The sequence below is a fragment of the Mus caroli genome, unplaced genomic scaffold (genome assembly GCF_978045245.1).
Source record: "Mus caroli unplaced genomic scaffold, Mus_caroli_1 scaffold_13, whole genome shotgun sequence".
Classification (NCBI taxonomy): domain Eukaryota; kingdom Metazoa; phylum Chordata; class Mammalia; order Rodentia; family Muridae; genus Mus; species Mus caroli.
In genome coordinates this window covers 79525483-79668953 of record NW_028227268.1, presented here as the reverse complement: position 1 = coordinate 79668953, position 143471 = coordinate 79525483, and the positions used below count along the sequence as shown (strand labels likewise).

General features: G+C 44.4%; 2 protein-coding genes, 1 long non-coding RNA gene, 1 other non-coding gene and 1 pseudogene across 6 annotated transcripts; 2 read left to right on the top strand and 3 right to left on the bottom strand.

The window, feature by feature from the left end:
• Positions 1-54371: 54371 nt before the first annotated feature.
• LOC147001559 (uncharacterized) lies at positions 54372-60474 on the bottom strand. Its single transcript, XR_015044790.1, has 3 exons — positions 60345-60474; positions 57559-59747; positions 54372-56093 (listed from the first exon to the last, which is right to left on the bottom strand). It is a non-coding gene; the product is annotated as an uncharacterized LOC147001559 (long non-coding RNA).
• Pwwp2a (PWWP domain containing 2A) lies at positions 59800-99803 on the top strand. 3 transcript variants are annotated; one of them, XM_021176730.3, is made up of 4 exons: positions 59800-60463; positions 82967-83910; positions 95318-95437; positions 98492-99803. In XM_021176730.3, the coding sequence occupies exons 1-4, from the start codon at positions 59940-59942 to the stop codon at positions 98503-98505; spliced, it is 1602 nt and encodes a 533-aa protein (XP_021032389.1). In that variant the 5' UTR covers positions 59800-59939; the 3' UTR covers positions 98506-99803. The 3 variants fall into 3 exon arrangements, with proteins under 3 accessions (XP_021032389.1, XP_021032388.1, XP_029339383.1); XM_029483523.2 differs by lacking the exons at positions 59800-60463; positions 95318-95437; positions 98492-99803 and adding exons at positions 61341-62064; positions 64332-64400 and having other exon boundaries at positions 82967-87527; XM_021176729.2 differs by lacking the exons at positions 95318-95437; positions 98492-99803 and having other exon boundaries at positions 82967-87527.
• LOC110304997 (protein phosphatase 1 regulatory subunit 14A pseudogene) lies at positions 75984-76440 on the bottom strand (annotated as a pseudogene).
• Positions 99804-107977: 8174 nt separating the features above from the next.
• Positions 107978-128409, bottom strand: Ttc1 (tetratricopeptide repeat domain 1). Its single transcript, XM_021176904.3, has 8 exons — positions 128323-128409; positions 126403-126765; positions 122042-122102; positions 120010-120122; positions 117118-117154; positions 116001-116149; positions 114471-114525; positions 107978-108589 (listed from the first exon to the last, which is right to left on the bottom strand). Exons 2-8 carry the CDS (start codon positions 126730-126732, stop codon positions 108456-108458), a joined length of 879 nt encoding a protein of 292 aa, XP_021032563.1. The 5' UTR covers positions 126733-126765; positions 128323-128409; the 3' UTR covers positions 107978-108455.
• A 10569-nt stretch (positions 128410-138978) lies between these two features.
• Positions 138979-139051, top strand: Trnat-ugu (transfer RNA threonine (anticodon UGU)). The gene has a single exon. It is a non-coding gene; the product is annotated as a tRNA-Thr (tRNA).
• The last annotated feature ends 4420 nt before the right edge of the window (positions 139052-143471 follow it).

Below are 143471 nucleotides of genomic sequence, written 5' to 3'. Positions count from 1 at the left end.
CCTCCTCCCGGCTGGGTGGGGAGTTCACTCGGCATCTCTCAGGTTGATGAGAGGAGGAGGAAGGGTCCAAGACTTTGGCAGGAGGGAATGAAGGCCCACAGTCTTCCATGTGTTCAGAAGATGGAGACCCGGGGGCCTTAGGATGCTCTCCCTTTGTCTGCAACCCCTCTCCCCACCTCCACTTTACTTTTTCCTCTTTCTATCCTTACCCCTGCAGCTCCTTTCCCTTCCCTTCTCCCCTCCCCACCCCTACCCCAGAGGCAGGCCTTATCTGGAGGAAGGCAGCTGAAGGAACTGCAGTTTCTGTGAAGCTGTCTGAAGCTCTCTGCCTTCCACATTCCTCATGGCTTACTGCGGAACTCCTCCCCAAATCCACAGTTCACAATGGGAGACCAATTTGTCTCCCTGAGACCTCTGGCAATTTCTAGAAATATCTGTAGTTGTCATATTGAGAAGCAATAGATCTGGCACGGAATGGGGTTATGGGCATCATGCCTGCACTGGGTGGGACCCCGGGACATAAAAACATCAACAATATTGAGGCTGAGAACCAGCCCCGGGCTCTGCTGTCACAGCTGGCAGGGGCTGTGTTTCCTTGAGATTTTTCTGTCAGCATGTGGCCATTTTCTCAATGGGAACTGTGTGGCCGGCCGTGTGTTGTCTTTCCCTGTCCTTCCCATTGTGGAGAAGGCAAAAGTATTCTGCCCAAGGTCCCCATAGGCCGTGACAGGGGTGGGACACGAATTTGTAAAGCCTATGCTTTGGCTGGCCTCTCTCTAGCAAAAGGGCTTTTGCAGCTTATGTCACTGCTCCGAGCAGAGGAACATGATGTTTCAAGCCACGTATGTTTTACTGGTGTGTACAATGTGCTCAGAAGACGAGAAGAGTCTGGATTGAGGCAGTGTGGGAGGTGCTCCGAGGCCATCTGTGCATCTGGCAGGGCCACTCCACTGAGACACCCAGTTACACACTGAACAAGACTTGGGGATGCCACTTCTATAGGCTACCCAACAGAGCTGGAAGGATTAAGCTGGAGGAACCATGAGGTTCTGTGTTGGGTCTGAACACACATTGTTTAACATAGAATCCTAGCTTGCTTTCTGTTGCTGTGATAAAACAAAACAAACAGAAAAAAACCAACACTGGCCAAAGCTGGGGAGGGAATGGGTTAGTTTGGCTTACAGGACATAGTTCACCAGAGAAGCTCAGGCAAGGACTTGGAGGCAGGAAGGGAAACAGAGACCATGGTGGATGGTGCTTACTGGCTTGTTCTTCATGGCTTACTCAGCCTGCTTTTTAATACAAGCAAGGCCCTCCTGCCCAGGGGTTGCACTGTCCACAGTGAACTGAGGTGTAACACATCAGTCATTAATCAAGAAAATCCCCCTCACAGACTTGCCTAGGGGCCGATCTGATGGAGGCACTTGTTTAGTTGGGGGTTCTGTCTTTCAAGATGACTCTAGCTTGTGTCAAGTTGACAAAAGCAAGCAAGCAAACAAACAAACAAGCACAGCAGACAAGGTTCCAGAGTCCATGAGGTCTGGAGGGAGAAGGATTCTAGTGGCTGTGAGTGTGTAGTGTCTTGCTTCACTACCCTAAGACATAATAGGAAATACATTTGACTAGATGCCTGCTCCTCCCCGCACCTTGCAACTCAATGGTAAGTCACCAATGAAACCGTCAATCTCTTGCTGGAGAAACAAAAGAGAACAAAAATGCCAGGTGTGGTGGCTTATATGTCATCTCAGAACATTGAAGGCTTGAGACAGCGGGTTTGCAGTGAGTTAAAGGGCAGTCTGTGACCCCCAAACAACACCAAATTGTGCCTATCTACTTGGGTTGCCCCAGGGAAATGGCTACCCAACCATGGCCCCTTTCCTCAGAGCACTGGTAGATTTCTCTTTGGGCTATGCTGTTATTCCCTGTCCCCTTTCAGGTCACCACCTCCCACAATCCTTCTCCCATCCCCCCTCCACTTCTCCTCTGAGTGGGTGGGTGGGGATCCACCCCCCACACTGGCACATCAAGTTTCTGCAATTTCCTGGATTCTTGTTTGAACAGAGAGGATCTAATATTGGCCTTTTTAGGTTTGTTTGTTTTTTTCTACCTTCTTATTCCTCTGAGGTAAGTTCTGACTAGCTCAGAGTTACCTTCCCTAGCAAGCACATGGTCCTGAATGTGACCTACAGCACTAATGGTAGAATAATAGGATTGATAATAACACAGTGGGGGACATTCTTGTAATCCCAGAATTTAGGAGGTGGAGGCAGGAGAAGGGTCAAGGCTTCCAGGCCATCCTCAGCTATATATTGAGTTTAAGCTCAGCTTGTGCTACTTGAAATTCTATCTATCTTAAAACATCAAAAGTAAGCATTGTATGGGGCTGAGAGATGGCTCAGCAGTTAAGAGCACTGACTGCTCTTCCAGATGTCCCGAGTTCAATACCCAGCAACCACATGGTGACTCACAACCATTTGTAATGGCATATGATGCCCTCTTCTGGTGTACATGAAGACAGCTACAGTGTAATCATATACATAAAAAATTCTTTTTTTAAAAAAGTAAACATAAGCCGGGCGTGGTGGCGCACGCCTTTAATCCTAGCACTCGGGAGGCAGAGGCAGATGGATTTCTGAGTTCGAGGCCAGCCTGGTCTACAAAGTGAGTTCCAGGACAGCCAGGGCTACACAGAGAAACCCTGTCTCGAAAAACAAAAAAACAAAACAAAACAAAAAAAAAGTAAACATAGTAGTGACAATATACACAGTAGTTTAGGGGCTAGAACTGGCAGTGGGAGTCTGCAGGGGAATGGCCTTTCATATTGCACCCCATCTTTCTCTCTATCTAGCCTGATCCTCACCCTTCCTCAAGTCCATTGGCACCAGTTTAACCTACAGAACCAGCAAAGGTCCGGGAAAAGCAGACAGGAGGCACTGTTCTGTGCATAGACTCCCCCAGTTGTCCAAGAGCTTAGGATCTTCCACTACGGAGTGAACTGTGGAAGCGAATTCCTTCCACTTGAACTCAGTCCTGTTCCCCCTTCCTGGGACACGAAGCTGACCCCGTCCACTGGGGGAAGTGGTCTCTGTGGTTTTCCAGAGCCTGGAGACTTAGGCACAGGGTTCCCTTTGATGAACACAGTGCCACAAACAGAAGTCCAGCCCAGGGGACTTCTTAGGCACCTGTTCTGTTCTAAGGAGGAAGAAAAGGAGGAGCAAAAGGAGGGGGCGGGGAGAGACACCCTTTAGAGCCTCTTGAAATGTGCACCATCAGCAGCCTATGAAAGAAAAAAATAAACTGGGCAGTGGTGGCACACAGCTTTAATCCCAGCACTTGGGAGGCAAAGGCAGGCAGATTTCTGAGTTCGAGGCCAGCTTGGTCTACAGAGTGAGTTCCAGGACAGCCAGGGCTACACAGAGAAACCCTGTCTCAGAAAATCAATCAATCAATCAATCAATCAATCAATCAATCAATCAAGAGAAAGGATCACTCTGAGGCTTGGTACCTGAACTGTTAGATGAGGAGGTAGCCAGGCTAGAACCACAATGAGACCGGGCTGTGCTGGGGAGCAGGCACTCTGCTTCTCACATCTTTGTCCTGACCTCAAATGCACGCTTGTTCATTCTGTCCACACAGCACTTATGTGCTTAGTTACACTGGGCCTAGTCAGCATCCTGCTTTTCTAAGGGAGTTTGGGTGCCAAGGAGGATGGTCAATAGAGTCCCGAGTGAGAGAGAGGTCCAACTGGGGCACGGAGAACGCATGGGGATATCAGACGGGACTTCTGTTGGTGCTGCCACAGCCCCTTCTGTACCCAGGCTGTCTTTCAGCAGAACCCGGGCCCATACGCCATATGTAGCCTCATTGTTTGTGATGGCCACCATTGTTTCTCAGCCCAGAACTGATGCTCTAGCTGAGTCTATAAATCCTATAGCTGGTCTGCTGGTTCCATTGGAAGCACGCTATAGGGAGAAACGCCTATTGGATGATTCTGTGCAAAGTATATGATCTGTCCTAGAGAGAACAGAGGCAAGGGACACTAGGTGTATGTTAAGCATGATGACAAGCTGCACAGAAGTGTGCCAGATGTGGGAGGTCCCTGAGGAGTTACTAGGGGGTGGAAGCAAAATGGTGAATGCAGGAGAATTCTAAGGGGAGAGTGGCTGCAGGGACAAGATAAAACCGGATGGGGGATGGGAGGGCAGGGGATAGGAAGGCAGGTAGGAGTGGCCAGGAAACCCTGGTGGGGAGGCCTCTGGGGCTGTGATCCATAAAAAGCCCAGCAGAGAATACCAGGGGTCAGAGTGAAGAGGAGGGGAGTTAGAGGAACAGAAGGGATGTGACTGAGGCTAAGGGGGAAAAATGTGTAGGAAGATAAGGGAAGAGATAAGCCAGGTGCAGGTGACACTACATCCCAAGGTTCATTTGGGGTTTGCTTTCAAATCCGCTAAGAAAAGCTGGATTCAGTGGTATAGGTCCATAACTTCGGTTCATAGGAGGCTGAGGCTATTTTGGGTATCCTAGTGTTTATTCTATTATTGTGACAAAACACTGACCAAAAACAACCTGTGGGGAGGGGCGGTTTGGGGAGAAGGGCTTATATCATACTATGGCTTCCAGTCCACCCTGAAGAGTAGTCAGGGGAGGGACTCAAAAGAACCTGGAGGCAGGACCGGAAGCAGAACTACAGAGGAACATTGCTTCCTGGCTTGCATTTCCATGCAACCTAGGACCACCTGCTCATGGGTAGCACCTTCTACAGTGGGTTGGGCCCTCCCACGTCAATCATTAACCAAGAACCCTCCACCCCCCTCCCCCAGACTTGATTACAGGCTAATCTGATGGAAGGTATTTTCTCAACTGCGGTCTCCTCTTCTCAGATGACACTAGCTTGCATCAAGGGGATGAAACATTAATCAGCAATCTGGGCTACACAGTGAGTTCAAAGTCTAGACTACAAAGACCCCATCGCAAAGCAAAGCCAAACCAGGACTGGGAAAGATGGCTCAGTGGTTAAGAGCACTAGCTGCTCTTCCAGAGGATCTGGGTTCAATTCCCTGCACCCTCATGGCAGCTGTGGCTGCAGTTCCAGGGGATCTGATGCCTTCTTCTGGCCTCCAGAGGCACCAGGTACACATGTGGTTCACAGACATAAATGCAGGCACTTACACACGTAAAATGTAAACATTAAAAAATTAAAATAAAATAAAACTAACACAGCAAAATGAAGCCAAGATACTTGGTTTTGAGCCTAGTCGTCTTGCGTTCCATCCCAGGGACCAAACAGGAAAAGGGAAGGAACTGACTCCCACAGGTTGTCCTCTGATTTCCACATGCATGTTGTGAGACCCACCCAGATGCTCATATACACATACACAAATACAGGAATACATGTGATAAGGTATTTTTCCACCTGTGAAATGAGCTCACTCAAACCAGATTCGATTATATTAAATGCAGGTTCATTGTGAAGCTGCTCTTGGTCAAGTTTACTGGCCCCAAAGACTGATGCCCAGGGAGCTGTCAAGGGAAGGAAGAGAAAGGGGAGAGGGGAAAAAAAGAGAGAAAGAGTGTGCACAGAGAGAAAAGGAAGAGGAGAAGGAGAAGAAGGAGGGGAAGAAGAAGAGAAGGAGGAGGAGGAGGAGGAAGAGAAGGAGGAGAAGGAAAAGGAGGAGAAAAGAGGAGACCAAAATAGAGTCTCTTGGGGAAGGGCAGCCCTACCCCTGGGCTAGAAAGTTCAGGGTTGGGTAACACACAGGGTGTGCCAGGTAGGGACTGAGAGATGCTGGGCAGAGACCACATCCGCTTTGGTATGTAAAATATGCACATCAGTTCCTTGTCCCAGTTCCGTAAGATCTGATGCCCTTTTCTGACCTGCATGGGCACCAGGCACACCAGTGGTGGAATTATATAAATACATGCAGATAAAAACTCATACACATAAAATAAATCTTTTAAAAAACCAATTTTAAGTCACAATTAAGAAGATATTTAGATGTAGCTTCCATAGACGAGTGTTGTGGGGATATAGCCACATTTACGCCTTTATATTTTACCCCGCTGCTTCTGTTATAGCGAACGACAGGGCCAAGTCGTCAGGAAGAGAGCTGCAACAACAAGCAAAGCCCAAAAACATGTTTTCTCCAGGCTCTGAAAGCACAAGGTTGAGAGCCTCTGCCCCAAACTACACCTGCCCACCGTAAGAAGAAGGTTTGAGATAACCCAGGGACCACCGGAGGCTCTGGAAAACGGAAGTTTCTAAGGCAGACCAAGAAGGACCTTGGTGGAACTCAAGGCCAGCTCTGCCCTCTCCCTTTAAGTAAGAGTAGCTAAGGCTCGCTCAGAGAGTAGAGACAGCACGTCGGAGGCCGCCCAGAAGGTGGAGAGCAGCAGGGCCTGATGCTGCTTCCTTCTTAGCTGGGGAGTCACAGACCTAAGCTGGGAGTCCTAATGTGGAGTCGGGCTGTACCTTGGACCCCAGCTGCCTCATTTGTTCAGCTGTGATTTCTCCAAGCGAAAGGGGGCGGTGCCTGCAAAGTCAGCCTCCTCCCTTTCATCCTTTCCGCTCTTGGCACAGCACCCACTTTGACTCTAGAGCTAAGCCCTCCGTTTCCGCAGTCAGCCTGTTACCTAGGCACAGGGATTTTTTTTTTCCTTCAAAGCACAAAAGACACACTCTGAGTCTCGGAATCAACATCTGATCTGCTTTGAGTAGATAAAGAAAAGCGGAGAACCAGCTGGAGGGCAGCTTCAGACCCTCCACACTCTATGGCTGCTTTCCTCGGCTTCATCCTGGCCTCCCACCTGCTGGGATCCAGCAGAGTCCAGACTGTTTCTTTCTTGAGTGCTATCCCGGAGGAATTCTGGACGCTGCTTCTGGGGACCTAGGGGGCGGGGTATGGCGGAAATAGTTGGAGAAGCCCAGCGCTGGTTCTCTGGTTTGTAATCTCAGGACTACATACTGAATTCTGAGGCATTGTCTCAGAATAAACAAAACAACAACTGAGAAGTGTTTTTAAGCGAGAAGATGGGAGCCGGTTCCCCCAAGGCTCCCGCATTACTCAGCACCTCCAGTTAGATCTGAATACTGTCTCTACCCTCACAAACCATCCTTCCAGGGTGTCCTCAGGCGCTCATAGATCCTCAGCAAACGCCTACTGGACCCTCCCTTCTCTCTGGTTGGATCTTCCTTGGCCTGAATCCTCCTCTCCCCTTCCTGTTCTGAACTCGGTGCCAGTCCTCTCGAGCCCAAGGTCTTGTCAAAGAAAACAGGCTTTTTTCCTCCCCTACGGACATTGTACTATTTGTGCCTCTATCTGGAAAGCTCAATGTCACATTCCCTAAGCCCAAGGAAAGCACTTTATTTTCACTGTCATAAAAATAGGAGACAAAGATGGTGCCCTCCAGATCAGCGATTGAAATGTCTCTGATGCCTCTAACGCATGCTCAGAACCAAGTGCCCATAGCCTCTGGGCAGTTCCAGACCTTAACCCCTTCTTTGCCCTTTGAAGTTCAAGCCCCTCCCCAACAGCAGCGCCCCCAATTCCGCCCCCACCCCCGCTCCCTGGTGTTCCTGATGCAGCCTGAAAATGTCTCTTGACTATGTCCTTTCCCTGTGACAGCTAGGGGAGCACAGAATAGATGCTGCTGGAGGTGAGCAGATCTGCGGGATGCTGTTCTGCCCAGGACTCTGGGATATCTATGAAGCACTGTCAAATGCTGTTGAGAAAGTTAGCTTTAAGTCCTAATCCTAAGTACCGTATGATTTTGTTGTTTCATGAGTGAGCCATCCAGAAGCAAGCTGTTCGGGCCTTGGAATGGTAGCTGAGCAGGCCGGTATTTTGTTAACTTGATAGAAGCCAGAGTAATTCAAGAAAAGAAAACCACCGTCAGGGAAATTCCCCTCTACAGATTAGCCGGTAGGCAAGCCAATGGGCCATTTTCATAGATTAGTGATTGATGGGAGAGGGTCGTCCATTGTGGGTGGTGCCACAGCTGGGCAGGTGATTCTGGGTGCATAAGAGAGGAGCTGAGGCAGCCATAGGGAGCATGCTGTGCAGTATCCAGCACTCCTCCATGGCTCGACGTCCCGGCCCTGCTTGACTGAATTCCTGCTTTGACTTCCCTCAATGATGGACTATTAACGGGAAGTGTCAGGTGAACTAAACCTCTTCCTCCTCCCCAAGTTATTTTTGGCCAGGGTTTTAATCACAGAGATAGAAACCCTAACTAAGCCAGAGTGAGCAACAGTTGCCTGAGAAGCCCCTTCCTGGCAGGGGCCAGGGCTAGCAGCTTGGCAGGTCTGGTCACTTTCCACATACTCTGAGACCCCTCTAGCTGCAGGGACCACTGCAATGAAACCTCCCTGCTCCAGAAGGCACTGCTCTGCCACAACCACCCCAGACAACCCTGTAGGCCCTCCAGGAAGACAAGCCTGAAGAACTCTAGGTGACCTTTGACCCTTTGGTTTCAAGCTAGGAGAAGCATCTCCTCGGTACCTCAGCAAGAAGCCCGTGATTGACCAATCAGGATCCAAGCTGGGGATGTACCTCAGTTGGCACAGTTCTTGTCTAGCATTCATGATGCCCTGGGTTGGAGTCCCAGCAACATATGAATCCAGATACAACAGCTCGTGGCGATTCTAGCATTGCAGAAGCAGAGGTGGGAGGATCAAACTTCAGGGTTAGCCTTGGCTACATGTTGAGTTCCAGGACAGCCTGGGCTATATAAGACCCAGCTCTCTCTCGATCTCTCTCTCTCTCTCTCATACACACACACACACACACACACACACACACACACACATATGTGTGAAGATTGTTGCCCCAGTCCCTTAAATTGGGATGGATAGGTTTGGTCATTTGATATATTATGGTTGTTATCATCTAGGGTGAAAGGCTGTTATTGATTATGACCAGGGGTTGATACAAATTTAAAGTAATTTTGTTTGAATTATTGCATATTGATAGAAATTTAAGGTTGTTTTGTTAGACTATTGTCTCTATTGTACATAAGCCATTTATTTAAAATGAGATAGTTCTTATGGTTATTTCTATTGTATGTAGATTGTTAATGTTAGAGAAAACAAAAATTCTTTTCTTTTTTTTTTTTTTTTTGGTTTTTCGAGACAGGGTTTCTCTGTGTAGCCCTGGCTGTCCTGGAACTTACTCTGTAGACCAGGCTGGCCTCGAACTCAGAAATCCACCTGCCTCTGCCTCACAAGTGCTGGGATTAAAGGCATGCAACACCATTGCCCAGCAAAAACAGAAATTCTTACACAGACAGGGGGCTATGAAGTGGAAACTTCTGGTTTCTTTGGAGAGTCAGTTATGTTGAATGATGTTTTGCTGAAGCAGACACGGGTGAAAAGAAGGATGTTTTGCGGTAGCAAACACGTGAAAGGATGCATGATGTTTATAAAGAATATAAGTATGGCCCCACTACAGTGGCAGCTTGAGCACTGGTTCACTTGCTGGGCCTCTACTCTCCGCTGATGACACGCATGTATGTATGGTTTGCCTTACATTGCGTTGCTGAGCTTCACGTGTGGGGACTTCATAGAGAGAAACTCTGCAAAGAACTTCTCGTGAGGTTCCTGCAGCTTCTTGCTGCTTCTTGCCACCCTCCTTTCTCTTTTGAGAGACTGCCATGGAGCCAGGCTAGTCTACTCACTAGGTGGCTGAGAAACTGAATGTCTAATGCTCTTACCTCCACCGGGCATTACAGGCTGAGAACCATGTCAGGGGGTCGTGCATGTCAACTGAGCAACACCCTTAGCTTCTGAGCCCTCCACTTCCAACTTCCTGCACAAAACACAGTCCTGCTTCTCCTTACGAGCTACCTGACCCTGTCAGCACAGTCTGCCCATGTTGGTGAATGGTGCTACCAGCTATGGAGACAGCAGAATCACTCTGGGCATCTTGAATTTGATTTCCTTCCTCCCAGGAACCCAGGAAAACCCTTGCCCTGTCTTGTTCTCGAGCCACTGTGCAATCTGCTGTGGAATCATGGATATCACCTCAACTCAAACACTGAAATCAAAGAATGCCATTTCCAAACCACTTTGTTACATGGAGGCTCTGAATTGAGGACTATAGGGGCATGTTGAAGCTCTCTATGAGCAACCCACACTAGCCTACTTGCCTAAAAATGGTAAGACCCCCCCAACACACACATGTTGATATTAATAGTTCAGTGTTTCTGGGCATGTTGGCACAGCCCTGTAATCTCAGCCCTCAAGGGATGACAGAAGGAGGATCAAAGGTCAAAGTTCAAGGAAATCCCTGGCTACAAATGTAGGTCCAGGCCACTCTGGGCTATATGAGACAGAAAGAGAGGGATGACCACCACCCTCTGCCATGTGAGGTCAGGACCCTGCTGAGGTGGAGAGATGGGAGAAAGAAAAGCAGACCAATGTATGCATAATGAAGAGAGGCTGAACTGGGGACTGAGGAACAGTGTGAAGTGAGCAGCCTGGGCTGCCACCTGAGGCCACCATGAGGTCCTGGCCTGTGCTGCCAATAAGGACCATGGCTGAGTCCATGTCCCTGTAGCAAGAGGTAGTTTGTGCTGATGTCCGATGTCTGTGGCCCAGGTTACCACCAAAGGCCATGCAGCCATTTCTGGTCTGGGCTGTTGTCTGGAACCATGCTGATGGCCTACCCCTGAGGCAGGTGGGAGAGGGGAGCTTGGGTGAGCCGGGTCCAGCCTGGGCAGGGTGGGAGAGCCAGCCTCACTCCTCAAGGGCTGCAACACTCCCATGAACTGGCCCTGCCCCTTCTCAGGGGCATTGCTGGAAAGCTGGCCTTGGAAACCTGAGCATGAGAGAGCTACAGGGCTGACCAACTCAGCTACCACCCAGGCCCAGAGTCAGGGCTTTGAGCTGACCGACCCCATCTATGAACTGCCGGAGTGTGTGAAGGGGCTGATCCTGCAGAACCAAAGCTGCAGGATCCCCATGACACAGGGCAACAACTGGCTATCAGATTAGTCCCTGTGAGGATCCAGTAGTGATAGTGTAGCAGAAGCCAGAGGCCTCGAACCAGACCAGTGATTCACTGCAATGAACATTTGCAAATGAAATTGTTTGGGCAAAGGGGTATATTGTGTGACACATTGTGACACACAGCAGCTTCCACTCCAAGATTTTATCTTATTTTATTTTATTGGGGGTGGGGGGATTCTCTTGAGGGGGTTGCAAGGGCAGATACTGAGGGATGGAGAGATGAATGGGTTTGGGTGCATGACGTGAAATTCACAAAGAATCGATAAAAAGTTTAAAAAAAAAAGCTGTAGAAACAGCTCAAGTGGTAAAGGTGCTTGTTGTCCAAACTACCAGAGTTTACTCTCCAGGACCCATGTGACAGGAGAGAACTAACTCCTACAAGTTGACCCCCTGACCTTTACAAATTACACTTTACACTTACAAGCGTGCTGAGGCACACACACGAACCCATCTCCACAAATAAATAAGTAAGTAAGTAAATAAATAAATACAACAACAACAACAAAAGTGAATACAGTACAGTAGGCTGTGATGGCAGACATGTAATCCCAGAACCTCAGAGGCAGAGACAGGAGGATTGATGCAAGTGTGAGTCCTGCTTAGTCAATAAAACATTTCAGACCAGCTGGTGCCACGTAGTGAAACCCTATTTCAACAAAAGGGATGTGTGTGTATATTTAATATAAATATTACACATAGTAAGATCCTTCTGACAGAACTTAGTTGTCCTGAATTCCCTTCCTGGAAATCTCTTTTTTCCTGAGTTTGGGATCAACTCCATGTTAGACAAAGACCTTTACCACTGGCCTAAACTCAAGAGCCTCTGCTGCCTAAGTACTAGGGTGATGGTCATACACCATCATGCCTGGCTTCGGGAAATTTATCAGACATGGAAGGAGAAGGAGGTTGATACCGTTCCCAGATAGCCCAGCTCCTGCTCATCTCCGGGCCACTCCAAGACTCGTTCCATGGAAGACTTGGTGTGACGACTCAGCCTTTGTTCCCCACACACCTCCTTGTCTTCTTGCCAGCTCTCCTTCAGAGGCTGAACGCCCCTGCTCCTCTCCGTAGCTCTCCGTGCTGTCAGTTACCTGCGTATGGAATTAAAGGTAGGATTCCCCCTGCTGCTCTGCCTGTGTCTGCTTAATGCTCACCTCAGCTCAGCCAAGGAACCTAGCAGGGAAGGGTTGTCATTTTCCACTTGCCTACCCCACCACAGTAGCTGCTCAGACACTTGCTTCTAACTTCCCCCTTCTCTTCCCCTGCTTAAAATATTGGCAACTCCTTCCTCCTTCTTCTTCTTGCAACTGTGTAGGCTAAAAAGCAAAACAGAAACTAAAGCAGAGTCACTTCCTACTGTGCTTAAAATAACATCTTCATCCTGGCCTTCCAGCCGCCCTGTCTGGCTTATCTGGGTTCCGGTAGGTCTATCTCTCTCCGGAACTCTGTTTTCTTCAGCCCTTGGTCACAGGCTGCTCCTGGCTATTGTTCACTCCCTTCCAGTCTCCAGTCTCCTCCCTTTACCTGAATCTCCCTGGTTCTTCATTCAATTGTCTGTTTATCTCCAGTCTTCCGCCTGGAGGATAAACCACCTAAGACCAGGAAACCCCCCCCACTTGTTCCTGGCTGTGGCCCCCAAACCTCAAACATTGCAGCCCTGCACCCCACCCCACCCCACCCCACCCCCACACAAACACACGTATGGGCTCTTGGGTGAATGAAAGAATCCATCCATCTTTCACAAGTCAGGCTCTGTTCTAAGCAATTTACCTGTGCCACCTGACAGAATCCTGAGGGAATAAGCTGCTATTTATGCAGGGGTAGACCTGGTCAAGGTCACACAGCTAGGAAGGTTGTACTGAAACCAGCCTACTCCTCTAAGACTACGTGGGCATTACTGTGGGCAGCTGAGCTCTATAGAGAACTCCCACATTGTGTGCATGAATGAATGAGTGGGCCGATTATACACACCTGCACAGAGTAGCCCGCTGCAAACCTTACCCGCTCTAAGCATCTCTATGGGATCTTCTGGCAGGGGGTAGGGAGGAGGGTGTGTGTGTCTGCTTTTGACATTTGGAAAGGCACGACACCCACTAAAGGGCATCTGTACACTAAGTACTGGATTCAGAGGGTCCTTGTGGTTTTCTTTTCTGCCTGGTGCTTCCAGCACCTGCCCAGGCCTGGGGACGGGCGATGGGGGGGGGGGGGGCAGCACCCAAGGAACATCGTATCCTGGTAGCTGTAGGCTCTCTTGAGGGTGGTTCTGCTATCTTGTGAGAGTCGTATCTCTCTGGCTAGCTGCCATTCGCCTGGCAGCCCTAATGTCTTATCTCATCCATCATCGGGCTACACTCATCCAAGCTGGATCTCCGAATGAGACATGTGTGCCAAAGATGGAATGGCCTGGAGCCCTGGAGGGAATCGAACCCACTGTAAAGGAGGCCTGGGAGGACCAGAAGAACTGCAGGCCTGATGTCTGAGTGGATCCCTCTCTGCTGAGGAGGGCCCACAGAGAGAGAAGGGGAGGGCAGGGCAAAGGATGGACGGAGGAGAAAAAGGAAAAGCGGCTGGGGCAGAGGAATAGAGGTGCAGGCTGTTGGTTTCCTATTGCAATTGAAATTTAGACTCCTCTGGTGCCCTGCCAGCTTCAGCACACCCCTGCCCCGCCCCCACCCTCACCCTCCACCAAGCTGACAGCCTAGGAAAGCAGGCAGGTTAGGGAGGTGATTTATTGCAGGCTCTGCTCCTTCTAACACCAGGCTCCTTGGCCTGGCTTCCCTCACCCTCACCCCAGCGTAGGAACCGTCTGGGAAAGTCTGAGTTTCTCCCCGCCTAGCTGCCGCGGTGCCTGGTTTTCTTTCCATCCCAGCCTCTAGGGAGAGGAATTTGTGCTGTCGCCCCTCCCCCACAATCGTTCTGCTGAAAGTCAAGATGTAGGATTGTAGGACTCAGGCTCCCCAGGGATTTTCTAGTCCAACCCTCAGATTTTGTTTTGCTTTTTAATCTAAACAATTAAATAATAATAATAATTGCCAACCTTAAACTGAAATAGATTGCCCTTAAAAACTGTTTTTCTGCCGGGCGTGGTGGCACACGCCTTTACTCCCAGCACTTGGGAGGCAGAGGCAGGCAGATTTCTGAGTTCGAGCCTGGCCTAGTCTACAAAGTGAGTTCCAGGACAGCCAGGGCTACACAGAGCAACCCTGTCTCGAAACACCCCCCCCCCAAAAAAAAATTTGTTTTTCTGATGCTGGGTGGTGATGGAGCACACTTTTAACCCCAGCACTGAGGAGGCAGAGGCAGGAGGATCTCTCTGAGTTTGAGGCCAGTCTGGTCTACAGATCGAGTTCCAGGTCAGCCAGGGCTACACAGAGAAACCCTGTCTCCAAACCAAACCAAACCAAACCAAACCAAACCAAACCAACAACAACAATAACAAAAGAAAGAAAGAAAGAAAGAAAGAAAGAAAGAAAGAAAGAAAGAAAGAAAGAAAGAAAGAAAGAAAGAAAGAAAGAAAGGAAGGAAGGAAGAAAGGAAGAAAGAAAGAAAACAAGTACAGAAAAGAATCATAAGTAACTGGATGTCCTGCTATGACCTAGCCTTGAAATCCACATTGTTATTTCCACTTTCGTCGTTGGTCTAAATGACTAACTAGCTGCTCAAATCCAACAGGGACATCAATGCCTACTCCTGAATTTTTTTTTTGTTGTTGTTGTTGTTGTTTTGGGTTTTGGTTTTGTTTTTCGAGACAGGGTTTCTCTGTGTAGTCCTGGCTGACCTGGAACTCACTTTGTAGACCAGGCTGGCCTCAAACTCAGAAATCCGCCTGCCTTGGCCTCCCTAGTGCTGGGATTAAAGGCGTGTGCCACCACGCCCGGCTCTCCTGAATTATTTTTAATTAATTAATTAATTATGCATTGTGTGGCTTGGGCACCATGTTGCCAATGTGGAGGTCAGAGGACTGCTTACAGGAATGTTTTCACCTTCTCCCATGGGTGCCTAGGGATGGAACTGAGGTTTTCAGGCTTGGTGAGTTGGTGAGTAATACTTTTCTTCACTGAGCTGCCTCTCCCTCTTTCTCTCTCTCTCTCTCTCTCTCTCTCTCACACACACACACACACACTTTTGGCACCAGGTTTAAAAACTACTCCAGCATGAATATTAACTGAAAAGTCAGGTTTTCCTTTGACCCGATTCCTCCAGGGCCTGATTCCACTCCCTAGCAGCAAACCCAACCTATGTCTTCTATGGCTTTTTAGACAGAATACATGCCCACCAGTACCACAGAGACACGAGAACTATAGAAGCACAAACTATACTCTGTACTCTGGTTGTTCAACTCCTGTTCCAGCCAGCCAGAACCCAAGTACATTCAAGCAATGGATTCCCTTGGATTTGAGGTCCAGCCCTTGCCACAGCTCTCTGCAATGTAACCCAAGAGTCAAGGGTTCTAGTTCAGTAGCATCCAGGGCCTCCTGGATATCACTCTCTGAATCCAGACACCAAATAAGTCTGAAGAGCAAAAATACCTGTGAAAACACACAGGCAAACCAGGTGTGCTGTGGGATGCCTGTAATCCCCAGGCTGAGGAAAGAACTGGATACAAGCAAGCTCTAGGGAACCCTGGGCTTCATAGAAAGACCCTGTTGACAAGAAGGGAAGGAGGGAGAAAAGAAAGGAAAAAAAAGATTTCAAATAAACAAACAACAGAAACACTCAAACACACACCCCAGTGAATTCATATCAAATACTGCTCTCTGGCCTTGCTGCCAAGTCTGACAGCCTGAGTTTGATTTCTGGAATTCACAAAATAGAAGAAGAGAACGAACTTCCACAAATTGTATTTTTACCTACCTACACACACACACACACACACTCAAAAAAAAAATCTTGTGTGTTTTAACGTTAAAGTTTATCTAGGGCTGGCCAAGTTCTTATCTATCATGTATAAAACCCTGGGTTTTACCTTCAGCACCACAACAAACATCAGACATGCTGGCACCTGCCTGTAATCCCAGCATTCCAAAGATGGAAGTAGTCGGGTCAGAAATTCAGATTCATCCTCAGATACTTAACGGGTTTGAAGTTAGACTATGCTTACAGGTGACCCTGTCCCAAAACAAAAAACCCAACTAGTAGTTCATTTTAAAGGCCAGCCTATTTCCTGGTACACAAGCAGGGCTTCATATAAGAGCACACTACAATCCACTATTCAAAAGCACTGTAAGTTATTGGCCTTAGCCCCGTTTCTGCTCATCATTATGTACACAGGAGCAAATAAAAGGTTCCAGGAGAGAGAGACAAAGACAGAGACACAGACACACAGAGAGAAACACAGAGATGGAGGCACAGAAATCATCTGTGGCCCTGGGATGAATTCCTAGAAGCAGAATGCTGTGTGAAGGGAGGGTTCCTGGAGCCGTCCAGACCTTACTTTGAAAAGCAGTGGTGATCCACATCCCATACCTCCTAGATGGTTTGCCTACTGGCAGTATGACCTGTGAGATCCTGCCTGCTTCTAGGGCAGCAGGTGGCAGCTGCTTCCTAGCTATTTAACAGCATCACATGAAGGCCTGGTTGGGGGGGGGGGCACAGCAATGAGTGGACCCTGCAAAGGAGAGCTCATTGCTTCTGTAGAAGGACATTGGGAGCTAGGCACACCGCCTCCACCTCCTGACGTTTAGCAACGCCTTCAGTTGCTGTCCTTCAGCCAGGTAGTTGCTAGGGTAATTCCATGGTCCCTCTCCCTTTAGAAACAAGCTTGTCTACTTGATTTATTTTATTCTTTTATTTTTTTGGTTGTTCTAAACAGGGTTTCTCTGTGTAGTTTTGGCTGTCCTGGAACTTGCTCTGTAGACCAGGCTGTCCTCAGACTCACAGAGATCCTCCTGCCTCTGCTTCTCAAGTTCTGGGATTAATGGTGTGTGCCACCACGACCTGGCTTATTTTATTCGTTTTAGTATATCTTATGGGGATAGTATTTGCACATGTGTGGGTGCCCTCAGAGGCCAGAAGTAGGTGTCAGATCTCCCGGAGCTGGAGTTACAAGTAGTTATAGGTTGCCTGATGTGGGTTTAGGGAATCGAACTCTGAAAGAGCGAGTATTCTCAACGGCTGAGCTATCTTTCCAGCGCAAGCTTTTTCTTTAATATTTGTTTTTTATGTATATGAGTATGAGTACATTGTAGCTGTTTTCAGACACACCAGAAGAGGGCATCAAATCCCATTACAGATGGTTGTGAGGCACCATGTGGTTGCTGGGAATTGAACTCAGGACCTCTAGAAGAGCAGTCAGTGCTCTTAACCACTGAGCCATCTCTCCAGCCCAAGCCTTTTCTTGTAGTAGTTCCAGCTGTAGAAGCTTCCAGTTGTGCACAAGCTAATGGACGGAAAGGGGCAGCTTACCTTTCTTAGAAATTCCAAGAGAAACAGAACTGCATGGCTGCTGCTGGGCTCCGGATCTCTGTTGAGGCGCCATATGCGGCTCAGGGCGATTTGATCTATCTATCCACATACCCTTCACCCCAAGGCCATCCTTGAAACTGGGAAGTCCACATAGTCAGTGACTGGTTCTGCAGGCCAAAGAAAAAGGGATGGAGCCATTTAGAGAAGGAAAGAGGAGAAGAGGGGTGTGTTAGCCATATTTAGTCATTGCTGTGAAAACAGACCTGAAAAAAGCGGAGTTGTACAGGGACATCAGGAGACCCTGTTTCAAACACAAAACAAAACAAAACAAAACAAAACAAAACCAAAAACAAAAACAAAACACATCATCATAATAACGATATAATAATAATAATAATAATTTAAAAAATTGATGCTGTCAAAATAAGGAAGTGGCTGGGTGGTTGTGAAGCATACCTTTAAGTCCCAACAGAGGCATTGATAGGTAGATCTTTGTGAGTCTGAGGCCAGCCTGGTCTACAGAGTGAGTTCTAGGACAGCCAGGGCTACACAGAGAAACCCTGTTTTAAAAAACTAAACTAAATAAAAAAAGATACTAAGCAAGCTATTGGTACATACCTGAGATCCCAGGCTCCTCCCTGGATATTCCCTACTTCCTCACACATGAGCCCTCGGCAGCCTCTGAGGACAGGAAATGGTGGTGGTGAATGAAGGAAGGGCGCTACGAGGGTCAAGCATTCCTGCCTTCTGCTTCTGGCTGGGCCATTTATTAACCTTCAACTGAGCCTTGTGGTACAGGTTGGGAGTTGCAGATACCCTGGAAGGCTGAGGCAGGAGACTCACAAATTCAATGTCAGCCTGCAGATTTTAGCAAGATCCTGTCTCAACATTAACATTTAAGGAAAAAAGGAGTGCAAAGAAGTCACACCACTCATGTGCTCATGAGGTAGTTTGAGGTAGTCGCTGTTTGTTGTCGTGCACACCAGCCTAGTAGACTTTGAGTTTCCAGGAATTCTCCTGTCTGCCTCCTACACTGTAGGAACACTGTGTGCTATTACTCCTGGCTTTACATGAATTTTGGGGATTTGAACTCAAGTCCTCAAAATTGTGTGACAGGAGATTTACCTGCTGAGTCATCGCTCCCAAAAGGTATAATCTATCTGGACATGGTGGCCTATGGATCATAATCTCAGCACTCAGGAGTCAGCGCTGGGCAGATTTCTCTTGGAGTTAGAGACCTGGTAAGGCCATATCTCTAAAACGGAAAAGGACAAAAAAATTTAATATTTAGCAAATCATAGAGAAAGACACAGTTTGTGTGGAATGTCTCAGTCTGTGAGAAGAAAATTTTTTTTGTTCAGATAGCTAAAAGGAAAAAAAATGTCTTTACTCTCTATTTTTAATTTACTTTTATTTTTGCTTCTGAGCATCTTGTCTGGATGTATGTATGTTTATCACATTCACATCTGTGATTCTCTGGAACTGGAGTTACAGGTGGTTGTGGGCCGTCATGCGAGTACTGAGAACTGAAGCCAGAGTCTCTGAGAGAGCTACAAGAGCTCTTAACTGTAAGGTAGAAAATTTAAGTTTGGCCCCCTAGACCACGTTGGAGCTAAGAAAGAAAAATAGTTGATCCCTGAAGCAGCCTGTTCTGAGAACTGGCTGACCACAGAACAGGTAATTACACAAGCTGGTTCAGTGACCCTATTCCAGGACCTGTCTGACCACAAAAGTTAGATTAAAATCTTGAGAACAATCTTAAGAAGCAGGGAGTCTCCATTTGTGATTTTTAGTATCCCCTTGTGATTTTTCTCTGGTATTCTCGGTATTTTCCAATAATGCCCTCCCTACCCCCTTGGGTTGTGTTTTTTTTCTTTAAATACCCCCTCTCCCAGCTACTCGGGGCGCCATGGTCCTCTACCCCATGCGTACTGTAGGACTGTGGGCCCCAGAGTGTGACTGGAATAAAAGTCCTCTTGCAGTTTGCATCAAGACCGTTTCTTGTGAGTGATTTGGGGTGTTACCTCTCCTGAGTCAGAACATAGGGGAGTCCTCACGTTGTGGATCTTTTATAACCACTGAGCCACCTCTCCAGTCCATGCTCTACTCTCTTAGGATTAGTGTTTGGGAACTGCAAATTAAACTGGTAAGAGACAGACTTATCAGGAGAAACAAAGCAAAATCCCAAACAAAACCCAAGTTTAACCATGTACCCACAGGAGTTCACAGAACCATGTGAGAGGTTATTACGGGGCTGAGGAAACAGGTTAGTTGGTAAGAATGCCTCCTGCTCTTACTGTGGATACACGTTCAGGCCCCAGCATATACACAACTGTCTATAACTCCAGTTCCAGGGCATGCCCTCTCCAGCCTCCAAAGGCATCTGCACACATATAGTATACATATGTACATTTAGGCAAAAACATTCAGACACTTAAGAATAATTTTTTTTTTAAAAGACAGAGTTTCTCTGTGTAGCCCTGGCTGTCCTGGAACTCACTCTGTAGACCAGACTGGCCTCGAACTCTGAAATCTGCCTGCCTCTGCCTCTCAAGTTCTGGAATTAAAGGCGTGCACCACCACTGCCCAGCAAGAATAAATCTTAAAAACAGAGAGGGGGGTAGCTAGCTTGGGATGTAGCTCAGTGCTAGGGTTTGTGTAATATTGGTGAGGTACTGGGTTCTGAAGTGGAAACTTAAGGGTTCTTTTGAAAGTCAATGGTGTTGGATGGTGTTTTGCTGGGTCAAACATGTGAAGGAATATTTGACTGAAGCAGACACAGGTGAAAGGGATGTTCTGCTAAAGCAAGCACGTGAAAGAACATGGAATGAAGTATTCGTCACTAATGACTTGCATGTCTTGGTCTGCCTTACATTGCGTAGTTGAGCTTCATTTGTTGGGACTCCATAAAGAGAAATGCACCAAGAAACTTCTGGTGGTGTGCTGAGGCTTCTTGCCACTTCTGCAGACTCAGGCTGATTGTCAGATGATGTCGGCTGAGGCATGACCCATGGAGGACACATGATGTTTGGAGGGAGTATAAAAAGGACTCAGTGGACATTGAAAGAAGCTGGGCTTGGCTTGCTGGTACAGCTAGCTGTTCAACACTTGTTGGTCTCGTATCTTTGTGCTTTCGCTGATCTTCGCTTTGCTGAAAGAGGCACAGCTAAGAAGTTCTCCTGATGTCCCTCCTGGTCCTTCCTGCTAACTCATGCCAGTTAAGTTGTTCCACCACTGCTGCTATCCCGACACTACCGAACTGGGCTGCTGGTGTACACATGAAGTGTTTGCGAGTGGATCGAGCTGCCGTTCCTACCCTATGAACTGAACTGCTGATTTCCTAACAACACAGATAGGATCTCCTCCAAAGAACCATTTCTAAACAGGTCCCCTTCCCCTGTATCCTCTCTTTTCCACTACCTCTGGTGGGTGATGGGCCTGAAGGAAGGTTAAAGTGTTTAAGAACCATCACTAAAAATAGGATTTGGAAAAACCTAGAGTTGCAGTGTTCAATCCCTACCACACACCAAAAAACCAAAAAACAAACAAACAAACAAACAAAAAACCTGAAGAAAAGAACACTTAATTAGAGCTCAGAGTCTTTCAAAGAACCTTTGCATAGAGGCTTAGAGGTCAAAAGCAAGGGCACTGACAGGGACAGTACCGTCACTGACTAGATGGGAGAGAGATAATTTTGTGACAGTATCTGTTTGAGTGTGGTGACTGCCAGTCTCCAGAGATCAAAACCAGTTTTCTCCGGTTGGACATTTATGATTTGGGTGTGTGTGTGCCTCTGCTTTCAAACAATACATGATTTCAGGAACAGAGGCCAGACTGTAGCTCAGTGATGGAATACTTGTGCTTAGTTTGCACAAAGCTTGTGGATGCACGGTGGCTCGCACCTTTAGTCTCAGCACTGAAGAGGCAGAAGCAGTTGGACCTCTGTGAGTTCCAAGCCAGCCTGGCCTACATAGCAAATCCCAGGGCAGCCAAGGATACATAATGACACCCCAGTTCAAAAACAAACCCATCAACAAACAGGAGAACTTTATGCAAAAGGCCCTTGGTTCAGTCCCCGGGATTTCAAGGCTTTCTGCACCAACTAACTTTTATATCATAGTAATGTACTCTTGACCTGTAAAGTCCCAGAGTGAGAAAGGGACCAGAGTGCCAGTTGTCCCGGAAACTCCAACCAGTTCAAGTCTTGTCAACACCACCCTTTTTGTCTCCTGAGACAAAGTCCCACAGTTCAGGCTGACCTGGAATTTGCTTGTAGCCCAGGCTGGCCTTAAACTCATACTTCTCTTGCCTTAGCCTCCTGATTACATGTGACACCAGACGAGGCTCTCTCTTGTTCTCCATCTTCCCTTTTCTCTCCAGACAGGCTCTCAGGTATCCCAAGTCTGGTCCTCCTGCCTCCACCTGCCACTCTCTGAGCGTACAGGAGTGTGTCACCAGGCCTTGTTTATGTGGTGATAGGCTTCAAACACAGAGTTTCATATAAGCTGGACCAGTACTGGCCACGTGCCCTACATTCTCCAGCCTCGCCTCTTTTTAGTGTTGTTGTTACTGTTGTCTTTTAAGTTTATTTATGGTATTTTTAGGTTTTGAATGTTTTACCCATATGAAAGTATATGTACCATGTTTATGCCTGGTACCCAAGGAGGTCAGAGATCACACTGGCTTCCCCAGAACTGGAGTTACTGGGAACTGAGCAAACACTAAGCTACACAGTGGGAGAGCCCATTTGTGTTTTTGAGACAGGGTCTTGCTATGTAGCCCAGGCTAGCCACTAACTTACAGAAGTTCTCCTGCCTCTTCTCCTGCCCCTGGCCCTGCATCCTGAGATTACAGGCCTGTGCTAATATACCTCCTCTCTCTCTCTCTCTCTCTCTCTCTCTCTCTCTCTCTCTCTCTCTCTCTTTTCTCTCCCTCTCTCCCTCCCTCCCTCACTCCCTCCCTCCCTCCCTGACCCATGTCTCTGTTCTCAGGCATACTCATTCCCTGGCATGGCTACAGGTCTTCCGGTGCCTCTAGATATTCTTTGAGGTAATTACTGGCAATTTTACTATTCCCAAGAGTTCTAGCAAAATTCCTTGAGCTTGGGCCTGTTGGATTTGGGGTTCCAGGGCAGAGGGATGTAATCTGGTGATTGGCTGGGCCTGGCACACATGTTCATCCTGAAGCCCAATATTTGAAAGCCAAGGTCAGCCTCTTGCAGAGCACAAGGACAGAAATGGGGGAGTTGTTTCCTGAGAAACAACTCATCACTTTTTAACAGAAGGACCACAGAGGGTACGGGGTGAGGAAAGCCCTCAGATGCCCAACGTGAAATTCCCGCAGAGAGAAGGGCTGAACCACAGGGTCTCAGATGGTAAGAGCTGAAACGCCTCTCAGAAGCGGGCTCATGGGGACTTTCCTGTGACAGCAGCTTTTCTGGGGGCCCAGAAGCCCATCCTAGCCTGGCCGATACCCAAAGAGACGATGCCCTTGGTTTCTCCTCATTGCTCTTCAGCTGGAAAGACTCTGGATCACAGCTGGCCACCAGGCTCTTGGTTATGCTCCTCCCAGTAAGCTCTGGGCTCTGGCCACCTGCCAGGTTGGCATGGCACCAACCACTAACTGCATACTCTTTCCCTGACACAGTCTGGGTTGGCACAGTTTCCGGGGGTTCCTAGGGAGCTAGAAGAAGGATCAGAGAGTACAGTCTCTGTGTCACTAGGGGCCACTGGGCCAGATGCTGTCTCTGCCCCTCCCCCAACCCAGGCCCCCCTCCCCCCATCCTCCACTTCCAGCTTGAGAGCAAGAGCCACGCCTATTCCAGCCTACACTGCAGCATCCTGTTCAGACCTGCTTGCACAATTATAAAGCCTAGGGCACTGAGCCCTAGGAAAGGAGGAGTTAACTCAAGCAAAGCCTGCTTGAATGGGAAATCATCTTTCTGTGCTCTCCCCACCCCAGTTCAGATGCTCAGTAGGGGCTGAACAGGAATTTGTGGGGCATTCCCAGGGGTTCCTGCCAGCCTCCTTTCTTTTTGTCTTCCTTCCTTAATCTCTTGCCACAGAACATTAAAAACCGAGAGACTGAAAACTGGTGGCTCACAGTCCAGATCATAATGTGCTTGTCTTTCTACTATTTAAGAAAGAGATCGAGGTCTCAGGCTGTGGGTCGGTAGGTAATGTGCTCATCTAGCAGGCACAGAAACCTGGGCTCAGTTTCCAATAAGGCATAAGCCAAGTGTGGCTGTCGGTGAAAACCTATGCTCCTAGGTAGAGGCCCTCTGTCACGGTGAATTCCAGGCCAGCTTGGGATAGATGAGACCTGCCACAACAAAACAAAGCAACAAAAGCCTAGCAAGTTGTTCTGTATGAATTGATGACATGTCCTCTCCCATGGTATGGTTAAGGGGAAGATTTTTATTATAGATGAGAGAGAGAGAGAGAACAGCCAGAGGTATCTGAAAGGGTCCAGAGAGAGGAAGTAATAGACTGGACATGGCATGAGAGGGGCAGGAGCAGGGGCAGGGGCAGGGGCAGGAAGAAAGTGGGAAATAGAGAGTAGTAAGAGAAAGGGAGAAGATAGGAAGGGAAGAAGTGTGGGGGTGGGGTGGGGGTGCAGACAGAGAGGGCATAGCTGCAAAGGGATCGGATGCCCACTTCTCTGTAAGGAGATGGAGTAGCCTCAGGGAGGGAAGGCTAAGGGGTAAGCTGCGGGGGGGGGGGGGGTGTTAGGGTAATAAGGAGGAGAAAAGGCTAGGATGCTAGCAATATTTGGAAATACATGACAGGTATGTGACACCGACCAGCATTCTTTGGTGTGCTAAAACTCACCATAGATAGCCATTTGTCCCTTCTGCCAGTCTTCTTTGGTAGACGGGCTTTTATCTAAACACCAGAATCCCCCTGTAGTCAAGGCTGGGCCTGGTTTGGGATATTTGCATTGCCTTTTGGAGCTTGAGGAACGGGAGTCTCCCTCCTTTGGACCTAATGGGTTCCTTGGGTAAAGTGCTTTGATGAGCCACCAACCCACACAGAAGTGGGCATCACACAGGGTTCTCCTCTGACTTACATGCCCACGTGGCACATGCACTCATACATTATACACACATAGTTACTGCATTTCATCTAGGCTCCGCCCCACAGCTACCTGGCAACAGCCAGGTGTACCTGACTCACTATAAAAGGGCCTGCCTTCTCTCTGTCTTCTCTTGCTTTCTTACCCTCTTCCCCTTCTGTCCCTTTTCTCCTCATTCCCCTACCCCCTCTCTCTCCATGTGCTCATGGCTGGCCTCTCTCTCTCTCTCTCTGTCTCTCTGTCTCTGTCTCTCTCTCTCTCCCCCTTTCTCTGTGTCTACTACCCATTCAACTCCTTTCCCCATACCCTAAATAAACTCTATTCTGTACCATATACCTTTGAGTGGCTGGTACCTCAGGGGGAAGGGATTCCTCAGCATGGGCCCACAGAGGCACCCCTGTCCCCTAAACCCTACCGTGCTGACAACAAACATATTCCTGGTTTCCTTTTCTTTTTCTTTTTCTTTTTCCTTTTCTTTCTTTCTTTCTTTCTTTCTTTCTTTCTTTCTTTCTTTTTCTTTTCTTTTCTTTTCTTTTTTTTTTAATAAAACACAACACAGTGTCTTAAGGAAATAAGCTGGGTGTGGTCATACACACATCTGTTTAAAGCCAACCTCAGCTACCTAATAGGTTTAAGATCAGCAGGGGACCCTGTCTCAGAAAAAAAGCAAAACCAAAGTCTGGAGACATGACTCCACGGTAAAGAGCACTGACTGCTCTTCCAGAGGCTTGGTCTTGATTCCCAGCAACCACATGGCTGCTAACAGCTCAATAATTCTGGCTCCAAAGGGGATCTATCCCCCCTACTGGCCTCCAAAGGCATTGCATGGGCATGTACACAGCATACATGCGGGCAAAAGACTTTTACACATAAAGTATAAAGACAAATAAATAAAATCTAACAAACAATACAAAACCAAACAACAACAACAAAACAAACAAGACTGGGCACAATGGTGCACACCTAAAATCCCAGCAGCACTCTGGAGGAAGAAGCAAGGAGATCAGGAGTTCAAGCCCAGCCTTGACTACTTACAAAGTACAAAGTCAACCCGAGTTGACTTTGCCTCAAAACCAAAAAATAAATAAGAAAGCATCAGAAAGGTGGAGGGGGGAAGATCAGACGCTAAAATCCTTGCCTGCACGAGACAAAGAAGAACAACAAAAGGAGAACAAAAAAAGAAATAGTGAGTTCCTTGTCACGCTGGGTTATGAGACCTGACTTTAAAAAATTGAAAGGGGAGCCCGGTGATGGCACACGCCTTTAATCCCAGCACTCAGGAAGCAGAGGCAGGTGGATCTCAGATTTCGAGGCCACCCTGGTCTACAGAGGAAGTTCCAGGACAGCCAAGCCAAGACAGAAATCCTGTCTCAAAAAAACTGAAAACCAAACCAAACCAAACCAAAAACAAACATAAAACAAGATAAATGGAGAGAGGAGAGGGAGGAAGGAGAAGGAAGAAGGAAGAGAGGGAAGGAAGAGAGAAAGAGAAAGAGGGAGGAGTAATGTTGAAAAGCAGAGATGTAATCAATAAATCTCCACTGGGAAATACAGATGAAGCGCTTTAGTGACTCCCAAGTCTATCTTAGGGATGTTGATGCGGGCTTTACGCTTATACAGGCAAGGAACATACATTTCCTTTAAAATAAATGTCTTTAGGGGCTACAGAGGGCTCAGCAGTTAAGAGAGTTTGCTGTTCTTCTAGAGGACCAGAGTTCTGTTCCCAGCACCCAAGTCGGATGGCTCATAATTGCCTTGTAATTCCAGCTCCAGGGGATCGGATGCCCACTTCTCTGCAGGTACCGTGCACATTCAGCATGCACGCTTACGTGTGCGCACACACACTCTGAGATAGGCAGGAGGAGGAACACTTCCCGGCTGCCCTGGGGCTGCTTATCCTGGAGCATGTGGCCCTGTCCACCTTCTCTCCCCCTCCAGGAGGTCACATAGCCTGGTATCCAGGTAAAACTTCCTCTCCCCTTGTAAGACCATGTCTGGCTGCACCTGGAAGCCCTCCTTACGCAAATGAGGCATCCCAGTACCCTGGCCCCAGCCAATAACATACACTCACTCAGAAAGCTCCCTAAAGGTTTCAGTACCCTTTGTTCCCCCATTAAATGAGCTGTCTCACTGAAGCTGGCTCCAGAGGCTCTGTTCTCTCAGAGCATGCACTCTTTCTTTTTTCTCACCCCACTCTGTGGTGGCTGATCTGGCCTCTGTCCTTGGGGCCAGTGAACTTGCCTGAGAGCAGCTTTCTAATAAACCTGCGTTTAATATCATCTAATCTGGCTTGAATTGGCTCATTTCACTGATGGAGAAATAACTTATCAATAACCTGCTTCGTTGCACTCAGGCATGATAATTATTGTAGAAGTGTCTGGCTAAAAGACAGGAACACCAAACTATCTCATCCCCTTCAAGGCTGAAGGTGCAAAGATAAGAGTAACCACCAGGCATTTTCCTGCCAGGGTCTACAATGCCTGTTACAGACCCTAAAAGGAGCCTGAAGGTTTCTAGCCATTTCACTAAGCCTATAGTCAGCTTGGACTGTAGCCTTAGCAGAGTTTCCCACAAGTGCTACCTCCCAAACAGAAAAGATCCAGCTGTGGTAATAGGCTGGCCCATTTCAACAAAAAGTACTTGTTCAACCACCTTGCAGAAACACATCAGAAATAATGATCAACCAGTTCTCACATCAAGACCACTTAATTCCCACCATGGCTCATGCAATATCAAGGAAGAATGTCAGAATAGAGTGGTATTAAAAATTGGCAGCCGGGGGGCTGGTGAGATGGCTCAGCAGTTAGGAGCTCTGATTGCTCTTCCAAAGGTCCTGAGTTCAAATCCCAGCAACCACATGGTGACTCACAACCATCCGTAATGAGATCTGACTCCTTCTTCTGGAGTGTCTGAAGATAACTACAGTGTACTTACGTATAATAAATAAATAAATTTAAAAAAAAATTGGCAGCCGGGCGTGGTGGCATACACCTTTAATCCCAGCAGTCGGGAGGCAGAGGCAGGTGGATTTCTGAGTTCGAGGCCAGCCTGGTCTACAAAGTGAGTTCCAAGACAGCCAGGGCTATACAGAGAAAACCTGTCTCGAAAAACCAAAAAAAAAAAAAAAAAAAAAAAGAAGGCATAATTATTTGAAGCCACATTGGTGTCTGTAGGCCATGCTGACTCTGAGAGCCATGTTTGGGCCATGGTCCTACTTCAGATGAGATGTGTTAATGTCCGTGGACTGTCCTGTCAGTGGAGGCCATGCAGAAGCCTGAGGCATGTGCTGCCGCCGGAGACCATGTGGAAGTCTATGATCTGTGCTCCCACTGACTGGAAAGGGCAAGAAAGCTACTTTTGCTGTAGTATCGATGACTAGAGAATCACAATTGAGAAAGAGGGACATAGAAGGCTTCTCCTGTCACCCAAGAAACTAACAACCTAGACGGAAAGCTGTAGGCCTGCATTTCTGCCTCACCACTGGGGTGTCAAACGCTGCGATATGCCACTCAGGAGAGGCGAAACCAGTCAGTGTTCTTCCTGGAGAGAAACAGAGGGGGCTGGGACAGATGTTGTGGTTCTTAAACTCCTGTGTACCCAGACAACACCGGAAATGGAGAGGAGTTGGGAATGGTGTGTGTGTGTGTGTGTGTGTGTGTGTGTGTGTGTGTGTGGTGTCCGTAGGCCTGCACTGAGCCCGGGATGGGGTAGAATACAGAGCCAGGAGTGCCAACAGTACAGAGAAGCTAGAAGAGGGGGGCCCTCTGTGGGAGACTTAGACCTGGCTCTGAGAGGTGAAGGCCTCCCCCAACCCCCATGGCCCACAGCGGTCCTTGATGAAGGAGACAGTTTTTGCTTTGCCCAAACTGTTTTATTCATGGTGGCTGAGGATGCGGGTGTCTTACTCAGGGTGAATCAGGGATTAAATACCTTTTGTAGGAAGGGATGCTCAGGAAGGGAAGCTCATTGGCTAAACATTCAGGGGCTATCTAGATTCATTAGTATGGAGTACTCTAGGTTTTTCTGCTATGTGAGTGGCTGTCATGGTCCTCTTAATGGGGTGTTGTGGTTATGTGTTCCAGGACAGATAGTCTGGCCGGGAGCTGATTCTAACATCTACTGTTCTCAATCCTGAGTATTACTGGGAATTTTTGAATCTGTTTTGACCTTGCCCGTTCTTTTGTCTAGTGGCACAGCTCCACTTGCCCCACAGAAAGTCATTGAAGAGAACTCTTAAAAGTTGTGATAAGGCTGGAGAGATGGCTCAGTGGTTAAGAGCACTGAATGCTCTTCCAAAGGTCGTGAGTTCAAATCCCAGCAACCACATGGTGGCTCACAACCATCTGTAATGAGATCTGGCACTCTCTTCTGGTGTGTCTGAAGACTGCTACAGTGTACTTATATATACTAATAAATAAATCTTTAAAAAAAAAAAGTTGTGATAAGCACTTGGGAGGCAGAAGCAGGCAGATTTCTGAGTAAAGGCCAACCTGGTCTATAGAGTGAGTTCCAGGACAGCCAGGGCTACACAGAGAAACCCTGTCTCAAACAAAACAAAACAAAACAAAAATTTGTCTCAATACACAAAGATCCATACCAATGTAAACTATTGAAGGTTAGTAGTTGCTTCTTAGTTTAAAAGTAGATTCAGTAATCTATACTTTTATTCTATCTTCTTATATTCCCCCTCTTTTCTTTATTCTTTAAAAAAAAAAGATTTATTTGTTTTATGTACTTATACACTGTCACTATTTTGAGACACACCAGAAGAGGCCATTGGATCCTATTACAGATGGTTGTAAGCCACCATGTGGTTGCTGGGGATTGAACTCAGGACCTCTGGAAGAGCATCCAGTGCTCTTAACTGCTGAGCCATCTCTCTGGCTCCTGCCCCCTTTTTCCTTCTTATCCCTTCTCCCCACTTTCCCTTAACATTAGATAGGTGAGAAAGAAGGATAGAGGAAAGAAAGAGAGAAAAATCCCTGAATCTAACCTCCTATACTTTGTTTCCTCCCTGCCCAAGACCATTAACAGATTGTAACCAAGCCCCCTTAAACAATGACAAATATCCATCACCCATCAAATGACCAAAAACTACCCACCCCATTTTGGGGGGAATGGGACATTATTCTCTTAAAATTGCTTTTTTTGTGGGGGCATCACAAGGGTAATAGAGCAAACATGGGAGGACTTGAAAGTAAAGGTGACCAGAGTTCATGATGTGACATTCCCAAATCATCAATAAAACATTATGAAAAGTAAAAAACAAAAACAAAAACAAAACGGTATAGTTTTCAAAAACGTAGCCAGGTATACAAACCTTTTTTTTTTTTCCTTTTTTTCGAGACAGGGTTTCTATGTATAGCCCTGGCTGTCCTGGAACTCACTTTGTAGACCAGGCTGGCCTCGAACTCAGAAATCTGCCTGCCTCGGCCTCCCGAGTGCTGGGATTAAAGGCATGCGCCACTTTGCCCGGCTATGATACAAACCTTTAATCCTAGCACTCAGGAGGTAGAGGCAGATGAATCCCTGAATATTAGAGGCCATCTTTCAAGCCCTGAGATATGGCATTTCGGAATTCAAGCAGCTATGATTACCTAGCTACAGAAGATCTGCACAAGACTGGAACCATCAACGTCCTGCCACGGAAGAGGGAGGGACTTATGAGGACGTAACCCCTGCGTAAAGATCTGTGAGTAGTTAGGGATGGTTGGCAGAGCGAGGGTCATTTAGCTCAATTGTGTAGCCACTGGGTGAGATGTCCATACTCTTGTAAGCAATCCAGTGAAACTCTCTGAATCACATACTCACAGAAACGACATTGTGCTGGCTGGTCTTACGTCAACCTGGCACACAAGCTAGAGTTGTCTGAAAGGATAACTTGAGAAGATGCCTCCATACAATCCAGCTGTTAGGCATTGTTTAAAATTAGTGATTGATGAGGTACCATTGTGGGTGGTACCATCCCTGGGATAGTGGTCCTGGCTCTGGGCGGTGGTGGCGCACACCCTTAATCCCAGCACTTGGGAGGCATAGGCAGGCAGATTTCTGAATTCGAGGCCAGCCTGGTCTACAGAGTGAGTTCTAGGACAGCCAGGGCTATACAGAGAAACCCTGTCTCGAAAACAAACAAACAAACAAACAAACAAACCAAAAACAAACAAAAAACCCAAAAAGAAAGTAGGCTGAGCAAGCCAGGAGAAGCACACCAGTTAAGCAGCACCCTTCCATGGCTTGTGCATCAGCTCCTGCCTCCGGGTTCCTGCCTTGTTTGAGCTCCTGTCCTGACCTCCAGTGATAAACAGCAATATGGAAGAATAAGCCAAATAAACTGTTTCCTCCCCAACTTGCTTTTTGATCATGGTGTTTCATCACAGCAATAGAAATCCTGACTAAGACAGACATGGATTTAGAGAGAGGGATGGTTGTAAAGAAGAAGGGGATTGGCAGTGGGAAGGAACAAGAAAGGTTAACCGGTGAATAAAATCAAATACAATATTGGGTCAGTCAGATATTGGTGGTCCCTTACCCCCAAGCCTGATGACCCGAGTTCCATCATCTTCTACACCCATGTGAACAGTTAAACAGTTCCTGTAAGCTGTCCCCGCCCCTCCATGTGAGGCACACAGATAAGTAAGTACAGTTAAGTCAGATGTGGTGGCACACACCTTTAGTCCCAGCATTCAGGAGGCAGAGACAGTGGATTTCTATGAATTCAAGGCCAGGCTGATCAACTTAGTGAGTTCGAGGCTAGCCAAGGCTACAGAGAAAGACTCTGTCTCAAAATAAAACTAAACAGAAAGAGACCCTGTCTTCTAAAAAAAAGCAATTGAAAATATTTTAAATGCAGATATACATATATTAAAATATCAGATCGAAGCTCTGTATTATGTGTAACTGATAAATTAATAGAAACATGTTTTGAGAGGTCTGAAACTCCCTACATAAACCAGGCTGGCTTTGAACTCATAGAGAGCCATTTACTTGACTGGCTTCCGATCTCTGGGATTAAAGACACGGGCCACTGAAGTGGAAACTCGAGGGTTCTTTGGAAAGTTGGTCAGATGGTGTTTTGTTGGGGCAAACACGTGAAGGAATGGTTCGTTCAAGTGGACACAGGTGTGAAAGGCTATGGCAGACTCACGAAGGCACCTTTCGCTGAAGCAGACACAGAAAAGAAGATGTTCTGCTAAAGCAAGCATGTGAAAGGAAACATGATGAAGGACTCTTTGCTAACAACATGCAAGTATTGGCTCACCTTACATTGCATAGTTGAGCTGCATTTGTTGGGGATGCCATAGAAAGAAATGCACCAAAAAACTTCTGTGGGTGTGCTACAGTTTCTTGATCCTCAGGCTGCTCGGATGCATGCCCTGAGGTAAGACCCGTGCTGAGGCATGGCGTGTGGAGGACACGTGCTGTTTGGAGGGTATAAATAGGATTCTACAGAGTGATGGAGACAGAGCTTGGCTTGCTAGTACAGCTAGCTGTGTGAGGCTTGTGGGTCTTCTCTACTCTGCTTCCCTGACAGACACACAGCTGAGAACTCCTGGTGTTCCTGTTGGTCCTACTGACTTGAGCCCAGGCTGAGGCCTGGCTGTCTCTGCTGTCACCACTGTTGCTAACCCAACTCTACTGAACTGGACTGCTGGTGTATCTGTAAGGTATTTGCAAGTGGATCAAGCTGCTGCCGCCTCTAACCTGTGAACTGAACTGCCGATTTCCAGACAACACAGACAGGAGTTGCTCCAAAGAATTCTAAACATGTGTTTCCCCTGTATCCTTTCTTTTCCACTACTTCTGATGGGTGGTGGGTTACAAAGAAAGTTAAAACGTTTAAGAGCCATCATTAAAAATAGGATTTGAGGCCGGGCGTGGTGGCGCACGCCTTTAATCCCAGCACTCAGGAGGCAGAGGCGGGCAGATTTCTGAGTTTGAGGCCAGCCTGGTCTACATAGTGAGTTCCAAGACAGCCAGGGCTATACATTAAAAAAAAAAAAAAAAAAAAATTGGATTTGAAAAAAATTAAAGTTACAGGCCACCATGCTTGGCTAATGAAAACATTTTTAAAATGATTTATCTTATGTGTGGGAAATAACTTGTCAGTTATCAATCCAAAGCCAGCCTGGTCTCCAACTAAAAGATGTACCTGCCTCTGCTTCCCCAGTGCTGGGGTTAAAGGTGTGTGCCATCATGCTCCATCTCTCCCACCCAGGTGAAAAGTCGGAGTTTTTTAAGCAAACGCAGTTTCTAGGTGCCGGTTATCCAAATACACACATCCCAGCTTCACTGAAGGATCAGTGTTCAGGTAGCTTAGATGTTTTCTCTATGGAACCGCCCGCAAAAGTTCCTCTTGAAACTTCACTAGGGCTGGACTCGTTGTAAAGAGAGGCTGCTATATAACAACGTCCTGTCTCAAAAACAAACAGATCAGCCGGGCAGTGGTGGCGCAGGCCTTTAATACCAGCACTTGGGAGGAAGAGGCAGGCAGATTTCTGAGTTCGAGACCAGCCTGGTCTACAAAGTGAGTTCCAGGACAGCCAGGGCTACACAGAGAAACCCTGTCTCGAAAAAAACAAAAACAAACAAACAAACAAAAACCAAAGAGACCAGAACTTCATGGGCCCTCATTCACCAGAAGGTCTCTAAAAGGAAGGCATTCTTATTTTTGCCGGGGGATGGAGGTTTCCCAGGTTAGACAACCTAACCAATCACAGTACCAGCGCTCGTCCCACTGGGACTATGCCAGTTCCTGTGTCTCAGCGTTTCATGTTGTCTTCCTTGTGAAACGAACAGGTTGGACTAAGGGATTCCTAAAGGTCATTCTTATAAAATCAAACATGTAGAGAGCATGTACATGCGCCCCGGACGCCTCTGAGCTCAGGAGCTGGGCTCTTTTGTCTCTACACAGGAAGAAAACACTAATTAAGGCCTGAGCCCTGGCTCACTGCGTTTTCTGTCTGCCCTGCAGGGTTCAAACAAAGCACAGCTGTGGTTTAGCAGCTGCAGAATAGGTCAATAGCAAGATACCAACTGCAAATCCCTCGGAGTCTTTCCCCTCGGTTAAACAAAGGGCGGGTCCTTGGGCTGCTGATTAGGCTGAGCCAGGTGGGCAGGCGGGGTCAGTCTGGCACTCAGGGTGCACAAGCTGGGCAGATGTTTCAGGCCCATAGGACCGCCCCATACTGCCTCCGTGGTGGGGCAGCCCTTGACCCAGACCACATACAACCCCACTCGCTTCTGCTGCTCCCTTAGCTCTTGGTTTATCAGATTAGACTTTTCTAGAGTGTTCTCCACTGAGCACACCCCGAGAAAAATTGATATTGATGAATATTTGACTCTGTGCTAAGAGGCTTGGTAAACTGATCCCATTTAAACTTATTTTGTACCGTGGCAAAGTGTATGGAATATGAAATTCACCGTTTTCTTTTGCATGGTACTAGGGATTGAACCCAGGACCTTGTGATTGCTAGCTCTGTGCTTTCCCATAAGCCACCTCTCCAGCCCTTTTCACTTTATTTCCGTGTGTGTTTGTGTGTGTGTGTTTTACAAATTGCTTTCTGTGTTCCACCTTGCTGAGGCAGAGTCTCACTTATTTATGATGCTGGGCTGTGTAGCCTGTAGTAGTGGACTCTACACTAGAGCTTCTGTGTTATTCTGTCTCTACTTCCCTTTCCCTCTCAGCCTGGTTTCACATGATCGCTGGGGATTCCAACTCACATTTGAACTCATGCTTGCAGGGCGGCTGCTTACTCGCTGAACCATCTCCCCAGCCCCTCCCTTTCTTTTTATTTTGAGATAGGGTCTCACTAAGTTGCCCAGGCTAGCCTTGAACTCACTCTGTACTCCAGGCAGGCCTTGAACTTTATATCCTCCTGACCCAGTAGCCCTAGTAGTTGGGATCCACTAGGCCTGGCTCGTTTTAACCATTTTAAATTCAGTGGTATTAGGTGTATTCATCACTGTACAGTCAGCTACTGGTGGCTTACCATACCTTCTGCCTTGTGATGTTGCCTCTTGCAGGTATCTGGGTTTTATTACTTGTTTTGAGACAGGGTCTCATGTACCCCAGGCTGCCCTAAAACTTAAGATCCTCCAGTCTCAGCCTTCCAAGTCGATTATAGAAATCTCAAGCATGCAACAGCCTGCTAACCTTGAACTCCTGATCCTCTTTCTTCTACCTCCCAAGTGCTGGAATTACATACAGGCCCTTACCATGGTGCCTGGCTTTCCTCTCTGGTTTGCATATCAGTGCAAAATTGAAGAGTGACATCCTAAAGCCCAGACCATTCAAATACACTTCAGAGTGCCGTGGGCTTAGGGTCTGAATGAAGCAAGAAGCCGGGCGGGGAAGCGAAGCAGCTTATCTGTCCTTTCAGAATTTACAGTCTAGCAGGAGAGAAGAAATACACTGGGCAGTATTATATGCCGCATTCAATTATAACTGTGGCAGGTGCTTCCCTGGTCCACCACAGCTGACCACGGAGCCCTGGAGCTGCCACACAGCTCTCAAATCCCAAGGCTACATCCATCAATTGCTCCTCCAAAGCCTCTCCGGCAGATCTAGTGTCCTTCCAGCCTTTTACACACTTAGCAATCCTGCTGCTGATTTGACCGAGAATTTTCAGTGTCCGCAGAAGGCCTCAAGGAAACATATAAAATGGTTCACCTGTTCCTACTGCCTTTGTCTCTCCATGATGGTCAGACTGAAGCTTGAGACTTACAGATCCCTAGGCTCTGCCCAGGGATTCTCTATCCTGACACTATGGACAACTGAATGTCACACAGGGCTGCTCTGTGCACTGTGGGGTATCTCGCTGGACATGTGGTATCACGCCTGTGACTGTACACTGATTGTGAGTTGGAGGACAGCTTGAACTGTCAAGAGCAAGCAGAACAGTCTCAAGGAAAACCGTGAAGACTACCTGCTGGGAGAGACAATGCTATAGTTGAGCAGTAAGTAAGTAGTGCTCGCCTAAGCAGTAGCTCAGGAGTGCAGCTAGCTCCTAGGCCGAGGCATTACCCCTACAACTGTGGGAAGCTCTGTGGAGGGAAGCTCAACTGAGTCCCTCTCTGTAGGATTTGCTCTTAACTGAACAGAGCTGATGCACTACTGGCCCACGGGAAGCTCTTCAACTGGAGAAAAGTCAGCATAGGTGGTTTGGAAGAAGAAGAAAAAAAGCCTCCCCCTCTCCATGGGCTCATAGGGAGTGGCACTGTTAAGAGGTGTGCCCTTGGGGCTGGAGAAATGGCTCAGTGGTTAAGAGCACCGACTGCTCTTCCGAAGGTCCTGAGTTCAAATCCCAGCAACCACATGGTGGCTCACAACCATCTGTAATGGGATCTGCTGTCCTCTTCTGGTGCATCTGAAAACAGCTACAGTGTACTTAGATATAATAATAATAAATAAATCTTTAAAAAAAAAAGAGGTATGCCCTTGATAGAGTAGGTATGGCCTTGTTAGAGGAAGTGTGTCACTGAGGTCTCAGAAGCTCAAACCATGCCTAATGGCTCACTTGCTCTTCTTGATGCCTGCCTACCCAGATGTAGAACTCTGAATTACCTCTCTAGCACCATGTCTGCCTGCATGCTGCCCTGCTTCTTGCCCTGATGATAATAGACTAAACCTCTGAAACTTTGTTTCAGAGCTCCAGAAATGCTTCCCTTTATAAGAGTTGCCATGGTTATGGTGTCTCTTCACAATAGAAACCCTAGCTAAGACAGTTTCCTATGGGCCTTCTTACAATTACACTAAAGCCAGGTGGTGGTGGCACATGCCTTTAATTCCAGGACTTGGGAGGCAGAGACAGGTGGATTTCTGAGTTTGAGGCCAGTCTGGTCTACAGAGTGAGTTCCAGGACAGCCAGAGCTATACAGAGAAACACTGTCTCAAAAAACCAAACCCAAACCAAACCAAACCAAAAAACAAAACCAATTACACTGAAATTCAACTTTTCCCTCTGCTCAGTATTGTTTCCTTTCCTCCCTAGAGCTGGTTCATTGAGATTGGCTTTGTATTGACATAGGGTCTCCTGTAGCTCAGACTAGCTAAGGATGTCTCCCGAGTCTCCTGCCTCCACCTGCCACAGGCAGGGGTTTCAGACATATGCTACACCAGGCTCATCCCAGAGCTACTGGTCCTGAAAGCATCTCTAGTAAGTAAATATCCTTCATGCAATCCTTGTCTTGAACTCCATATCTGTGCTTGAGCCCTTCATTTGACACTTAGGGCCTAGGGAGATAATAAATAAGAGTTTTCCCAAAATGGTTCTGGCACCTATACTGAGAAACGGGACACAGTCCAGCTACAGCCCTGCTACCAGAAAACAATATGCCTAGTCTAAACAGCTTGCTGTGCCTGTGGGTGTTAAATGGACACCAACTGGGGAAATTAGAGGAGGAAGTCACAGCTGGTTAAGCACAGTGGCCTTCTGGAACGTTTGTCTTGCTGGGAAGACTGTGAGTCTACTCTGGAACCCCTGACACAGGAGCAGCTCCTAGGAAGCTTCAAAAGGGCCAGGGATGAGCAAGCAGTAACTGGCAGAAAGGACAGCCCAGGAAGAGGGGGCTCTAGACAGTGTAAGTCAGGAGGCACTTGGTAGAGCTTCCCTGTTTGTGGATAGGGGAGGGTAGTATGAGCTGGGAGGGGACAGCTTTCTCTTTACCCATGCTGGGTGTGTCTCTGTAGGCTCTATTTGCTCTTGCCACGTGCAAGCTAAAGCTGCATTGCACAGATGATCTACGTCCACCTGTAACTTGCTGAGGTATTCCGATTACATCTTGGCGGGGGTGGGGGGGTGGATGAAGAAAAACTCAAAATGAAACTACTCACCCTGGTTAGATTTGACAACAAATGACACACTACTGGGTTTCAAACCCTCCCTTGTTCCACCCTTCCTTCCTTCCCTCCCTTTATCTCCTCCTCTTCCTCCTCCTCCTCCTCTTCCTCCTCCTCCTCTTTTCCTTCTCCCTCTCCCTCCCCTCCCTCTTCCTCCCCCTCCCTTTTTGTCTCTCTCCCTGTCCATATCACATTTCTCTCTTACTTTCATCATGGAACCTCAGGCTGGCCTCACGCTTTAGAGCCTCTCTCCTCAACCTCTAGAGTGTGTTGGGATTACAGGTACATGCGACTATGCTTAGCCAAGATTTTCTGATTTAAAAAAAATTTTTTTTTCAATTAGGTGTATGCATGTGTGTCTGCGCACAGCTATGTGCCAGTCAGTGCAGTTGCCCAGAGTCTAGAAAAAGGTAAAGGATGCTCTGGAGTCTGGGTTACAGGTACTTGTTCGACACCTATCGTGAGTGCTGGGGACCAAACCCTGGGCTTCTGCACAAGCAGTACGTACTTTATCAGGTTGTCAGATCCAAGGGAAACTCCAAAACTCCAAAACGCAGATGCGGTGAGCTCAGCTCAGACTTTAGGAGGATTTCTTGTAGTTAGACAAAACCAGCATCTCTTAGGAACTTGTGAAAGCAGTTCTCATCCATCAGCAGGAACCATTTCCCTCACCTCTGGCAGAGGGGACAATGGCTATCTATGGCACCTATGAGCATTTCAAAGCTCATGCTGGCCTGCAAGCTCTCCCAGTATCCCAAGTACCTGTTAGACATTTTAAAGTCCACACTAGCATCCTAGCCCTTCTGATCTCACCAGGCTTCCCTCCTTGTTTTCTTCATAAGGACAAGATGCTCTCTGCCCCGCCCCCACCCTGCTCTCTATAGTCTCATTAATGTTTTCTCTGTTCTCTGTCTTTGTCTCTGTCTCTTCTCCCATCTCTCACAGATAGCCCTGGTCATGTCCAGTCTGTTACTCTGTTCTCTCTGCTCTGGATTCCAGGTGCCACGCTCCCAAGTCTGAATAAAACCTCCCCCTTAACCATAGAATGGTCATGCCAGCTCTGAGCCCCCTCTTGGACACTGGTGAACTAACTCTCTAGCCCTTGATTTTATTTTCCCCCTCTTAGTTATTTGGGGGTTGGGGGTGGTTGTTTTGAGACAGAATTTCATGTAACCTAGGCTGGCCTCAAACTTGTTTGTAGACAAAGGCTGACTGTGGACTCCCTGTTCTTCCTATCTGTATTTTGGATTACAAGCGTGTGAGTGCAGCCATGTGTCTTCACACCTTGCTCTTGTGTGTGTGTGTGTGTGTGTGTGTGTGTATGCATGTATGTATGTGTGTGGGGGGTACTGGGGTTATATAACTAGGGATTGAATTTATGGCTTTCACATACTAGGCAAATCTTCTTACCACTGAGCTATATCTCCACGTACCCGCCTTCTGTGTGGGTGTGTGCACGTGACCATGCCATGTGTGGAGGCCAGAGGACAAACTCGGGTATCCTGTCACTCCTCAAGAGAGCTCTACCTGGTTTTTGTTGTTGTTGTTGTTTATTTATTTATCTATTTAAAGACAGAGTCCCTCAGTGGCCTAGAAATCCTTAAATAGTCTAGATTGGATGGCCAGCAAGTTTGCAGGTGTTAGCATTCCTTCTATGCTCCGCCCAGTGGTTACCTAGCAACAATCAGGTAGGCCTGGCTATAAAAGGGACTGTTTGGCCTCTCTGCCCTTCTGCCTCTCTGCCTCTTTTCTCTCCCTAACCCCTTTTCTCTCTTCCCTTCTCCCTCCCCATCTCTCTGCACATGTTCCTGGCCAGCCTCTCTCCCTCTCTCTCTTCCCTTCTCAACTTCCCTTCCCATGCCCTAAATAAACTCTATTCCACACTATGCCTGGTACCTCAGGGGGAAAGGATGCCTCAGCATGGGCCTGCCTAGGCACCCCTCCCACCTCACCATACTGCCCCCTACCAAACATGTCCTGGCTTTTTATAAAACACACTGCCAGGAACCATCTTTCTCTGCCTTCCTGATGCTGGGCTTACAAACCCATTACTACACCTGACTCTCTTTTCTTTTGTAAGTTGGGTTCAGAGAATTGGAATCAGGTACCTGTTCTTATGGGGCAGACTTTACTAACTGAGCCACAGGCTCGTGTAGTCCAGGTTGGTTTTGAAGTTATATAGCCTGTGCACATTTGAACTATGATTTTTCTGACTTAGGCTTCCTAATAGCTGGCATTACAGATTGGTACCACCGGATCTGGCTAATACCCATGTTCTTATAGCTCCCATTCCCACTGTGTTTGCAAACCTAGAGGTTCAGAGTAACCCAGAATAGAGTTGAGTAGGCCTTAGAAACAAACCAATTCAGACACATGGTTTGAACATGTGTCTAAGAGCTACTTTGGATCTGTTGGTGGTAGACTATGAGACCTATGAGTTCAAAGGGACTATGAGGCTTCCTATAGTATCAGTAAGTGACAGCCACTATGGCAGAGATGTGTGTGTGTGTGTGTGTGTGTGTGTGTGTGTGTGTGTGAACACAGGTCTGGCTCCAGGCATCTCAGAACTGGTCCACGTGCCTTACTTCACAAATAGAAAAACCAAAGGCAAAGGATGATGGGTACCAAGTGAGATCTACTTGCACTGGTAGTCCAGCGCTTCAGCAACAGGCAGATCTCCAGTGCAGGGATTCTCCTTCTGTCCACTTCAGACTGCCTCAGATCTTGGTGACAGGGCAGCTAGCAGATTTAAGCTTGGCCATATACTGAGAGACTAGGAGTTAGACCGATTCCCTGATAGGCTGAAGGATATGGAGAGGGCCATGACTAGGTAATAAAGATAGAGAACTTCCAAGATGACTGGCTTCTTTCCCACCTTTCTGACCTGAGGCAAAAGCCTGAAAGTTTAAACCATAGGTCTTGTGGATTTTTCCCTACTAGCGGGGTCCCAGGCAGATGAAATGGATCAAGAAGTTCAAAGCCAGACCAGGACTTGTTTACAAGACAGTTGTGGACCAATCAGCCATCCAGGTTGTCTTCAAACTGACCAACCCTAAATAAGGGGTGGGGGAAAGCCTTTCAAAGGCTTTAAAACAAACAGCTTTTGGAGCCCTGTACCCCACCCCGTACCTCTGCTTCATGGATGGACTTTCTCTTCATGTGTTTTCTATATGTGCATTTTTTTCAACCCTAATAAAAAGCTCTTTCCCCAACTCTGTTGTTTCTATTTTTATTTATTTTTTTATTGGAAATAGATTCTTTTCTCATACAATACATCCTGACCACCGTTTTCCCTTCCTCTACTCCTCCCAGGTTCCCCACCTTTGCCCCACCACCTCCTCTCTGCCCCAGATCCACTTCCCCACCATTTCCCTCCAGAAGAGAGCAGACCTCCAAGAGACAATGACCACGCTGGAGAAAAGAAGATATAATACCAGCTGATTCTATGTGCTTCTGTCTACTGTGTTTGAACTTCCCTATCCCCCACACCTCACTGTTACCTGGGAGTGAGCTCTTTGGAAGATGGGTGTTCCAAGCCAGCTGTGTTGCCTGAATTGCTGGCTCCACGGCTGATGAGTTTCTCACAGGGAAAGCCATGAACTCATGAAGACACTCAAGGGACTGTCTACATGCAGAGTGTGAGTTCCCTACAGCCCCATCAATGAGTGGTTTCATTTCTCATCTGTCAATCAGGTTTACATAGAATGTTATATGGGAAATTCCTAGAGATTTGAACCAAAAGTACATATTTAGTCCATGGCTCTATGGGGACTTGGCTATATGTGTCTTAACTGATGCACTGACTAGCTCATTGCCAGGAAGGGAACTAATACTTACTCTTCATCCCAACAGAAAGATAGAGGGGAGATGGCAGGAAGAAGTTTCACAAACCGCCCATATGGGCAAGGAATAATGTGATGGTACAGGCATTATCTACTTTGAAAGCTGAGGCAGGGGGACCACAAGTTCAAGGCCTGCCTAGATAACTTACTGAGACCCTGTCTCAAAACACAAAGTAAGGAGGCGGCTGGTGATGTAGCTAAGTACCTGTCTCTGTTGTGGATTTGGTTTAATGCTTGTATTATGTTAATTGGGTTCCCAAAAATTGCATGAGAATCTCTCACCTGAGATGCTGAGGGTCCCTACCCCCAGTTGGTTCTGATTGGTAAATAAAGTTGCCGGCCGCTAGTGGTTGGGCAGAGAAACAGAGGCAGAACTTAAGGATTCTTGGGCAAGGGGACCCGAGAAGAAGCAGAACTACCATGCTGGAGAAAGGAATAAGATGCAGGCTTGAGAGCAGCAGACGACAGAGTACCGATCATGTAGGAGCCAGGGAAGAGCAGCTTCCCACCCCATTTGGGTCTAGGGTAGCAAAGAGGGATTTTAGTAAGTAATGACTCTGGAGTATCAGAGAGGAGGCGCTACTGCAGGGAAGATTAGAATGGATTAATCACCTCCAAAGAGGCCTTAGCTTATTCACTATCTCCAAATTTCCCCCAGCCTCAGTCTCAATGGATTTGCATATGCAGACCATTCATTTGAATGGTGCAGTCAACGGGTCCTTTGTCTTTTTGATGTTCTGTAGCTATCCATACAGTCTCCTTGTAATTTGCATTTAGCTGGTGGTTAAGTATCTTTTGCACTAGTCTTGCCTTGAGATGTATCTTTCACCCCCTCACCTTTCACCTGTTTGTTCCTGGTTGTCCTTGGGGTAGGTTTGGTCAGGCAACGGGGTGAGTAGAATGGAGACCTCCCTGTAGTTATAGGGAGAAACCACTTTCAGGTCTTCCAGTGATAGAAACTGCTGTAAGTCCACTTCCCAGTGCTGTTGTCCACAGGCAGCTTTGTGTAATCTTCACAGCCACTGTATGAAGCATGGTCTCCTGGGCTCAGGAAAGTTAAGTAAACATGTGTAAAGTAAGTCAGCAAGGAATTGACCACATAGCTCAGAGACTCCGAAGTCACTGCCTGCCTGGATGAATGAGCTGCATGGCATTCCTCATGGCTGGTGAGGAATGTCCCTGCAGCCCATCGTGACAGTGCATTAGGGAGGCTGAGACAGCAGTACCAGGAGTTCAAGGCTAGCCTGGGTTACAGGAGAGGCTGTTTCAGAAGCCAAATGAATGAATGGACAAATCACAACAAAAAGAATGGGTTAGAGCCAGGGCTATAACACATCCAGGAAGTAGAGGCAAGGGGATGGCAAGTTCAAGGCCAGCCTGGGCTACATAGAAAGACTGTCAGAAAGGAAAAAAATAAAACAAAAACCCTCCAATCCACACGTTGTGGGAAGCTTTACATTGGTTATTTTTCATCCCCAAAAGTGTGTGAGTGTGTGTGTGTGTGTGTGTATGTGATCATGTACTGTTGAAGAGTCAGGACTCCCATTTGATCCTGACTCTAAGTCTCAGGTTTGGTTTTGCTTGTTTGTTGTGGGTGTGCAGTGTGTATGTCTCCGAGTGTTCTCTTAAGTGTGGACACAGATGCAAATATGCATGTGTATGTGCCTGTGCAGGTCCAAGGTTGGTTTCTGGAGTCTTCATTGATTGCTTTCTACCTTATTCATCTCTCAGTTGATCCCAGAGCTCACTGATACGGCTACTCTAGCTAGGCAGCTTGCTTGGGGGACCCTCATCTCTGCCTCCTGAGCCCATTAAGTGGCCATTTAAGTGGGTTCTGGAGATCCAAACTCTCATGGGAAAAAGGTTTTTTTTTTTTTTTTTTTTTTTTTTTTTTGAGATAGGGTTTCTCTGTGTAGCCCTGGCCATTCTGGAACTCACTCTGTAGACCAGGCTGGCCTTGAATGCAGAGATCCACCTGCCTCTGCCTTCCACGTTCTGAGATTCAAGGAGTGTGTCACAACCCCATGGCAGCACTATGCTCTTAGTTTCTCTAGCCCACACCCCCCACCTTCTTTTGAGACAGGCTCTTGTGTATCCGAAGCAGCCTCCAACTAAGTAGCCAAAGGTGACCTTGACTTCCTAGTCCTCCAAGACCTCCCTAATGTTGAGAGTCCAGGCTTGGACTACCATGACCCTGCAGCTTACACTATCGTGACCTACAGCTAGGTCTTTCCTTCTTAAAGAGCATTATAATTTTTAAAATGAGATGAGCTAACTCACTTGCAAATCTGTGTCAGATGTGGGTCTTTGGCTACAAAAGTTCTAGTTTAGGCCATTAATGAAAGGCTTAGGATCTGATTGCCAAACTTGTGATAATCCCATTAAATATGAACCCAGCTTGGCACAAAAGGCCAAGAGCCAGGCAATCTAAAGGTTCCTGTGTGTCCATGGTGACCAAATGCTGTGAGAACGAGGCCAGGGCTCTGGGCTTCTGCTTCCAACCTGGCTGTACCACAGAGCTGAAAGTCTGTGTCGGTCCTGTTCTCCCTCTAAACAGAGGGGCTGGGACCCAGAGGCGTGTGAATTCCCTCCCAGTTCTGACCTTTGCTCCTCTGCCCAGCAGAGGACCGCCCTACCATCCTAGGCCCACACTGCTTAAAGGCCCCATTGCGTTAGCCTCCCGTTTTCCAATGCATCTGGTACTTGCTTCCCCAGTGGGCGGAGAACTCAAGGGTGGTCTTATTATGAATGAATATGAAGAAATAACAGCAGGGTTGCGGCTTCAGAATGAAGTCACTATGGTGACCAAAGCTGAACGAAAGAGTACGGCTCCAACAGGCTTCCAAGGTCTCGCCTCTTTTATTCCAGAACTCTGCTGGGCTCCGCATGATAGCCCTGCTGAGTTAACTGCCTCAAGGTCACGGAAGCATCTAAATCTGCTTGTCTGTTCCTGGCTTCCTCAGCATCCACGGGCTGGGCTGGGCTAGCCCGAGTCTGGAAGGAATATGGATTTTGACACAACAGTACACCAGTTTCTAGAGAAAAGGGGGCTTGCTTCTAAAGATTCCAGGGGCAGCAGCGAGGCCACCTCCAAAGCAGCCCGAAAGAGTCTGCGAAGACTCTGGCCGTGCCTCTGCTGGACGGGAAGTGTGCTTTATGAATCATTTAGAGTCCTTGCGAAGCTATTCTGGGACATGCTTCTCTCTCCACCCAGCAAATTTACCACAGCAGAGAATGTATTGTGAGCCATAGGAGTGCAAGGGCAGGCTGCTGGACCATGCTCACCGTCCACCCCCCCCCTCCCCCCCCCCCCACACACACACAGCGCCTCACTTCTCATCTCTCTTATGTACAAATCAGATCAAGGAGATTCTGGGAACCCAATCATCCTCTGTACTTCTTAACTCAGGCGCCAGGTTTGGGATTCTCCTGCTGTAAGATGACCTTACGGCACTCTCCCACTTTGTTTTTGAGACAGGGTTTTTTGTAGGCAGGGTTAGCCTTGATCCTCCTACTTCTAACTCCCAAGTGCTGGGGTTTAGGGCATGTACCCCAAGCCTAGCCCAGGCTCCATTTTCTCCACTTACGTTTTCCTCCCTTCTCCACTCTTCCTTTTCCCATCTCCCCCTCACCCCCCACTTCCGCCGAAGGCCTTCAGTACACCACTGAGCCACATCCCAAGCATTCTGTGTATTTCCTGCCTAAGAAATCCATGTTGACTGTAGAAGAATTAGACATTAGGATACTGGAACCATGTACTTGGACAGAAAGCAAGCCCACAGTGATCTACCACTTAGAAATCAGTTATTCAGTTTGTTAATGCTGAAGAAGTATAGCAAAGTAAAAACAAAATTTGAGGCTTTTAGGCCCAGGCTTGAGAGTGTGGTCTTTGTGGCTTAGTGCTCCAGGTGCTGGTCATAAAACAGATAGCGACATTCCTTCCTCCACCCACCTGCTTCCTGGGTTCAAAGAGTGTTCATTCAAAGAAAGTCACCCTGACCCACCCTGACCATTGCTGGAACCTGCAATGCAAATGTGCTATCTTTAGGGGCTCTTAGAAACTGTCTTGAGAAATAACCCTCACAATTACCAGGTATTCCTTGTGACATTAGTGACTTTACACTTCCTTGTGACTCTTAACTGGTATTTTTGGTATTTTCCAACAACGCCCTCCCCACCTCCTTGAGTTGTGGTTTCTTCCTTTAAATACCCCCTTACTCAGCTACTCGGGGCGCCATGGTCCTCTACCATGGGCCCGAGAGCGCTCTTGAATAAAAATCCTCTTGCAATTTGCAGCAAGACTGTTTCTTGTGGGTGATTTTGGGGTGTCGCCTCTCCTGAGTCAGAACTTGGGGGAGTCCTCACGTTGTGGGTCTTTCAATGCTACAAATGTTTTCAAAGCGTCCTGTATGTCGGCCAGGCTTGGTCGGTGACCGAGGCGGATTTCACAGAGCTTTCTTCTCTAGATAAAACTTAGTCTACATTTAAAGATCCATGGCACTTTTGTAATTTCACTGTACTTAGTGTTTGCCTGTGTGAGGCAGATATTTGAGAGTTGGCTCTCTCTTTCTGCCGTGGGTTCTAGGGATGGAACTCCAGCCCTCAGGCTTTTATAGGAAATATTATTACCCACTAATCCACCCTACTGACCACACAGGAGGCTTTTCTACGTAGAGCTGTTTGCATATAGCTTGTTGTTGTTGTTGGTTTTCGTGCAGGGTTTCTCTGTGTAGCCTTGGATGTCCTAGAACTCCCTCTCTAACCAGGCTAGCTTTGAACTCAGAGAGAGCTGCCTCTGCCTCCTGAGAGTTGGGCTTAAAGGCCTCTGCCATTTTCTTTTTTTTGAGACAGGATCTCATGTATGGCCCCAAACTCACTAGTAGCTGAGGCTGGCCTTAAACTGCTGTCCCTCCTGTCTCCATCCTCTTCCTGAGCGCTAGGGTCACATGCATGTTCCTCCACACCCACCCTGACAGTTCCACTTGTCTATTTATTTTATATTTGCACCAGAGAATAAACCTAAGGTCTAATAGTTTATTCTGAGTGACTATGCCACAGGAACATGGATTCTGGTTGCTGTAGATTCCATGTTCCAACGTGGTAATAGTTTGATGAAATTTTTATAGTACTAGAAGCGACGGTCACACATTGAGGGACGTGCAAATACATTATTGGTGGCAGTTTCCCTGGTAGTTTAGTGGTTAGGATGTGGTAATCTCACAAATATGTTGGAAAGATCGAGTGGGTGGGACATCTCAGCCATAGGTTTCAGATGCTATCTGATGGCAGGCTTAGCTTTTTGGGTGGTAGAAACTCGGTTTAAGTTAATACATTTTAAATGGTTTTTGTTTTGTTTGTTTGTTTGTTCTTCCCCTGATAGACGTACAAATTTTAGTTCAGATACAGAGGTAAGCAAGTGATCTCTATTCAGGAAGCTAAAGACAGGTCAAGATAAACTGTAATTAGGCTCTGAACTTGCAACACTACAGCCTCTGCAAAATCATTTAAGTTTTTCTTTAAAAATGATTTATTGGGCTGGTGAGATGGCTCAGCAGGTAAGAGCACTGACTGCTCTTCTGAAGGTATTGAGTTCAAATCCCAGCAACCACATGGTGGCTCAAAACCATCCGTAATGAGATCTGACGCCTTCTTCTGGAGTGTCTGAAGACAGCTACAGTGTACTTACATATAATAAATAAATAAATCTTTTATAAAAAGATTTATTTACTTTTTATGTGAATGAGTGTTTGCCTGTATGTGCACCACCTTTGTGCCTGGTTCCCAAAGATGCCAAGATGATGGTGTCAGATCCCGTAGAACTGGAGTTCTAGATGGTTGTGAGCCACCATGTGGGCAATAAGAACTAAACCCAGGTCCTCTCCAAGTGCAGCAAGTGCTCTTAACTGCTGACCCACCTCCCCAGTGCCATCATTGAAGTTTTAATCAGTAAACCAACCTTGCAGAAGGCTCAGTGGAAGGTATGGCATCTTTCTAGACCCTCTGTTCAAAAAGTCAAGTTTAAAACATCTGCAGGCAAAACACTCATATATATATATACAAACTAGGTAAATCTAGAAGTAAGCAAACAAACACCACCCTGAAGGCCTGCAAGAGGGAGTAAAGGTGCCTGTTGCCAAGCCTGGTGGCCTGAGTTGAGTTCCCAAGCAACACATGATGAAAAGCTACTCCTGCAGGTTGTCCTACAATGCACACAGGTAGCATGGAATACATCTGCTCCCCACTCCACATGTGAACAAAAAAAAAAAAAAAGATTTTTTTAAAAAAGGCTATGTTGTCACAGCAGTCACATTGTGCGTGGTGGTGCATGCCTACAGACTTAGTTGGAAGGCTTACTTGAACCCAGGAGTTTGAGATGAGACTGTGCCACACAAGACATTACAGAAGTACTTGTGTGGCTTCTTCTTTGGGAAAACACCCAGCTGATGCCAGTGCAGAGAGAGGGCCTGGTGGACCAGGATGAGGGGCTTGTGGAGGTAAAGCCAAAGATAAGGAGTGGATCCTGGTCAAGGATATGGAGTTCAAGTCCCTGGAGGAACTCATCTTGTTCTTCCTGCCCAATTAGGAATCCAAGATTATTGGCTTTCCTTGGGCACATCCCTAAAGAGTGAGGTTCTATAGACTCCACTTGTGCAGGAGCAGACTCGGGCTGCCAGTGGACCAGGTTTAAGTCCTTTGGTGGCTATTGAGGACTACAACATTTGTTGGTCTTGGTGCCAACTGCTCCAAGGTGGTAGCCACTGCTATCCTGACCCATCCAGCAGGTCCAGTTATTTGAGGGTCTCGAGGGAACCTTCGCCTAAGAACCAAATTGGGGGAGGGAGAGATGGACACCAAGTGGGAGAATGACAGGGAACCAGTCTGATTAGCATCAAGGTGTCACTGTATTAGCAAGGCTCAAGGCTTAAATGCACAAGCAAAAGGGGAAGTACTTCTCAGCAGGAGGAATGGGGCTCGGAAATGCACAAGCAAAGGAGGAAGTACTTCTCAGCAGGAGGGATGGGGCAGCAGAAATGCACAAGCAAAAGAGGAAGTACTTCTCAGCAGGAGGGATGGGGCAGCAGAAATGTACAAGCAAAGGAGGAAGTACTTCTCAGCAGGAGGGATGGGGCAGCGGAAATTTTTCTTTTGGCCACTACACAGGGAAGCAGGAACTTGGTGGTATCAGGGTACATCTTGTGGTCAGGACATCTGGCGCTGACTTAGGGCTGGAACAATCTGTGGTTGTTCTCGGAGCGGTGCATCGGTGGCCCGCTTTTGACCCCCTTTTCTTCTCGGGGGGGGGGGGGAGAGGCCCAATTCAGAGATCAGGACAATAGTGTTGTCTTAATAGCTCCCAACACTATCTAAGGGTGCATATTCTTGGCCAAGCTTTCCTTTTCATTGTCCCTGTGTGGGGAGCCTACAGGGTATGGGGGTGGGGATACAAGACTGGCAAGCCCCACACTGTTCTGTGTAAGGTGGTAAGCTACTTTGACTCTATGCAGGTGGATCTCATCTGTGCCTCAGAGGCACTGGCATCGCCCTGCCTGTGTGCCCAAGAATCTGCTGCTGATGGCTGGTATTGATGATGGCTACACATCAGCCAGGGGCTGCACTGCCACCATGGGTAGCTTTGCCAAGGCCACCTTTGATGCCATCTTCAAAACCTGCAGCTACCTAACCCCTGACCTCTGGCAAAAGACTGTATTCACCAAGTCTCCCTATCAGGGATTCACTGACCTTCTTGTGAAAACCCACACCAGTCTCTGCTCAGAGGACCCGGGCTCCAATTGTAGCTACCACATAAAGGCCTTTATACAAGACAAATGAAGTAACTTTTGTTTATTATTATTATTTTAAGGTATGTGTGTACTCAGGCAAACCACGGGGAGAGGAGGTAACACTCAGGCTATGAAGGAGTCTCAGGATAGTGCCTACAGGTTACAGGGCTTGATTTTCTAAGTTCACCTGGTGGCTGCATCTGCCTGGCACACAGTAGGTGCTAGCCAAAAGGTTGGACTAATTGTGGCTTTTATTATGGAGAGTGTTGTCAGTGTTTATCTGTGCAGTATGCTGGCCCTTTTACTCTGCTGGTGTGAGTGACGCTATGTTACCATAAGCAGACGTACAGAAAGAGAGTACTCCCAGGAACACTGGCAGATCTCAACAGTCTGCAGAGGTGTGTGTGGGAGAGGAATTTGAACTCTCCTTCCTTGTGTTGTTTAAACCTTACGCCATGCAACATTTGCTTCTGAAAGGATCTTGGTGGGCTCTGCCTCTTGTTATGATTCTCTTCTGGGGTACCTTGTGGGATCCTCTCCCCTTTCCTGGGACTCCGGAACTCAAGCGATGGGCTACTGCTTGGGAGATTAGGGCACAGACACGTGGCTCCTCTGCTATTTGCACTTCTTTCTCAGCGTGGTCCTATGGAGCTAAGTGCACATTGCAGTCTGTCCTGTGGAGCAGGCTCCTGTGGCCATTAGCTATGGGCCGCCCCTCGTCAACACCCAGGAACAGAATGCAGTCAGTGTTCACATAAGCTTGCAAGTGCTTACATCAGTCAGGATTCTCAAGGGACATGGAACTGATGATACTGGCTTGGTGGCTCATGCCTATTATCCTAGCACTGGCATTGAAGCAGGAGGACCACCAAGAAGCGGCGGACAGTCTGGGCAATATAATGAGTTCCAGACTGGCCTAGGCTACAGAGTGGGAATCCGCTTCAAAAAAAGATAAAATAGTGGAGCTGGTGAGATAGCTCATCAGGTAAAGCTCTTGCTTAGCAACCTGACGACCTGAGTTCAACTCCAAGAACTCACATAACAGTAGAAGGAAACCCACTCCAGGAAGTTGTCTACATACCTCTAAGTACACAGGAAAGCAAGTGTGCGTGTGCACATACACAACCAGTATTGAGTTGATAATAATGATAATGACAAAGACAGCACATACTGGGCGTGGCGTTGAACACCTGTGATCCCAATTTGGGAGGCAGAGGCAGGAGGACTAAGGGTTCCGAGTCATTCTCTGGAACAACAAGGAGTTTGGGGTCAGTCTGGGCAATGTGAAACCTTTTCTTTAAGAAAAATTATCTTAAGCCGGGCGTGGTGGCGCACACCTTTAATCCCAGCACTCGGGAGGCAGAGGCAGGCGGATTTCTGAGTTCGAGGCCAGCCTGGTCTACAAAGTGAGTTCCAGGACAGCCAGGGCTATACAGAGAAACCCTGTCTCGAAAAACCAAAAAAAAAGAAAAAAAAAAAAAAAGAAAAATTATCTTGTTTAATATAGAGGTGAAAAAGTCACCCTACCCGGCTGGCTGCAAGCTGGAAACTTACACAAGTTAACACTGTCTGTATCCCAAAGGCCTGTAAACCAAGAAGAGAGCCACTGGTGTAAATGCCAGTCCAAGGGCCAAGGAAGACTGGTATCTCAGATCCAGCAGGCAGGCAAGCAGCAGAAATGCGGATTGTTCCTTTCCTTGCCTATGAAGCCTTTGAAGGACTAGGTAAAACCCAGCCACAGGGAAGGCAGTCTTCTAATGCTAACCCCTTTTGAAAACATGCTCATAGACATATTAGAAACGATGTGCAGTCTGGGCTCTCCCCGTGGCTCAGTGACAAGTGGATCAAACAGCACAAGGCCTCTTCCCCAATTGAGCTTTCTCAGAAGGCGCACGATCCCTGCTGATGCCGCAATAGCAGCCCTGTGCAAGAGGACAGGGTTAAGTCAGAGTCCTGACTTCACAGTCATAAAATGCCTGACTATTGTTTCAGAAACGATGCGGCGCTCGCAGTTGTAGTCAATACAATCACCTACAGAAAGGTACACGGGAGAGCAAAGCTGGCGTTATAAAAAGCCAAACACAACCTGTGTGACCAATATCCAGGCCAAGATAGAGACTAGGCGTAGGAATGGTCCCTTCTTGTTAGTTTCTTGGTCTCCCAGGCCCTGGGACCACAGTACGATGTGCCATGTCTGGCTTTGTTGTCTCTACCTTATCCATATGGGTTCTTACCATGTGTGCAGGCAGCTTTAGCAGATTCTCAGATTCCAGAGTGCACTGAGAATCCCTGAGGCACAAAGAGAGCCAGTGCTTGACAAATTTGCCAGGCACTGAGCTTTACTGAGTTCATCTGGGAGCAGGTGAGCTCATTCTAGAACAGGCTTCCAGAGAGAAGTCGTCCCAGAAGCCAAGAAACACCTCACTGCACTCCCGTGTCATATGTCCCCATGAGTCTTTAAAGCCATTCCTTTTATCCTGGTCTCTGCCCCCACATTGTCTGTTCCCTATTCCTCAATGTCCAGAGTAAGCATGCCCAGAGAAAATAAAATAAGCACTAAGCCATATTTAAGCATTTTCCTGCTCTGTGAATGAACATGCTAGGGCTTTTGTTTTTAGAAGTCTTACTGGGGTGGAGGCAGAGTCCAGCAGCAACCATGTATGATTAATCCAAGATACACCAATCAGGTTGAGTTTCTGAGCCTAGTTCTAAATAACTTAGTATTCTTAAAATAAGCCTTAATATGATTGGAGGTCTATGTTATACACCTAGCATTATGCAGCCAGGCACGGTAGGATGGTCCTATGATCCCAGTACGTAGGAGGCAAAGGCAAGAAGATCACCAAAAGTTTCAAGATACACCCTAAAGAAAATATATGTTACATCATTTAAAAACAAAAGACTCCAAATCAAATCCTAGGGTTGGAGAGATGGATTGGTGTTCATGAGCACTTGATGCTTTTGAAGAGTATCTGGGATCAGTTCCTCAGATCCCAGCATCCCTATGGCAGCTCACACTCACAACCAACTGTAAATATCAGTACCAGGGGATCTGATGTCCTCCTCTCATCTCTGAAGGCTCCAGTGCCATCCTCTGGTCTCTGCAGGCTTCAATGTCCTCCTCTGACCTCTGAAGGCTCCAATGCTCTCTCCTGGTCTCTTCAGGCTCAAACACTCTTATTCTCTTCTGATTTCTGCATGCTCATGGCACACACACACACACACACATTTTCTTGATAGGTAGTTATTATATGAAACTAAACAAAATATATAGGGAATGAAGAAATATGACTCAGTAGTTAAGAGTACTTGCTGCTCTTCCATAGGACCTGAATTTGGTTCCTAGCACCCGTGTCAGAACCATTTGTAACTTCAGCTCCACAGGATCTAGTGCCTCTGACCTCTAGTGGCAGTTGCACTCGTGTGTACATACCCACATATAAACACACATGCCTAAACATAATTAAAAATGGATCTTCTAAAAAGTCGGTGCTTTAAAAGTAGCTTGTAGCTGAAGAAACAGGTAAATGATTTATCATGGAGATTTTGTACTGCCAGAGAGGCTGGCTGGAAGCGGACACAGGTTCAGCCTTGAAGTTTAAACATTCTTGAGACTTGGTCATTACTCTAGCACCCCACAGAGCTTGAAACTAAATTCTGTGGCAGTCAGGACCAGCTGGTACCGTACTTTATACTAGAATCCAAACCTGTCAAAACCCTCCTGCAATAGTCTCCTGAGTACTGGAATTATGGGTGGGAACCATGAGGCCTTGCTCCATCCATCTGACATCTTCTTTGAGTCTTTTTTTTTTTTTTTTTTTTTGGTTTTTCGAGACAGGGTTTCTCTGTGTAGCCCTGGCTGTCCTGGCACTCACTTTGTAGACCAGGCTGGCCTCGAACTCAGAAATCCGCCTGCCTCTGCCTCCCGAGTGCTGGGATTAAAGGCGTGCGCCACCACGCCCGGCTCTTCTTTGAGTCTTACTTAGACAAGGCCTTATGCATTAGTCTGGCCTTGAACTCTGAACTTCTTCTTTTTTTTTTTTTTAAGATTTATTTATTTACTATATGTAAGTACAGTGTAGCTGTCTTCAGACACTCCAGAAGAGGGCATCAGATTTCATTATGGATGGTTGTGAGCCACCATGTGGTTGCTGGGATTTGAACACAGGACCTTCGGAAGAGCAGTCGGCGCTCTTAACCACTGAGCCATCTCGCCAGCCCCGAACTCTGAACTTCTGGTGCTCCTGATTCTATCTTCTGAGTGTTGTGTGTGTCTCTAGGCCTGGCTGGTTTCTCTTTCCTTTCCTTTTCCTTCTTTTTTCTTTTTTTGTCTTGTCTTTTGTTCTTTGTGTGTGTGTGTGAAACAGGGTCTCATGCTTGACGTGCTGGCCTTGAACCCATGTGTGAAGTCAAAGAGGACCTTGAGACTTTGAGTTCCTGATCTCATGGCTTCTAGCTCTGGTATGATAGGCATGTGCTACCATGCTCAACCCCAGCTGACCTCTCTCTCTGTCTCTGTCTCTCTGTGTGTTTCTATGTGTGTGTGTGTGTTCCTCCCTCCCATCCCTCCTTCCCTCCGAGGCAGTAGCAAGGATTCTATTGTCAATATAGAAGATAACACAGATAGATTAATTTTTATGACAATTTTAGACTCCAGGGCTGCTTCTTCGTTTTTTTTTTTGGGGGGGGGGGTTTCGAGACAGGTTTCTCTGTATAGCCCTGACTCCGGGGCTTCTTAGTGAGGTTAGCTCATTAACTAAACATATTACTGCCTCAAACAAAATCCAGCAAGCATTTGTGACAGTGTTCAAAACAGCAGGCCTGTTCACAGCAAGGAAAAAGAAAAAAAGGCATTTGCTTATTTTCTGTCCTCAGTAAGATGTGTAACCTAAAGCATGCAGCTCATTTGGTGGAAAATGTTTTTGATATAGAAAAGATCTGAATTTTTTTTCTTCTTCTTCTCACAAACCAAAATCCCAGGCCTTGATCTAAATAAGGAAATCAAAATAAGGTGATTTCAAGTGAACCTCAAGTTTACCTACGTATCTGCCACCTTTACCCTTAAGAATATCTATCTAGTACCTACAGGTGCTTAGTGAGCCCATACCTAGCACAAATGAGCTTCAAGCTCTAGGAATAAAGAACACAAAAGCACAACAAGCCCAGTTAGGATGTATTTATCAATATGGACTTCGTAGACTCGGCTTTTTCCCATAGGAAGTTTCTGACCAAATTGAAGTTAAGCTAACTTCATTTGCAAGAGAGGTCCTGAGAGATTAGTATTTGTTCTGTGACATTTAATAGCAAGGCACCAACTGCAGAGGCCTATCAGGTTAATAAAAAACACACAGACTCTAGCTTCAGTGTGTAGAGCCAGGGTCCTACCGAGTCTGGCTGTTAAGTATACCCGGCTCTCAGATAGGGTCAGTCCTGCTGACAAGGCTAGAAAACATCAGGAGGACACAGCTGTGCAGGTTAATAGGTACATATCTCTGTTGATGCTTATGATGGTCATGGGAAAAGAATCAAGACGTCTAGGTTTGGGAACTGTGTAAGCATTATTTACTCAGGAGGCAAGGCTTAATGTCCCTCTCTAGGACAAAAGATACAAAATAGGTCACAAGGTCCCCCAAACAGCATAGCTAACATTTTTTCATTCAGCACACAGTTTCATTCACAAAGGATAATTGCTTTGCAGGATGTCACTCAAGCCTTTACTTAAAAATACTGTGTCCCTATTTCAGAGCCGAGGTTAATCGGTAGAGTCGCTGGGACTGCTCAATGCCTTCTAGAAAGCAATGAGCATGAACATACTCAAGCCATGGGGGCTGAGCTTATGGGTTCACAGTGTGTGCTTTTTGCCTTCTATCACTGGGACATCCTTCTGGGCAATTTGAGGTTTCTGGATCTTCAGCTACTCAGGTGGCCTGGACATCTCTCAGCCTCTGGGCTCCTTTGTAGGGGTAGCTAGCAAAACCTCCAGTTTAACATAAACTTACAGATCAGTCTTGGTCCAAAGGGGCTCTGTTTACCTGATGAGTTCTTTTTTGTTTGTTTGTTTGGTTTTTAGAGACAGGGTTTCTTTGTGTAGCCCTGGCTGTCCTGGAACTCACTTTGTAGACCAGGCTGTCCTTGAACTCAGAAATCCACCTGCCTCTGCCTCCCGAATGCTGGGATTAAAGGCGTGCGCCACCACTCCTGGCTTACCTAATGAGTTCTTATCACTTAGGATTTGGGCCAGATCAGACTGGGGAGGAAGCAGAGATGAAGCATCCTGTGAACTTCTGTTTATTGGATGAGTGAGGGGTGTTTTGTGTGGTAGAGTGACCACTTTGCAGCTTTAACTCATGGAGTGGTTTTTGCCCTTCACAGCTACTTGGTCTTCTCAGTGGAAAGGCCCTTGTGCTGTGTATAGCCAAGTATCTCTCAGTCCTGTCTGGTTTTCAAAATGCCAAATGCTCTCCTAGGCCAGTTTTGTGTTAAGATAATTCATGATGATGTGGGTAGCTTAATTGTTCCACACTGTCAGTGGCTACTGATGGAGTTGTCTCACAGTAGAAAGGTAGCAATGGCTTCTCCTTCCTCTCCTTGAAGAGGTGCTGCTGGTATGTGTGTTCTGGAATCTCTGGCTTCCAGGGGATGCTGCTCATGTCCAGTGGAGAAGTCATGGGTGCAGGGTCCTTGAGGCCACCATCATTCCTGGATGTCTGGCAGCAACACATCTCCCTGGGCAGCAGCATCCTGCCCAGACACTCACTGGGTCCAAGACACAATGAGATGTTAGACTATAGTGACAGGCAGATGTTACACGAGGAACATTATCCAGGGGCTGCACATCAACAAAGCTTCCATTGAGAGGTTCTCCACAACTGCTACAGCCAGGCTACCACCAGGCTAGAGGAGCTGCATCTTCCCCCGGGGCTGTGCCACAACACAGAGCTAAGCCATTATGCAAGCACAGTCCCCACAGTCCGCACCACCCCTCTGGAGCACTGCCACTCCTGCTGGGTTTCTTTTTCTTCCCACCCATACATCTATCCAGCCCTCCAACTATTTATCCATCTATTCTACCACCTACCTCTCGAGACCCATAGAGCACATGCCTATCAGTAAATCTCTCTCCATGACATTTTCATTCCAGAAGGAACCTGAGGGCAGAAGTACCTAGCTGCAAATGTAAGAGCCAGGTTCTCTGCTAGACCTGGGGTTCCCATGGGAAGAATCTCTTACAGGGCATTATTTCTTTCCCAACCTCATTCTACCTACTCATCCTCTTGGCCATTGTCTTCAACCACCAATGGTCTTCTTTCTCTTTCTGACCAGGGAAGCCCTCTTTGGCCTTGGGGCTTTAAGAGACTGCTATTCTTTTGTGACCTGAATGTTCAGCCAGCAAAGCAAAGAGCTGGCTCTGTGTGTTCCGTAGCATCCTCAAGTGTCCTGATTCAGAAAGGCCCCCTTTTTTTTTTTACCCATCTTCTTTAAAGGGTGCATTCTTCTGCCTTGCCTAACTACTTTATTACCCCAGTCTGTTTATTTCACTCATAGAATTTCTCAGAATCTTTCTTTTTTTTTTTTTTTTTTTTTTTGGTTTTTCGAGACAGGGTTTCTCTGTATAGCCCTGGCTGTCCTGGAGCTCACTTTGTAGACCAGGCTGGCCTCGAACTCAGAAATCCGCCTGCCTCTGCCTCCCGAGTGCTGGGATTAAAGGCGTGCGCCACCACGCCCGGCTCTTTCATTGTCTTAAGTATTATTTTATAACTCACCAACTAGAAAAAATAGGCCCAATGCTCAATTTTTTTAAATATTCTTATGGCATACCTTCTGTTTGTCTTACTGTTTGCAGTTACTGATTCGTTGTAGTCCTTTAATGTTTTTGAATGAATAAGAGAAAGATTTGGACTAGACCTTCCTAGTATTAGAAAGCTTGAAGATTTGTAGAGAGTAGACTAGATAGACTAGGATTAGAGATAGGGTCCTGATGGCAAAGCAGAAGAGCTGACCTAATGAGGTGAGTAGAGTCTTTTGAGCTGCACAATGAAAACAGTGGCCCTGGAGGGTGCCTTGTTATGCATGCCACAATCTGTGATAAATTGGAAGTTTAAACTAGTCACTGCAGAATTTTGTAATTACGTTGAGAAGTAATGAGGTACCAGGACCCAAGTCTTATTTTCCTCCCTGTGGGAGATTATACAGTGTGAGAATTCAGGGTGTCATGGCTCCATAGACTATATGTTATTGTTTAATTAGCTGATTGTGGTGAACTATAGATGTAGAGTCATAATGGAAATTCTGTAAGGCAAGACCTGTGTATGTTTAATGTAAGCATAATGTAATCCCCATAAGAGATGTTTTTGGCTTTCTTACTCTGTCTAGGTATCAAAACCAATGTGTGTGCATGTTAGCAAGCACAGTTTGTTGGTTTGTTTGTTTTTTGAGGAGGGCCCAGTTTTTTCATTTGTAAAGAGAGCTAAAACATATTAGTGTGTTTAAAGCTGACTAGTAAGATACAGTCTCATTATGATAGATGCCCTACCCGGTTGTCCTAGTTAGGGTTTCTATTCCCGCACAAACATCATGACCAAGAAGCACTTCGGGAGGAAAGGGTTTATTCACCTTACTCTTCCACATTGCTGTTCATCACCAAAGGTAGTCAGGACTGGAACTCAAGCAGGTCAGGAAGCAGGAGCTGATGCAGAGGCCATGGAGGGATGTTCCTTACTGGCTTGCTTCCACTGGCTTGCTCAGCCTGCTCTCTTATAGAACCAAGACTACCAGCCCAGAGATGGTCCCACCCACAAGGGGCCTTTCCCCCTTGATCACTAATTGAGAAAATGCCTTACAGTTGTATCTTGTGGAGGCATTTCCACAACTGAAGCTCCTTTCTTTGTGATGACTCCAGCCTGTGTCAAGTTGACACAAAACTAGCCAGTACACTGGTCTAGAACTTGCTATATATATGGCCTTGAACTGAGATCCATTTGTCTCTGTCTTCTTCACTAAAAACATGCACCATCATGCCTGGCTATTTTCACTACTTTTAGCTATTCATCTCTGTATGTCTGGGAGTAGGTTGTGCACAAGGTAGCTAGAGGAGGGCATTGAATCCCCTGGAGTGCTGGAACCAACTATGATTCTCTGCAATAGAAGCACATGGTCCTCACTGCTGAGCCATCGCTCTAGCCCCCCAGAACACAGGGCTTCAAATGAGAGGGTTTGGGAAAGTCAGTGGTACACAGTGGTCTCTAAACAAACTCCATTTTCCCTGTTGCTGTAAAGGGAGATTCTGAATTCTCCTTGACTGGCATCTTCTATTGGACTTTTACTTTCCTGAGAACTGCTAGGCTCGAAATAGACAGAACTTTGGCTAATATTTGCTTATTGTCATTTTGTCTTTTCTATAAAAAATACCTGGACTTATGACCGTGTAATTTATTAGCTAAACAACATTAGAAACCTTTTTGTCTCAGTTTTCAAATAAAATGGGTATAATAGCACTTGTCTAATTGCAAGGACCATGTAAGATTGTACTAGATATTGATATATGTTATTCAATTCGGCATTTCATTCTTCCCTCCACGTTGGTAACTATCTTCTTTCTCTTTTGTAGGTGTTCTCAGTGCCTCTAATTGCTATTAGAAAGGACTGACTGAGGAACAATCTGCAAGAAATGAGTACAGTGGCTCCTTCTAGACTTAACAGATTTGAAATAGAATTGGTCTTTAAACGCAACACTTGGGAGGCAGAGAGAAGCAGGCCGATCTCTGTGAGTTCCAGGCAAGCCAGAAGTACATAGGGAGACGCTGTTTCAAAACAAAAACCCAAACCAGAAAAACAAGGACCTTAGGACACTGGAGGGCCCCCCTAGCCCTCATCTCTTCTTTCTTGAGACGGGATCTCAGTTTGCGGTTGAGTCTATCCTGAAACAGTATTAAGTCTGTGTGGACTAGAATTTTGCCATTTCTGCCTGTGCCTCCCAAGAGCTGCCCCATAGGCAACTATGCCTAGATAGATTTTTCTTTTCTTTTCTTTTCTTTTTTTTTTTTTTTTTTTTTTTCTGCACACAGCAAGGAAGAGGGTAAGGAAAGAAAAGGCTTCAATAGTGAACTCTTTCCGTGGATTTAAGGACTACAGTCAATTTAGCATGCCAGTTGTCTGTCTTCTCGTTAGAATTTTCCTTTTTTGAAATTAGCAGGTTCTTAGAGTTTAGTCCTTTATATTTTAAAGAGTGAAACCAAGGAAAACACCGCTTGAGTGTATGCGGGAGCTCCTGTCATGTGGTCATGGAGAATGTCTTGTACATCGCCCTGTTTCCAGCACCTCGTAATCTGACTAGTGAATAGGCACCCAAAAAGTGTCTCAGGATTATTTTCGGAACTTTAGTTATCTTTCCCACAGAAGCCTGTTGTGCCCACACTTGGCCACAAGCAAATCCAAGCCTAGAAATAACATTTATTCTAAGGATCTCTGCGCAAAGATTCTTGGGAAGTGGTTCCCCTTCTGCATTCTCCCGCTATTCCCCCCTTGGGGAGTCTTTGAAAGAACTGGCACGACTCGCGTTTCCTTCCCTTCTCCCACCTCCGAAGAACCGGCCGAGTAAGGGCAGGAGCATAAACCAATCCTAAAGCGGTATTTCCCCTACCAACCAATAGATACAGGCTGTAAGCACAGGGCGCCGCTTTTTCCATCCTTCAGCCCGCCCCTCAAACTCCTTTTAGATTCTCCACTTGACAACTCACCTGACCAATGGGAAGTTCCTACTCTGAGGGAGGGGGCGGGACTCAGCCCTCGACAGACGGCTCCTTCTGACCAATGGGTTGACAGAAGTGCGGAAGGGGGTGGAAGGCGGAGCCAATGGCGCGGTGCCAATCACGAGCATCAGGGAAAGGGCGGGACGAGAGTGTTAGCGGGAGGGAGGGGAAGGCCTCGGGATCCCAGCCGCGCTGCTGCCGCCGCCGCCGCAGCCCGAGTCGGAGGAGGGAGAAACCAGCGAGAAAATGGCGGCCGTGGCTGCTGAGGCGGCGGCGACCGCGGCGTCCCCCGGGGAAGGGGGCGCCGGCGAGGCCGAGCCGGAGCTAGAGCCCATTCCCGGCAGCGAAGCCGGCACCCCCCTCCCGGTCACGGCCACGGAGGCGGCGGTGCCGGACGGCGAGGCCGACGGGCGCCAGTCCGCCCCTCAGGCCGACGAGCAGCCGCTGCCGCCACCGCCGCCGCCGCCGCCGCCGGGGGAGCTGGCCGATAGCTCCGAGGCTGAGGAGGCGAAGCCGCCCGAGCCCGCGGCTGTCCCGGTCCCGCCGCCCGAGCAGCCCCCGGCCGCCCCCGAGCAGCCCGAGGACGCGCCGCGGCCGCCACCAGCTCCTGCGCTCGTGCCGCCGGCGGGCGGGGACTCGGCGGTGTCGCACCTCATCCCCGGCTCGGAGGTGCGGGTCACGCTGGACCACATCATCGAGGACGCGCTCGTCGTGTCGTTCCGCCTCGGGGAGAAGCTCTTCTCCGGGGTCCTCATGGACCTATCCAAAAGGTACCGCCGGCCCCCCGACTGCAAGCTGTCCGCTCCGCCGCGAGGGAGAGCGCGAACCCCGGCTGCTCCCGCCCCGCCCTCGGGTCCTGCGCGCCGCCCCGCGCCGCTCTCCGCGTGGGGCGCGCTCCGCGTGGGGCCGACGCGCGCGGCCCCGGCCCCAGGTGTGCAGCTGGGGACGCGCGCGGGTGCAGATGGCTGGCACACCCCGCCTCCTCATCCCCAGCCCCCTGCGACCCTCTGGCTTGCGCACTGGGGCAGATGGGTTAATGCAAAATGCAGATGGATCCCCTAGAGAACCGGGTGCTGGGAGGGGGAGAGAGAGAGAGAGAGGTGCTGCGGAGGCATTTCCCTGTCCTCAAATCAACCTTTAACTTTAGCCGGGCTGAAGAAAGGGGTGTGTGCTTTGGGCTTCCCAAAAGGTTACCTGTCAGTTGTTAAAAGAGAAAGAGCCCCGAGTTAATGAGCCCTTTTTTACTGTTATTAAGAACTGCTGGAAATAGTTTCTCGGAGGATCACTCTTTAATAAGGAGGTACCTTCTGCTAATTTTACTTATAGCTTAAAGAAATATTGGAGACGGGATGGGTCCCCTGTCTTTTGAACATTTACTATCCAAGTGGTGGGTTTACAAAGGAATGTTCGCATGACTTTTTCTTTGGCAGTGGTAGAGATTGAGTCTCAAATGATTTCTGAGACGATGTTTACAGTTAAATTTGTTTTGACTAGAAGGTTGAGTTCACCTACAAACCTCTGTCTTATCCAGTATATTTTCACCTTTTGATTTAAAATGTTCTGGGCACTGCTTTAAACAGGTAAAGAAGGTATTCTGCTTTCAGTCTAGAGTTAACCTTTTTATTCTCTTCTTTTGCAGATAGGAAGTGCAGAGACTCCCATTCATGGCTCTCCATTCTGTTTCCTGCAACAGCACACACACTCTGGTGTCTCACCTGTTTGGAAATGGCTCTGTGTGTTTGATGTGTATTTCTCTTCTTTTCTTTTTTCTCTGTACTGGAGATTGAGCCTAGAGCCTCTGCATGCTAGGCAAGCATCCTGCCATCTAGCTACACACCCGCAGCTCTCTGCAGAGTTTCTTTAACTTTTGAGACATGGTGTGGGTTAAGTTGTCCATGCTTGCCTTGAACTTGCAATCATCCTGACTCAGCCTCTGCCAAGTACTGATAGGATAAGCATTTCCCATCATATCCATATCCTGGCTTATGCTTGACTCTCAAATTCCTTGACCTCCTGTAAAGTTCCAGGAATTTGTTTCTACCTGGAAACAGCTATTTAAAATTTGCATTGGACTGTGGCGGGGCGGGGCGGGGAGTGCTATGTGGGACAGCTCTCCAGTTGCTCAGTGTACTGTGGTAGTCTTCAGAGTCCTGGCTTTTAGTTACTCACTTATTTGTTGACTGTCTTTGGGTTAGTGCTTTCATTAGTAGCTTTCATTTTCATAATTAGAAAGCTGAATAGATTGCTTTCTACTCATGTTTTTAATAGCAAGAGAGACACTCTAATGTGTATGCTATTGAATCAAACAGAAGAAGAGGCCAGTGATTGTGAGAATCTGAATTTCAAATCTGCAAAAGAAAGGTGCAAAAAGGTAAGTGTTTGGAAATAGAGTGGATGGTGAGTTTTCATGTCGAGGTGCCTGTTCTGTCAGTTTTAGAGAATTGTCATTTTGAATTTTGCTCTATTTTGCTAACAGCACTTCTTGTATATGATTATTTTTTGTCAGAAGAGCTTTTGAAAGGACATGCAGTCTTGCTTAGTTTTGCTGTTTTGAACTCCTGGGCTCAAACTGATCCTCTTGTCTCAGCCTTTCTCCTGCCTCAGCACCCCCAGTAGCTGGGACTACAGTGTCCTGCCTTGAGCATTTATCCAGACTTTTTATCCATTGTACTCAGGTCATGGATACACTGTATTCAACAGACACTTTAAAATTAACTTGTATCTTATTTGAATTGGCCACTGAATTATTCTTCCCGGTAAAAAGTAACAAGAGCTCGCAATTGTATCATAAGTTAGAGTCTTTGTAATTGTAGTGATGGTGTCTCACTATGGAAGGCAATTAAGGCTTATTTAATTTGACCAGTTAGCTTATGACTGACAGAGATTTAAATGTGAAAAGTTAGGTGGAGTAGCAAGTTTTCTTTTAGGCAGGAAGTAAAGAATTGTGTGGTTTTTTTGTTTTGTTTTGTTTTGTTTTTTTCAGATTCAGTAGCAGGGTGCTGCAAAAGGTCTTAAGCCAAGCTGAGAGTCCCTTAATAGTCAGGCTGCTTTTGGAGAGTCTTTCTTTCTGTGAATATGGGAGGGCATATAACATAATTTCAGAAGTTGGAGTTCTTGCCCTGAGATCATTGGGAGACTGTGTCAGTGTATTTGTGCTATTGTTTAGTCTTCGAGGGTTACTTATTGTATTTATTTAGTTACTTAGGTTTTTTTTTTTGTTTGTTTGTTTGTTTGTTTGTTTTTGGTGAGGATTGAATCAGGGGCCTCAAACATGTTAAGTATGGCTTCTACCCGTATTGTTCTTTTGAGGGTAATTTGTTTGGCCAATTCACATGAGTACAAACAAGCAAAATGCATATAAATTGTTTTTCTCAGTGTATCAGAAAGAACAGACTTTACTGTTAACTGACTGTATTTTTGATGAAAACTATTCCATCCTATTACTTCGTAGCTCTCTAGTTTGTACAAGTGAAACCATTTCGGCAAGGCACTCCCCAGGATACACACTTCCTTTAAGCAGCATAAGCTGCACCATCCCTTACTTCAAGAGGTCTTGGCTCTAAATGACATCATTGGCCTAAAATGAGGGTAGTTTGAGTATCTTGTTAAAAACAAGCTTTTTAAAAACAAGTTTATCATAGCATTAAAAATATACTGAATACGTTTCAGTAAAGCATAAAGTTCACTCACTCCAGCTGTTTATACCCATTCCTCTTAGATACTTTAGATTACTTGCTAAACTATCTGATTATTTTAGACAATATTAAATTACTGATGAACTTTTTGGTAGGCTTTATATCATGAAATATGAGCCTGTATGTGTATACTGCCCTGCTTCAACATTTATTACAGTTTGGTCAAATGTATTCAATCATGTAACTGCCTCCATTGGGTGTTTTTTTGAATGAAATCCCAGGCGTATATACAGACATTTCATATTAGCTCTTTGAACAGATAAGGGCTTTATCAAATAACCATAATTCCCAGAATTAGTTAACATGGTTATGGATAAACCTTATTTTCCCATAGACTTTCTCAATCGATACCTGAAAGGATATTCTTGACATGATTTTGTTTGTTTGCTTGTTTTGAACTAGGGTCTTATGTAGTCCCAGTTGGCCTTGAACTCTGGTTCTTCTTGCTTCTACTTCCCTAATGCTAGAATTACAGACTTGAGCCACTATGTCTGATTTTTCTTTTTCTTTTTTTTAAAGCAGGGTCTTGTGTGTATTCTTGGGTGGCCTTGTACTACCTGTGTAGCCCAGATTGGACTCCTCTTGACTTCTGTTAGAATTATTGGTGTGTGCCTTGTTCAAATGGATTATTTTATTTAGTATTATCTTAAAGGAAGTTAAAAAGCTACTTTGAAACCCAGAAAAATATTTCTGAATCCCTGAATTAAGGAATCTTGGAGTACACATTTGTACGTTAAAAGGGATTGTATATTTTAATTTTTGTGGCACATACATATTGTATTTTCATAAATATAATATTCTGTGTATGGGGGCTGTTTATTAAAAATTGAAATGATTTCTATTAAAAACTTCAGCATTTATTGCCTAGGACCTTAAATTTGTAGAACATTTACTTGTTTTTAAAGGAAATATAAACCAAGACAATGATTTCTTTTCTTTACAGAGACCATGAACGTATGGTGCAATAGCCCTACTTTTGGTGGGAAAAATATACAGCCATTCTGGTGGAGCAGTGAGTAGTGGTGTCAGTAGTTTATGTAAAGCTTTGAGGTTGAGGACATAGGCCCTCAAGTAGTTTTCATGAAGGCTGGGTTGAGTTGTATATTCCTAAAAACGTTTGAATGTATTGATGGTTATATCTTAACTTGAAAGGTGCTAGAGGGCTTTGTATAGTAAGTAAAGTAGCAGAGACAGAGGCAAGTGCCAGTCACTTTCTGCTCTAGACAGCTTCTAGAATGTACTGTACTGTACTGAACTGAACTGAGTGACTTCCTCCATTGCATGTTGCTTTAATCTCACTGTTTTGGTGGGCAGGCATAATTAGTTGTTGGTAAAGAATTGTGGTATATATATATTTTTTTTTGCTTAGAGACAGAGTTTTTCTGTGTGGCCCTATCTGGCCTGTAGTTTGCACTTTCTCTGCCTTAGCTGCCTTGAGTCCTGGGATTATAGGGATGTACTTGCTCAGCTCCCAAATAATCTATCAATTTTATTAGCTATATTTCTATATTATATATAACACTCCCCTGTGGACAGGCTTGCTACATAGCCATGCTGGCCCTGAACTCAGATGGTCTTCTCTCAGCTTTCAGAATAACAAGTTTGGAATAGCAAGCCTGTGTCATCCCATGTACTTAAAATATTACATATCAGTAACTGGATGTATTATACGTTCTCTATGCCAGACATGCTTTATTGGACTTAAAGCTTTTCTTTCTTTGAGATAGGATCTCATTCTGTGATCCAGGCGGACTCAGTCTGTCCCTGATCTTTTCTGTCTTAACCTTTTGAGTGCTAGGATTACAGGCATGGCCATGCTTAGCTGGAGTTTCTAATAATGTCAATTTTCAGATGTTTACATATAAATAAAACCATATTTTACTGTGCATTATTTTAAAGTCATGATGAAACTGTTGGTAAGAACTTTTTCTGGCTGGAACTTGGGGAGGGAGCTGTTAAATAATTTAAGTATCAGTGCTTATCTTCACTGTTATGGCTGATTGCAGATGCTGAAAGGTGAAAGATCTTTTTAGTTATTTGGCCTATCAAGTACATCATTTCCTAGTGGTTTGGTTCTCCCTAAATTCCTAAATTAAGATGCACATTACCAGAAAGACGCTTGCTATAGTGATTGCTAGATATGGAAGTAAGTGAAAGTTTAGTTATATTGTGCCTGGATTTAATATAGAATGACTTTGCTAAACACAGTTTAGTCAGTAGTTCTCAAAAGTGCATAGATTTCTGGGGTTGCAAAGATGGCTGGGCTCTTCCAGAAGATACAGCTTCCGTTCTCAGCTCATACAAGACAGCTCACAGCTGTCTGACTCTTGCTCCAGGGGATCCACCTTTCTGATCTCCATGGGCACTGTATGCAGGCAAAACACCCATATATATAAAGTATCTTTTATTTTTATTTTTTTTTTTTTAAAGATTTATTTATTATATATAAGTACACTGTAGCTGTCTTCAGACACTCCAGAAGAGGGCGCCAGATCTCGTTGTGGATGGTTGTGAGCCACCATGTGGTTGCTGGGATTTGAACTCTGGACCTTCGGAAGAGCAGTCAGGTGCTCTTACCCACTGAGCCATCTCACCAGCCCTAAAGTATCTTTTAAAGTGTACAGACTTCTGACCCCGTCCTTATCAGTTTTACTCTTACTCAGTGTGATTGTTATAGGAGACACCGGTTTTTAAGGATGTTTTAGTTCAAACAAAATTGCATAATCCTGCTACAAGAAGTTATTTTAACTTAGAATGGAATATAATTTGCACACTAGGCAGTGAGTTTGGAGGATGCTCAGATTGGGTGACAGATCCAGAGTCTTGTGGAAAATCTGGCATGTACACTTGGAAATGGTGTTAGCTTTAGCTGCCCACTGCAGGGATAAGTTGTCCATAATTTTTAATCTTTATCTCTTTCAACTTTTTTTTTAGTTGTCTAACTGTAGTTCCTTCTCTTCTCATCTCTCTGTTATCTAACAGCAGCCCAGCTCTACTTTCTCCACTTAATAAGTACACTGCACTTGTCATTTCTTTATTTTTATTTTATTTTTTTAACTTCTTGAGAACAGAGTCTTTAGTTTAAGCAGGCCTCAGTTACTATGTAGTTGAGGATGACCAGGAACTTCCAACCCTCCTGCCAGGTGATTTACTTTTTGCCCAGGGCTGGGGATTGAATCCAGGGCTTCATGCACATTAGAGGTTGTGGTTTTTTTTTTTTAGTTTTTGAGATAGGGTTTCTCTGTGTAGCCCTGGCTGTCTTGGAACTCACTTTGTAGACCAGGCTGGCCTCGAACTCAGAAATTCACCTGCCTCTGCCTCCCGAGTGCTGGGATTAAAGGTGTGCGCCACCACGCCCAGGAGCATTCTGTCACTGACTATTTTGTCATTGTCGAACTTAGGGTTCTCCTGCCCTGTCCTAGCCAGTTACTGGCACTAACCCCAGTAGCCACAGTGCCGGACTGCTAACCCTATGCTGCTTTTATTTATTGTGTTTTGGAGACCAAGTCAAAGGACAACTTAGCAGGATTTGTTTTTTCTACCATGGTGGTTAACTTCAGGTTGTTGGCTTGGTGGCCAGCACCTTTACCCACTGAACTGGGAACCACCTGTGTGGCCCTTTTTTGTGTTTGTGTATGGGTTTTTTGGGGGGTGTGCGGTTGGGAACAAGGTCTTATTATGTTTAGCTTTGGCTAGTTTGGAACTCACTATTTAGACCAGGCTGGCCTGTAGCTCATAAAGATCTGCTTCCCTGTGCCTCTCAAGTGTTGGGGTTAATGGCCTGTGCCATTACAGTGTGCTGTGATCCTTTTTTTTTTTTTTATTTTTAAAGAATAGGATCTGGAGCTGGAAAGATGGCTCAGCAGTTAAGAACACTGACTGGTCTTTCAGAGGTCCTGAGTTCAATTCCCAGCAACCACATGATGGCTCACAGCCATCTATAATGGGATGTGATGCCTTCTGGTGTGTCTGAAGACAGCTATAGTATACTCATATACATAAAATAAATATATGTATATATAATATATTTTTTTAAAAAGAATAGGGTCTCATGTATCCCAGTCTGCCCTAAAGTTCACTAGTAGCTGTGGGAAGAGAATCTTGAACTCTCTGTCATCTGTCTTCTAACTTCCAAGTCTTGGAATTGCAGGAAAGCACCACCATACTCAGATTGTGTTACGGTGCATTTCCAAAGGTGTCTGCATGCTAGGGGGCATTTGGCCAACTGGCCTGCACCTGAGGCCCCCCACCCCCTTTAACTTAACCTTTATTTACTTTAGTATCTGTGGGTGTGCATGCCATGGTTTGTGGAAGTCAAAGAACAACTTCTGAGATTCTGATCTCTCCTACCTGGGGATCAAATTCAGGTGTTCAGGTTTGCCAGATAAACCTCAATTAAAAAAATTTTTCTTTCCTCAAGAGCTTTGGAATAGTCAGATATAGCTAGTTCCTGGCCTGCTGGGGCTGTATAAGGAGAACCTGTCAAAAAGAAAGAAAAAGTGGTTTTGATGAAACTAAGATTATTTCCTTGGCCTGGTGGTGGTGGTGGTGGTGGTGGTAGTGTTAGTGGTAGTGTAGTATACCTTTAGTTCCAGCATTCAGGAGGCAGTGGCAGTCGGATTTCTGTGACTTCAAGGCCAGCCTGGTCTACAGAGAAGCTTCCAAGACAGCCAAGGCCAGACAGAGAAGCACTGTCTTGAGCCACCCACCAGCTCCCCCCACCCCCCAAAAAAGAAGAACAACAAAAACAAAAACAAGTTTGTGTGTGTGTGTGTGTGTGTGTGTGTGTGTATGGCCTTAAGGATTGCATTTAGTGTCTTAGACATATTGAGCACTAGCTCAAGGTAGTATCTTTTTTTTTTTAAAGATTTATTTATTTATTTATTTATTTATTTATTTAATGTAAGTACACTGTAGCTGTCCTCAGACGCACCAGAAGAGGGCATCAGATCTCATTACAGGTGGCTGTGAGCCACCATGTGGTTGCTGGGATTTGAACTTCAGACCTTCGGAAGAGCAGTTGGGTGCTCTTACCCACTGAGCCATCTCACCAGCCCCTCAAGGTAGTATCCTTTAATCTTTAATTTTTTTTTTTTTGTTTTTGTTTTTTGAGACAGAGTTTCTCTGTATAGTCCTGGCTGTCCTGGAACTCACTTTGTAGACCAGGCTGGCCTCGAACTCAGAAATCCACCTGCCTCTGTCTCCCGAGTGCTGGGATTAAAGGCGTGCGCCACCACGCCCAGCTGTTTAATCTTTAATTTTTAATTTATGTGTTTGAATGTTTTGCCTGCATGTATGTCTGTGTGACTGGTTCCCATGAAGGCGAGAAGAGGGTGTTGGAGCACCAGGGATTAGAGTTATAAGTCACCAGGTGAGCGCTGGAAATCAAATGCTGGTCCTCTGGAGGGAGCTTTTAAATCTTGAGCCATTTCTCTAGTCCCAAGATTAGATTTGTTTTAGAAACCTATTTTTAATGTATTTTTGGGAGCGGGGTATCTAAATGGTGTGTTAATTGAAAGTACTGTTTTCCCTTCAACACTGTAGTAAATGATGGAATGTGTTTATACATCCATAGGAGAGCATATGCCTACATACATGCACATGTGTGCTTGCAGGTGCATATGGAGGCCAGGTGACAATTTCAGGTGTTATTCTTCATGAATTGTTTACCTTGTTTTCAAGGTTTAGTTTTGTTTTTAATTATATTCTCATGTGTGTGTCTGCATGTGAGTGCAGGTGACAGTATAGGCCATAGATCCCCTGGAGCTAGAATTATAGATCGTTGTTGAGCCACTTGGGTGCTGAAAACTGAGCTTGGATCTTGTGGAAGAGCAGCAAGTGCCATCTTTCTAGCCTCTTGCCTTGTTTATTTTGAGACAGTCTTTCTCTGTGGGACTGGGTGCTAGCAATTCAGACCAAGGTAGTTAGCTAGTGAGCTCCAGGAATCTGCCTGCCTCCAGTTTGCCAATGCCGGGATCATAAATGGTTCTGGGGATCAAACTATGTTCTCTTACTGGTAAGGCAGCACCTCATCTACTAAGGAATGTCCCTAAACTGTGTTTCTGCAATTAACTTTCTTTTCTTCTTTTTTTTTTTTTTTTGTTTTGTTTTGTTTTTGTTTTTGAGACAGAGTCTTACTATATGATAGCTCTTGGCTGTCTGGAACTCCCTGTTTAGACCAGTCTGGCCTCAAACTAAAAGACATCTGCAATTACTGGGATTAAAGTCTTGTGCCACTGCACCTGGCTTATTTTGAACTTTTCAATCATTGTAGAGAACTCTATTGTAATGTTTTTACCTAGGGTCTTTAATTTGTGTGTGTGTCTTGCCTCAGAATCTAATAGTTCAGGTTGGCTTAGAACATGAATTGTAGCTAAGGATGACTGCACTGAATATCTGACCTCTTTGCTGAAATTATAGGCGTGCATCACTATACCCAGATAGTTGATAATTTTTAAAACTTTGTCCCATTACTTTATCATTAATTTTTTTGTTTTATCAATCTTTGTTTTTAAAATGCTTTTTAAATTTTTATGTGCATGAATGTTTGCCTGCATGTGTATATGTTTACCATATGCATGCTTGGTGCTGAAGAGTCTAGCAGTTAACCATTGGAGCTCCTTAGACATATGTAAGCAACCATGCGGTACCTGAACCTGGATTCTCTGCAAGAGCTACAAGATGCTCTTAACCACTGAACCATTTCTCCATCCTGTTTTACCATTAAAAAAAAAGGATTTATTTTTATTATTAAAAATTATGTGTATAGGCTGGGCAGTTAGGGTGCATACCTTTAGTTTCAGCACTTGGGAGGTAGAGGCAGGTAGATCTCTGATGCCAGTCTGGTCTACAGAGTGAGTTCCAGGACAGCTGAGGCTACACAGAGAAACCCTGTCTTGGGGGGAAAATGATAGGAAAAGAAAGTATATCTAGTGTGGGTATATGCATGTGTGTGCAGCTGCCTAAGGAGGCCAGAAGTGTGAATTCCCCTGGAGCTGGAGTTCGGATAGTCGTGAGCTTCCTGATAAGGGTACTGTGGTATAAACTGGTCCTCTGGAGAGACAGCACACATTCTTAACCTTTGAGCCATCTCTCTAGCCCCTGTTTTTATCATTATTGATATAAACATCTTTCCCTAAAATTTTCAGCATTAGGTTGAAAACATCATTCTCAGATGTGTTTGTATGCATATACATAACAACACCACACACACTTTAGATTTTTAAAAACATTTTCAGTGTTATATATGAGTGTGCACATGTTCCACAGTGCATGTGAGGACGTCAAAGGATAACTCTGTGGAGTTCATTCTTGGCTTTTGGAGATCACATTCACATTGTCAGATTTGGATGGCAAAAGCTTTTACCTGCTGAGCCATTTCACCAGTCTTATTTAAGATGACCTCTTACTCTGTGCCATACAGGCTGGCCTTGAGTTTACTATTCTTTTGCCCCAGCTTCCTCTCAAAAAAAAATGCTAGAATTAGACTTGTGTCTTGATTTTTTTTCCCCACATTCTTTTTCTTTTCTTTTTTAAGTTTTAAATTAGATTTATTTTATGTTATGTATGATTGTTTGCATGTTTTCTGAGCACAGATACCCCTGGAACTGATAAGTTAGGGATGGTTGGGAACCACTATGTAGGTGTTGGGAATCAAACCCAGGGCTTGTGCAAGAACAACCAGTGCTCTCAACCACTGAGCCATCTGTCCAGGCTTGCCTGCCTGCCTTTCTTTTCTTTTTTTTCTTTCTTTTTTCCTTTTTTTTTGTTTCTTTTGTAATTTAAAAAATATATTTTTCTCATGTATTACATCCTGACTGCAGTTTTTCCTCCTTTCTCTCCTCCCAGTCCCCTACCCCCACCTACTTTTCCTTCCCTTTCCTTTCAGAAAAGGGCAGGCCTCCCATGGATATCAACCAAATACAGCATAGAAAGTTGTAGTAAAACTGTGGCTGGATGAGGCAGCCTAATAGGAAAAGTGTCCCAAAAGCAGGCAGAAGATTCAGAGGCAGCCCCTGCTCTCATTGTTATGAGTTCCACAAGAAAACCAAAGTACAAACCATACCATGTGCACAGGGCTTAGGGAAGGCCCTTGAAGGTGCTCTAATTATAAGTTTAGTCTTTGTGAGCCCCTGTGACGCTGACCAGTTGATACTGTGGGCTGTTGTCCTGTGGTGTCCTTGAGTCCTCTGGCTCCTACAGTTCTTCCTTTCCCACTTTGATTCCCCCAACTTCACTTAATGGTTTGCTGTGGTATCGGCTTCTCCTATCAGTTGCTGATGAAGCCACTCCAACCTTTCATTTTTTAAAATTGACTTTACAGCAGGGCATGGTGGTGCTCACTTTTAATCCCAGCACTTGGGTGGCAGAGGCAGGTAGATCTCAAAGTTTGAGGCAATCCTGGTCTACAAAGCAAGTTCCAGGACTTCTGGGGCTGTTAGGTAGAGAAATTTTGTCTTGAAACAAACAAACAAACCAACAATTCCCCCCACCCTGCTGCCCCCCCCCTCCCCAATAGCTTAAGTTTCCTTTATTCCATCCTCCCAATCATCATTGTATATTTAGTTGCAGTCTGATCCATAAATTATAGGGACTGTTTCTCAACTTGTATTTGTCTGATTTACTTCTAGGAGGTACAAAGGAATAATTTTTCAAGAGTTCTACACTTACAGTTATCAGATGCCATCTTGTCTTTTTTCCACTGAGAAATTATTATTTTCTATATACTAATAACTACAAATATGATGGGTAGTGGGGGCACATGCCTTAAATCCCAGCACTTGGGAGACAGAGGTAGGTGGATTTCTAAGTTCCAGGACAGCCAGAGCTACACAGAGAAACCCTGTCTCGTAAAACAAAAACAACAACAAAAATTACAAATATGATAGTTTTCACTGAATTTCCTATATCTGGGTAGATGCTACATGCATCTGTTTCATTTGTTTGTTTGCTTTTTGAGATGGGGGTGTGTCTCATAGGGTCTCTCATAGCCAGGGGCATCTTTGAATTTACTCTCTAGTAGAGATGACCTTGAATTGATCCCTCTGCCTCCATTTCCTAAGTGTTATTACAAGCATATACCAACATACTTGATGTTTGCTGTGCTGAGGACCAAGCTCAGGGCTTTGTGCATGCTAGGTAAGCACTGTGTCAGCTAAGTACATCCTCAGCTCTTGTTCTGTTCTTTGACACCAGGTCTCATACTTACAGGCAAAACTGACCAGAAACTCACTATTTAGATTAGACTGTGGCAGTCCTGCTTCAGATTCCTGAGTACTAATTGAGCTACCAACCTGGCTTCATTTTTTTTTTTTTTTTTTTTTTTTTTTTTTTGGTTTTTTGAGACAGGGTTTCTCTGTATAATAGAAACAGTCCCTGGCTGTCCTGGAACTCCCTCTGTAGGCCAGGCTGGCCTCGAACTCAAAAATCGCCCGCCTCTGTCTCCCAAGTGCTGGGATTAAAGGTGTGCGCCACCACGCCCAGCCAAATTGTTTTTTTATGTAAAAATTGCATACAGAGTTTAGCATCTTGACCCTCGGGTGTGCTTTTGAGTGATGTTAAGTATGTTTACATTGTTGGGGCATCACTACTCCCATCTTACAAATTAACACTTGATTGACAAGAGATACCCTGTTTTCCTTCACCAGGCTCTGCTGGCAACCACCATGTCTACTCTGTCTGCTTTTTTATTTCTAGTTATTTAAGTAGAGTAATCCACTCTGTCTATGGGGGATGTTTTTCCAGTTCTCATAGGTACTACTCAAAGCCATACCTATATAAGCCTATGGAGGCCGTCCTCATTCAAACTACTACATTTCATTCCTTGGCTCTCATAGGCTTTTGTAGCCAGTCATATCATAATTCACAAATGCATTCAGTTCAACTTTGAAAGTTCCCATAGTCTATTGCAATCCCAACACTGTTTAAAAGCCCATGGCAATCTTTTAACTTTAATCCCCTATAAGATCAAAATCAAAAGGTACATCACATACTTCCAACATATGTGGTACAGAATATAAATTACCATTTCAAAAGAGAGGAAAAGGAGCATAGTGGACCAAAGCAAGACCAAAACCCAGCAGGGCAAAATCCACACATTTTACATCTCCATGTCTGATGTCAAAATGCTCTTAAGATAACCAGCTTCTTTCTGCTAATTGGCTGTAACACACTCCTCTCTCTCGGGCTGGTTCCATACTGCAGACTGGTTCTGGCAGCTCCCACATCTTGGGGCCTCCCAATAAAATCCATGCTTCACGTTCACAGTATCATGTAATAGCCTCTGGGCTTTCATGCTGGGACACCCCTAACATTCTGGCCTCAGCAACTTTCGTGAGACAAAAAGGAAATTCTATGAACTCCTTGTATCTTGGTAAAAGCTGTAAAGCGGCCATGTGGTCATGGCCAAAGCTTCCAAGTTGTGCTGCTTGCTGGAGCTAGAACTTGGCTCCACTTTCAATGACATTTGCATTCAGCTTTCTGTTGATGAGTCTCTTCACTGCTTAAGCTTTCCTTTTCATTTTTTCCCCACAATTTGGAAGCTTAGTTTGGGGTGGGGTGATCTTGCCCTGAGGTTACCACCATGCCCTTTATTCCATTTAAACATTAGGCTTGTCTTTAAACTTATTTCCTGGAGCATAAGATTTGACCTGGTGTTCCTTTTGTATTTCTCCTTGCTGCAAGTGTTCCTTGTCATTTTAGGTCTGTGTAAGTGATTACCAATAACCACAGGACCTAGTCAATGCTAGGCTGTCTTCACATCTCCTCTGCCAGTGCTATTAATCCAAAACACTTCAATTTAGTGTCAGGTAGATTTTCAGGACAAGGACAAAAAGCAACCACATTTATTGCCAAAATAGCACAAGAATGATCTACTTACTAGCATTCTTCTCCTCTGGAACTTTTTTAGTGGTTCCCACAGTTCAAGTCGTAAGTACTACCACCTTCCATGCTTCTTCTAGGATGGCCCAATAAGCTCCACTCAGCATTCAACCTAGTGTTCTAGTCTAAAGTCCCAAAGTTTTGCATATTTTTCTAACAAACAGGCCTGTCACAGCAGTACTCCAGTCCCTGGTATCAACTTATATCTTGGTGTTCTGTTATGTAGTGACCAAGGCAACTGTTATGAAAGAGGCTTGCCTACTTTCAGAGGTTTAGTCAGTTGTCAGCATGGGGCATGCAGGGTATGTGCTGGAACAGTAGCTGAAAGCTACATCCAGATCATGAGGTAGAGAGAATCATGGGGGGCCTGATGGGCTCTTGAAACCTCAAAGCCCACCCCTCATCAACGCACTTCCTCCAACAAGGCCATACCTATATGAGCCTGTGGGGCCATTATTATTCAAACTACCACACTGTGGATGCCTGAAACTGAAGCTCATATAAATTGGCTTTTTTCCCTCTGTATACTTAGAAGTTTGATTTGTTGTTTTGGGATAGTGACCCAAAAGTCAGGTTTTTGTGATTTAAAACCCTTTGGTGAATAGCTAATTTGAGGTTGAATAGATTTGTCTTCATAGTTGTCGCTATTAAGTGTAACTTAATCAGCATGATTCTGTGTTGGGCACTGACTAAGCTAGTAATTCTTCCCTACTTCAACAGCACAGAGTTTTAGGTGGCAGATGCCTGTAATTCCAGCATTCCTCAAAGTAAGCTTAGGTTACATAGTGAGATGTTATGTACAAACTAATTTTTATATACTCTCAAATCTTAAAAATCACAAAGTTTGGGGGCTGGTGAGATGGCTCAGTGGGTAAGAGCACCCGACTGTTCTTCTGAAGTTCCGGAGTTCAAATCCCAGCAACCACATGGTGGCTCACAACCATCCGTAATGAGATCTGACTCCCTCTTCTGGAGTGTCTGAAGACAGCTACAGTGTACTTACATATAATAAATAAATAAATAAATCTTTAAAAAAAAATCACAAAGTTTGTAGATACAGCTCTAAATAAAGCACTTATGTGTTTTGGGGGATGTTGACAAACAGGGCCTCATCATTAAGTTACACTTAGTCCCTCTAATTATTATTTCAATCACTCAATGCTAATTATATTTCACAGTGATCCTACAAGTGGTTTTCATAAATCTTAATAACTTACTTAATTTCATACTATATTAGGTTGCAGATATTTATTAAACATACAGATCCACAAATGCAAAAATGCTAAACTGATTATTGAACATCAGTTTAAAGCTTTATGATCCTTGCATTTCATTTTTACAAAAAAATCTAAAGACCTTTGGATCTGTTGATAAACATTTGCTGTACTGTAAAGTTGTTCTGTGAGCAAACTGAGATGATGCACAGAATCCTAAAATGTGCTAGCTTATAATTTTCTATTCCCTAGACTTCTCTGGAAGTTAAAGGTTACTTAGGGTTAATTATTATCATCATCATTATCACTATTATTATTATTAATTATTACTACTACTGCTGAGATGGAGTCTAGTTAGCACAAGTTGGTCCTGAGGTCATGTAGCTAATGTGTGTGTGTGTGTGTTTACGCGCGCTTTTCTTTTTTTTTTCTGATAAAGAACCATTAAATACAAATAACACTGTTACAGAGCCATTAAATAACAATATGGATTGGGGGGGGGTTGGGAGTGGAGAGGTACAGGCAACAGTCAAGGTGGGGCAGTGTGTGTGTCTAGTCCTTGCAGGGACTCAGGCTGTGGTTATTTGAGAGGCTGGGCTATGGCTGCTTATGCAGGCCTTGCAGCTTGGCCAGCAGCTCCTGGATGATGTCCTCTGTGGAATTTGTGTAGTACTCCAAGAGCCCCTGGATTTTGCATCTTTCCTCTTGACTGTCTAATTCCAACAGTTCATCAATATTGACCTCATCTGGCATATCTGATTCTGCCATGGAACAGCAGCTACTCCTGGTGTCTGTTCATCCACTTTTCCACGTCCAGCCTGTAATGCAGCTTCCGTTGGTTGTACTTGATAGTAACTTGTGCACTTGCTGTTGCTGCAGCCTGGTGGTGCCTACTACTGCCTTGCTCCCCCACTCCAGCTTGCTCTGCATTCACTTGCCCAGCTGCTGTGCTGCCATTCCCTTGTGACCCTCGATCCCTCATCTCTATTTTTTAGCCCTGTAGTTGTGTGTTGCTGTGTGAGTAGGTGCCCACTAAGGCCAAATCTGTAGGATCTCCTGGAGCTGTAGTTAACAGGAGGTTGAGTCCTTTAACATGGGAGCTGAGACTGAGATTCAGGTCCTCTTAGAAGAGCAATAATGCTCTTAACCACTGAGTCAGCTCTCTAACCCCAACCTGAGCCTCTTGATTCTACCTCACAAATTTTGGGATTTTATTATAGGCATGTGTACCATGTCTAGCCTAAAACTATAATCAATATATTAACAAAAAGTTTTACATTTGAGAAAGTAAAAATTTGTCATAACTAGGACAATATACTGTAACAAAAATATTATGTGGGCCACTGAAGCTGGAAAGTCAGCTAGGTATGTGAGGCTGCTGTACTTCAGAAATCCTAGAAGTGGATTTGAGTACCTCCTTGAGGCCCACACTGTGTAGCGAAGTGACATGAATTATGATGTTGTGCTTTCGTTTTTCTGAGACAGGCTTCATGTAGCTTCCTAAGTCCTAGGATTCAGGCATGCGCTTCTATATCTAACTGGTAATTCTGTTTTAAAGGGAATGAATATAATTTTGTTGGTAAAATTTTCTATTGCATTTAGGTACTAATGAATTAATTTCACTTGTCCTGATTAAATATTGACCGAACCAAAATCTTACAAAGAATTTTAAAGCAAAACAAGCTTGCTTCACACTTTCCAAGACTGTTTTGTGTGTGTGTGTGTGTGTGTGTGTGTGTGAGAAGGAGCATATTTGTTGGGGCCAGAGGTCACCCTCAGATGTTACTCTCAGGAACTGTTGACCTTGTCTTTATTATTTTTATCTTTTTTCCCTGTCTTGTCTTTTGGGACAGGGTTTCACTGGACCCAAGACCCACTGATTAGGCTAGATTAGCAGGTTGACTAGCTCCAGGGATGTAGCTGTTTCCTCCTGAGTTTGGATTATGCACATACCATCACACCCAGGGTTTGCTGTGGAGCTAGATAGTGACCTCAGGTCTTCATGTTTCTGCAGTTTTAGTTTACTGACTAAGGTATCTTCTCAGTACCTGAAGAGGTAGGATCTGAACACATCTGCTTGAAATAAAATAAATCTGGATATTATTTTCTAAATGGTTAGACTTTTTTCCTGTTGTAGGAGGGACTTCATTTTTGCCTTCCGTTGAGCTCTCTGCTGCAAAGGTAGTTTGCTACATCCAGAGTGCTTGGACTCTTTCAACTTTCTTGATCTTTTCTCTGTGATTAGTTTCTTCCAACTCCTTTGCTTGCCTATAGATTATAATACCTTTGCATTTTTGTATTTTTGTGAATAACTTTTAAAAGAATCCCTACATTTACTTCTTGGCAAAAAATTGGAGGGGAGCAAAGGAGAATTCGTTGTACTCTGCTGAAGTGCTCTAAGCAGAGGGAAAATAATTAATTTGAGGTCAGAAATGAGTTGATTGAGGGTGCTGGTAAATTCATACAGATCAGCACTGCAATCAATTCATACAGATCATTAAAAGGAATAAACTGAACTCTTGGAATCAGAGGTAAGCATTAGAAGTACAAGAGGAACCAGTTGTGACACATGCCTGTAATTCAATCAACACTGAGAAGTCCCATGTGTTAAAAGCCAGCTTGCGCTACATGGTGAGTTCCAGGTAAATCTGGGGCACAATACTCAGCCTTAAAAAACTCAAAATTATAAAAATAAATCCAGATATATACCTGTCTTAAAATAGATAGTTGTTGGTAAACATTTCAGTTAGGTTTCAAGTATTTTCCAGAAAAGTAATTTTGATGTTTCTGAGCTTAATCCAGGAAGGAATAAGATTGTAAGTATAAGATTGATTAGCAGTACTAGAAATTATGAGCAGAATCATGAGTAATCTTAAATGGGATCCAGAACTTAGAATGAAATAAACCATTTCCTGTTTTTGGATTTTGGAGACAGGGTCTTACTATGTAGCCCATTCAGACCCCAGATCTTCCTGCTTCTGCATGACCTAGTCTGGGGTAATTGGTGCGCTGCCATTCACAGCTCATAGAGCTTTGACACACGTCGTTACTCCCAGAAGTGATAGGGATTTGTTTGTTTATTGGTTTGTTTGACAGTCTTTATGAACTTTGGACCCTCCTGCCTTCACTTCCCAAGGATGCTAGGATTACTAATATAAGCCAAGTACATTTCGCCATGCCCAGCATTTGCATTGCTGGGACTTGACCCCAAGGCTTTGATCATGCTACAGAAGCCCTTTAACAACTGAACTACATCCCCAAACTCCTAGACTGTGCTTCTTCACTGATGCCTCTAGTCCTGACCAAAAAAAGTGTTAAACACCAATCTTCATTTCCTCCTTTAACTTTGGTACCTGCTAGTTGTTCAAAAGAGTCAGTTTTGAAAACAATTTGAAAATAATTGTAGCCACAGGAAGTGTAAAGTCAGTACAGAGGTCTCTTGGATCTTTATCTACTTTTCTCTCACAAATTATTTTTATTTTTATTTTTATTAATTATTTTGTGTGGTGCTGGGGATCTATGCCAGGTATGCCAAGGCAAGCAGCGAGCCATAACGTGTGTGCGTGAGTGTGTGGGTGTGGGTGGTGGTGGTGGAGGTGGAGGTGGTGGAGTGGATAGAAACTTGCAATATAGCCTAAGAGGTCTTGGAATTTAGATTCTTCTATCTCAGCCCACCATATACCATCATGTCTGGCAGAAATTTTTGTTTGTTTGAGCAGAAGAGAATACTGAATCCCTTGGGCCTAGCACACACTCTGCCACTCAGCTGTGCTTGTCAGAATCTTTCTGTGGTAATTAGGGACTAAAGATGGGATGGGTTAGAATTGGTCACAAGTGCTGTGCTACACATGGAGAAGAAGCTCATGCAAGAGATTCCATTCCACCTTTCGTTTGCACCCTTGCTCCTTTCCCTCTGCTGAGGTTGCTCCTTGTTGGGCATTGATGTAGGATAAATGTCTGCTTTAGAAAAAACCTAAGCAACCATGCTTATGGAAAGTTCAGATACCCAATTCTTTGCTTATCAACACAGGATCTCACTAGTTTCTAGGGAACTAGGAACTAGGTGTTCCAGGCCGGCTTCAGCCTTGATCCTGCTGGGACTAAAAGTGTATGCCACTGCCTAGCTTAGTGCTGCTTGCTAGCTAACCGTTTGGTATCTTAGGTTAATGGCTTTCAAACTTAGGTTTAGTTAAAAATATGTATATGTCTGTGCGGGGAAGTGGGTCTCAGGTATCTTGAGACTGACCTTGAATTCCTAATCATCCTGCTTCACCTCCCAAGAAGAAATACTCATGTCTGGTAATCTATACGTACAGGAAACAGACTGTAGTTATGAGTGTCACTCTGACTGGTTTTTTTTTTTTTTTTTTTTTAAGATTTATTTATTTATTATATGTAAGTACACTGTAGCTGTCTTCAGACACTCCAGAAGAGGGCGCCAGGTCTCCTTACGGATGGTTGTGAGCCACCATGTGGTTGCTGGGAGTTGAACTCTGGACCTTCGGAAGAGCAGTCGGGTGCTCTTACCCACTGAGCCATCTCACCAGCCCCTGACTGGTTTTTATACATGGATTTTGATTTAATCATAGTATAACCGTTGAAACTAGTTTCATAGCTAGTGTCTCACTGTCCATGTTAGGTGGCAACATGATGATTGAGATGCGTGAGACTGTGTGGTCCTGCTTTTCTTAAAGTGATTTATTTTTCTGGTTCCATGGGGGTGATTTTGTAATTATAAATTTTCGGGGTCAGGGAGATGTTTTAGTGATTTAAGAGTACTTACTGCTAGCCAGGTGAGCAAGCCAGGGGAGGCAAGCCAGTAAAGAACATCCCTCCATGGCCTCTGCATCAGCTCCTGCTCCCTGACCTGCTTGAGTTCCAGTCCTGACTTCCTTTGGTGATGAACAGCAGCATGGAAGTGTAAGCCAAATAAACCCTTTCCTCCCCAACTTGCTTCTTGGTCATGATGTTTGTGCAGGAATAGAAACCCTGACTAAGACACCAGGCGTGGTGGCGCACGCCTTTAATCCCAGCACTCGGAAGGCAGAGGCAGGCTTTCTGATTTCTGAGTTCGAGGACAGCCAGGGCTATACAGAGAAACCCTGTCTCAAAAAAACAAAGAACCCAACCCCCCCCCCCCAAAAAAAAAAAAAAAGTACTTACTGCTGTTCCAGAGGACCTGCATTTGGTTCCGTAAAGCCCACCTTAGGCTGCTTAAAACTTGCACTGCTCCAGCTCCAGGGTATCTGACACCTGTCCTCCTCAGACTCCAACAAGCAACGTGCATTGCCTCCACCCTCCAGTGAAAACAAACATAAACATTTAAAAATTCAATCTAGATGTAAGTAAAGACTAAAACTATTTCAATGAAGGAAAATGTGTGCCTAATATTTGTTGATGATTTTGTTGAGGATTACCTGAATCCATGAGCTGGGAACTAACCTTTTATTTTATACATGCAAAACTAAAATTTACACTTGGTAAGAGCTCTGAGAACTTCACTGTAGATCGACTGGGCGTGGTGGGGCATGCCTGTCATTCCAGGATTTGTGAGGCAGAGGCAGGAGGATTTGAGTTTGAGACCAACTGGTACTATACTACATAGCAGTTTCTAAGCTAGCTTAGAATACGTAGTGAAACATAATTTTAAAAAGTAAACAAAATCATTCAGATTATTATGTCTTAAATTCTCCAGCCTAAAGATTTATTAGTTTTTAGCGAGGATAATGAGAGGATCCTATCGTGTTTGTTTGTTTGTTTGTTTGTTTTGATTTTTTGAGACAGGGTTTCTCTGTATAGCCCTGCTGCCCTGGAACTCACTTTGTAGTCCAGGCTGTCCTCGAACTCAGAAATCCGCCTGCCTCTGCCTCCGGAGTGCTGGGATCCACAGCCCAGCGTTTTTTTTTTTTTTGTTTTTGATATAGAATCTTTCTCAATAGCCTTGGCTGTCCTAGAACTTGATACATAGATCAGGCTAGCCTTGAACTCACAAAAATCCTCCTGTCTCTGCCTCCTGATTTTAAGATTAAAGGCATGAGCCACCACGACTGGCTAAAGATTTATTTTTAAAAAGTTATTCTGAATCTTTTGGAGAACATTTAAGAGGACAAGAACATAAAACACAGAAACAAATGAGCAAAAAACCCAAACACTTGTTCTTTTAAAAAACTGACATATAGAAAACATTTTCTTCTAATTTACAGGGTTCTTCATGACCTGATAGTCTGCTGCTGATCATTGGTTCTCTGTAACTTTGCCTTATAAAACTGGCATTAGCATTGTCTTATGCTAGATGCTGTTGTCTCAGTGTTTTTTAAAATTTGCATGCTGACATACACTGAGATACTTGGAATATGGTTTTGGTTTTATGACAATGCAATAAAAACAGCAAATTTAACTGAAAGTTTCTTTATTTCAACCAAGTTACATTAAGCCAGTTACATTTCCAGGTTTGTCTGAGAAACAGTTCTTATTTTCTGCTCATTCTCCTTCCTACTGAAGCTGGGATCTATTTATACATGCATACTGGCTATACGACTGGTTTGAAATTGGATTACACTTGAAAATACTGCTTTTCTTTTATTCTTTTCTTTGCTTTCTCTCTTTGAGACAAGAGACCTTGGCTGTGTTGTACAAGTTGGTTTGAACTCAATCCTTTGTCACACCCTCCTGGGTAGTGCCACTGCAGATACTCGCCAGTCTGCCCAACTGAAATGATTTCTGAATGTAGTTTGTGGTTTTAAAAAGTGAAACTCAGGGACACTGAAGGGATGAGTCATCAGTTAGGAGCACAAACTGCTCTTCTGGACCTGGGTTCAGTCACCAGCACCAACATAGCAGATCACAATAATCTGTAACTCCAGTCTGGGGGATTCTCTTCTGGCTTCTGAAGATACTGTACTCATGGTATATATAGACGATATTCATAGAGCCAAAACACCAGTATATACAAAGTAATAAAAAACAAACTTTGAAACCACGCAGCTCTGCCTTGTCAGCATTGGAAATACTTTGAACATCTGAATTCTGTGCTGTTTAAACTGACCTGGAACTTTAGGTGTTCCTGCCTTAGCCTCGAGTGCAGAGATTACCAACAGGTACTACCACCCTGGCTTTTATTAAGCTTTTGAGAGGTATTATGACCAGAGGAAAATGATGACATCTAATATATGGGTGCATTTACTGGAAAATGTGCATGGTTCAGTGAGTTTAATACCACATGGCATCTCATATTAATCTGTCTGATAACAGATCCATTTTAAGTAAAGCCACTCTGGTACTGCCTAGCGTAACCATTTATTTGGGTTATTTGTAGTTTCTCTAAATGTAGAATCAAAAGAAGTGGAGAATTTTGTTACTTTGGAGACAGCAGTAGTATATTTTAGATCCTTGTATAGATGCTTATTAAGTTGTTTACATTTAAGAAGTTGAGTTACAGATATCAACTCACTAGCTTCCTTTTGTTCTTCCATTTCCTTCAAAGGTTTGGGCCCCATGGGATCCCTGTGACAGTATTTCCCAAAAGGGAATATAAGGACAAACCGGACGCCATGCAGCTCCAAAGTACCACATTCCAAGAAGGGATAGAAGTCAAGCAGGAAGTGAACGGTGCTGTTCCCGATGACCTCTCTCCAGTCCCTCCTCCTGAGCACCTGTGGACTTCTAAGCCACCTCCTCTCTTCCATGAAGGAGCACCTTATCCTCCCCCCTTGTTTATCAGGGACACATATAACCAATCAATACCTCAGCCGCCGCCTCGGAAAATTAAGCGACCCAAACGAAAAATGTACAGGGAAGAACCCACTTCAATAATGAATGCGATTAAGCTACGGCCCAGGCAAGTCCTGTGTGATAAGTGTAAAAACAGTGTTGTTGCAGAAAAGAAGGAAATTAGGAAAGGTAGCAGTGACTCTTCTAGGTATGAAGATAAAAAACGGAGAAATGACAGTGTAGCTACTGTGAACAAAAAACTGAAAACTGACCATAAAGTGGATGGGAAAAACCAAAACGAAAGCCAGAGAAGGAATGCTGTGGTGAGGGTTTCCAGTATCACTCACAGCAGGGCCAGAGTAGTCAAGGTTTCTGCTCAGGCAAATACGTCAAAAGCTCAGTTAAATACCAAGAAAGTGCTCCAGAGCAAGAACATGGATCACGCGAAAGCTCGGGAAGTATTGAAAATTGCCAAAGAAAAGGCACAGAAGAAGCAAAGTGAAACCTCCACGTCCAAAACCACCCACGCGAAAGTCCACTTCACACGCCGGTATCAGAGTCCCAGCTCAGGTTCTCTCCCACCCCGAGTGCGGTTAAAACCACAAAGGTACAGGAACGAAGAAAATGACTCTTCTCTGAAGACGGGACTGGAGAAAATTCGGAGTGGCAAACTGGCGCCTAAGCCGCAGTCTCGAAGCACCTCCACCCGCTCAGCAGGTGAGGCCCCTTCAGAAAAACAGAGTCCCTCAGAAGGCCCGGAAGAGTCCGCCAGTGAGGTTCAGGACACAAGCAGAGTGCATGTGCCTGGTGAGCAGGAGGAACTGCGGATGTTGGGCACAAAGGGCAGCAAAAGCAGCATATCTGTTTACCTGACCCTAAACCAGGAGAAATCTGACTCTTCCAGTGCTTCAGTGTGTAGCATTGATAGCATGGATGATCTGAAATCCTCCAACTCTGAGTGTAGCTCTTCTGAGAGCTTCGTTTTTCCTCCGGGCTGTATGCACGCACCTTCTGCCTCTTCCACTTCTACTTCCTTCTCTTCAAAGGAAGAGAATAGCCTCCGTAATTCTTTGAAAATGAAAATCTTTTCAAAAAATGTCTCTAAATGTATCACACCAGATGGCAGGACCATATGTGTAGGGGACATTGTTTGGGCCAAGATATATGGTTTCCCATGGTGGCCAGCCCGTATTCTTACCATCACTGTAAGCCGGAAAGATAACGGCCTTTTAGCCCGGCAGGAGGCCCGTATCTCATGGTTTGCATCTCCAACCACATCTTCCCTTGCTCTCTCACAACTCTCCCCCTTTCTAGAAAACTTTCAGTTACGGTTTAATAAGAAGAGAAAGGGTCTGTATCGCAGGGCTATCACAGAGGCTGCTAAGGCTGCTAAGCAGCTGACCCCTGAAGTGCGGGCTTTGTTGACACAATTTGAAACGTGAACATGGACAGTAAGGTAGGCCAGAACCACTAGAGCTGCTGCAGATCCCTGGCTAGTTAGGAATCATTTCCACCAGCTAGCTTGGCCAAACTGGTGAGAAATTGCACTCAGTTGGCTTTTTATACGTTATATATAGCCATTTTTACACTAAGAAGCTGAAAACTGAAAGATGTTTCAAATTTTCTCTTAAGTAGGATTTTAGGAATATTTTCCAGTTTTAAAATCTAAAACTACCCTAAGGCATAGAAGCCATAGCTTCAAATGAAACAATTTTTGCAGGGACTGTTAATTGCCATTTGTAGCTATTGTTTGTGTGTGTATGTATGTCTTGGTATGCACACCTAGACATCCATACACACACATCCACATGTATAAACTATTGTCTGTCACCATGTGACATGGGTTGCATATTTGGGATTTTAGTAAGGGCTGGAGCTTGGGGAACAGTGGATATTCAATGATTACTTGTTTTATCTAGTGAAAACTTAGACTTTCTATGCACATAAGGGTATAAAAGTTTGGTATTGGATGTTTGACACACTGAGATGCTTGCTATGACAAATTGGTATGCTTGCTGTTTAGATATAGACCAGGCTGTACACATTGCCCAGTATTTGGGATTAAAACTATTAAGACTAGACAGGTTTGGGTCAGCACTCTCTTGTCCAGTGAGGTTGTAAAACAAACTGTCAGATATTTGGTGGGAAGTTTAGATAGATTTTATTTGGGGTATATAAATAATTGAGTGAGAAGTTAGTCAGATTTCTCCTGACTGGCTGTTCCTAAAGTCTTAGGACAGACCCTAGCAATTTACACTTTGTGAATGAATGTCATGTGTAATTGTTGCATTTTGGATGTACCTAATTTGATAGTTTTTCAGAAGCATTTTCCATTTAAGGTAATCTGTTTGCAGGTCAGAAAATGAGAAATGTGATTGTATAATGCATTGAAATGTAAAAAAAAAAAGCTGTAAATAAAATCAACTAAATCCAAATTATTTGTGTGTGTTTCTCAAAAAGCTTTGAACAGTTTCGAAATAGTAGAAATTTTTCTTTGCAATAGTGATTAGAAATCATGAGAAGTTAAACATTTTTTTGTTTGCCCTGTCAGGGATGTATTGGAGAATAGATAAAATTCAAATAACAGGAGGTACAGTGAGGCTCTATAGTAATGCCATCTGGTAGAACTCTAGTTCCTATCAACTGCTCATGAATGCTTTTCATTTTTTCCCCTCAGTTTTAGCTTTGATAAATTGTCATGCTTTAAAAAATTAGGTAACTATAGTTGGTTTGCTCTCTGGTCTCCTGCCTCAGATACCACTGCTTTGTGGGCTTAGTAATCTAACTCCATATTCTACACGGTCCACCTGTCCCTAAGATGTGATTTTTTAAGAGTCTCACTATGTCACTTTGGCTGGCCAGGCTGATTTCAAGCTCAGAGCCTTGCCTGCTTCTTGCCTCCTGAGTGCCCGCAGAGGCAAGGTGATCTCGAGAATTAAGTTGCTTCCAAGCCTTCTGTTTTCTTAAATTTGATATAGTTTCAGTTGGTACTTACATGAGATAGAAAAAGGTAAACTTTTATGGATTTCTAAAATAATCCAGTGTGAGATATGTTAGTTACTACATAATAACAAAGAGAATGAAATTTGGAAATGAACTTCCTTAAGCTGGATACCTGATTATTTCTGGGAAAGAAAATAGAATTTCTTCTGGGGAACTTAGTCAATGCTTTTTGATTTTAATAAACACACAAAGAAAAAGATACATATTCTTTCCTGCAAACAGAAACTAATCTGATTATGACAGTCTGAAAGCTCAGTGTGATGAAGGGTTTATGAGGGAAATATCCCTAGGTTTTCTGAGTAACTGTTTTAGATTAGAGTACTTGTTTGTTTACCTTTGAAAAACTGATTTATGCAAGAGTCATCTAAAAAGCAATTTGAAGTGTGTGATCTGGGCTGTTGTAGTTGTGACTTTGAAAGTGGGTGTTGCTAATACAGTCAGACGCTTTGGCAGTGTATCTTTATGGCATAAACCATTTGTCCTGTTTCAGAAGCTACATAGGAAAATAAAATCTGTGATTGTGGAGTATATAAATAACATTCAGCCAGGAGTGATGGCGTGTTCTAGTGATCCTATCATTTGAGAGGTGACTTAGAGATTGACCAGGGCACATAATGAATTCTTGTCCAGAAAATAAACAAAGGTATATTTGGCTCTGTGTGCTGGTACATGCCTTTAGCCTTAGCATGTTCTCTGAGATTGAGGCCGATCTGATCTATGGAATCCTATCTAGACCAGCCAGGGCCACATAGTGAGATACTATTTTTAAAGATATCCCAGTAGAATTTTCCAAGCAAGGTGACCGTTTGATATCTACTGTAACAGAGTTTTCTCTGAGAAGGTAAAAGGTACTCTATGTACGATAATAAACCAAATGGACTTTTTTCTTCTTGTTTGGTTTGGTTTCTCTTTTCAGAGAGAATTTACTTAGACAAATTTCCAATATAAGAAAAGTAGCTAAAAGACAAGGATGAGCAAGGGCAGAAACCAAATAAGAAAGTTGTCAGGATGCCGTCTTTAGAGATTTAAAGCCTCATGTTTCCTTCTTCATTTTGTAGAGCTTAGAAATCAGCTGTTTTCGATTCTAGTTTATTCCCACAGAACAGAAGACCTGTAAAGGATTCGCTATCTAAAGTCAGATTTAATGGTGTGTCCCCAAGTGTTTTGTTTCCAGTATAGCAGTCTGGCCTACCTACAGTCCACCTCAGCTTCTGATCTTTCTGCCTCCACCTCTCATGCAGGGATTCCACCACACCCAGTTTCTATGATGATGAGGACCGAATCAAGGCTTTTTTCATTTTAGCCAGGCATTCTATTAACAGATTTTTATCTATCCCTGTTTCCTCCTAAGTGGTTTTGATATTTTTGTTTTTATTGTTTTGTTTTATTTTCAGTTTTTTTGTTTTGTTTTGTTTTTTGTTGTTTTTGTTTTTCGAGACAGGGTTTCTCTGTGTAACCCTGGCTGTCCTGGAACTCACTTTGTAGACCAGGCTGGCTTTGAACTCAGAAATCCGCCTGCCTCTGCCTCCCGAGTTCTGGGATTAAAGGCGTGTGCCACCACGCCCAGCCTTTTTTCAGTTTTTGGAGCAGGATCTTCCTTTATAGCCCAGGCTGATCTTGAGCTCTTCTGTGCTAGTATTACAGGCATACACCAACACATATGGCTGGAAACAAAATGTTAATGGTTGTTATTATTGTAGCTTAGTACTATGTGGGGCAAGAACTAAGCAGGAATTTTTCTGAAGACATTGTAGGCAGACAACATAGAATTGATACTTAAATCAGCTTAGATCCATCTAGGGTATGGAGTTTATTCAACTAAGAGAGGCTGTTACTATCCAAAGTTGGTTATTGAAGGAAACATGTTCAGACATTTGGGAAGTGGCCAGTTTTCCTTTATACTGAATGACTGAATTGAGAATCAGAAAATCAGAAATTTATAGTATACGTTTAGTTAGGTCTTCCCCCCCCCCCCCCCCATTTAAGTTGTGAATGTTCTGTAGTTTGGACTGACAGTCTAGTGCCATACTGACATATCTAGAAAGCTTGTAATGAAGGTTTTAGTTCAAAGGCTTATGTTCACTGATGGTTTCAAATAGGGAATTGACCCGTTAGTGATGGTCATTTTCTAAGGAGGGACAAATTCAGTTTTTGCTTTGGGGCTGTGCTAATAGCTATTAACACTTTAATATAAAAATCTGGAGTTGAGAGCTAAGGCTGGGCTGGAGCCGTTCCATTCCGTGCCAGGAGAGTGAGCGGCCAATCTTTGTTTCTACTTTCCCCTGGTTCTGACTTGAAAGGTGCTGAGTGCGCTTCCGCAGGGTGTGGACATTTCTGTACTCAGCCTTCATCTAGCCACGGTTGCACAGTGGTAAATGATTTATTAGAGCTTTTGCAGAGTATCTGGGTTTTATTTTTGCCATAATAATTAATACTAAGTTTAATCTACCCTCAAAGGGGACACTATTGAGTTTGGCTCTGTGGTGCTGGCTGTTGTAGCACACCCCGCTGTGATATTCAGAAGAACGTCACTCCTTTACTTTCCCTGTGTCTTCAGTTAAAAACAAACAACATTATCTTTGTCGTAGTAAAGTAAATTGTAATTTTATGCATGCTTAAATAGACATGGCCTAACATTTAACCATTTTGGGGGCGTATTTGCTTTTTAGAGGATTTTGTTGTATGGGTCAGGCTGGCTGGACATGTAGTAATCCTTCTGTCTCAGCCCCTTAGTATTGGGATCATAGCCATGTGCCACCATAACTAGTTTAAAGCTTTGCCTTAAAAAAAAAATAGATAGGGGCTGGAGAAATGGCTCAGTGGTTAAGAGCACTGACTGCTCTTCCAGAGGTCCTGAGTTCAATTTTCAGCAACCACAGGGTGGCTCACAACCATCTGTAACAGGATCCCATGCCCTCTTCTGGTGTGTCTGAAGACAGCTACAGCGTACTCACAATCAATCAATCAATGTTTTTAAAAAAACAGACAGGGTCACACTATGTAGCCTTGATATGTAGACCAGGCTGAACCTTGCCTACTATCTTAAAATCAATTTTAATTGTACAATTAAAAAAAACCTGATGTGTTTGTGTGTGTGTGTGTGTACACATGCGTGCTCTCGTGCCCTCATGTACAAATGCCTTCAGAAGCTAAAAGATGGGATTAGATTCCCTGAAGCTGGCATTGTAGGTCATTGAGAGCCACCTGATGTAGGTGCTGCAAATAAGAACCGCAAGCTTTTGGAACTCTGAGCCATCTCTGCAGCCCCCAGTTGTACATTTTAAAGGTGTTCAGTCTGTTTTAAGTCTGTTTGTACTGTACCGCTGTCTATCTGTAATATGGGTGCTTTGCTTTGCTTTGCTTCCCGCTCCCCCATTGGTTTTATGAAACTAGGTCACTCTAACCCAGTCTGGTTTCTAGCCCAGGACAATCTTGTTTTAGCCTCCCAAATGCTGGGATTACAAAAGTGACTTATAATCAGTGTTTTTAATAGAGTTTTAAATTTGCTGACAATTGGAGCCAGCAATATTTGCTTCCAGGATTCCTCGCTATGTACCTGCAGTCCTGTATGGAGAGATACTCTAGATAACAGCACTAACAGTGTTTTATACTCAAGAACTACAGCTGCCCGGCCGCCTCGTAGTAAAAGGTGTAGGTGAATTAATTTGACAACGTTGAGTACAACAATCTTTCAATGGTAGTAATTGCTTGGATAATTTTTTTTGTGTGAATAAAGGAGACATTTTAATAAGTTTGATAATAATGGAGGCTGGACAGATGGGTCAGCAGATGAAAGTACAAACTGTACTGTACCCAGCATCCACTTCAGCAGCAGCTCACAACAGCCTGTCCAGGGGATTGGCCTCTGAAGCGTGAGGACTGTAGACCTGCAGCACTGTGCCCAGCTCTAAAGGCGCAGTGTAAAGACAATCTTCACAGTGTTCTGTGAAAAGGAAGATCAACCAGGAAGGTCAGCGCTGGGTAAATAGGTTTGAGACCAGCTTGGGCTACATGGATCCTCTCTTAAAAAGGAGGGAAACCCTCATAATTTTTATACTGGTATCCATGTCTACAAGGAAAGGAACGCCAAGTCCTTCATGGCTAAAGTATTAGTGCCACCCTCCCACCCGGTATGCTTGTATGTATAAGTGTGCATGTTATGTATAAATATGTTCGAGTCTTGCTGCTGTTTGAGACTAGGTCTCATGTAGCCTAGGCTGGCTTCAAACTTGACATCCTCTTGTCTCTGCCTCTCTCCGTCTCCTGTCATCTGCCCCTGTAGGCCTGGAGTGTGGCTTTTATGGGTAGGCTTTCTTAGAAAAGAAAAGACTCATGCTGGGCAGTGGGGGCTCATGATTTTAACCCAGATCACAGGAAGCAGAGCCAGATGGTTACCCTGTTCTACAGATGGCATTCTAGGATGGCCAGGGATACAGAGGGAAGGGATCAAAATTATAATGCAGAGTAAATTTTATCGAGGGTGTCCTTTCAAACTGTTCAAGGTATTTTGCATTCATTTGTGTCTCTTGTTTAAACTCGCATGTAAGATTTTTTTTAGAAGCTGGTGTGGAGGATCCTGATCTGAGGCTAGCCCAGGGTGTACAGTGAGACTGACTCACTTCATATTCCCTCGTAAAGCCAAACCAAACCAAATTAAACCAAACCAAACCGTTGAAAGCCTGAGGAACATAGTTTCCTATGGAAAAATGAAATGGAAATTTTGGTTGCATAAAGAGACTGTTTATGTGGGAAGGTAAGAGTGCCATCCAGGTCAGAGTACAGGAGAAAGTAGTATTAGCAGTGATACAGGGGAATTTGGGCATTAGCAGTTTTACATAAGCCATGTTTAACAGCAGGCTTTTATCAAGCAGAGAGTATTTTTTTTCCAACGTTTTAGGCATGTGTTTGTAAGTATGAGCTCTTGATTCACATGCCCTGGCCTGACTGATGTGCTCCTTAGAAGCAGTGTGACCGGGGGCTGGAGAGATGGCTCAGTGGTTAAGAGCACTGACTGCTCTTCCAGAGGTCCTGAGCAATTCCCAGCAACCACATGGTGGCTCACAGCCATCTGTAATGAGATCTGATGCCATCTTCTGATGTGTCTGAGGATAGCTACAGTGTACTTTGAGATAATAAATAAATCTTAAAAAAAAAAAAAAAAGAAGCAGTATGATCTCAGGTAGGTTGATAACCTCATGCTATCCTGCGAAATGGAGAGGAGGATAGAGCTGCCTCAGGGCAAATTTTAAAGCAATAGAAAAATGCCTGCTTGGCACAAGGCCTGTGTAAATACTGCTCATTATTACCAGCTACTTATGTGTTGCAGAGAAACCCCATTTTATTTTTGGCACTATCTATTAAACAGTATGTACTTAGCATAAATGAAAAGTTCTAAGTTTCTGTAATAGCACTATTAGCTACAAATATCTAGAGGTAGCATACTCTTCTTGGGAGTTTGGGTGGCCTCTGTTTTGTTTTGAGATTGGCCTTGAACTGTTGGTCCTGCTTTTAACCTCACTGACTTCTGAAATTAGCAGTTTTTGCCACCATGTTTAGGTAAACTGGCTGGTTTTTAGCTGGCATATATAGAGTCTAACTATTGGAGGTGATGGGAATTATGTTCTGGGAGATAAAAGCCATGATTAAAGTTTACTATAGTTTCATATTTAACATACTTAAAGGACTACCTAGTACTCTTCATTTTGCTCATAGCAAGTATAGGCATACGTAGAAATGTTCATCTAGAGATGGTGAAGTGGGTAAAGGAGCCTGCTGCGAAGCCTGACATTCTGAGTTTGCTCCCTGGGGACAGACAATGTAGAAGGAGAGAAGTGACAACTTTAAATTGTCCTCTGATCTCCATACATAGGCACACAAAAGAAAACAAATGAGGACAACTGATGCAGGCATGTTGTCAGTCACCACCTCCAAATCTGCATATTCCAAATCCTTTTCAGAGCTCGGAGGAGAATCTGAGCTTGGGTCTCTACAGCAGAATCCTGTTAGGAGAGCCTTACAAGGGAGCTATAAGCTTGTCATCTTTTAAGTACGTTGGCCAGTTTACACAGCTTCTGTATGTTCTTGGGCTTTGACATTTCAGCAAGTGGTCAAGAGTGAAATCTGTTTGCACATGTATTGATGGGAGACTTGGGAAAATACTTGGCTTTAATCTGTATGTGTGGTCTTATTTCCCAGAAGATAGTCGTTGTTACCAACATGGCTCATTTTGAGATGCTGTTGGTTACAACTGTATGGCCAGTCCCTCTTCCTCCACTTTTATTTTTTAGTAAGGGATCTGTCTAGGAGTGGCACTGTCCAAGTATCCTGGGAAGAACTGTGTGTGGTAAGTCTAAAGCTCAGACAGGTAATCAGTAACTGCTTAGAACCCAGACTGTCTCTATAAAAGACTTCACCTCTGCATTTCCTTCTTGCTCACATCACATCATACGCATTGGAATTTATGAGTCTTTAGTGGAATCATAAGTCCATGCATATAGTCAGAATCTTTCACTTTTTCATTCAGGGCTTTGCACTGTTTCATCCTTTCATTGGCTCTACCAGATTATGTGCTACCCTCTTCTGATTGGCCCCTGATCTTTGCTGCTTGTAGGAGAGCACCATTGTCACACTGAGGCTTTATCTTAGAGGACAAATAACTTCACTGAGCTTGAGATTGATGCCTTTTTTTTTTTTTAAGATTTATTTATTAGTATAAGTTCACTGTAGCTGTCTTCAAACGCACCAGAAGAGGGTATCAGATCTCATTATGGGTGGTTGTGAGCCACCATGTGGTTGCTGGGATTTGAACATGTCAGGCAGGGTCCTTAGCTCTTCATAGAGGACATTCTGCATTGGGTAGGGGCCAGGGATAAGTTTCCACAGAAAAATGTGGAGACCCTGAAAATGCTGAGTGGAAGCTCATCTTCAGCATTGGCACCAAGCTCCAGTCAGGCTTTGTATGGAACTGACAGGCTGAGGTTTTATGTAGCATTTTAAGAGTTGTAGTGGAGAAAATGAGCAGGAAAGGTGAGCTCATTCCAGACCTTTTTTTTTTTAGACCTCTTTTTAAAGTACAGTTATTTGGGGCTGGAGAGATAGCTTAGTATGGTTAAGGGCTCTTGTTACTCTTGTAGATGACCTGGGTTTGGTTTCCAGCACCCCTGTGTAACTCCAGTTCTAGGGGATCTAATACTGCCTTCTGATTTCTATGGGCACCAGGCAGTCATATGGTGCACATATGTGCAGGCACAGTACTCATCACAAAAATTTTTGAGTTTGTACATGTATACAATCTATCTTGATCTTATTCGTTTCCTTCTCCCCCACAACTGCTTTCAGATTCATCCAGCAACTTCGTGTCCTCTTTTTAAATTTTATTTTTTATTATAGCCTTTGGTGTTCACTCACTGGGTTGTGATTGACAGCATGATTGACCTACCTGAGTTTAGCATGGTGGTGCATACCTTTAATTCCTGTACTTGTGAGGCAGAAACAGTCACATCTGAGTTCTGAGCAAGTCTCGTCTACATAGCAAGTTCCAGAATAGTCAAAATCACATAGAGACCTGTCTCAAGAAACAGACACAGGAAGAAAAACGAAAACTGACGAACTCCCTCAGCCCCTCTCCATTCATTGTCCATAGCTGTCAGAGTGGAGGGTGGAGGCTGTTAGGGAAGCTGGATGGAAGTTCCCCAAGCAACCTCTAGTGCACTGGCTCCTTTTCTCTCCTGTGTGGCTGTAGCTGCCTCCACTAACAATACACTTAGATTCCTGTGCAAAACCTTACTACTGAACCTCATTTTTAAAGAGCTATTTTCTTTAAACTAGAATTTAGAAGTGATTGTGTTTATAATGTCAGGATAGCTTACTTTAAAAGTTTTATTTACTACTCTACTGCTTCTGATTGGTATTTTAATTAATTTATTAAGATAAGGCCTTAAAATGTAGCTCTGTCTGTCTGTCTTACAACTCACTATGTAGACCAAGCTTGCTGGGAATGCAGAAATCTATCTGTCCTGTGCTTCTGCTGAGACTAAAGGCTATGTATAGCCATGACCTGCCTGATTGTGATTTGTTTTGTTTTGTTTTGTTTTGTCTATGTAGACCTGGATGTCGTGGAACTCACTTTGAAGATCAGACTGTCCTTGAACTCAGAGATCCGTTTGCCTCTGCCTCCTGAGTGCTGAGATTAAAGGTGTGCCACCACCAGTGCCTGGCAATTGCTGGATTGGTGATCCCAGAGCTGGCTGTGCTGATAAGAGAATTGTTTATATTAAAACTAGGGCAGTATGTATGCAGCCAAATATGTTTAAAAATAAAACTTGCTATATGGAAGATGTCCTGGCTCATGCCTGTAATCCTAGCACCCAGAAAACCAAGGTAGGAGCTTAAGGCTTAGGCTGGTTTACAGGGAGTTCTAGACCAGCCCTATGCTGTGGTTTAAGACCCTGCCTCAAGAGCAGAACAAGGACACTTTTAAAATAGTTTTTCAGTTGAATTATGCTCAGTTTTTCAGTTAAATTATGTCGCTAGAACCTGAAGCTCCATCACTCAGAAACAAAGGGCTTTTGATGGTCTTTGACCTCCTGAATGATGTGATCTGGGTGAGGTGAAAACTTTAGCCCTCTGGACCATCTTGATCAGGTTAGTAAAGTAGCTAGTGTTAGATGGTAACTTTTTTTTTTTTAATATTCTTCCATTTTTCTTTTTCTTTTTCTTCTCTCTCTCTCTCTCTCTCTCTCTCTCTCTCTCTCTCTCTCCCTCTCTCCCTCTCTCTCTTTCTTTTTCTTTTTTTGCTCAGGGACATAAAATGTGAATTAACACTTCCTCTTTCATTTGTAGGCTTATTGGAGGGCAGGCACCTTGCCAGGTTACATACTGCATCTCATGGAATGTACACATAAGGATGCCCTATCTTGCCCATTGTTGAGGTACCCACAAGGCTTTCAAAGGCTCTCCGTTATCAAAACTGAAGCTGGCAAATTACCTAGAATAAACTCTAGGAAAATTCAAAATAATTTTGGTCTTATTTTTAAAAAATACTTTTTTTTCTAGTTAAGATGGATTAAAAAGAACTCAACAGTCTGCTCTATTTTTGTTAACTTGGTTTTTTCTACCATAGGTCTCAACAAATGGCAGCTATTACATCAGACAGTGACGAGTCCTGCTGCTCCCTTACAGTGTCTGACAGACCACTGTGGATTCAGACTGGGAGCATTGAAGTTAACAGTGAAGCGGGCAGGTCTGTCTGTCTTAAGCCCTGCCACAAAATGACAAGGGCACATCATCACTTAACCATCCCTGAAGTAGACTAGGCTAGCCTTCAGAAGACTCATTAGTTTTCATTGACCTTGGTAGTTGGGAATGCTTCCTGTAGGTAATTATTTCCAGGAACTGAAAATTTTTCTAGAGTAGAGCCTCCTGCTAGTGTCTGTATTGAGAGCAGACTTGTGGTGAGTCAAGTGTTACATTGTAAGCTTATGTTAGCTGCCTGAAAATCAGGGACTGGTTTATTTTCTCAGTTTCAATCTTTGTCATTTTAAATTCTTTGTTACTTATTATTATATAGGTGATAGGAAAGTGTCTCAGTTGGTAGAGTGTGTGAAGCTCTGAGTTCATCCCCAACACTGAGTAAACCAGGCATGGTGACACATGGCTGTTAATCCCAGCACTCAGGAGGTGGAGACGGGAAGGCTATACTCCTTAACCTAGTGAGTCCGAGGAAGTGTGTAAGAAAGAATGTGTATGTATGTGGGGCCTAGAATGGTGGTGCATGGCTTTAGTCTCGGCACTTAGGAAGCAGAGGCAGAGGCAGAGGCAGATCTCCCAAGTTCAAGGCCAGCCTGCTCTACATAGGGAATTCAAGAAAACCAGGTCTACAAAGACCCTGTCTCCAAAAAGAAAAAGAGAGGCACGTGTATGTGAATACATAGTAAGTAAATCTTAAAACTCATTGTCATTACATAAGGTGAGTCACACTTTTAGAGGTGGTATGATAGGATTAAAATGTGCTTGTGTGACATTGTTATTGCTATATGTGACTTAATGGATAATGTGTAAAGTTGATTTTGGACTCTTAAATAATGGGAAAGGTTTTGTTGTTCCTCTTGAACTTATCTTTTTATATTTTATTATTTATTACATTTATTTTCATTTGTGTATGTGAGTGAGAATATATGCCAAATATGTGCAGGTGACCTTGATGCCAGAAGAGGGCTCATGTCCTTTGGACTGGAGTTACAGGTATCCACTCCCTGATTTGGATGCTGGGAACGATACTCAGGTCCTATACAAGATCAGTAATGTCTTCTTAACCACTGAGCTATGTCTCTAGCACCTGAACCTACCTTTTATTTGAAAAAGTCTTTTAGCCTTCTGGGATAGGGAATGTACTAGAGTTATTTTGGCCTGCTGTTTGTACAGCTCCTGGAGAATTTTATTGTTGCATGTGAGCTTTGATACTGGTTCAAAATAAAACATTTTGCAGTGAATATTGTCTCTAAATTTTGGACTCATAGCTAAATAGGCATGGTAGCCACCTTAATATAACCAATCAGGGGAGAGAGTCTTTGGTTTTCTGTACTTGTGTTGTCCTAGGCAGTAGTCCTTGGCTTTCTTGTTCGGGTCTTCAACTGAGCCTCAGTGGGCCTGGCATTAAAACCTGATATTTGGGGGGCTGGAGAAATGGTTCAGTAGTTAAGAGCACTGGCTGCTGTTTCAGAGGTCCTGAGTTTAATTCCCAACAATCACATGGTGGCTTACACCCATCTGTAATGGGATATGATTTCCTCTTTGGATGTGTGTGAAGACAGATTATTCATACAGATAAATATTTAAAACAAAACCCCAGATTTTCAAAGATTTACTTCAGTTAATAAAAGGGTACACCCACTTCCAAAGTTTTATATGAGTTTGTATGTTAGTATAACAGTCATGTTAGCTAGCTATCTCAGAAAGTTGAATTTTAAATCAGCATTAGTCATCCTTTTTTTTTTTTTTTTTTTTTTTTTTAGAAGCAACAAATATATGGGTCCTTCATCTTAAAGTTTGCAGTATTTTAGCTAGAAGTCATTTTTTCATTGCTTGAAAGACACATGAAAGAATGCCCCTGTAGAGTTTTACTTTTTATAGGCCCTGACTCAGGAAACAAATGAACCATGGGAAAGATGAGTGCTTTTTCTTCCTTCTGCATTCTTTGTGTGTTTTATTATTCCACTGAAATAGCATTTTCTTTGGTTTAAAAATTCATTTGATACAATGGTGATCTTTCTTGGGTCTCAAGCTCCCATGTGGAGGGCCCAGCTAGGGACTGGATGGTAGTGGGCTCTCTCTCATTACTTTGTGTGCTAGCTGTTTGCTAACCCTGGGCAGTCTGGCCCTGCTGCTTGGAAGTGTTTTCTATAAGTCACACTGTCTGCTTGTTGTGCCTGGGGCCCTGCCTTTGCTCAAAAGGCTACTGAAGGGTTCCTCGTTGGTGTCAGGTATAATAATGGGCACTGGTCAGTGCACTGAAGTGGTCTAGTGATAACAGGGCACTCTTGATGCCTTTGGATGGGTCTGACTCTGGGGAGGCTCCCTCCAGTCCCCTCTCAGCTCTGTGCAAATAGTACGCCGTGATCTAGGCTGAATTTTAACCTAACTTGGTTCTGTATATAAGTTTGCTTAAGACTAATCAGTTAGCCTTGATGATGTATACCTTACTCACAGTACTCAAAGAGGCGAGGCAAGAAAGATCAGGAGTTCAAGGTCAGTTTGAGGTCATCCTGGGCTATAAGAGACACTGTCTCTGAGAAGGGGAGGAATCAGAAAAGGTTAAGGCTGGGTTTGGTGGCTCATATCTTTAATCCCAACATAGAAGGTACAGGTAGGCAGTTAGTTCTTCATGAGTTCCAGGCCAGCCAGAATTACATGGTGAAACTGTCTCAAAGAATATTTTAAAAAGACTGCAGGTTAACTGTGCTTGGGAAAGGCTGGTGTTTCCTAAGAGTCTTATCTCTGCTACTTTGTATTTTAATTTAGACAAAGTAAAAATTTTCCTGCTATTAGGCAAATATTCCTAAGAAAAGGAGTCGGGTGATAGCCAAATGTGTTGGAATTTGGTCAGATGTGCTCAGAAAAATTAGACAATGCTTCAACTGGTCTAGAGTGTCAGTAAACTGTCTTTAAAAAGTCAGATATTTGTTTTAAAAGAAAAGTGGTACAATCCCATGAGCTGTAGGGCTGAAACAACAAAAGACTTCTTTTTCTCCTGTTACCTATGATTAACATTTTCTTCCTTTTGTTTATTGTATTTCAGCACAAAGGCATTAGCAGACTGCTGGTTTCTTGGATGTGACAGAACAACAGAACAACAGGACTGAATAAGATTGGAGCTTTAAACTGCACTAAGAAGTAAATGTAAAGGCAGTGACTAAAACCAGTCAATCTACACAGGGGCAGTTGCAAGGTAGACTGAATGGAAGAAAAGTTATTAGGGAATATTTTATATATAAGAAACAAACTGCTGCAATAAATTATGCATGAGGCAAGGAGAAAGTGGTATGAGCAATGTGTAGGACGCACTGAGTGTGGTGCGGAGGAACCACTGACAGTAGCTTCTCTTGAATGTGAACAGTAGTTTGGACAGGCCTACCAGGCATGGGATGGTGCAGAAACACGGAATTGTTTGCATACCTAACCTTTGTGCTTTCTCCAAGGATGATGTTTAGCAGTTCAGACGTGAGCAGAGAGGTGTGTTTAAAGTGGCACTCTAGTGACACAGCAGTGGTCACATGTGCTAAGGCCAGTGCTTCCTTCAGGGTGCCAGTAGAAACAAGAGGAAGGTGATCTGACATCCTGCTGAGAGGATGGCTAAGTGCCCCGCCCACCCACAAGTACAATGTGGATCTTTTAATAAAACAGGGCTGTATTATCTTGAATATATGTTTGCTTGTTAGAACATATTAAGATGTATTTATTTGCCACTAGTATTTAACATTTTGTGCACATTTTCATAACTACATTCGTACCTTTTCATATTTTGACTCCCAAGTGGATAGGCTAGTGTTGAACTTGGAATGAAATCATATACTCCCAAGAACTAGCTCATGATTCTGAGCTGGACAGGCTTTTATTATCGCCTCTCCCTGACTGAGTGGTGCTGTTCAGAAAAGGTGACAGCATCAGTGTTGATCTGGGCCTCTTTCCACGGCCAGGAGTCCCTCCTTCTCAGTGCAGGAGATTCTCACAGGCATTAGGGAGCACTTGGCCCTGGGGAACAGTGGCAGAAACATCCATGAAAACAGCCTAAACTTTTGGTGCATGGAACATGAATTCTTAACAGAGATCTCAGATTTCCTTGTCTTTGCTAAATACATAGTATGAAACCCCTTAATTTTTCTTGTTTAATGAATGGAGAACACATGAGAAAATCAGATGGACCTGTTAGTACTACATTTTTAAAGCATTTTATATTTGATGGTGCCGTAATTTTAATAATAAAACTGAAGATTTTTAGTGGCGATACTGATTTATTTTTTAAACCAGAAAGATAACATCATATTGATTACTTACTACAAAAAGAAAAAAAAAAAAAAAGAAAAAGAAAAAAAGCCAAAAGAAAAAAAGAACTAACTCACTGTACTCATTCAAAGTGACACAAGTGACAAATGAGCGCTTGGCTCAAGAGGTCACTCCCTGTGATCTTTCTGTGTGGGTGAGAGTACCCAACAGCCCATTGCTCAGGATTAGGAAATGCTCTGGGTGGGACTTTTAGATCATTTACTATACCTGACTGTGATTTGATTTATAACTCAAGAAGAAAAGCCGGGTAGTCTGGAGTCTAGTGAGCTTAATTCAGATCCTAACACTGCATGTGCTGGGAAGTCCTGACTGCATTTTACAGTGATCTCTTTGGAGACTTCACATCATGGCGTCATCGTATCAGCTGGGCTCAGGAACTGTAACAGCAGGGAGCTGTGGAAAAGACGAATCACAGCTCCAGGCTCTGGGGTCACTCTCGTCTTAGACCCCCCACACCAGCAGTACCTCTCACGCTCACTCAGGAACCAGGTATCTCCCAAGCCATGTGGAATCATGCATGGATCGTATCAGGAAGACCTCTAAGCTTTAGAAATCTTTATTTGTAGAGTGATGGAATTGACCAAAAAATAAAATTAAAAAGGCAAAAGCACTGGGAGAGATCAGGTTGTAAGAATCTACGTATTTTTTTTCCTCATGGCAAATCCTTAAAGGCCTTTTATTACAAATTAGATTTTCATTAAAAAAATAAAGGATACTTGGTGGTATTTAAGATCTAGGCCTACCATGTTACAACTTCATTTTTATTGCTTTAGTTGCTTAATATTTAAGCTCTGCTTCATGCTACCTTTTGTCTGTATTAAAATCTTCACAGGCCTATTTCATTTGTAGACTTGAATTGTTTCTCACCTTCCATCTGCTCGGAGTTAAATGTTAAAAGAATGTTGTGTAACGTTATCCAATAAAGTCTTTGATTTTTTTTTTTTAATTTATTTAAGAACTGTTTTACTGTGCAGGGGTTACCTTTAAAAGTAGCTTTTGTTTTTTCTTTAAACTTTAAAATCCAACCCAGTTTTGTGTCCTGGGAAGCAGTGATGCTCCTAAGGAAGACCTACAGGCTTTGGTCACTAAGGTTTGATGGGATTTCTTCTGACTAGAGATAGAGGCCAGCTGACTACAGAGTTTGATTAGGATCCTGTACACAGCAGATTGCTTTACTGATTTAAGCAGTCTGGCCTTTAGAGTTGGGCTGACTTTACAAGTGTGGAAGGTTCCTTTGGTTTTAACTTTAGGGAGTTCATAGCTGGGTAAGATGGCACATAGGCCAGTAATCTCAGTGCTTAAGGTTGTATAGTTCAAGGTCATCCTACACATACTAACTTCAAGCACCCCCATCCCTATCCACAAGGAGGAGTCCTACCTATACAGACTGTTTCCTACCATAGTTGATAGGATTGACCTGTGAGCCAGAAATGCTCATTAGGAAGAAAATTAGTTGGTGAAAGCCTATGGGGTAGTTTTCTTTTTTCTTTTCCTTTTCTTTTTTCTTTTCCTTTTCTTTTCTTCCTTTCCTTTCCTTTATTTCTTTTTTTTTTTTTTTTTTTTAGTGACTAACAGAAACTTCCCCATTTCAGTAAATCAAGTCGTTGGAAGGCTGCCTGGCACTACAGAGGATGTATACAATCTCTAATGTCAAATACTGCTTGATTCAGTGTAGCTAAATATCCATAAGAAGAAGCCACTGGAGTCTGGATCAGTTTGTCAAGAGCACATTATTCTGGGGTGGTCAAACTATGCTTGCATATTCCTACAGACAGATGTTCTCAATAGCCAACTACTTTTACCTCATTCTGTCCTTGTATCCTTGGCCTCTGAAGACTCCTGTAACTTGTTTCAAGTCCTTAGAGGATTTCTGGCTTCAAAGTGAAGGCACTGACTGGAAGCTGCATTTTGTTTGCTCATGATGTGCCAAGCGTGAGCTCAGGTGTGGGTCTTAGCATGGTACTACACCTGTAGCAAAACAGAGCTGCTCTTAGTGCTGCTGTCTCCTCAAGAGATGTTTCCTTCATGTCTGCTGTGACTCCCAGGGCTTGACAGCAGTTCTAGCAAGGGGAACTTGCTCCTGTGTCTGAGGAGTGGCCTGCTGACAGTCACCACCACCAACTCTTCTCTGTAGGCTGCCATGACATGTACTGGGAGGAGTAGTAGGCCCTGCTATGCCCAGAGTGAAGAGAAGGAGGAGGCAGGGGATGTTTTTAAGTTTTGGCTTGGGAAGCTTGTGTGTGATGGATTTTTTTTTTTTTCATAGCTTGTAGGCCTTGGAGGGGTGGAAAATTGAAAGTATTCTTAAATTATAACCATCCCCCCAAATTATAAAGGTACAGCCTGCTGAGACAGATGGCTCAGCAGGGAAGGCACTTGTTACTCAGCCTGTTTGAGTTTGATGTGTGTGGCTCACATGCTTGAGGGGAAGAAATGACTCCTCACAAGTTTTCTCTGACCTCCGTACATACGATGTGGCAGGCAGGCAGGCATGAACGTGCACATGTATATAAATGTAATTTTTAAAAAATCTGTCTTTAAAAAAATTCATTCCTAGCTTCAGCAATTACCAGCTCATGACTAAGGATATTGAAGTTTTTTATATAAAAGGAATTTTTAATTCTTGGAGGGTTTTCTGTAATAATTCTGGCTATCTCAGACCAGCTTCTTGGTCTAAGTAGTCTATTTTTCTAGTTTCAGGACTACTTACCAACTCTGGAGTGGGCTCATGGTCAGCTGTACACATGAAACAAACAGGGAGGGATTAGAAATAACTACTGTTCCCTGTACAGTATACTGAAGAGACAGAATCCCAGCCCCTCTCAAGAGCAATGACTCGAGTTCACTGTAGCTATAGTCTCCTAAGTTTCAGGATTATAATAACAGCCACCATGTTCCAGTAGTTAATGTGCTATTGGATGTATGTATGGTGGCATATACACATAGCGGTTGTTACATTCATTCTGACCATGGGGCCTCATACCAAGGCTGCCACTGAGCTGTAGTTCTAACACAGACTTTTTAATTTCTTACATTTGTATTTATTCATCTATTTTTAAGGCAGGGTCTCATGTAGACTAGGCTGCCCTCAGCTCAGTTCAGTCTGACTGCTTCCTGAGTGCTATGATAAAAGGTATATGCCACCATACATGGTCATTAAATATTTTAAAATTTTATGTAAATGAATACTGCATGTATATTTGAGCTATGCATGCATGCATGCCTGATTTCCATAGAAGTCAGAAGACATTAGATTCCCCATACTGGAGTTAAGAATGGGTGTGAGCTATCAGAGATTCTGGGAATTGAATTTAGGTCTTCACCAAGTTCAATAAGTGCTCTTAACTGCTGAGCCATCTCTCCAGCTCTGCTCCACAACTTCCTTCTATGTTATTGAAATGTAGAAGGTCTTACTTTGGCTGTTCTGGACCCCTGTAGGACAGGGTAGCAACAAACTAACAGATCTCCCTATCTTTGCCTCCTGAGTGCTGGGATTAAAGGTGTGCCACCAAGTTCAGTCTCCTTTTTTGAAGGGAATCCAAATGATAGAAGAACTGAGCTGATCAAGGATGGAGGTGACGGGTTGAAAAAGATCACAGCCATCAAACTGAAATTAACTCAGGGAGATTTTACAAAGGTGGTATGGATGTACAAAACATACACAGGACTGTCAACAACATTCAGCATCTTAAAAAAGGGGTTAAAAAAAACCCTGGTGTCACATTTGGGAGGTAGCTCTCTGAGCTTGAGGCCATGCTGGTCTTCATAGTAAGTTTGAGGCCAGCAGGACTACATGGGGAGACCTTGTCTGAAGAGAAAAGGGTGGGACTTAATAAGAAAAGGGGCAGGGGAAAGGAGTGACCACAGAAGGGTAAAGGAACAGAGATGGGGGCTTGGCTGCTGCCTCTGCATTTTGGCTAACAAGGCTGCTGTATTGTGTTGGGACAGCTCTGTTGAACTCCAGTAATGTTTTTGGTCCCAGGGACAACCCTAAAACAAAGCACAGAGGCTTACCACTTTGTGGTAGTGTCAGATCTGGTCTTAGAAGGGACCTGAACAATCTTCCTGTTAAAGCTTTTACTTAGGTCCCAGTACTCAGGCTGAAACAGGATGATGATCTTTGAGGCCAGCCTGGGGTACAATAGAAGCTGCCATATGAAAAGAAAGTGCAAGAGGATAGGAAACTCCAGGGCATCCTTAGTTACATACTAAGTTTAACACTAGTCTGGGATACATAAGACCCTGTCTCAAAGAAAGCTCCCCCTTAACCTCTCAGCAAATAAAACTACCATTATCTTGCACAGCTGTCTCAACAGTCTGGCTCTTTGGCTCCTAACTTACATACTCTTCCATTTGACATCCTGGACCCTGCTAAGCTTGTTGTAAAAGGTGGGGTTTTTAGGCCAGCTTAGCACTTGGGAATATATAGCCTTTCAGGTTTGTGAACATTTGCGTTTAGCTCACACCCTGCTGTCTATTCAGAATGGCACTGAAAAGCCCATGTCTGGTCTTCCTAAATCACCCTGGATACATGAATACTGTGTGAAGTGATACCAGGAGTTTTAGAGGCAAGATCAGAGACTCATAGCATCAAAAAACAAAACAAAACAAACAAAACAAAAATCTGTCAGCACAGCCAACATTAAAGTGGTCTTCTACCTTATCATCCACAAATGTCTTGTACCTGAGCAACTTTGACAAAACAGTGTGGGCATTCTGCCCAAGCTGAGATGTATGCCCTACTGTATGCACTACTGTAACATGAGCCACTAGGCAGGCTTAGCAACTGGCTTACTTCCGTATCTGGACATAGTGTAATGTTCACTTAGAAGCACAGTTGTGTGGCACTTTCGAGAGACGGGATGAAGTACAAGTACTGGCTAACAATACTAGCACCATCAGCCTAACTGGCAGCAGTGCTGTGAAAATATGCAGAAAGAGGAAACAGATCTGAACCCTGCCTGGTGGTTCAGGTCTGTCAACTGAGGCTGCAACTGGAAGATCACACATTGCTAGCCTGGGCTATTGAAGTTTAAGCTGCCCAAGACACAAGGGCCTTAGGAATATAACTCAGTGGTAAGGCCTTGCCTAATATGTCCAAGGCCTGAGTTAAATACCTAGCACAGAATATAGGCAGGCGGGATTCTAAGAGTGGAAGGTGAATGTAAGAGTGGTATAATCTATACAATGTAAGTAAAGTTAAGTAATCTATGGTGAATGGTATACAGAATCACAAGGGTATGAATTTACTGTATAATAGCCCTAAGTATGGCCAAGCCTCTGGAGACACTGCAATGGAAAACCACCCAGGTGAAAGTCACCATATGGTGTGGATGCAGATACAGGAAATATAGCCAGAGGGATGGAGACTCTGAAATTGCAGGATAGGAACTTCTGAAAGTCTCAAGAAACTCTTACAGATAACCAAGATATGAAACAACTGAGGATGTTCTACGTGACTAAGACAAAGCAGAGTAGCTTCAAGTGACCTTGTAACAGAATCTGAGTTCATGTATATAACTGCTGGACTCTCATTGCTGAGCAATCCTAGTGGAGCCCTTCACATTTGCCAGAATTACACTTGGCCCAGCAATGCACTGGTGTGACAGTCAAGCCATCCATCCATTCACTAATAAGGTATGGAGCTGTGATTGGCCAGGAGCTCATTATGTAGAGCAGGTTGGCCTTGAACTCACAGCCAAGTCCTTTCCTGGCCATACATAGGAAAAATCAATCTACTGGCCTTTCACTGCCTCCCATTAATATCTGTGGAGTGTGAAAAAAAATATATACTAGGACTACTTTCTAGGTTTTTAGTGGCACTTTTATAAATCTTAGCTTTTGGAAGGTGGAGGCAGGTGGCTTTAATCGTACATGCAGATAAAGCACTCATATACATTAAACAAATAAAAATAAATCTTAAAAACAAAACCAGGGGCTGGAGAGATGGCTAAGTGTTTAAGAGCACTAACTGCTTTCCCAGAGGTTCTGAGTTCAATCCCAGCAACTACATGATGTATCACAACCATCTATAATGGAATCTGATGCCCTCTTCTGGTGTGTCTAAAGACAGCTACAGTGTACTCATAAAATCTTAAAAACAAACCCAAATAGGCACTTAATGGGTTCACATTGTTAGTATCTCTTGTGGACTCTTCCAGTGCTAACAATCTAGGAACCACAGTGCAGGAAATGACAGATCACACCCTGTCTGCTCCAGTGCTAGGAGTCAAATCGATGGCTCACACACGACTCCCCCTTTCCTTTCTGCTGATCTATGCAGTGCTGGTCCATGCGATGCTGGCTTCCCTTCACATTCTCTAACAGTTTGAGGCATATACTCTTATCACTGAGCAGAAGCCCCATTCTCAGCTTACTGTAGAGAATGTCTCTCCTCAGAGTTTTATTTCTTGACGCTAGTTAACAATGGTCTCTGTCTTCCCTTCTCAAGGGCTTGGTTACTACAGGCCTGTGCCACTGTGTTGGTTTTTTTTTCAAAACAATTCTAAAAGGAGATTGAAAATTGTTTTTACCTTCTGCAATATTGCTGGAACTAAAATACATGTCTAGGTGAGCTGTACATGACATGCCTGTAATGTACTTTGGGAGATGGAGGCAGGATTAGGAGGCCAGCCTGGTTATAACTGACCCTGCCTCAAAAAAAAAAAAAAAAAAAAAAAAAAGCCCACACACAGGTGTGCACCTACCGACCTAATTGAAACTCTGGGGTCTAGGCTGTAGCTCTCAATCCCCAGCATTCCCAAAGAAGTAATACATTTGGGGTAAGGGAAGAAATCACAGGATTTTCAAATCAGAAATAAGAAGTAGTAGAGCACCATGAGACAGCTCTCTACATACCTGTTCCATATTACGATTTTGCTATTGCTAAACATTTTCAAAATCTTAGATCTGTGGGCTGACTTATGGATGTCTGAGCAGCCACATGACTCCCCCTTTCCTTTCTACAATGCTGGCTTCCCTTCACATTCTCGAACAGTTTGTGGGCTGGAGGAAGGGAGAGGGTTTCGAAACCTCCCAACACCTAGACTCAGAAGATGGTTCATTAAGTACCTAGTATGCATGAGGCACAGGCAGGTAAATCTGTCGGAGACATGGTCTATTGGGTTGTAAATAAGTAAGAACTATGTAGTGATTGAGGAAGATAGCTGACGGCAACTTCTGGCCTCCAAATTCTTGGATGTACAAATGCTTTTGTTTATGCATTTACCCTGCAGCAATGCCTATCAGGAAATGTAACTAGAATATCATTTCCTGTTCTTTGGGCCAGAAATCTTTCAGAAAGGGCTAGAGATGACTCATCAATTAAAAGTGCATATTGCCCTTGCAGAGGATCCACGTTTGGTTACTAGCAACCACATGGTGGCTCCCAACTGTGACTCCAGTTTCTGGTCTCTGTGTGTACATGGTGTAATACAAACTCACACAAGCATACACCTACACATAGAACTTGAGGGTCTATCTTAGGGTCTAGAACTTAGGGAGGGGAAGGTGTGCAGCAGTGACCGATTGGCCAAGCCTGTCTTCCAGGCTGAGAGTTAATCAGTCTGGACCTTGCTGCCTTGGCCTCCGAGTGCTGGGGTTTACAGGTATTAGCTACAGCACTCAGATCTGCTGAGTACATGGTCAATGTGGCATCTAGTTTCCCTGAAAAGCATATGGATAGGAAAAAAAAAAATCACACAAGTTGTACAGAGACTTTGCCCAAAAGCTACTCGATATTGACGCACATAAGTTCCAGGACAGTTGTCACACACAGCTCACAAAATAACATGGCAGCTCATCTGCAAAATAAGGCACACATGTCACTGACACTAACTGAAAACTAGCATCAACAGATGCCTAGGTAAACAAAAACCTCTCCTGGAAACTGTGCCTTCATGCAGCCTGCACAGACAGCTCTGTTTGAAGACAAACCATTCTGAACGATGGCATTCTAAGCTGAGATTAACACTGATGCTTGGTCAGAACCGCTAATTTCACAACCTTCACAAAACTGGAGACTGACTCTGCGGCCCTGTGAAGCAGGAGTCTTCAATTCTGGCACACTGATTAGTTATTCAAGGGAGAGTCAAGCAGCAAAAACTTTAGCTTTGTGGGATTCAGAATCAGTGACCTCGATGGAAACCAGAACTGGTTCCAAATGTCATATACAATCTGCTTCAGCTGCTGTTAAGGGAACAAAATTAACAACATAGTCCCCAACTGTCACAGGATGTTTTTATTAACACGGAGGAACTCAAGAATGCTGAAGCCCCTGCACTGCAGCATCTGAGCAAGTGTGAGCCGGGAGGGACAGCAGGAGGGTACCCTGTCCATATGTATGGTCATCACTCAACTGACAGGCTTGCATGGTTACAGGAGGTTTTTGGTGGCTAGCACATTTGTGCGGCTCTAAGAGGTCAGCTTTGACAAGCAGGCTTCTCCACCAGACAGAAAACAGCCAGAACCAGGGACATAGCTGCACAGACACCACCTTAAAAATGGAAATTAATGAGGCTCATACATCAGGAGGCATATTCCACCCTGATCATAAAACAAGAGCAAGAAGGCGCCTCTGGTTCTACTACATAGCCTTTCTTAGATAGATGCTTTTAAACATTAAACACCCGCAGAGCCGTGCTCCTTGTGAACAGTTCATGGCCTCCCAGTCAGCCTTTATAAGACTACTGTTATTTCTGTTATCTATTATTATTTGGATTTTGAACAAAATTGATGGAGTAGGAGCCAGTAGAAGAATCCTGCTTGATCTGGAAATTTTCTGTGGAGAGCCCAAAAGGTCGCAGAACCAAGTTGCCAAGATCTTTTAGTTTACCTGTAACATAAAAACAACTCAGATGAATGCAGGAACAAGCAGGTGACACCAGTCAGTTAACTCTTTTGTCAGGACCTGACACTTTCTGGGAGGGTTCTCAGCCTCTTTCCTCTCAGGGGCGCTGTCACTCCACTGCCTGAGTGACACTGGAGCTCACAGTCCTTCAGGATCCCTCCACGGAGTCAAAATCTCCTGTCAAGCTGGCTAGAATTACAAAGGAGAGGGATGTCCATCCCGAGCGCTGGGTGAAGGCATCTGGCCGAGCCTGGCCTTCCTGGATGTGAGGACAGTGGCTCCTTAACTCACCTGTTCTAAGGCAAACAACAGCTGCTGAGTTCACCCCAACACATTTCTACTGAGCCTCCCGTGTTTACCAGTACACTCTTGGCTCCCACTCAGCCTGTTTCAAGGCTCTTGTTATCCTCTGGGGGAGATGAGGTCTTGTTCATTTGTATAGTGCCACCAACTTCAATATCCCAGGGTTCCCTGCTCTAGCTTCAAGCTTTACTTACTCATCACTTAAGTAATGAAGGCATACCCAAAATAAGGATTCTTAGGCTGTTCTAAGACAGAAGAGGCCCGTGGAGTTTGTGTGTTAAGATGGAACTCCCAAGAGATTTGGGGATTTATGGAGTAGTGGACAGAATTTATAAAACTATGAGTGTTCTGGAAAATTTTGGCTGAGATAGGAGACTGAAGTTTTAATGCTTTCTAAACTGCATTTAACTCTCTTCCAGGTCTGCTTGCAAGGAGATAGGCATGAGGGTAAGATGGGAAGAGACAGCCTAATCCTCAGAGTAATATGCTCCTTTGTGTTCCTTGCTAGCAACATTTGCCACCCTGAGTCCCCCACCAGAGGAAAGACTGAGTGAAGCACTTGTCAAGTTGTATGGTCTTCACAGTCGAAGCTTCTGGACTTCATCTGGAGATCTTGTCCAGAAAGACTTAACATGTCTGAAGAAAAGTTAATCCATTTTTGGAGACAGCTCCCAGACCTGGGGTGATCACTCTCTTGCAGGTACCCCACACTAATATCTAGAGTACATATGCTCACTGCTGCTGTCCTAGAGCACTGTGGGGCAAGGGCTACGCACAGACAGCCTGGTTTCCAGTCGAGTTGAGGTCTGAACCCCGGTAGGACCCCATGGGTGGTGATAATTTTCACCTACATGGGACAGAAGGCGTTCCCTCATGTCTCCTGGACCCCTGGCTCCTGTCGAAGTTACCGCCCCCACAGCCCCCACAGGAGAGGCGTGGCTATCAGCCACAGAAGAACAGCATCACCCAGAACTGGGAATCTATCCAGGGAATTAAAGGTATTCGAGAACTATTTCCTTCGTCTGAGTCTTTTGTTCCAAGAGCTGTATGTAACACTTGGGAAGAGATCTCTCCCGAAGAGCCGCCCGAGGTCCCGCTGCACTCATCACTGTATTGTTGGCTTTTTGTCGGCCCGACGGGACCTGACCCAGTTCAGAGCATCTCAGAGTTACCGAGCGACCTGGAAGGCATGGCAGAGACTTCACCTTCCTGCCTGCACTCGCTTCCCTTTGCTGGAACCCTCGCACCCGACCTGGAAAAAGATCTCCGTAGAAAACCTCGGTACCCAGGCCCACAGAGCACCACTGACATAAACCTTGGGTACCTGCATCCCCAAGCAGACAAAAGTCCAGAAGCACAGGCACAGAGACAGGTGTTCAGGTGGGGTATGACATCATATAAAAATTATCCTTAGGGAAATATGAACCAAATAGTCCCAAGAACGTCAGCTGCTTATTCTGGGGTTATTAAAAGAGGGCAAGGAGAAAAAAAAGCCGCGTAAACACAATAAGATGTCATTACAAGAACAGGTGTGCTGATACATGCCTGTAATTCTAGCACTAAGAAGGCTGAGGCAAGAGAGTTGCCTTGAGTTCCAGCTCACCTGGACTACAGAGCTAATGCCATTCTGCTCCATAGTGCTGTGTTCTTAAGCACCAATGGCCTGGTTTTAGGCTGATCTATGCAAAACCAAGAGTGTTCTTTGAGTGCTCAGAGATTATCCCAGGCTTAAAGTAAAACATTCAAACCTCTCTAGATTCTCACTTTGCCCAGCAAGCTGAAGGACTTGCTTGCATGAAGATCTTTGAACTCCAATGCTTCTCCAAACACAGAGAAAACTAAACTCTATTAGCCTAGGGTGATATGGGCTGCCTAGGTGTGCAGGGATAGAGCAGGGGGAGACTGCCCTGGCTCCCCAGGGGCTCTGCTGAAGCTGCAGTGGAAGACCCTCCTGTGTAGAGACACAGAACAGAACACAAGGTCAAGTCTCCTCTAGAAAAAAACCAAGCCCCTCTGATGGATTACTTCACTTACCATGTGCAGTGTACATATGTGCAGCGCCTTTTGTAGTACAGATGAATAAAACTGTACACACTGTGGTCTACACAGAGATAGATGTAAACTGAGAATTTCATGGAAAGCAAGATAGGCAGAGACAGTGAGCCATACTTCCCATGAGTGGGGAAGAAGACAGGAGGTGGCATTCTGTCTGTATTCAGGTCCTGAGCCAGGCTTGGTGTCCTATGGCTCTTGTGCCACAGGAGTCCACTGACAGCGAATGGTTCAAAAGGGGGAAAGCTTAATGGTGCTCTGGAAGTTACCAAGAGGCCATTTATTCATGAATTAACATCTCTATGATGCTTGGCAAAGAGTCTGAAGCCACGGTCCAGCCAATGGGAACTCAAAGGAACACAACATATATGATGGACTCAGGTTTTTAGTGTCTGAAAAAGTCACTTATTGCTGTCTGTGATGATGGCAAAGCAGCAGCCACCTTCTGTGAAGACAGTGCTTAGTACACACATCACAGACACTTTCCTGTTGCTGTCTGGGCCAGTGTCAATGTTCAGAGGCTAAAGCAGCCCCCTCATCTCAAGGAAGCCTATCTGCCATACTTGTCTCAGGCTGCTAATGCTATGTCTCCCTACCTTGACAGCAATCAGGTTTCCGTATTCCCTCCTCTAGCAAACTTGGCATCTTCAACATGACATGTCCCTTGTATAGTGGAACCTATTACATTAGGATCCTACATCTCCACTCCTTACTGTGCAGTCACATTCCCAAGTAAGGGTCACTGAATTTCACTTCAGTACGTCTGGGGTGGCATTCTCCAGTGATGATGGTCTGTATATTAAAGTTTGTTCTCCAAAGAGAACAAAATTACAAAATTAAGTTAACGTTCTTCAAAGGCAACTTGCTTTTGCAGTTGGTTACTGGAATCTTGAGACACCATTGAAAAACTAACTGTAACCATCCACTTCTAGTAAGGAGAGGAGTGCAGCATCTCCTAGCACACGCAGAGAACTGCTAGGACACGAGATTCAGGGAGAACCGCTAGAGCACACTCAGTGCTACTTGTCTCACAGATTCCCTGGCTCAACAGCTCACGATAAGCATTTGCCGGATGATGACAAATGTCTACTGTAATCAGAGAGTTCGGAGACTTATGCTGGCACCATTACACAATGAACTAAGTCACTAAGAACACACCTCTCACCCTCTCAGTAAGTTGCTAAGAATGGCTCACAGATCTGTATGTGTTAAAAAACCTCTAGGCAAGCACTCTGATGGGTCTGAGAGCCTTGCTCTCCAGGAAGCTACCTAACTGGGGAAGTAATGCTAGGAATTTATCCTTGCCCTCCTAGAGCTGACCTTCAGGAATCCTGGAATGGCCGACCAGTTTCACTTTTATTTATTTTTAAAATAAAAGCATTCTATTTTTGATTTTGTATACATGTATGTCTAAGTGTCTATATGGTATTTGTGAGTGCTTGAAAACAGACTCAGACTCAAGATTATTGTATGTTATGAGCTAAAGCTTTTTGCTTTCTTTTTTTTTTTTTTTTTTTGCTTTTTGCTTTCTAAAACAAGTTAATTTTTCTATCCTTATTCCTAAGAATTGTAAGTATCAGATTTGTTTATCTTTTGTTGTATTATAATGTTTAATTTTAAAAACCATGCTGCTGATTTGAGTTTCACTTTAAAAAATTAGGTCATTTTGGTTTGAGATTAGGGCAACATTTCCCAATGGCACTAAACATACTCCTGCCACTGTGTAGAATGTATTTATGTCAGGTGTCAAACTCAGCGTTGATAATACTAAAACCCTACTATCGAGCCACTCTGAAAACATCGACTATGCTTATTAATGTCCCAAGGCGCCAGTGCTTCAGCCTAGTTTTCTCTATGGAAAATGAATTTCTCATTATTATTACACAAATCTGCTCTTACGTTGAAGACAGGCTAAATTATGTTAAAGAATTACCATTTTTAGAGATTACCTTTATTTTACATGTATGTGTGAGTGTATGTGCATGAAGGAGCCCAAAGAGGTCATAGAAGCATTGGATCCTCTGAAGATGGAATTACAGATGGTTGTTAGTTGCCATGTAGGTTCTGGGAGCCAAAAGCTCTTTGCAAGATCAATAAGTGTTCTTAACTACTGAGCCATCTCTCTTGCCCCTTAAATAGTTATTTCAAATAAAGCTTATGATTTGTTATCAATGAATGTTTGAGACACACACACACACACGTATAACTGTATGCATAGGATCATGTAAAAATTTTGTGGGCAAAAAGATGTTAAGAGTAAAAAAGTCCATTAATTCATCTATCTGAGTGATCTACTGGGAAGTCTACGCACACCTCTAGATACTGTTATCAAACTACATATGGCTAAACTAATGTATTCTACGCTCATTTTCTTTTAGGTCTATGCCCTTGCAATGCACATCAAAGATTTAGAATGTATTCATCTAAAAGATGGAAATAGATAAATTTTAAAAAGGGGGCTGGAGAGATGGCTCAGTGGTTAGGAGCACTGGCTGCTCTCCCAGAGGCAGCTTGTAACTGTCTGTAACTCCAGTTCCTGGGGATCTGACACCATCACGCAGACATATACGCAGGGAAAATACAAGGCACCAATTAAAAGAAAAAAGAAAAGAAATACATTTTAGAAGGTACTCATCAGGAAGGTGCAGCAGCTTCAGAGCAGGGTCGTATGAGAAAGGTCAGACAGACAATGCAATGTCCTTAGTAAAGCAGTAATCAAGAGGCTCGGATTCCAACTACGAAATGTTCTGGCAACTCTAAGAGAATCCATGCCCCAAATGCCCCTCCTACCCCTGCCCCATTTTGTGGGCATGTGCATTGGTGTGCAGAGGTCAACACTGGGTACCCTCTATTCCTGTCTCTCACTGAACCTGGAACTTTCCAATTCAGTGAGAGTAGCAGACACAGAGGTCAAGGGATCCTCCTGCCTCAGTGTCCCCACCGCTAGGGTTACAGATCTATTCCCCCTGCCTATTGTAAACATGGGTTGTGAACTCGGGTCCTCTGAGTAATCTCCTCAGCCTTATGTTTACTCCACACACTTCTCATGTCTTCCCAATCACTAATGTGATTTTTAGTGCTATTTCCAACCCAAAACTCACTTTATTCTGACATTACTGGCTCTAATGACTCCAGATTAAATAAACATAAAACCTTAAGCGTTGATTATGCAATGGAAAGACTCAACTGGGTTTTGAAATTATCATGTGAAAGACAAGGTAGAACTCTGGGTCCTGAAAAAGCTGATCCCTCTCTAAGCCAACTGTGCTTCCTGAAATTAAAAAACAGCCGAGCCAAGCAGGGCTTTGTCCCGCTATAGCATTGCTGCAAAGCAGCAGTCTCAACAACACACACACACACACACACACACACCAGTCTAAACAATACATACTCATGCATACACCTCACAGATTCTGAACCGTTCTTCTCTAAGCAAATGAAAGCAGTTATGGTCCTACCCTAGCCTCCTAGCTGTTATGATCAAGAGAGAAAGTCATGGAAGCAGACTTACCTAACATCTCCTCTTTTAACCTTTCATTACGTTCTTCAATTTGCTTAGGTAATCTCTGAGGAAAAAAGTAGAAACAAGCATTTGGTAAGAAATTTTTACTAAATCTGACAAGATTCTCAGTTCTCTTAAAAAAAAAAAAAACAAAACGGTTTATTTTTTTATTTTTTTATTTTTCTGTGCGTCTGTGCCAGAAGAGTGTGTGGGAGCCACTGGCTGGAGTTGTAAGTGGTTGTGAAACACCTGACTGGGTTCTGGAACTGAGCTGGGTCCTATGGAAGAGTAGGGAGTACTCATAACCAGTCATTTCTCTAACTCTCAGTTCTTTTGTGTGTGTCTGTGTGTTTGTGTGTATACACAAACCAACTGAGTGGGTTCTGGGAACTGAGCTGGGTCCTATGCAAGCAGGGAGTACTCATAACCAGTCATTTCTCTAACGCTCAGTTCTTTTGTGTGTCTCTGTGTTTATGTGGTGATCAGAAAATAACTTTCTGGGGTAGGACTTTTTCCTGTCGTCATGTGGGCTCTAGGAACTGAACTTAGGGCATCAGACTTGGCAGCAAGCCTTGACCTGCTGAGCTGCCCCATCACATTCTCAGGCAGAAACAATGTCTAGATCAAAGGTGGACCTCAGGACAATTTTGTGACTAAGCCAGTTGCGGTGCACACAGCTGTAATCCAAGTACTTGCGAGACATACGCAGAAGGATGACTGAGAGTTGGAGGCCAGTCTGCTTAAGTGGAGAGTTACCAGCCAGTAAGGCTCAGTCTCAAAAACCCCAAACTAAGGGGTTTGGGCAAGAAGATGATGAGTTTGAGGTCAACTTGGGCTAGAATGAGACACGATCTTAAACAAATAGACAAAGACCACAAATAGATCACAAAAGGGTAGATCATAATCACCCATCAATTTCATTTCTAGAGATCTGATGCTTTCCTCCAACCTCCATAGGCACCAAGCACCATGTGGCACACAGATATACTTGCAAGCAAAATACTTATACACATAAAATAAGATAAAATTCTAGTAGACCCACTAAACTGTGTAACTATAGCAACAAAATAACCCCAATGTAAAAAGAAAAGCTTACACAGCTTATTTATTTAACTTTGGGGGATAGGTCTTTCTGTATAGTCCAGCTGGTTTCAAAATCAGGTTTCTTTCCCCTCCAGGTCTGGGATTACAGGAGTGTGCTGTCATGCTGGCTCATATATGTGGAGAGCAAATGGTATGTAGTCCCAGTGAGTGAGTAGCCATCACAAAGACCTATCTCCCATGTATTTTGGTAATCATAAAAATAGAATTTAGTTGTAACCGGGAAGACTAAAGATTTACTAAGTACAAAGCAAAAGAAACGAGAAATACTTCTGATTTTTTTTTTTTTTTATAGCTCTGGCTATCCTGGAACTTGTCATATAAACCAGGCAGGATTTGACCTCACAGAGATCCACCTGTCTCTGCCTCCTAAGTGCTAGGATTAAGGACATGCATCACTACTCCCAGCCTGAGAAGATACTTTAAAATCTGTTTTACCATACAAGCTTCTCTTGCTTGATGTACTGATGGATCTTTTTCTAATACTGATTTATAATCTTCCAGTGCTTCATCTAGTTTGTCTGTTTTCTCATATAATTCAGCTCTCCTCAGTATTGCACGGATGTAGGTGGGGTTTAACTGAATTGCTGTAAAAAGAAAAGAAATTGTTATCTCAAGAAAGGGTTCTAAGTACCCTGAGAAGAGCCCCCATTTGTTGGTGGTGGTGCAAATGAATACAGCCACTATGGGTCTCAGTTTGGACGTTCCCTAAGACATTAAAAATAGAACTACCGCCGGGCGTGGTGGCGCACACCTTTAATCCCAGCACTCGGGAGGCAGAGGCAGGCAGATTTCTGAGTTCGAGGCCAGCCTGGTCTACAAAGTGAGTGCCAGGACAGCCAGGGCTACACAGAGAAACCCTGTCTCGAAAAACCAAAAAAAAAAAAAAAAAAAAAAAAATAGAACTACCATACATATAACATAGCTATTCCACTCCTGGGCATACCTAAGAGAGCTCCACATCCTACCATAGAGACAGTTGCACATTAGTGTTTATTGCTTCTCTATTTACAATGCCACAGTTATGGAACCACACTAGATGTCCATCAATAGACAAATGGGTAATAAAAATGTGGAAAACTGTTGTAAAAAATTTTTCAGGAAAATAAATGGAACATAGAAAGTCTAATATTAAGCAACGTGATTCAAATTCAGAAAGACAAAAATCTCTTCGTGTTCCCTCTATATGTAGATCCCTGACTGTGATGTATACATGTTTATATTTAACCAGCTGTGAGTGTGGGTTCAGCAGCTAAGCTCCTCAATGAGTCAAAGGCAGGTAATCAGAAGGGAAGTAAATTCTGTTCCACATCCGAGTTGTGATGCCAAAGTAGCATTTGTTCAAATGCTTTCTCATTTACTACTGTAAAGCAACTGGCTAAAACTCCATGTGAAAGCACGCTTACTCTACGACGACTCCTCCACAGTACAGTCCCTCTGAAAAGGCCGTCTTACAAAGCTGCTTCTTTAAAACCCCAGTATGAGAGCCCAGACCTGAATACACACCCAAGCTGTCTCTCTAACTGAGGCAATGCTCTTTCAACCGAAGTTTTACCTTTGCTGCAGTCAGTGATGGCCGTATCCTTCTTGTCCTGTAAGGAAAGATGACAGATCACATTAACATATATTCCTCCTGTTTCATCTCAAAGATCCAAAGACCCATTACCATGATCTAATCATCAAAGACGAGTATGAAGATGAAGAATATAGAGTTGAGCCAGGCAGTGGTGGCACACATCTTTAATCTCAGCACTTGGGAGGCATGGGCAGGCAAATCTGAGTTCAAGGCCAGCCTGATCTACAGAGTGAGTTCCAGGGCTACAGAGAAACCCAGTCTTAAAACAAAGAAACGGGCTGGAGAGATGGCTCAGTGGTTAAGAGCACTGACTGCTCTTCCAAAAGTCCTGAGTTCAAATCCCAGCAACCACATGGTGGCTCACAACCATCTATAATGAGATCTGATGCCCTCTTCTGGAGTGTCTGAAGACAGCTACAGTGTACTTACATATAATAAATAAATAAATCTTAAAAAAAAAAAAAAAGAACACTTGGTTTAAAAACAAACAAACAAACAAACAAATCTATGCATATTAATGGTATATGCCTGGTCTTATTGTAGCTTGGTATGTCGTGTTTGGTTGATATCCCCAGGAGGCCAGCTCTTTCCTGAGGGGAGGCACAGTGGGTGTAGATCTGGGATGGTGGTGGAATTGGGGGTAGAGGAGGGAGGGGAAACTGCAGTCAGGATGTAATACATAAGAGAATAGTAATAGAAAAGAATGCGGGGTTGGAGAGATGGTTCAGTGGTTAAGGCACTTGCTGTTCTTGCAGAGGTGTAGCTAGCACATGGCGGTTCTGTTTATAATTGTTCCAGGAGGTCATCTTTTTCTGACATCTGGGGGTATTGAGCATGCATATGGCACACATACATACAGCACTCCACATTAAAAAAATGAGTATTAAAAAAAAGAATGTTGTTCAAGGAAATCACATGAAAATAGATGTTAGTTCCTATATAAAATTCAAAGTTCACGTGAGCTTCTCTGAAAGCCTCTTGGTAACAAATGAGATCCTGTTTCAAACAGGATCAAACAAAATAACGAGTTTATTATGTTAGCCCAGCTTTAAAAACATCGCTGAGTCTGGTGGCTGACAACTGTCATCCTAGCACTGATGAGGCTGCAGCAGGCAGACAGCTGTAGCCCGCACCACTGAGGCAGCCTGGGCTAGTCGGTGAGTTCCAGGCCGCACTGGGACTACTGAGACTGTCTCAAAAAGCACACAATAAGAACAAAACAAAACAAAACAAAAAGGAAAAAATTCATAAAGGTAAGACTAAAATAAACCTTTAAAAGGACAACAACAAATCACCATGGCTACTACAGATGCACAGACTCTCAAATTCCCAGGCAGAGCCTGCAGTCCGGCTCTGAGGGATTTCTATAGCCCATTTTGCAATGATAGCTTATATCCTACAGGAAAGTGTAAAAACTCACATAAATACTGATTGCTGACTAATACACATTTTTTTTTTTTTAAATTGAAAGCAAGTAACTGAGGCAGGCATCAGTCTGGTCTACACCAGCAACCTCAGCACCAGGAGGCCGAGGAAAGAGCATTACAGATTCTGCACTGAAAACCACAAAGAACTGATTCAGTTTTCTGAATATAAAATGTTGGTTTATCTACTCTATAAAATTATTTCTTTGCCCACATAAAACATTCCAAAAAATGTATGTAGCTTTAGAAACCAAATCCAACAATAAGTACATTCTAGTTTCATACTCTCCAGGACCCCTTGCTCCTACCCCTCCCCGCCCCAATCAAACAAACTTGGTAGCTCAAAATGATTTTGACAAAGGTACTAGAGAATTTAAGACATTAAAGAGCCAGGGTTTTTTAGTGGTGGTGGTTTTTTTTGTTAAACAAAAACAAGAAAAAAACAACAAAACAAAAACAAAACCAACTTCAACCAACTTCAGCCAATATAATAGCTGACAATAACTCACCCATAGCACTTTGGATATAATTAGCTATAGTTTGACATAGGTTTAAAAAAAAAAATCCCAATATTTTAATGTAGCCACACTACTTATGTTGAGCAGACAGAAAATCAGATAAGCTCACAACAACTCTCACTAGTATCAACATGGTCTAGACACATGTCTGCACATCTGTTTACTCTATTCTTCTTGCTTGGCAATACCAAGTGCTCACTAATACAGATATATAAAAAAACTTTACCTGACACCTATTTCGCCACTTGCCATTTGCCTCAAGCACCAGCCACTTCTCCCAGTGTTCATATTCTTGACAGAAAAACCCAAATCTTAGTAACAAGTAACTTTTTATCTTGGTTTTTATTTTTGGTTTTTTTTTTTTGTGTGTGTGATTTATTTTATGTATAGAATACACTGTAGCTGTTTTCAGCCATACCAGAAGAGGGCATCACATCCCATTATAGATGGCTTTGAGCCACCATGTGGTGGCTGCGAATTGAACTAAGGACTTCTAGAAGAGCAGTCAGTGCTCTTAACCATTGGGCCATAGCTCCAGCCCCCTCAGCTGGAATTTTAACTAATGGCTTTCTGTGCCTCCAGGTCTTTACAATTCCAGAAGTCTAAAAGCAGCAGCTACAGCTATTCTGAGATGTGCACTACTTGGCTTCCTGCTTTACTAACCTGCCCTAGTTAGGGGGAACTTGTCAGGCTGCCTTCATCAAAGTACTCTGCCTGCTAATTTAATGAGCAATGTTAACGTGTGCCTGAGCCAAGTTCTTCTAAGTAGTTTTCTAGCCTCTCAGTACCCTTTTCACCAGGGAAATACACAACCTGAAGCGCTTGCACTAGTTTTGGAGAGAAATGACCCTATGGAGCACCGGAAGATCATGCATGAGCCTAGGAGCACTGGGGATCATGCAATAACGGAAAAGCAAACTAGCTCCTACCTGTTTCATCCTCGCAGCAGCTCTATTTGAAAACAGAACAGATCGATCTTTCTGGAAACAGGCTGGGCACATCTGAAGGGCTTGACTGTAAGAACTCTCAGCTTCCATGTAATCTGAGGATAATACCATAAGATGGAACAGTCATTATGATTTTATTTTGTTGAATCGCAACGCAGTTTCCTACTCACAGGACCAAAGTTTCTAATGAAAAGATGGTCCTAGGCTATTAGGTTTTAAACATCATTCCCCGTTCTGTCTATAAAGACACAGTTGCCTGTTCATCCCAGTGGCATCAGGCACATGACTGGTGAACTGATGAACATCCTGTCAGTCAAGAGCCCTCAATTCTCAGAGCAGTAGCATGTCCTCATTGTTCAGCTTTCATTTGGTTCAGCAATTTAGGAAAGAATTTCCAAAGTGTTTAAGGGACTGGATAGGTGAAAGACTACAAGTGAGGTCTATGATTCAAAGTGAAGAAGACAATTCTAAGGTTTAGGATGTAGCTCATTGACATGTTTGATTAGTATGTGCATAGTGTTAAACTAGTCCCTAGCACTAGGGATGGGAGGGAGGAATCAAACTATTGATTTCAGTATTTAAAAAAAAAGTCAGGGTGGGGCATGGTAGCACACACATTTAATCTTAGCGCATGGGAGGCAAAAGGCAGGCAAGGCCATCCTGGTCTACATATTGAGATCCAAGACAGCCAGACCTACCTGGTGAAACTGTCTCAAAAACAAAACCAACAGCAACGAAAAACAAACAACCCCCCCAAAACAAACAAACAAACAAAACCACACCAGCTAGCTAGGTATGATGGCACATACCTTTAATATTAGCAATAGGGAGGCAGAGACAGGTGGATTGCTGAGTGTTCAAGGCCAGCCTGCCCTACGCAGTGAGTTTCAAGGTTACATAGCCTGAACTTTTCTTGGGGGGGGGGGGGGGGAGAAAAGGAAGGAGGGAGAGGGAAAGAAAAAAGGAAATGATGAGGAAAAATTAATCTAAACCCCAGTAGAAGAAAACACGAGAGGCATGTGCATGTGCCTCTCTTAGGCATGTGCACTCTGAAATGTGACAGGCTGCATAACACTAAGTATTGCTGGAAACCATGAACACACTCTCAAGCAAACACAGGAAACGTAAGGAAAGAGCACTGTGCAGGTTTGAAGGAAGCTTGTTCCTGCAGTGTGCCATGTGTTGGTGGAGGAGATCTGCAAAACCAGAGTCTACTGGCAGGTCCTCGGGTGAGTGCTGCTGCTGCCCTAGAAGGGGGAGCAGGGGTGGTGCCTGCAGGGAGTTTTAGGAAGTGGGAGTGGTTAGGAAGCCTGAGCCTTCTCCCCAGCCTCTCCATCCTTTCCTCTTGAGATGTTAGCCCTTCCTCTTGGACACATTCCCACCATCTGGCATGAGACCCTTACCAAAGCAGCCACTGCTATGTTTTGACTCTTAGCCCACAAAAATGAGCAAAATGAGTCTGTTTTCTTTATAAAATTAGCCTGCCTTGGATATTTTGTCACAACAACTAAAATCTAACCAATAATCACAGACAAGGACACATGAAAGCAAGCAAGCAGGTATGTTAGCAAATATCTATAAGCTCTGCTCTTTGGAGGCTGAGGCAGGAGCATTATAGTCTATCCTGGTCTACATAGTGGGATCTTGTCTCAAAAGCCAGAAAGAAAAAAAAAAAAAAAACCTAAACAAACAATAAAAATGTAGTAAATGACTTCTCTTTCGGGAAGGTAGCATATGGGGACTGGGATGATGCTTTTGTCAACACATTAAGGTTAGGGTTTTCCAAAGCAGTAGCTAAAGAGCTTTCTCCTTAATGCCGAGATTAAAAGCTAAACCACAGAAGAGAAAGAGGATGCTGGTGCAAGAGCCTCATGGTAACTGCTCACTGCGACTGAGGATGGATTAGTCCTGCTGTGGCGAAGCAGGAGCCGTGCCCTTTGCAACTGTTCTCTGCTGTGTGTGGGCCCGGGAGAGGACGGGGTTGGATGAGCAATCCTAGCAGTGCAGAACTCACCTCCTCTCTTAAACTGCTCGTTCCCCTCCTCCTTTAGTTTAGTGCTCTCCTCTCTTCTTTTCTGAAAGAGATCAAATAATTATACAGTTTCTCACAATCTTATAAAGGAAATGGGGGGTAAGGGCCACATTGTAATCCAGCATTCAGGAGCTGAGGCAGAGGACTGCTGAGAAACTGAAGCCAGCCTGGGTTATAACTGAGACCCTGTGTCAAAAATCAAAACTTAAAGCTGGCAGTGGAGGTGTATGCCTTTAGTCACAGCACTCTGGAAGGCAGAGGCAGGTGAATCTCTGTGAGTTTAAGGCCAGCCTGATCTACAGAGCAAGTAAGTCCCAGGACAGTCAGGGCATAGAGGAACCTTGTCTCAAAAAAAAAAAAAAAAAAAAAAAAAAAATCAAAACTCAAACTTGAGATTTTTCTCCTCTTGGCTTCTAATAACTCAGCAACTTATATAGATGACTTAAAATTTATCAAACACAAACATGGACCAAGTGCTGCCCACAGAGAAAAGATGGAACATGCTAACAATGTGGTTGCTCCAAGGCCCACTGGCAGAACCACCTGGAGGCCTACCTTCCACATCTGGACAGTGTTTTGTCCAATCCCCACAAAAGCAAGTAAACACACAGAACCGCCCAGGGAAGCCCTTCCTCAATTTTGTTAAAATCTAAAACCTTGGACTCAACAAAATCTGTGAAAGGAAAATAACATAAGCATGTATATTTCGTGTACAAGAGAAGCTTAAGACCTAAACAACTGGTACTCTCAGGTTTAAGACCCAAGCCTGGGGGTAGTGGTGCACACCTGTGATACCAATATTCTGGAGGCAGAGCCAGGCATGGTTTTTTTTTTCTTTCCAAAAACAAAACAAAAGCAAAACAAACAAACAAAAACAAAAAAACCAATTCAAAACAAACTAGAAACCAAAATAAAAAACACATTTCTCTTGAGAAGACTTGTTAATATACTACTTGAAAAGGCTGTGTATTATTAGATGCTGGATCAAACAAAGTAGTTGAATTTTGATAAGGATGATAAAAGGTAGGTGTGAACTGATGCCACTCTTTATGGTATCTGCTGTGTGGCAGACAACCATTTGTGTAAGTACAACAATAATTCACTTCACAATACAGCATGCCAGCACTAGCACATTTGCCTAGCATACTCTAGGCTCTGCAATCTAACCGCCAGCACCAAAAGAAAAAGCAAACACACCCTTTCCTATAGGTCACCACAGCTGAGAAGGGCTGGCCAAGAGGATACAGCTAAATGACTGGCAGGGGCATGTGAAGGTCAAAGAACATCATGTGGGACTCAAGTCATCAGGCTTGGCAGTAAGTGCCTTTTCATGCTGAGACATCTCTCCTGGTCTAAAGTTCTGGTTTTTGTTTTAAGAAAGGGTGCTGCCCAGGCTGTCCTCAAGTTTGCAATTTTATTGCCTCAGCCTCTCTTATATTGTGATTACATGCAAGGACAAGCACATCTGACTACAGACATATTCTCATTTACATCTTAAAGTTATTAGATTAAGGCTGAAAATTTTCACTTTTTTGGCTCATTGTTGGATTTTTTTTTCCAGTGTCATAATCGCCATAAAATCAGGTATGATACTCTCCTGTTCCTAATAATCTGAAATAACCAATGAGAACATTTCTTCTATTTTGTTGGTTAATGATAATTTCACAAAAATTCCTTATAATACTAGCAGAAAGTAAAATGCAGCTAATGGAGGGCTGGGGTAACTCAGGGTAGAGCACTGGCTTAGCACGGGTAAGTTCCCGAGTTTACAGGCACATACCCCCCTAAAAGTAAGTCTGCCTACTGACTTTCTGTTTTGTTTTGTATTTTGAGACAAGGTTTCTCTGTGTAGTCCTGGCTGTGCTGGATCTCACTTTGCAGACCAGTCTAGCTTCCAACTTCAATCTGCCAGCCTCTATATCTCCTGAGTGCTGGAACTAATGGACCGGCTTGGCTACTAAACGTTTGGCATAGATGCTATAAACTGAACCCTACACTGACTTTCTAGAGGTATGTTTCTGAAGGGTAAACAATATTTGCTTTCATTTGCTGAGGAGACAGTTCTGATAAGGTAGCTCATGAACTTGACTATCTTTCCGATGAAACATACTGCAGGAAATATAATAGCTCAAGTTAGATAAGGTGAATGCCTATAATCTCAGCCCCTGAAAGGTAGGGGGAGGAGGATTAAAAGTCAAAGGCCACCTTAAGCTACAGTGTCTGAAGCTAGCTACACGAGACCTGTATCTCAAAATCCTCCTGACCCTACGCTATCCGCTGCTCCCCAAAGATAACTTTCATGTTAAAATGGGTTTAATAGTAAGAAAAGCATGTGAGATATGCTAACGATGGCTGTATGCAGGAAGCTGAGGCAAGAGGATGACAGAGTTCAAGTCCTGAGTTACAGTTTAAGAACTCAGCTCAAGAGGAAACAAACAGGGCAGGGTAGCCTATGCCTGTAATCTCAGCTACCTATGCCCATGACAACCTGATTCACGGTCCTATGTCCTATCCAATACTTTTGCTAAGTTCATAGCACATGGTAGTAACAAGGCATGCTCATCTTGTAGTAAGGCCTTATCTCTCAGAGATCCAGCCCTTTTATAAGTACGGAAGAGTGAAGGAACTTCCTTGCTTTGTGTATTGTTGCTGGATCTCCTTTCAGCTTTGTAAAATGATTACCTCACTCCATTTTAGTGACTCTTTATAGAACCCGAATCTGCCACACGTGTTATCTAGCCTATTCCTTTGATACTGTATACCAACCACTTCACTAAATAACCCTTTGGTGGCCTAAACTACAATCTTCACTCGAGCTCTTTGAAGATAAGCTCAAATACCATGGAACCTTGTCTGACTACCGCGCTTGTCAGGTAAGAAAGGAGGGCATAAGGCGGGCAGCTCCAAGACAAGGAAGTTGAGAGTGATGTTTAATTAGTAAATGCTACACCACACTTTAGACTTGGATCCGGAGACCTGAGTTGGAAAATCAGTTTTACCATCTATTAGGTGCATGGTCTTAGTCTTAACCACTCACACATTAACTTAAAAAACATCTTAGCTTAGTAGCTGGTACTAGGTTTCCAACAAATAGCTACTATGCTTCACAATGTGTTCCTTGACACTTAACCGTGCTCTGCAGTTACAATGCCACCAAGGTATTTAGGATTAAAAAGCACAATCCATAAAATGGTGCTAAGTAAGTTTACACGAAGCTTGTTACAGAAATTCAGCAACTCACCTTAGGAGGGATCACTTAAAAAACAAAGCAGAAGGTGGTGATGAAGATGAAGTCAAGCAGCAGAGCACCTGGCCTGCATTTGTAAGGACTTGGATTTGGTTATGCCACAAAAACCCAAGAAGCTATAGGTATGTGTGTACATACGTATTATAAGCACGTTGTAGATCCTTAAGGTAGAAGACAGAATTCTAAACACACAGGAAAAAGCCAGCAATTTCTTTGTTAAACTGAATGCTCAGGTTTTGGTTTTGTGTGCCTGCCTATATCACAGCACTAGGGAAGTGAAGGTAGGAAGACTGGGAGTTAGTTTGGGCTACGTAGTCATACCCTGTCTTAGATAGGGTGTTACTGCTGTGAACAGACACCATGAGCAAGGCCAAGTCTTTTTTTTTTTTTTTAAAGATTTATTTATTTATTATATGTAAGTACACTATAGCTGTCTTCAGATACTCCAGAAGAGGGCATCAGATTTCGTTACAGATGGTTGTGAGCTACCATGTGGTTGCTGGGATTTGAACTTGGGACCTCCAGAAGAGCAATCGGCACTCTTAACCACTGAAGGGCCAAGTCTTATAAAGGACATTTAATCGAGGCTGGCTTATAGGTTCAGAGGTTCAGTCCATTATCATTAAGGTGGGAGTATGGCAGCATCCAGGCAGGCACAGTACAGGTAGAACTGAGAGTTCTACATCTTCATCTGAAGGCTGCTAGTGAAAGACCGGCTCCCAGGTAGTTAAGACAAGGATATTACAGCCCACATACACAAGGCCACACTTCTTCAATAAGGCCACACCTCCCAACAGTGCCACTCCCCGGGCCAAGCATCTGCAAACAATCATATACCCTGACCTAAAACATGTACAAAGTAATGAATTAAAACTTAGATGGGTTTTAAGCTAGGTAGGCATGGTGGCTGAGGCCTGTAACCCTAGCCTAGCATTTGGGAGGCAGAGGCAAGAGGACTGCTACAGGGTCATTCTATATATTGTTTCAGTCCAGTCAAGAGGACACCGAGAGACCATATCCCCCCCCCCCCGCCCCCCCAAACACCACCACCACCATCACAAGTGGCTTAGGAGGCACATTATCCACAACCATTTACCTGTTTCTCTTCTTCTGGCATGTTTTTTTCCAGTTCAATTAGGTATTCTTCATCCAGTTCAGAACTAGAATCATCGCTGGCTTTGTTCCCTGCCATGTGCGCCCCTGGCTGTTCCTCCTCAAACGAGGCACTACAGTCATGAAAACATTCCTCTTCTCCATGGTCGTCCTGTGGATGGGCTTCAGCATCCTTCGGCAGCTTACTCTGGGAGTGCTGACCCTTGGGATCAGGAACCATGGGGCTGGCAGACTCTCCTTCTTGAGGATCTGTGACTTTCAGACCATTGAACAGATCTTCTGGGACCTTACAGTCTTCTGACTTTTCCTCCATGCTGAGTTCAGGGAGGGAGGTGCGGCTAAATGTCTGGAAAAAAAGAAAAATAATGTTTTATGTAGTGATAGTTATCTACGTATATATGTAGTCTTCTTTTGTTTTTTTCAAAACGGGGTTTCTCTGTGTAGCCCTAGCTGTCCTGGAACTCACTCTGTAGACCAGGCTGGCCTCTGCCTCTCGAGTGCTGGGATTAAAGGCGTGAGCTACTAGTGCCCGGCTGTATACAGTCTTAAATCCCTTCTGTCTTTCACACCTAAACAAACTTCTACATATAACCCCGCCAAACACAGCTTGACTTTCTTTGACTGGGGAGTCTTTATTTATTTGTTTATAAGTATTATTGGTTTTTTTTGGGTTTTCTAGACAGGGTTTCTCTGTGTACCTCTGGCTGTCCTGGAACTCACTTTGTAGACCAGGCTGGCCTCCAACTCAGAAATCTGCCTGCCTCTGCCTCCCAAGTGCTGGGATTAAAGGCGTACACCACCACTCCTGCAGTCTCATCATTGGGGAGATGTAGTTAGAAAGAGCAGAAGTTCAAGGCCATCCTTGGCTACACAGCAGCAAATGTGAGGCTAGCCTGGGATATGAGACCCTGTATTAGCCCCCTCCCCAGCCCCAAACTAGAGTATAATAAACTCACACTCAATGCCAATTATCATTTAAACTGATAGTCTTGCTGATCAAAAATGGTATCAGACTTATACCAAGACTAACATCCCCACTTCCCACTGGTGCTGGAGACTGAATCTTAGACTTTGTGGTACATGTAAGCCATTTAAACTGAACCACACCCTCGATCCATACCCTAAATTAAAAGACTGATTTTAATGTGACTTTTCCACGTCCTGAAGTTTGCTGGATGGCACAAATTAGACAGAATCCAAAACAGCTGCAGGAAAAAAAAAAAAAAAAAAAGAAAAGAAAAAAAGAAAGAAAGAAGAAAGACATGGTTCTAATCTTTGTTCAGAATAAATGACCAAGTTGTCAACAGGAAACAATGAAGTCCGAATGGGACACTATCGCCACTGGAAGCCGAAGAATAAGTTTCTTATGGAGCCCAAGATGGCATCTGTGCCCAAACCGTGCTTATCATCGTAAGCAAATGCAAGCGGTATAGCTTAGGTAGCTAATTCTGGAAGGGGAGCCTTTGCGCAGATGTTTTCACAGGCATCCTCCAGGGACTCAGAACTCAGCCTTGGAAGAGCCGGTTCTCAACCCTCGCTGCGCAACCCTGCTGCCCAGATCCTGACAATATTGGTCTGCAGTCAGGTCAGAGCATCTCTGTTTTTTTTAAAGTGACTCTGGTGATTTTACGTGCATCCTATTAACCACAGCTGCTCTAGAAGCTGAGTCAGAACCTCTGCGGTGCCTGCCACCCCTCTGGTCGCAGCAAAACCACGCCAATGACCCAGTGTCGCGTCAAAAGTCCGAATTCGTCCTAGCCTGTTCCAGGAAAAGTTAAAAGCGAGGGTCAGGACGCGTAGGCTTCGCTTTGACTCGAGTGTCGCGCCCCTCCCGGCTATGAGTCAAGGTTAGAAAAGCCCCTCCCCGCGCGACCCCGCGCCTGTCCCCGGCCACAGTCCTCACCGAACGCCGCGAGACCCACGACGGGCTTCACAACCTCCCGGCTCCTCTTTCCACTGCTCCTGCCTCCGAGTCCTTCTACTTCCCCCTGAGTCAGGTGCACTTCCGGCCGCGCTGGCCAATGGCACCATTGCTGGCAAAGCATTCTGGGAAATGTAGTGGCCAACTCGAAGAGAGTGAGCGGAAGTAGCTGTGTGACGTCACTGTACGGCTCAGTACTATGAGCCGCAGCTGGCATCTTGAGTTACGACAAATCCTGCCATTTAGCACAAAGTAATTTTTCAAATGCGACTACTTGTGGCTTTAAAAACGTCTTTAGTCTGGCGTCCCTCATGTTAGGAATGTGCATAAGAACCCGAAAACATACTTCGTCCCAAAATAAACATTTCTTTCCAGTAGTTTCCAAAGTGCCTTTCAAGAGATCTGTTAGGAGAGTAACAGTTTTCAAAATAGTAAATATTACACACTTTTTCCACTCATTTTCTCATGACTGTACAGCGCTTTCCAGAGGTTTTCTTCTGATATAGTGCAACAGAAGGAATACAAAAAGAGGTGGATTATTTTAGCTATTAGGCAAGTCCTTCTATTTGTGAGCTAGACCTCCAGGCCTTCACCTGTCCAGTATTAAATCAGAGATTTGCAAAAAATTGAAACAATGCCACTCTTCTTGTGACAGGATAGCAAAGATGGAGAAAATTAAAAAGACATAGGAAAGGAAAGTAGCCTTTCATCAAGTCTGGTTAAGTTTCTCCTAGGCTCAGGCATGAATTCCCACAAGGGGCTAGGAAACATGACTTAGCAATTGAGAGCAATGACTGCACTTTCAGAGGACCAGGGTTCAATCCCCAGTACTCACATGGCAGCTTACAACAACTTTAACTCCAGTTCCAGGGTATTTAAGACCCTCTTCTGAACTTCATGGCCACCAGGCACACACATGGTAAACAGGCATACATGTAAACAAACACTCATGCACACCAGAAAAGTTAATTAGATAATAGTAAAGTTAAAAAAAAATTCCATAGAGTTATACAAAATTTCATAGACAGAAATACGGTTCCTTTGATTTATTTGTATTTATATATTAGTTACCGACACATTTCCCCCCACCCCCACCCCCACCCGGGCGGGCCTGCTGTAATCCCAGCTACTTCTTCGAAGGTGAGGTTGGAAGGTTGAAAGTTTCAGATGAGTCTGCCCGGGCTATTGAGAGAGTTCACAACTAACCTGGGCATCTTAGTAAGACCATTCATGCACAAAACAAAAAGTTTAAAAAAACCAAAAAAAAAAAAAAAAAAACCAAACTTGCCTATCACGTCTAAGGTCCTTTGTTTAATCTCTACCAATGAAAAGAGAGGGTGTGGGGAAGGGGGAGTAGGAGGGAGGGGAAAAGAGGACAAGGAAGTGGATCTCTCTCTCTCTCTCTCTCTCTCTCTCTCTCTCTCTCTCTCTGTCTTTCACACACACACACACACACGCACACGCACACGCACACGCGTGCGCACTGATCACACTGTGAGATTGTGAAGTTAGAAACCTGTTCCTGGTTATGGTGTGTCTCAACGCTAGGACACACCTTTCATGCAAGAGCTTTCTATTTACTGTAAACAGGATTAAATGAAGTCAACCATAGGCCAAGAGGTGGAACAAGCAACCAGTTGACAGGAAGTGAACATAGGAAGAAGAACCATAGAGCACGAGAGGAAGTCAGGAGGGCAGATAGAGAGAGGCAGGGAGGAGAAAGGAGGGGCATTCAGTTGGAAGGGTTTTAAGACTGTGTGGAGGAAGCGGGGCATGGTGGCGCACCCCTTTAATCCCAGCACTTGGGAGGCAGAGGCAGAGGCAGAGGCAGAGGCAGAGGCAGAGGCAGAGGCAGAGGCAGAGGCAGAGGCAGAGGCAGAGGCAGAGGCAGAGGCAGAGGCAGAGGCAGAGGCAGAGGCAGAGGCAGAGGCAGAGGCAGAGGCAGGTGGATTTCTGAGTTCGAGGCCAGCCTGGTCTACAAAGTGAGTTCCAGGACAGCCAGGGCTATACAGAGAAACCCTGTCTCGAAAAAACCAAGACTGTGTAGAGGAAACAAACAGAAACAGATACATAGACCCTGTCTCAAACAAAACAAAACAAGGGCCAGTGAGATGGCCCAGTAGGTAAAGGCCCTTGTTGCCAAGGCTGACTACCTTAGTTCAAGCCTAGGGACTCACAATGTAGAAGAGAATCAACTCCCTTGAGTTGTCTTCTGGCTTCCATATGTAAACCATTTTACATAACTTTCTATCCTACTATGGCTACAATAAAACCTGAAACTCCTTACTGTGACCCCCTAGACTTGTGAGATTCTGCCTCTATTTCTGCTGGTGTCACTTTCCCCCTTTGCCACTTGCTATTCCTAACTGTGCAGAGACTCTTTTCCCTTCTCCAGACCTTTGTGCACTGTGTCCTCTGTGTGACACTGGTGACAGCTGCTCCGTGTCATGCTTGAACTCTTTCTGCAGATATTCCCTTACTGCCGCTAAAGTTTCTCACTCTATCACATGGTCTCCTGTCTTTCCATCACCACCTGGGAGAATTTGAGCGTTTATTTACTTGATTGCTATGATGCCCTCCAGTCGATCGAAAGATCCACAAGTACAAGACTCTTGTCTGCTTGACTTCCTGTACAGAAATCTAGAGATTTTCCCAGGACAAAACAGGAACCCAAATAGGTCTTTTTAACCTACTTCATTCATGTATTTATTCACTTATCTAAGACATGTATCCTGGGTTCACCTTGAACTCAAAATTTAGCTGATCTCCAGTCCTCTTATTTCAAGCCCCCTGCCCCGCTCTCTCCCTAGTGCTGGGATACAGGCATGTACCAGAACACCTGGTTTTATTCAATTTAGGGATTGACTCAACTAACTGAGCCATAGCCCCAGCTCCAGAAATCAAATATTTATTGTGGAAATATATAAAATCAGTAGGTGCCATAATTACAATGCTAAGACTAAGAGTCAGAAAGTTTAAAATCTGACCTCCAACCCTCACACCAGTTACGAAGGGAAGCACAGAGCAAGGGTATAAAGTCTGGTCTGGCCACAGGGTATAAGTTCTTCTAAAGAACTAAGACACAGGACAGATAGAGTTACATTAACTGCAAAAACAAAAAGAGCCTTTGAAAGTCATTTATCCCTACAATAATATTTCTGGGTGTATACTTGGCATGAAAATCCTGTAATTGTTCCGTTTCAGACAACTGGCTCAGAGCCTGGCTGCAAATGAGATCTCTGTGGCTGGCAATGGATGGATGAAGGTACCATGTGTAACTGAGACTCGAAGTCTTGGAAGGAGTTACCCAGGAAGTTGGCAAGGTCAGCATCTTACTCCCAGCTGCCCAGCCCCCATTTGCCCTCAACCTTGGTCATTTGGCCAAAAAAGAGACTTGAGAGCCTCCATTATACACAGAACAGTGAGCTTGCACATTTGCCCTTCCCTTAGGACTCATCAGCCTGGACAAATAATTTATTCTGAGTTATGAAACATATTTTCAGCCTCTTATTGTATTAAATATTGATGCCCGTGTTAAAGCATAATGTACTGTGTGCATTTTGTACTTTGTAAAGTCAGGCAGGAAGCCAAGTATTTTTTTTCCTTTTGAGTCTGGGTCTAAGTATGTGGACCAGGCTGGCCTTGAACTCACAGAGATCTGCCTGCCTCTGTCTCCCAAGAGCTGAGTGTTCCATCATGCCCTGCTCTGTCTGTCTGTCTGTCTGTCTGTCTGTCTGTCTCTGTCCCTCCCTCTCTCCCTCCTTCTCGCTGTCATCTCTCTCTTTTCCTCTTTCCCTCCCTCCCTATCTCTATTGCCCATCCTTTCCTCCCCGACTCTCTCCTCTCCGTCCTTTTCCTCTTCCTTTCTTCTGGACAGGGTTTCACCTAGCTCAGGCTGGCTTTAAACTTGCTATGTAGCTATATAGGACTTTGAACTAGTAATCCATCTGCCTCCATGTCCTGAGTGCTCAGGATGTTAAGCATGTGCCATCACACCCAGCTAGGCCAGTTTTGGGCCAGGAGTCTGCAGGAAGAGATGTGTGCTGAGCACTAGCCGAATACCAAGCGTGATTCTAAGTACTGCCTGATCACTGAGTCTTCTGCTCCTTCTGAATGGAAAGGAATTCCCTTTACCACAGAACAGAGAGTCAGCCTCTGGCCTGGTCCAAGCAGAGGGAATGGGGGATGGAGTAATCTCCAACTTTCCAAGTGGGAAACTGTGTATTGTAATGCTAAGTGCAGCCTCTAAGACCTATGGTCCACAAGTGTACCAAGTGACATTATATGACCTTGCCCCCAAGTTATTTCTGATTGGTAAATAAAGATGATGACAACTCAGAGCCGGGCAAAAGAGACATGTGGGGTTTAGAATTCCCAGGCTGAGAGTCTGAGGAGAACCACAAGGGAGAGAAGAAGGTGAAGGAGGAGAAGCCACCATTAGTTAGTTGAGTTCAAGAAAACATGGCCCTGAGGTCTGGCCAACTGGAGTTAAGAGCAGCCCAGATGAAACACAGTAAGTAATAACTTGTGGTTATCAATAGGAAAGTAGATTCTAATAGCATAGATGGTAGATATCTGCCCAGCTCTTGTGCTATTTAAGGCCTTTTGTGAATATAAAGATTATGTGTGTCTTTTTCCTAGGAACTGAATTGTCAAGGGCAGGGTAGAAACCCTGGATTGGGATTAAAAATTTCTACAACAATGGCACTTCTAGCTGTTTCCTTCCCAACCCCAGTTATCCTTTTACAGCCCCATCCCCTTGGCAGGAATCATGGTTCTTAACTTTTGTTTGTTTAGAAAAAGGATCTCACTCTACATAGCACAGGCTAGTTTGGAACTCATAACAATCCTCCTGCCTCAGCCTCTCTTGTGCTGAGTTACAGGTGTAAAGCCCCGTTGCCTGGCTTCTTAACCTAACTTTTTCATGTCTTTTCCACTAGAGGAAAATACAGTAGAATTTTCCATTGAGGATTAGAAAACATTCTTACACAGGGAGAGGGCATCGATACTTCATATTTTGTTGGTCCCTTTGTCTCTGAGGCAGCCATGCGTCTACGATTGTCATGAAACTGTAGCTCTGACACCCCCGTAAATATGGAAGAATGTTTGTGTCTCAATAAAGCTTCACTACAGAGGTGGGTGTCAGAGGCTGATGAGGCGGCTCAGTAGGTAAGGGTGATTGCTGCCAAGCCTGAAGACCTGAGAGTTTGATCCCTGGGAGCTACCTGGTGGAAGGAGATAACTGACCTCTGAGTGCTGGGATCATGGGCATGTGCCACCACTCATGCTCAGGGTATGTTCCACTTCTTCAGACTTCCACCACCTTCTAGGGGTGTCCCAGGCTGGTGGTGGCTGAGCCTTTAATACATGGGAGGTTTTGTTAAAGGCACTTCTCCTGAAGCCAGAAGAAAAGGACAGCATGCGTGTGTAAACCAGATTTTTCCCCACAACACTTAACAGCATCAATGAATCACTGGGGAAACAACTGGAGCATCAACTTCTCTGGGGCATTTTTAACTACTCGTTAGTTTTCTATTACTGGGATAAAGCACCATGACCAAGGCAACTTATAGAAGTCGTTGATTTGGACTTGCCATTCCAGAGGGTTAGGGTTACAGGATATTTGATTACTGTATGTAGAAAACCCATTGCTGGCAAAACATAAAAGCTTAAATAGATACTGTGTTTGTCAGCTGCAGTTTTATCTCCATAGATAAGAATGCTAAAGAATGGAAAGTTCCTGCCTATTTTAAAACAAGGTGCTTAGGAGAGGTCTTGTTGTGGTCTGTGTGACCCAAGACAAAGTCAGCTGGATGTCCTTGAGCTTTCATTAAGGTGAAATGTTCAACCTCTGCTGACTTAGCTTGGAGGTCCCCCCTCCCCAACCTCCCCAGATGGTGTCTTGGTTCAGCTTGCCAAGACTGTAGGGGAGGAGCTAGAGACATCTTTTATAAGCAATTGGAGCTTTGATAGATCTCTCCCACTCCTCCCTCCCCCTCTTCTTCCTCGGAGCAACTAGAGCTCTGAGTGAGAGGGTTTTCCTCTTTGGGTTTGCAGAAACAATAGTGAAGCTGCTGCAGGACACAGGTAAAATAGAATTCTAGGAAAGAGAGCTAAGGAGCCTGCTCGGGTTTGGAGGAGCTCAAGAGAAGAGTAGACTAGTTTCATAGAATGATACATATAGGAAGAGATTTCTAAAGAGCTAGTAGTTTAGTTGTAGAGTCAGGCTTGTAAATAGATATTTTGTATGTAGTTCAGAAAATAAAGTTACCTCTCTGAGCTAGCAGGTTTTTATCTCAGATTACATCTCCCAAGTTTTTATTGGTATACATATTACGTAATTTAAAGGGTTTGTGTTACAGTCCATGATGGCAGAATGGAGTCATTAGGAGACAGGAACTGGATGCCCACAGCAGAAGCTGAGGACTCATTTCTTGAAACATAAGCAGGAAACATAGCGGGCCTACAGGCAGTGGAGCTACCCTTTGAAACCTCAAACCCCCAGTGACATACTTCCTCCAGAAAGGCCATACCTTCTAAATATATCAAAACAGCGCCCCCAACTGGGGACTTTGTATTCAAACATCTGCATCTATGGGGACTTAATCTGACCACCTCGGTTACTTCTGTGTTCCTGTGACTAAAACACATGACAGAAACAACAGAGAGCAAGGAAGGTTTGTTTTGTCCCGCAGTTTCTGTTCTGGTTCAGAGCTCTGTTGTGGGTGTGAGGGTATGATAGAGTGGTTCTGTCCCTGAGAGCAGATCAGGGAACAGAAGGCAGGCTGAAACCAAGCGTGGGCATATCCTTGTGACTTCCACCCACAAGGACCAAGGATTTTCTGTCTCCATAGCCTCAAAATAATATCTTAATGTGGGATCTAAGAACTGAAAGCAATAAGCTATGGGGAACTTTCCAGACGCATTCAAACCACAATAGGAAGCATTTTTTTTTTTCCTATTTCACAGAACCTGTGTCTTTGAGTATAGACAATGAAAGTATTCAGTGGTCCCTCAATATGATTGAGATCATGTCTTAAATATGGGTCACCAAGATTTTGTAAAAGTTTGTTATCTATTTATTTATTTTTAAAGATTTATTTATTCATTATATGTAAGTACACTGTAGCTGTCTTCAGACACTCCAGAAGAGGGAGTCAGATCTTGTTACGGATGGTTGTGAGCCACCATGTGGTTGCTGGGATTTGAATTCCGGACCTTCGGAAGAGCAGTCGGGTGCTCTTACCCACTGAGCCATCTCACCAGCCCAAAACTTTGTTATTTATTTCTTTTCATTATACAAAGAAACTCTCCTCCCTCCGTCCCTCCGTCCCTCCGTCCCTCCGTCCCTCCCTCCCTCCCTCCTTCCCTCCCTCCCTCCCTCCCTCCCTCCCTCCCTCCCTTCCTTTCTTCTTTCTTTCCTTCCTTCTGTGAGAGACAGGGTCTTACAATGAAGCCCTAGCTGTCCCAGGACTCTTGATGTAAACAAAGTTGTCCTTGAACTTATGGGGATCTTTCTGCCTCTGCCTTCTGAGTGCTATGTTTACAGGAGAGAGTTGCCTTGCCTGGCTTTGCCTAAAATTTTCTTTCCTTTTAAACGATTATATTTCAGAGTTTTAATTTTTATTTATTTATTTATTTATTTATTTATTTATTTATTTATTTATTTATTTATTTTTAAGACAGGGTTTCTCTGTGTAGCCCTGGCTGTCCTAGAACTCACTCTGTAGACCAGGCTGGCCTCAAACTCAGAAATCCTCCTGCATCTGCCTCCCAAGTGCTGGGAATAAAGGCATTCACCACCACTGCCTGGCTTAATTTTTATTTTTAATGACATAAATATGCGTGTCTGCACATGTGAGTACGGTGCCTGAGGAGGTCAGAGGGGGCTTTGAATCTCCTGAACCTGGGGTGGTGGATGCTTATGAACGTCCTGATGTGGGTGCTGGGGACTTGCCTTGTCTCTTCTGTAAGAACACTCTTGACCACAGAGCTGTCTCTCAACCCCCATCCTAAAATTTCTTTTTATTCTCACCCTCCCCACTCTGTGTGAATGCCACGTGGGTGTCTGTGTGTGCCTGCTGAGGCTGGCCTAGGATGTTGGCCCCTCTAGAGCTGGAGTTAGAGGAAGTTGTGAGCCACTCAGTATGGGTGCTGGAAATTGAACTTGAGTCCTCTGGAAGAGTAGCAAGTGATCTTAACCACTGAGTCATCTTTTCTGCTTCTGATCAAGTTTTTCTAATTGCCCAACATAACTTGAGCTACGTGGCCTATCAGTGTAACCTCATTTTACCCTCTTGTGTTCTTAAGTGGTTCAGACAGGATACACTGCCAATTCAGATCTTCATTGTCTCCTCTGCTCCATATCTACGTGCTAAGAATTGCTTGGTGCTAGTCAGAGGAGATGGAGTGCTGGGGAATGTGTGCACCAGGAAGTCCTCATGATACGGTCCTACTCTTCCTTTTCCTCAACTCTTCCTAAACCATCTGTCTTCCTTTTCTATCTTTACTGCCATGAGGTCCGAGGGCCACATACCTCAGTGTATGTGTAAGCTCAGCCCCATCAGGAACGGGACTAAGTGTTCATGAACCAACGTCTCTAAAACATAACCTTTTTTACTTCTTCAAAAGTTCATTGGTCAGGGTATTTGTTACAGTAACTGAAAGCTGACTGAAGCATGCAATTAGGGTGTGTGGTGGTAAGTCTTGGGCACTAGAGTATTTGGTTCCCAAGTGTTGGAAGTATGTCAACGGGGAAAAGGCTTTAAGGTTTCTGAAATCTCCTGCCATCCCCATTGTGCTTGCTCTGCTTCTTATCTGTGTCTTGAGAAGTGAGCCCTTGGCCATTGTTCTAACCACCTGGCATCGGCTACCACTGCTCCACCATTATTGACGCTAACCGTCTGGAACCATAAACCTTAAATAAAGTCCTTATTTTATAAGTTTGTGGCCATGGTGTTTTATCACAGCAACAGAAAAGTAACCAATATGGAGTATAGTTTCCCTTTTATTTTTGCATTTTAATTAAGTCCCAATTTGACATTCTAAAATATAGTGCTGTAGCAGGTAATTTTGTGTGTGGAAGTAATAGAGAATTATCATTATATCTGAGAAAGACATCAAAAGTTAATTCATTAAAAAAAAATCCCTCAGCATTTAAGTGGTATTTCAGAAGTTGACCCTGCACAATGAATTTTTTTTTCCTTAGTTTTACTCAAACAAGGTATCTGGCTTCAAGTTGCTATGTAGTTAAGACAGGTCTCAAACTTTTATCTGCCTACCTCTGTCTCCACATTATTTAGCTTACAGGCAGGTGCCACCACAGCTGGCTTTGTAACATGACTATGTATCAGTTCTGTACTTGTGTGTATTTGTATAGACATCCTCGATTTCCCAAATAGTTTGGAGCTAGACAAAGTAAGAATTGCTTCCATTTTCAAAAAAGAGGAACACAAAGAAAGTCAAAAGCTCATGAGACTCATCTGGATGGCTGCCAGAGGCCAAGTCTATTGCCAGCCAGAGGGGCCAGGAGAGCTCAGCCAGGGCTGCTCTAGCTCATTTGCTCCAGATTCCTCTGTAAGCTGCTAAAGCATATGAACCTCTTTGCAGAAACCTGTTTCTAAGTGCACAGAAAGATAATTTTATCCCAACATATTATATTTATCAATTATCTGGGAATTTCACATAATGTACCCAATCATACTCAGTTCCTAGTTATTCTATGTGGTGAAGAAGAAGAGAAGAAGAAGAAGAAGAAGAAGAAGAAGAAGAAGAAGAAGAAGAAGAAGAAGAAGAAGAAGAAGAAGAAGAAGAGGAGGAGGAGGAGGAGGAGGAGGAGGAGGAGGAGGAGGAGGAAGAGGAGGAGGAAGAGGAAGAGGAAGAAGGAAAACTAAAGAGTCTAATTTGTGTTGTTCATATATTCAGTGGAGCATTCTCAAATTCCCCGCAGCCAGTTCCCTGAAGAAACTGAGTCTTCCCTACCTACACCCATTCCAGAAGCCACCAACCATGGTGAGCCATGCTTTAGTATCCTTGTCACAATTTTTTTTCATTTCTTTTTTATTAGGTATTTTCCTCGTTTACATTTTCAATGCTATCCCAAAAGTCCCCCCTACCCACCCCCCCAAATCCCCTACCCACCCACTCCCCCTTTTTGGCCCTGGAGTTCCCCTGTACTGGGGCATATAAAGTTTGCAAGTCCAATGGGCCTCTCTTTGCAGTGATGGCCGACTAGGCCATCTTTTGATACATATGCAGCTAGAGACAAGAGCTCCAGGGTACTGGTTAGTTCATATTGTTGTTCCACCTATAGGGTTGCAGTTCCCTTTAGCTCCTTGGGTAATTTCTCTAGCTCCTCCATTGGGGGCCATGTGATCCATCCAATAGCTGACTGTGATCATCCACTTCTGTGTTTGCTAGGCCCCGGCATAGTCTCACAAGAGACAGCTATATCTGGGTCCTTTCAGCAAAATCTTGCTAGTGTATGCAATGGTGTCAGTGTTTGGAAGCTGATTATGGGATGGATCCCTGCATATGGCAATCACTAGATGGTCCATCCTTTCGTCACAGTTCCAAATTTTGTCTCTGTAACTCCTTCCATGGGTATTTTGTTCCCATTTCTAAGAAGGGGCAAAGTGTGGCCCTATAGCTCAGGGGTTAGAGCACTGGTCTTGTAAACCAGGGGTCGCGAGTTCAAATCTCGCTGGGGCCTGAGTCTATCCTTGTCACAATTTTTAAGAGCTCTCTTTGATGGCTTCCTTTTTAGCCTATTGCATTTTGGGGAGTGGGAGTTATGGGGGTTAGAGATTGCCACAGAAGCCGTCTACTTCATTCTCAACTCTGCATCTGCAGTCATTGACACTACTGCAAAAATAGCTTCCTTGTGCTTTACAGTCAGTGGGAGCACGGATGCTGAGTTTCTGTGTGGTCTCCAGTGACAGCAAAGACTATGGGCATTCACGGCATTCACATGTTCTCCGGTGACTGTTGCAGTTGCCAATTAATCTCCACTCAAATCGACCCAGGTGGCAGTGCGTGTTCCTCAATACACACTCCAATGTTCTGGGTTCTTGAATGAAATGAAAGACACACACACACACACACATACACACACACATACACACACACACACACACACACACACACACACACACACACACACACACGGCCTTATATTTTAATATGCCTTAAACAGCTCAATGGCTGAGACACTGCCAAACCTCCACATGGCTGACATGTTCTTCACTGATATTCCTGAGTTCTTATTTAACTAAAATCTATGTTTCATCCTTGCTGCCCTAGACCCAGTGTGGGGGTGGGGGTGAGGGTGGCTGAGGTCATTCTTCCCCGGCTCTTACATGTTGGCTGTCTCTCTGGGGTGCACTTCTCAGGCACAGCAGCTACTCCTTTCCCAGCACAAAAGCTCTATCTCTTCCTCACCTTACTCCATCCCTAGCCCGGAGATCTTAAAAGTCCTGTACCTGTTTCTCTGCCCAGCCATTGGCCACCAGCAACTTTATTTACCAATCAAAACCAACTGGGGGACAGGGATCTTTAGTATCTGCTTGTGCAATTTTGGGGACCCAATTAACGTACTATAAGTAGCATTAGACCAAATCCACAACAGGTGGCAGTATGGACTATGGACATCAACCTACTAGCCCTCTGCCAAGGTATGGGCCACGATAGCATTCAGCAGCAGTACAGGCCAAGAACATCAACATGGCCTCTGGGATAACGTGGGTCAAGGATGCCAATATGGACGTCTTCAAGTGCCAACACAGACCACAGATGGAACACAGACATCAACATGTCCCCTTGTGGCAGCATAGCCCACAGACAATAACATGGCTATAGGAGGTGGCACAGACCACAGACATGACCTTAGGTTGTGTCTTAGGGGTTCAGTGCAGGGAAGAGACACCACAACCATAGGGACTCTTATAAAGGAAAACATGTTTTTTTTTTTTTTTTTTTTTTTTTTTTTTTTTTTTTTTTTTTTGACACAGGGTTTCTCTGTAGCCTTGGCTGTCCTGGAGTCTCTTTGTAGACCGGACTGGTCTGGAACTCACAGAGATCCACCTGCCTCTGGAGTGCTGGGATTAAAGGTGTGCACCACCGTGCCTAGCTAAAGAAAAACATTTAATTGGGGCAGGCTTACAGTTTCAGAGGTTTAGTCCACCTCTATTAATTAAATGGGTGGGGAGCATGGCAGCCTGCAGACAGACACGGTGCTGGAGAAGGAGCTGAGAGTTCTACATCTTGATCTGAAGGCAGCAGAAGTGAAGTCTGAGACACAATGGCCAGACTTGAGTTTCTTAGATCTCAAAGACTGCCTCTAGTGACCCAGGGCAGCTCTCAGGGTCTGTTCTCTCTCCACTGCCGGGGAAAGACAATGACAAAGGAGAAAAATAGTATTAAAATACAGTTACTGAATATTTACAGTCAAGTATGTAACACACCTACCTGCTCCCCTTTTCTTAATGCCATCCCGGCTTGATCCCGTTACATCGGCAGTCAGGAAGCAGGGATGGATGAATGTCGGTGATCAGCTAAAGAAAGGTAAAATGTAAAGTACAGTGCCTGTGACATGGTGGGCACTTGTGACAAGGCCCACAGAACACGTATATAAGCAGATGTGTGAAACTCTTCATGAGGAAAGCTTCAACTGAGTGTGATTCCTGTTCTTGTCCCTTGCTTCTTCCTGGGAACTTCAATTCCTTATCAGTTAACCGGTCTTAAGCATTTTGTTATAGCAACAACAACAACAACAACAACAACAACAACGGCCACAGCACAGACTAAACTATCATATCCTGGACTGCCTACCTTGAGATTTCTTAGAAGAGTATGCATATGAGGGGCAGGGGCTGGGCTGGGGTTCCAAATTTCACTTCAAAAGCACTTTCTCATTCAGCGATGTGACTTGTCATTAGGTCTCACCTCCTAAAGGTTAATGAGGCACACACTACAGTGAAAGGCAGATAGTATTATTACTGTTTTGGTCAACTGCAACCTGATACTCTTCTTACTGTATTGAGTCAGTTTCAAAACCACACACACATTCCCAATCCCCTTAAGCCTTCTCCCCATACCCCTCACCTCAACTCTGCCACACAGACCTCATTCTCAGCCTCTGCTAAATGCTAATTATATCCCACTGTAAGGAACATTGAGTAAAATGCTGACAGAGACCAAGCATCTAATAATTACTGGCTAACGACTATAGACAGGGAGGCAATTAGGAGGTTTGTATCAATTTAGGGGTTAGGGCAACTTCGCATTCCTTCCTCAGACCTCCTGCATGAGCCCTAGTGCATTGTTTCTGCCAGCGGTGGTGGTTTTCATAGGGAGGATGTGAGGCGATAAAGGGTAAGGGAGTCGTAGGGGCCTTGGCACTCTTCAGACCCCAGACTCCCTTTTCTAGCTCCTGCTCCCAGGGGGACCTTCTGCCTTCAGAACTAGGTCAAACAGGATGTATGTAAGACCACAGGGCTTTGAAAAGGCCAAAGAGTGCATTAGTTAGCTTTCTGTTTCTGTAACAAAATGCATGAGGTTACTTAAAAAGAGAGAAGGTTTATTTTAGCTCATAGCTTGTGCGGTTTCAGCCTGTCATTGATTGGGGTTCCAATACTTACTTCAAGGGCACTCTCTCAGTGGTTTAATCTTCCTCCCATCAGGTCTTACCTCCCAGACAGTCTACTTTCTACCATCTTAGAAGGGGTAGCAGATGTCTTTGGAAGACACTTATCTATGCCATAGCAAACTGCAAAGATGGCCTAGCCTGGCTTTGAATTCCCAGCCTTTCCTCCTCCACAGTCCCTGTTGGGATGACAGGAGTACACCAGCACACTGAGCGTATGGGACTATCTCTGCTTAGTCCATTTCTTTCCTTTGGCATCATATCCTTTAGCACTGAAGGCATCAGTCCCACTCAGGATGTTAATGTTGGCAAACCAGCCTTCTTTACAAGTGAGGCACAGGCTCAGTTCTGTTAGAGTTCCTGGATGTATACAAGAAAGGAAAAAAATTAGTATTGTTTATAATTAAAACATCCTTGTCATAATCACTTTTATTAGAATACGATCTTTCTAGTTGTTTTTTTTTTTTTTTTGAGATAGAATCTTATAGATATACAACTCACTATATAACCCAAGTCTTGTGGCAATTCCCCTGCCAAGTCCTTGGCTTTATAGCTATGAGCTACCACAATCAGCTAAAATATCAAGTTTTAAATTTTTATTTATTTAAGGAGAAGGAAGAATAGGAGGAGGAAGAGAAGAGGAGAAGAGGAAAAAGAAAGAAAAGAAAAGAAAAGAGAGAGAGAGAAAGAAGAGGAAGAGGAAGAGGAAGAAGAGGAGGAGGGGGAAGGGAGGAGGGGAGGGGGAGGAGGAGGAGGGGGGAGGAGGAGTTGTAGTATCTTTCCTAGAAGGGATATTAGTAAGAATTATGCCAGTGAACTTTTCTATTGATTTAAGATGGTCTTCCATCCCTCTCTCCCACCCTCTCTTCCTCCACTCTCTATTTTTCTTTCTCACCTTCTTCTTTCCCTTTCAGGTCTTATGTACTACAGACTGGTTTCAAACTTGCTATGTAGGCTAGGATGACTTTGAACTCCTGATCTGCCTGCCTCTACCTCTCAAGTGCTAAAATTACAGACATGGACCATGTTCTATATGCAGCTAGCACTCCCATAAATACCCTGCCTTGTCATCATCCCAACCCTTTTACCACATGATCTAGTTCACTACATAATTCACCTGTCTATGCCCAAATGTGGGGCTTTTCAGGGCATTTGTCTAAAAGATACTAAAAGCTCTGTCCAAATTCTAAGGGGACATGTGCATGTGTCACTGCACACAGAGGGAGGCCAAAGGACAACCTTGGGTGTTGAGTTTGGTTTTCTACTGGGTTTGAGACATGTTCTTATTGTTTGCTCTAGACTAGGCTAGCTGGCCTGTGAACGTCCAGGGATTCTATTTCTGAGCTCTATCTTGAGGCAGGTGAGCAGGGATTACAACTATGTGGTATCCACATCCATTTTCACGTAAGTTCTTGGGGTGCAAACTCTAGTCCTTGTGTTTCCATGGCAAGCTTCATACACAATGAGCCACTTCCCAATTCTTTACTTT

Excerpts from the sequence above, each read along its gene's own strand:
- Ttc1 (XM_021176904.3), bottom strand. The coding sequence starts at position 126,732 with ATGGAGGAAAAGTCAGAAGACTGTAAGGTCCCAGAAGATCTGTTCAAT. Across the intron at positions 116,150-117,117 it reads CATCACTGACTGCAGCAAAG|CAATTCAGTTAAACCCCACC; the intron begins GTAAAACTTCGG and ends TTCTTTTTACAG. Across the intron at positions 114,526-116,000 it reads AAGCAAGAGAAGCTTGTATG|AGATTACCTAAGCAAATTGA; the intron begins GTAAAACAGATT and ends TTTTTTCCTCAG.
- Pwwp2a (XM_021176729.2), top strand. The coding sequence starts at position 59,940 with ATGGCGGCCGTGGCTGCTGAGGCGGCGGCGACCGCGGCGTCCCCCGGG. Across the intron at positions 60,464-82,966 it reads CTCATGGACCTATCCAAAAG|GTTTGGGCCCCATGGGATCC; the intron begins GTACCGCCGGCC and ends TTTCCTTCAAAG.